This window comes from Pinus tabuliformis, chromosome 7, assembly GCF_031772625.1.
Source record: "Pinus tabuliformis cultivar Carrire ecotype Pingquan chromosome 7, CPIR1, whole genome shotgun sequence".
In the NCBI taxonomy this organism is placed as follows: domain Eukaryota; kingdom Viridiplantae; phylum Streptophyta; class Pinopsida; order Pinales; family Pinaceae; genus Pinus; species Pinus tabuliformis.
The window spans coordinates 1,649,234,095-1,649,378,273 of NC_142293.1; positions in this window are offsets into that span (position 1 = coordinate 1,649,234,095).

Genomic DNA, 144,179 nt, shown 5'->3' on the forward strand with positions numbered 1-144,179 from the left:
CCTCCTCCATCATATCCATGCCTGCATCACAGCCCCAGGTTCATTTTTCATACCATGCAACAAAACTGCAAAATGCCTTGAAGCAAAAATACCTAGAACATAATTTGTTTCTTCCATAACTTGAAAACCATGCATCCATTTAAAAAACCATTTTACGGGGGATTGTATAGGGGTGATGGCAACATGCCTGAGCAATTTTAGCCAATTCTGGTGCACGGTTTCCAAGAAATCAGCCTCCATCACCATCAGACATTTTTGCATTTTCTCCATATCCGTGCATCTGTTTTAAAACCTGTTTCATGGGGAGATGCACATGGGTGATAGTAGCCTACCCAAGCAGTTTTAGCCAATTCTGATGCACGGTTTCCGAGAAATTGATCTCTGAAATCTTCAGCCATTTTCCATTTTTCTCAAAATTTGTGCATCCATTGATCACGATTTTTCTATGGGAGGTGCATCATGATGATAGGAACATGCTCAGAAATTTTCAGATCAATCCGGTTTACCGTTTGGGAGCAATGGCGAAAACAAGTTCTGGTCCTGTGAAAATTCAGCAGCAGCAGCTTGAAGGTGCAGATCTGAACGTGGAAATGAACTCCTGCAGCTGGGATCCGGCCAGAGGACACCTGCACAAGGAAAAAACAACCATGAATCATCAACCAAGCCACCATGCAACCACATAAACAAATGCATGCAGCAAATGAAAGATCTCAGCACTTCACAGCAACCACGCACGACTTGCAGGTACGTGACTAAACTCGTTCCTCTGTTTGCATGAATGTAATTCGTAAACAGCATGAGCAATGAGATGGTTTGGATTAAAAAATCAGTGGCCAGCTAACTGGCCACCCTCGTCCAGTTCAAACAGCGCTCGGTGGGTGAAATCGACACGTGTGCTCAGCCATCTCAGGAAGAAAACTGAGAACAAGTAGTGGTGGTTGTTTAAAATCCAACGTAATTGATGGGAGTAATTACAGGCAGAGAACTACAGTTCATAATAACACTGCAGTGGGGACCAACGGTTTGCATGGGGCCAACGTGCACTTGGCCAGCTCACCCTCCATCAGTGGAAGTCTCCATGAACAACCAATTGAACTCATCTTTGAAATTCTCTCACCACCATTGTTTCCATTTTATCATCATCCCTGCAGCTGCAACAAGCTCCATAGCAGCAAACCAAGCTTTCTTGGCCATTTTCTTTTAAAAAAACCCTCCTGCTTATCAGCGTCCTATAGGAAGAAGTTCTCCAGGAAGTACGAAACAGCTTTCAAAAGCAGAGAAAATGGATTTTTCTTCGACAAATTTGCAGTCCTTGGTTTCCTTTCTCCTTCGAACCGTGGAGGTTTAATGACAGCTATGCTGCTATTATGGGTGTTTATGGGTTTGTTTGCAGGGTGTGCATCGTCACGTCTATATAAGATGTTCAAGGGCACAAAATAGAGGAGGAACACGCTGAAGACAACATTCTTGTTTCCAGGCATTGTCTTTATTCTCAATGCACTGCTATGGGGAAAAAAATCATCTGGTGCAGTTCCTTTCGGGACTATGTTTGCCTTGGTCCTTTTATGGTTTGGAATTTCTGTGCCATTGGTCTTTGTGGGCAGTTACTTTGGCTACAAGAAACCTGCAATTGAGGATCCAATGAAGACCAATAAAATCCCCAGGCAGATTCCAGAGCAAGCTTGGTATATGCAGCCCATTTTCTCAATACCAATTGGAGGCATTTTGCCTTTTGGAGTTGTATTCATTGAACTGTTCTTCATATTAACTTCAATATGGCTGCATCAGTTCTACTATATATTTGGGTTCCTGTTCATTGTCTTTGTGATCCTCATTGTTACATGTGCAGAGATCACCATTGTCCTGTGCTACTTCCAATTGTGCAGTGAAGATTACAACTGGTGGTGGAGATCTTATTTGACTGCAGGCTCCTCAGCATTTTACTTGTTTCTCTATGCCACATTCTATTTCTTCACCAAGCTGGAGATGACAAAGCTTGTTTCTGGAATTTTATATTTTGGCTACATGACCATCATGTCATACTCATTTTTTGTTCCGACCGGTACAATAGGTTTCTATGCATGCCTTTGGTTTGTGCGGACAATATACTCATCAGTGAAGATTGACTGAGGCTCTGCATGCAGCGGCCATTTTTCAGAGGGGTTGTTTAAGTTTTGGTTTAGGGGAATGGTGCTTGCTCCTTTTCTGTTGTTTTAGAGGTTTTTGGGTAACATTACAGGAGACACCAATGTCAATGTGCTGCTGTGGGAGTTAACGCTGAAGATGTTGCAGGAACACAATGCCGAAAGGGGGCCTCCCAACACAAGCAGAAGGGTCCCTACCAAGTTCCCAGGCATCCTCACATCCATCCCCTCCATGAACACTCATGTTTTCAGGGTTCAGACACAATTTAGTCATGGTTCAACCTTCTACAGGAAGCTACAGGACTTTCTACAGGAAGTTCTGTATTTTTACCAGAAACATCCTGTAGAAGCCTTTGGGCAGGCCAGAATCAATTATGGAGAGGGATTTGAAGCTTGAAGTCTGTTGAGGAGGCATGAAACCACTCTTTTCTTCCATCCTCCACTGGTTTCATCTCCTTTCACCACCATTGCCACCATCTGATTGAATATACTTGCACAATCATACCAAAGCTGAGAATTCTCTAGGAAAAGGAGCAGGCAGTGGGAAGAAGCAGAGAGAAAAGCATGATTTCATGACCGAGAAGAGGACATCACTTCAGAAGCTTAGCATGACAGGGAGGCCACCAGGGCCATCAAAGATGAGGAGATAGATTGGTTGCTCAGAGGATGAGCAACACTTTCAGTAGGGGGGTGATGATGAGCCCCAAAAATGGATGATTATTTGGGCTCATTCAACCTCCTAATTCGACTTAATCCACCATTCTCATTAGTTTATTGCATGTTTTGATTATATTTATGCTAATAGAGTGAATTGGGTTAGTCATTATGCCAACAAGTCTAATGTGTGCTTTGTGTAGCCTTTTTGGTCAATTTGGAGACAAAGTCAATGGTTGAAATGAGCACTTGGCAGCCAAATTCGTGGAGAGTATTTTTAGGAAGGTGTTCCCTTCATTTATGGGCCCTTACCTCGAATTCTCCACCATCAGCTCGGAGTTCAAGGGCCACCAAATCAATTAGCACAAGGGCAGCCAAGCAAGTCAAGTAGGACTGCTGTTAACTACAAGTTTTGGGCAGCCGAGTCCCTAAAGTTTAGGAGGACTGTTGGGGTCCTCAATTTGTATAAATAAGAAGGCTTAGGGCCTCATTTTGGTTAGCCAATGGTTAGTCATTTTGTAGGCAGAAGTTAGCTAGTCTGTAGTTCGATTTTTAGGCAGTAGATTAGCTTTGCTTTCAGCACATTTTCAAGTTCTCCTTGTAGATAGTTTTTGGAATGTAACATTTCTTTTGATCAATAAAGATGAATCCAGCTTTGCACCAGTTCTAAATCTCTCTTAGGAGGTTGTAGCTCTTGGGGTTGGGCCCATCTCAAGCGCCCAGTACCTCCTTTGTTTACTTTCATGTGTCTTTGCTGCATTCTCAGAATAAAATCTGCTATTTAGATTTAAATATTGTGTTGTTGTTTAGGTTGCTTTTGATGATTAAAAAGGTTTTTCATGTTCAGATTTGCTTGATAGGTTAATCATAGGGAAGATCTTCAGAAAAAGGCTACCAAACACCTTGGATCTCACCTCCCCCTCAGTGGAATCATGAGCTGGGACCAATGTGACTTTGCTGCCAACAAAAACGCTGTTTTGCTTTGCCATGCAATTCTTAGAGTTGGAATCCTCTTTTGTAGATGCTAATATTAGTAGTGTTTAAATGCTTCAGTTGATGATTTCTTAGTGGCATAAGTTAGTTCACGCATTCCATTTCGAATAAACTGCTGTTCATTTCCTTTTGTTGTTACTTAGGTCAGAATAGAGTAAAGTAACTAGGTCATAGGTTTTATAAGTGTTTGTTTGTTTAGTTTGAAAAACCACTTGCAGAGTACCTATTACCCTTCCTTACCTGCACATACTCCATCCAACCTACCTGTTTCATCCTTCACTCAGAACCCTTACCTTACATTTACCTCATTCGCTTACTTTGCCATGATTCTCATCTTCTTGTGCAACATCGTTTCATCCCTCCTTGAACAAATCTCACCATCTGCGCCACTCCTCGACTCCATCCTCCAAGTCTTGAACTCCCCTACACCCCTATTTCACCTCCATACTCGTTCCTCCACCTTTTTCCCTCCATCCATTCTCCAAAATCCTCTTTTCAGAACATCCTGTAGAAATCTCTGAACATCCTGTAGAACCCCTGCAGACTTCCTGTAGAAGCTCACAAATGAGGTTTCTTGATAGCCAAACTTTGTGAAACTCTCCGGAAGGGTGTTAGGGACTCCTTAGACCCTCTCTGAACCTTCTCAACCTTTTCCAAGCATTTCTCCTCCTTGATCCACCTCTGCACAGTAAAAAAATAGTTAGAAGCACATGCATGATAATTCCAACAACTTGAACAAAAATACAAAAAGATGTTTTCTTCAGATAGAGGTAGTCTAGACACATGTATTTTACCTTCATAGAAGTAATGGCATCTCTTTCAGTAGTTTGCATGCTCTCCTTTGCGTCAGTAGGACTAGCTGGTAGAATTAGGGTTTGTTAGGGTTTGTGTTTCTTTTTGGCTTTCAGTTTCTTTCCGCAAGTAGATTAGCTTCCTTTGAGTTAGCTTTCATCCATCAGTTAAAAAGCTTCTTCTAAGAGCTCATAGAGGTTGGCTTAAGCCCCTAGCGGACTTGTGCCAGCTGACCAAGTGACAGCTGCGGCAAGAGCTAGTACTTGTGCATACAACACCGTCGCTTCCAAGTTTGTTACGAACTACTGGGTTGATAAAATTAAAGAAGGGAGTTCCAGGAGTTGTCGCATTATTGCTACAATACTGGGGCCCACCACAGGTCTCTCATTATAATCATGCAGATCCAAGGTTTATTCTCCATGCTTGGTGTTCTGTAGTATGGTGACAGAACCTGGCCTGCGGAAGCTGCGGTTGATGGTGTCGTTTTGGCGCATTGCGGCAAGCTTGAGCCTTTAATTCCTCAGGGTAATCTCCTTCCTGCTCTGGTCTTGCATTCTCTGTTTATGTTTAATAATTCCGTTGCTGGGTTTAAGTTCTGTCATCCAGCGGTCTTGGTTGATATCTCCAGTGGGCAAACCTCTGGCTTCTCCCAATTTGGTCCTGTTGTTTTCTTAGCCCACTCCCCCTCTGAGTTTGTCTTTCTTTATCTCACCATGGTGCGTTCTGGAAAGCGCCATCACTCTGGGGAGCGTAGGGAAACCAGTCGGTACCCTCCAGTCGCTCTGGTTGTGGAAACTGCGCCCTCCCCTGTTCATGAAACTAGCCCCTCTGTTGGTTCTGCCTTGAAGCCTAAACCCAATAGTGTGTTTCAAACCGCGCACTTTAAGTTCCAGAGTAATTTGCATAGACCCCTGATTACTACCCACATCACCCTCATTATCTCAGAAGAGGAAAACGTGGTCTCCCCCTTAGCCTGTATAGTCCCTGACCCGTCTCCTAGAAATGAGAATTCCTCAGATGATGACAGCATGGGAAATTGGGAAAAAGGAAAAGAGGAACAGGAAGCAATGCTCATAATTCCTCCTCCTACTGTTGATCCAGCGCCTGTTGATGAGAACAGGAATCCCGAAGCAGAAGAACATGTTATTGTTATCCAGGACAATAATACTAGTGGCAGTGACAGTCGGAAGAGAGAAGATGTTGTTCAGCCTGAGAAGACGGAGAATGACCCAACCATGGAGAAGTAACGCCTCTGAGGATCATTCTTTTTCGCTTTTGTTCAGGTCTCAGGATTCTGGTCAGGCTTTTATGAAATTTTCCTACAGTTTTTGTTTAGCTCTCAGGCGGTTTCTGATGAATGTTCTCATCCTGAGATGGAAAATTTTGGATATGTTTGTCAAGGCTTGGGCCATCTTCTGGGCAACGAATGGCTATCTACATGTTCAGTGTCTGTTCTCTGTCTATTGTCTATTCTTATGCTCGGTCTGTAATGGAGCTGTTTAATGTCTGTTCTCATGCTCAGTCTGTAATGGAGCAGTGTGTTGATGACAAAGGCTGTTCAGCCTCGTCCTTATGTAAAAATATTTTGATTTACAGTTAATAGAATTAGTATTTGCACATAATTTTTTTTTTTTATTCATTGTAAGATAGCAAAGGAATTGAATTGCTTCCTATATCCAGCACCAGAGTGTCAAGTGATGGTTGCAAGTGGAGGAACCATAAATTGCTCTGGAAAGTGCCATAATATCAAGCTATCCATGGGAGAATATGTATTGAATAGCCCAATTCTTTCCATTCCAACGGGTGGTGCTGATGTTGTACTAAGAGTCCAATGGCTACAATCCTTGGGTACGATAGCTTTTAATTTTCAAGAACTTTTCATGAAATTTTATGCGGAAGGAAAGGAAGTTGAATTAAGGGGTATTGCAGGGAAACCGGGAAAGATAATCAGCTCTAACAGTATGACAAAGCTTCTAAAGAAGGAACAATGAGGTGTAATTGCACAATTATGTTCGCTAGAGGTTCCCACATCAAAATCATCTATTTCTCCAGATCTCCAAAAAGTCTTGGACAATCATTCCAAGGTATTTGAGACTCCCAAAGGTCTTCCACCTATTCGTGATCATGATCATGCTATTCATTTGATTCCAGGAAGTGTTCCTCCAAACATCAGGCTGTACAGATATCCCTATGCCCAAAAGAGTGAAATTGAACATATGGTTGCAGAAATGCTAGAGGCTAGTATAATTCAACCTAGTCAAAATTCTTTCTCTACTCCAGTAGTATTGTTGCACAAGAAGGATGGATCATGGTGCATGTGTCAAGATTATAGGGAGCTCAACAAGCTAACTATTAAAGATAAATTTCCCATTCCTGTCATTGATGAATTATTGGATGAATTGCATGGATCAATTTACTTCACCAAGTTGGATCTTCGTTCAAGATATCATCAAATCAGAATGAAAACTGAGACATTCCGAAAACAACATTTAGAACTCATGAGGGTCATTATGAATTTTTGGTCATGCCTTTTGGCCTTACCAATGCACCTTCTACATTTCAAGTTTTGATGAATTCCATTTTCAAACCCTTCCTTAGAAAATTTTTGTTAGTATTTTTTGATGATATACTAATCTACAACAAGTCTTGGAAGGATCATGTTGAACATGTTGACAGGGTGCTCAAACTATTGAAGGAGAAACAATTATATGCAAAAAGCTCCAAATGTTTCTTTGGAGTACAAGACGTGGAATATCTGGGTCATATTTATCTCATGAAGGTGTTAAGGTAGACCCTAGCAAAATTAAAGCCATTATGGAATGGAAAATCCCCACATCCATAAAGCATCTACGAGGATTTCTCGGGTTGATAGGGTATTATCGCAAGTTTGTTAAGAATTATGGGAGAATAGCAACACCTCTAACAACATTATTGAAGAAAGATGCATTTTCATGGACTCCAGAAGCAACAAAGGCCTTCGAACATCTGAAAGAGGAAATGTGCCAGGCACTGGTATTAGCTACAACGGACTTCACAAAAACCTTTAATGTGGAATGCGATGCTTCAGGAAATGGAATTGGTGTTGTTTTAATGTAAGATGAAAGACCCATTACTTTTGAAAGTCGTCCAATCAAGGGAAAGTATTTACACAAATCTATTTATGAGAAGGAAATGTTGGCAATACTACATGCACTTAAGAAATGGCAACCCTACCTAATGGGAAGACACTTCAATGTAAAAACGGATCATGATAGTCTTAAATACTTTCTGGAACAAAGATTATCCTCTAAAGAGCAACAAAAATGGGTCACAAAAATGTTGGGTTATGACTTTGAAATCATCTACAAAAAAGGGAAGCAAAATGTTGTGGCAAATGCACTCTCAAGAAATGATGAGGATGTGGAAGAATTGTTGTGCACCATTTCTATTATCCAACTAGATTGGATAAACGAAGCAAGGGAGGAATGGAAGAATGGCGAAAAAGTGTGGGCACTCATTCGAAAGTTATAATAAGATTCTAGTACATCTGGTACATTTAGCTGGAAAAATGCTTCATTATGGTACAAAGATCGCTTATACCTATGTAAGAATTCCCAACTCAAACAAAAGATTCTTATGGAATTGCACACTTCTCCCTTAGGAGGGCACTCAGGATTTTTAAGAACTTACCACAGGGTTAAGAAGGATTTTTTTTGGGATGGCCTTAAATCGGATATTCAAAAGTTTGTAGCGGAATGTTTGGTTTGCCAACAAAATAAAGTTGAAACAATTAAGACCGCAGGTCTATTACAACCTTTATCCATTCCAAGCCAATGTTGGGAGGAGGTTTCAATGGATTTTATCATAGGTTTACCCAAGTCTGAAGGAAAGAGTGTCATCATGGTGGTAGTTGATAGACTTACCAAGTATTCACATTTTTGTGCATTATCACATCCATTTAAAGCCAATACAGTTTCTACTGCATTTATGGAAACAATTCAAAAGCTACATGGAAACCCAAAGATTATTGTAAGCGATAGAGATCCCATTTTCACTGGAAATTTTTGGACATAATTATTTTCTTGTCTCAGTACTTAGTTAGCTCATATCTCATCTTATCATCCTCAATTTGATGGGAAAACTAAGATAGTAAAAAAATGTTTGGAAGGATATCTTTGTTGCTTTGTATTTGATAAATAGACACAATGGGTCAAATGGTTTCCTCTGGCTGAATGGTGGTATAACACTTCCTTCCATATTGTAGAAAAAATGACCCCATTTATGGCACTTTATGGATATCATCCACCATCCATCACATCATATTTAAGAGAAAATTCTAAGGTTCAAGAAGTGGAGCATCACATCTAGCATCAACAACAAGTTCGCCAATTCTTAATGGATAACCTCAGGTTGGCGCAAAATAGAAGGAAACAACAGGCAGATCAACATCGCAGCGAAAGAAGTTTTGATGTAGGTGACTGGCTATTCCTACAGCTACAACCATATATTTGATTTAGTCATCGGAGATTCCACAGTAAGAAAATTTTCCTGCCAACGTTTCAAATCCCAACCGGGATCCATCATCAGGGCAACTTGAAGCTTGATAGAAGAAGAGCAGATTATTAGGGTATAAATAGAGATGAGGAAAGAAGAGGGGAAGGTCGGCTCTCAATTTTTTGAGAAGTCGGCTGCCTCTTGATTTAATGGAATTATTTAATTAATTTTTATTTTAATTATTATTATTATTATTATTATTTTTTTAATTAATTGCAATGAACAAAATAGATTATTACTTTAATAATTATTATTATTAATATAAAACTAGGAGGTTATTAATGCTTATAATAGCAACATACTACTATATATTTTTATTAAAATTAATGAACTAATAATTTATTATAATGATTAATATAATAATTAGTTATATTAATTATTATAAAAATTAATATAATAATTAAGTATTAAAATAATAAATAATTAATATAGTATTTAATAAAATAATTAGTAATACATGTCAAATCAAATTAATAATAATTAAAAGATTATAGTTATTTTAATAATTATTATAAATGTAATAACTTATTATATTAATTAATATTACTATAATAGTTATAAATTGATATAATAAATATTATAATAATGAATAATATTAATATAAAGAATTAATTCTTATAATTATTATTAATTAGAAATTAATTATTATTATTAATACGAATTAATTATTAATAATAATTATTTATTAGTTAATTGGATATTAATCAATTACTTATTAATTTTAATTATTATTAATTAAAATCAATTATTATTAATTGTTATTAATGAAAATGTTATTATTAAAAATTGATAGAAATGAAACATAATTCTATTAATTATTATTATTAATCTAATAATTAGTAATATTTATAATATCAACTCAATAATATAATAATATATAATTTTAAAATAAATGAGAAGACTAAAATTATTATAATAACTATTATTAATCTAATACTAATAATAAATAATTATATTAATTAAATAAATTATTATTAATATGCTAATTAATATTTAATATGATAATTAATATAATCTTTAATTAATCATATTAATATAAAAACATAATTAATACTATTTATTATTTATTATAAAATCCTTATAAATATTTGAAAGAATAAATTTTAATGATTATTATTATTGTATTTACTATATTAAAAATATGTTTTTTATTATAATAGGAAATTAATAAGGGTGATTCAATTAAATAACTAATTAACTAATATTATAAACTTTTAATGGAGAATTATTATTATTATTATTATTATATTATATTATTATTATTATTATTATTATTATTATACTGTTGGGTTAATTTTTCTGATTAGGGGAAACCAGCTTCCACTAATCTCCATACCGTTGTCTCTGTTGAGATTGTGCGGGTGCTTGATAATCTCCAGGGCTTCTCTGATCTTTCGCTTATGGTGCTGCTCTTCCTTGGCGATAATGGAGGCGTTTTCCAAGAAGACATGGTGCTTAGTTTTTGACGAGTGTTCTGCAAGGGCGGAGGAACGAGACCTTTCATTTTTAATATCAGCCCCATGTTCTTTGAGTCTTGTCTGCAGAGAACGACCAGTTTCACCAATGTAGCTTTTCCCACACGAGCAATCGATTTTATAGACGCCTTTAAGTTGATGTTTATCAATATTATCCTTAACCGATCTCATACTTTGCCTGATTGTCCCAGGGGCTGAGAATTGCGTGCTTATGTTTTTCCTTCTTAGGACTTTCGCAATCTTATCTGTAACTCCATGAATGTAAGGAAGAAAAACCCTACCATCCTCAGGTTGATCTCTGGTCTTAGGTTCATGAGATAGCAATCTTTTCTCGGCTTTCTGAATTGCTCTTTTAATCTCATTTTCTTTGTAGCCTAAACCTTTAAAGGTTGAGACTAAATGCTTCTTCTCTTCATCCAGATGATCAGCGTCAGAAATTCGAAGGGCCCTGATAGCAAGAGTGTTTAGAACACCAAGCTTCTGGGCTGGATGATGGTGGGAGTCAGCATGGAGGTAGTTCTCAGTATGGGTAGACTTTCTGAAAACTCTGTGCCCAATGGAGCCATCATCTCTTCTCATGATGAGGATGTCTAAAAAAGGAATGCTAAGGAAGAAGGATAATGTCCCTAAAGCAAGCTAAGAAGGATAATAAATTATCACCAAAATATTATGGTCCATACAAGGTGTTACAAAAGATTGGTACTATGGCATAAAAATTGGAACTTCCTGCAGCTTCTCGAGTGAACCCAGTTTTCCATGTTTCATGTTTAAAGAAGGTTATAGGTGACAAGTTCCTAGTTCAAACAATATTGCTAGAACTTGACGAGGAAGGAAAAATTATATTGGAACCGGAAGCAGTCACAGAAAAAAGAACTCGACAGCTATGAAATCGATCAATTTTGGAATATCTCATCAAGTGGAAGAACTTATCGCTGAAGATTCCACATGGGAGGATGAGAATTTTATACAAAAGTATCCAGAACTACTCAAGAATTGAGGACAACACATTTTTGAAGGAGAGGGGCATGTTAGGTCCCTATAATAATAGTGATTCCCCTGTTACGATTGTTGTTGTATCCCTTATTATTAGTGTTGTGCCCCTATTGTCCCCATATTGTTATTATTGTGCCCCATAGAATCCCTCTATTGTTATTTTTGCGCCTTTATATTTTTATTGTTAGGTCGGCTTGGTTATATTGTGACCCCTTAGACTCCTATATATAGAAAGGAGGTTTTGTCATTTGAATCATCTAAGAATTGTTCATTTTGTGTAATGTAAAGGAGGTTTCCCCCTCGAAGAGGCTTATTTCTAAGGCGTTGATCTATCTTTTCTATCTTTTTGTGAGCTAGTTTCATAGCATTATTGAATCATATCATGTCTCATCTATGCTCATCTCTGCTCACCTTTGCTCATCTGCTGAACATGCTTGATCTAAGGAAGAAGAATCATCGTAGGGGAGATCAATTTACCATGAAGGTAAATATATGCCGATCCTATATTAAAGACAATAGGGGATATCAATTTTCCATAAATGACACATATCTGATGACCCCATGCCCAACAAGCTGATAAGGAAACTCCATCCAGATATTAGGTGAGATCAATTTACCACAAGGGTAAAAATCTGTCGGTTGTATGTCACATGACTTGATCTTAAATACCAAGTGGTTGAACACCATGCATCCTGGACTTAGGGAGATCAATTTACTAGATGTGTCCGCCATAAGTAAATCTCTGTCGAACTAAGTGTCTCCTCACTCATTGTACAGATGAGTAGAAATCCAAACAAGCCCAACTTTTGTGTAGGATGCATATTGGGATATACTCTGACAATTCCCAAATGTGATAAGGGAGATCAACTTATCAAAAGGACAAGGATCTAGCGACCCTATAGTGTATATTTCCCACAAACCCGGGAGCTCTTTGACTCTATTCATTCCCTGGGAGCTCACATAGGGCGGAAGAGCATAGCTCAGTCTTCATGATCAGTTGTGACTTGGGAGGGTCACATCCACCAGTCCAATTTTCTCTTTGAGGACCAAGAACTTCCCTTTTAGTAAAGCCTTGGTAAGAATGTTTGTTATTTTCACATCAGTCAAAATTTGATGGAGTCTTACGACTCCTCTCTACATCATATCCTGGATATATTGATATTTTATCTCAATATGATTGGACTTGTCGTGGAACATGGTATTCTATGCCAACTGGATGCCACTCTTGTTATGGAAATATATCAATGTTGTATACAGTACCTTCTCAAACGACTATTCAAAGATCTTCCTCAACCATATTGTCTCCTAGCTACCCATGCTAACAGCAATATACTTAGCGTCAGTCGCTCTAAGAGAAATGGACTTTTATTTCCTACTCATCCAAGATATCATGGCATACCCCAAACTAAAACAACACCATAATGCTATTTTCCTTTTGATAACATTTCTAGCCTAGTCAGAATCAGTGTATCCATGTAGTTTCACATCTTCGATAGTATATCTCAATACAAGATTAATAGTCCCATGTAAGTATCTCAACACATGCTCAGTAGAGACCCAATGTGCATGTAGAGGCTCGATCATAAATTGACTTAGAGTGTTAACTGTAAAACATATGCCTAGACGAGTGTTCACTAAGAACATCAGTGCCCCAACCAACTATCGGTACTCAGTGGGATTTTCCATATCGGGTCCTACAACTTCTCCACATAACTTCTTAAAATTCATCGCCATCAGTGTGGCCATGGAATTGCATTCTACGATTCAAAAATTTTCCAACATTATGACAACATATTTCCCTTAAGAAAAGAAAATATCACCAAGTATCTTCCACACCTCTAATCTCAATAAGTAGTGCATTAATCTAAGGTATTTCATCTCAAATTCAGAAGCCAACTCCCTCTTACACTCGAGAATAAGAGGCTCTCCAAATGTCAAAAATATATCATCAACATATAATACTAAAATCAGGGGAATACCTTGGACGATTTTGAAGTAGAGGTTTGGTTCAGCGTTGCTTCTTGTAAATCGAAGCTTCATCAGGTAGCTATTAATGTGGGCATAGCAAGCCCTAGGGTCTTGCTTCAATCCACATAGTTTTTTCTTCAGCCTGCACACATGAGTTTTCCTGTCCTTCTCCTCAAAGCCCTGATTTTTTTCAACATATAATTCTTCCTTGAGTACACCATCTAGAAACACGGTGTTCACATCCATTCGATGAAGTGTCCATCCCTGGCTTGTAGCTAGGGAAACAATAGATCAAGTAATAGTATAGCATGTAACTGGTGCAAATATTTCATCATAGTCCTATCCATCTTTCTGAGAGAAACCTCTAGCCATAAATCTTGCCTTGTATTTCTTGATACTTCCATTTGCACCATGCTCAATCTTGAACAACCATTTATAAGTCACAACAAACTTTCCTTCGAGTCTCGGAACCACTTCCCACACATCGTTATTCATGATGAATTCATATTCCTCTGCCATAATGTCCTTCCATACCTACTCTTTCACTGCTTATTCAAAGGTGCATGGTTTACTCTGTATCATGTTGCTCATAACTATCACATATCCCTAGTATTGGCATGGATTATTTCTTTCCATGAAGGTTCCTCTTACAACAACATGTCTCTCAACATCCTATAAAGTATCACGAAGCCATAGTGATCTCTTTCTGGCAGGAGGATCACGTAGAGGGGTATCCAGGTGGTCCATAGGTTCGAAAATATCATTGAAAAGTTTAGTCTGTGGTCTAGTCATAGAAGGACCTTCTTATGTATCCATAACATCATTCTTCCTTTCAACATTGGCAGGGGTAGGAGTGTCCCTTGCTTTCCCAAGAGAAACATCTTCATCAAATATCAAATCCTTGTTAAACTCTATATTTCTTTGACCTAGAAGATATATTCTATAAGATTTAGAATTTTCACAATAACCAACAAATGTACCTTTCTTCCCCATGGCTTCCATATAGTTACTCTTGTCCTTCAACACATGAAAGTATATGGGGCAACCGAAGACCCTCAAGTGTCCAACAATGGGTCTCACACCTATGAAAACTTCTTTGGGAGTATTCTCACTCATGGCTTGATGAGGAGTCCTATTTTGAACATAGACAACAGTATTTGCAGCTTCTCCCCATAGAAACTTTGACAACCTTTGATCATGTGACATAGCTTGGGAAACTTCCATGATGGGATTTTTATTTCTTTCAACCACTCCATTTTGTTGTGGGTTCTAAGGCATGATCATCTCCTTTGCGATTCATTCTTTCTTGAAAAAGTCAATGAATTCTCCTCCATTATCAGACCTAAAGACTTTGATTCTCTTCCCAGTTTGCTTCTCTATCAGGGCCTTGAATTTCTTGAATATGTCAAATTCTTGGTCCTTGTGCTTCAAGAAGAAAATCCATGAATTGCGAGGGAAGTCATCCAAAAATATTATGTAGTACAAGTAGCCACCAAGATGTCACTAGCATAGGTCCATATAGATCAAAATGTATTAGTTGAAGCATTCCATTGGTCCTGCTCCTTCTAGAAGGGAATGGTCCCTTTGTATTCTTTCCACTTGCACATCCTGGACAAGCTCCATCGTGATTTTCTTGAACTTCATATTCCAAAAACCATCTTCCTCACCTTAAGCAAGGCTTCATAATGTAGTTCAGTGAATCTTCGGTGCCACAACTCACATTGATGATTAATATCATGAACCAATGCGCAGATCAGTCTTCCATTGACTTTATAAATGCCTTGAATTCCTGATCCCAAAGTGGAATAATCCCTCAAGATAGATTCCATTGGCCAAGTGGGGACCTTTGAACCTTTCCATTTATAAAGCCAACCTTCATTACTTGTCCTCCAATGAAACTATAGACATACGATTAGTTTTCAATCCTGACACATATAGAACATCATGTAGATGTATAATTTGACCATAATCCCAATGAAATTAAATAGAAACAAACCCCTCTATCAAATAAGTACAATTTCCCACAATAATGATCTTCAAATTCGTCTCCCTCTCAACCAATTTTGAGAGGACTTCATGATAACTAGTGAAGTTTCTTGAAGCCCCACTATCTACAAATCAACTATCAAATGAATTCGGAGGAGAGGAACTAGAAAGAGCATAAATAAGAAAATATTTAGATTGAGTAGTTGTTGAATTATTATCATACCTTGAGTTCCTTGATCTCTTTTGAGGACAATGGTCATCTTTACGAACAGGAGGGTCTCCTCCTTTTCTTCTTTGCATGTTCCTTCTACCTTCCAGACAATCTTAGGCATAGTGACCATACTCATGGAAATTGTAGCATTTGATGTTGGATGTGTCCTTCCTGAATCATCTATATTATTCTTTAATCCTTTATCATTTTTCTTGAATCCTTGATTGTTTTTCTTTAATCCTTGACCTTGCTTTCTTGATTTTGATGGTCCTCCTTTTCATTTCTTCCTCTTGTCTTGAGCAACAAATGCAAAGGGTTTTCCTTCTTCATGATTTTGAATTCTCCCTTAAGAAATCATCATGGTCTCCTCTTGAGTGCACTTTCCAAAACTTCATCAAATGAAGGGAACTTGTCATTGTTTCTATTGGTGGTAATAAATGTCTCCAAAATCGGTGGAAGATCTCCCAGGGAAATTAGAACCACCTCTCTGTCAGATGTAATTTATCCAACAAATAAAAATTGATCCTTGAGTTGAGATATTCTCATGAAGTATTATTGCATAGTCTCCCTCTTGTTCATGTAATTCTCCTTAAGTTTTTTTTCAAGGAAAGAATATGGTTCAAATTTTTGACCTCATACATCCCAACCAACTTATCATACATTTCCTTAGACTTATTCAACTTTCCTACATAAGTAATCAAATGATCTCTTAATAAATCAACAATAATTTTTGTAGATTTTACCTCACCTTTCTTATACTTGCACTTGATTGCAACAAAATCGTTCTCCAAAGGCTCATGTACCTTTCCTTCAACATATTCCAAAACATCATTTTCTTCCAAAGTCAAATCAACCCTAGCTCTCCAAACAACATAATTAGATGAGTCATTCAACTTCTCTTCAACCTTGAAGTGTGAGGTAGACATATTGACCAAGTCAAATTTTCTTCAGAAGCTTATAAGAGATCTTCAGGGTGTGATTTCTCTTGTCTCCTTGTGATGAGCACCAATATTGTAGCAAGAATGTTGCAACTCCTGGGGCTACCAACTTTACTTTATCAACCCGAGGTTCATACAAACTTGGAGGTGACAGTGTTGTATACACAAGCAGATGCGATGGATCCACTCTTTGTCACTGCTAAGCTGGCGCTAGACCACTATGGTTTCTCAAACCAACCTTCTATTGATTCAGAAGGAGTTTTATTACCAATGAAGAAAAGGGAATTTTGCACTAATTGGGAGAATTGAAATATTGTCTACTACAGTAAGGAAAGACTGAAATCAATGCTTTAAACACACCACTCATCTCACTAATTTCTAAGAGATTTTGCTTTAAAAGAATTATAATCTAACATGTGTGTAATCATAATTGTTCTAGGCATGTAATCTGAAATAACCAAACATTCCACTGCTGTGCATATGAATGAACACAATAACTCTTTTTTCCTTTTTGTCCTTTTTTGTGAAAATGTGAATGCTAAATCTTCTTGGTGATGTGGTAGGTGGGTTAGAGATGGTGATGGAAGGTCAGATGGCTTGGGAGGCAAGTAGGGGTCTTATCCTATCTTCCTAGATGCTTTTTCCACAAATTGGCCTCAAAACAGGCCACTACAGGGCATCTTACAGGATGTCCTTATGCTTCCTATAGGATGTCCTAATGCTCCTACAGGACCCCTTATATTCCTACAGGATCCAGTTGAGAGAGATAGGGGTGACATGGAAGGTGTATAGGGCTGAGGGAAGGTGAATGATGGAAGAAATAAGGCAAGGGTGTGGCTAGGACTTCCTCAGAGCTCAATCCAAAGTTTGTAAGATGGTTGGATTTGCTCAACAAACACGGAAAGTTGTTCTTATGGAATGATGAATTGGTTGAAGGACTTGCTGGATTTTGGTGATCATGGATGGATGAGGTTAGGCTAGGGTTGCTGGCATGAGGTCCTCCTGCACTATTGAAACTTTTGTAATACATACATTACTGGCATTTATCCATGAATCATATCAAACAAGGAATATTTCTAATCAACTTAAGAAAATAGAATTTCATTATTTAGTTGCCTAATTCATGCATGGAAATACTTGCAGAATATTGTGAAACACCATGAGATCTAATAAAAAGCTGAAGATATCAAAAGTGATGATTGAAAACTATTCTTGAAAAATGAAAAGATGTTGGCCTAAGTAGCAGAAAACCCTAAATTCCATAAGAAATCAGAATTCTGTCTTTTTGGGGCTGAATAAGATTTTTTCCTCAAACCATGGCCCCTGAAGGGAGAATTGAGGCCAAATCCACCTACTATCAATCTTTTTGGTATTCCTTTATCTCTCTAAAGCTACCGCTAAGAAATGCACAAATGGAAGCAAACTAATCAAATTCACCACTACTGGCAATGAAACAATGCTAAAATCAATTCAACACTTAATCTATGAAATAACCTAAACATACTAGTACACAAAGAGGAGCTTTTTCTGTTAGGGTTGGGCCCTAACCCAAGAGCTTCAGCCCTTTGAGTCAACTTAGTTCTGGATCAAGGAAATTGTCATTCTCATTATCATATCAGAAAAATTACATAACATTGTTTTTCCACAAAGCTTGAACTCGAAAATGATTAGCGCTCTTACATAAAAAATCTGAATCCTAATGAGGCTCTAGGCCTCCTTATTTATACAACTGAAGTATCCAACAAATTCCTTAAATATAGGGAGGCTTGGCTCCCAAACTCAAGATGAACCGGCTCTTAACAGTCACTGACTCGACTGCCCATGATCTCCATGACTCGATTGCTTGCAACTCCAAGCTAGTGTGATTTGATTGAGGAATATTCGAATGAGTGAGGATTTAATGAGGAGTATCTATCTCCTATAATCTCTCCTCCTTATCTCATTCGATTTTCTACCCTTAATTAGCAAAAAATTTCAAGATTTTCTCTCAAAAACCTGCAATCAATGCACATTAGACCACTAGACATACATCTTACTTTTGCTCATCACATTAAGCAAAATATAATTAAAACGTGTAAGGAATTATGAGAAGAGTTGATTCTAATAATCTTGGAGGTGTATTAAGGTCCATATAGTTACCCAATGATGAGGCTCATCACCTTGGGCTTGTCTTTACCTCAACTTTGATACCATGTTAATTTTTCAATGTTATATGTTGCAACAATTAGTTATAACAATTATTCTTCCAATATCCAATATATTTTCAATATTCTAATATCAATAAGAAATTTTAGATATAACATTAAACCAAATGCACAATAGAAGACAACCAAGAAGAATAGAGACACAAATATTTGGTCAAAGACTAGGGAAAAACCCCACAAGGGGGAAAAACCTTTCCAAATTCTTCTTCTATTAGATTGTATTAAAATGTTTAGTAGAGAGATACATAGTCCAAATTCATCCAACATATAGTAAAAGGTAAACCTTTAACTGAACAAATCAACCAACTAATATCCAGTCAAATATGAGCATGAAAGTCAAATCTGGTCAAACTTCAAATCTGCAGTTCCTAGTCAAAATCAACAGTAGTCAATGCAACCCTAACCAGCCCTAGTCAATGTTGAGAAATCTAGGGCATCATGCATTTCACTTGATTTATCTTTTATTATGACATTATCTTATGAAGTTTTACTTATTGTATCTTATTTTCAAGTTATTATGTTCTTATCACTAAGACTAATGTCAATCCATGAAGATCACTATAAGAGGGAACACAAGATGTAGGCACACATCTAGGGAAAAACCCCTAGGTAGGGGAAAACCAAGTCAAGAACCATTCCTTTAGTAGATTCATATCACAGTGAGACAACCAATACTCTTGACACCTAGATCAAGAAACTTCCATCCATCAAGTCAGTGTTGCATACACCTATTGGTTCATTTCTTCATATGATAACCATAAGTAGTTCTTCTTGACTTCTATACTTTAGTCCTACAATAGTAGCTATCTTAACTTTGTAGTTATATAAATACTTAAAATCATGAAACCTCAGTCCTATATTCATTCAAAATTATTGTCACACATGATTCCTATAGCTATACATAAGTCCTCGGCCTAGTACTTATATCAAATGTCAAATCTGTAATTTGGAATCTCAGTCCTGTAGCTATACCCAATTTCATTCTTGTGGCTTCTCCAAGGAATCTCGGTCCTGTAACTTCTTTAAGGAATATTGGTTTTGTAATAAATGGAAGTTTGTAGTTACCTCTTGTAATTACTTCGATGCTTTATTGTTCTTTGGATAGCCCTTATAATATTTTTTGTAAATGTTATATGAACTCCTGTAATAGCATATTACTTCAATCCTATGATAGATACACATTTTAGTCCTGTAGTATTTAATGCCTCAAACATGCAATTATCTAGAACTGTGACCTTCTGTTTTGCTATCTCTGTGATCTGTCCAAACAACATCTTCATCTCTCTATTTGGTTGAGTTCATAGGGGTATTTATAGTTGTTTATCACTATAAAATAATACGACTTGAGAAATTTGTGAAGCCGACCTGTGGAGGATAGGTCGACTTTTGCAAGGTGACTTGATGAAGGACGCTTTTGACATGCAAAAGTAGATTTGACTTTGACTTAAATAAAAATCCTAAAAGCCTACAATGGATGCTTAACCTATGGCCATTGACCCAAGCATGAAATTCATGCTTTAATATGTCAATTTAATAATAATAAATATTTATTTTGACAAATATATTACATTATACAATTATGAAGACCATACCTAGTTACATTATTCAACACTCAATCTTAAATAGGGAGGTATTCATAATTACGTATATATATAAAAGTACATGGAATATATCAAAAACACATGAAATATGAAGAGTTCAGGCACACTCAGTGCCACGGACTAGATACCTTACCAGGGTTATCTATCCGGGTGGTACTAAGATGGATTAAAGCTTTCAGCCAGTCTAGGTACCATCAAGCTTACTAACTAACCATCAACCCATGTATCTAGGTGCATATCCACGATCAAAGATCCAAGACTAACACCACCCACCCTCTTCGGGATCTAGACATCAAACACACATAGGCTAGTCAGATCTCCTCCCAATCATCCACCACTAGAATCTTAAACTCTCCCTATCAATATGTCCATTCATCCAAGCATGCTTCCATAGTGTTCAATCTTCTTGTGGAGAGATTTTACCTATACAAACAAAAACCCCAATCAATAATAAACTTTCAAATATACAAGTAAGCACAAATCTTCGGGGTCCTCAATTATTCAGTTGTTTCTAATATCATAATGAAGTTATCCATATTCAATTTTCCGAAAGTTTTTCTTCTTCTTTCATTCCTTTAGAGACACTAATTCCTTCTCCAATTTCTTTTTCAGGGTATCCATCACGACTATGATAATATGCCCTCCCTCTCAACTGGGGAAATTTACTCCAGGCTCCCAATCAACTTAGGGAGATCAACAAATTCCTTTTCTTATAACATTGCAGAATATTTTATGGCTTCATTTCTTGATCATCATCATTCATAGGCTTCCTTCATCATGCTTATACAAATGTCTTTATTATCTTGAAGATTATGCATTTGCAAAACTTTAATAGGACGTACAACTAAAACAAATATACATAAGCATGAAGTTAGCTATATGGAAATATTAGACTTTGGACATTAAACAGCTAAACCTAGTTAGGTTCATGCTAGACATCAACTTCTTGCTAGGGTTTTGTCATAAACCCTAGACTTCATCATCAAGACTTCGAGCAATTCAACCAAGATATCAGTCTCATTATATCTAGGGCCTCAATATTACTTTTAAATATATATGACATATTCTACCATGACTTAATGTAAACCCTAGAGACACAACGCTTTAGATATTAGTGATTCAATATATTACTATCTAAAGTTTCAACAATATGCTTTTACATGACAAACTTTTACTAGAGTTTGTTGCAAACCCTAGGCTAAATCATATTGAAAACAATATTGTATCCTAGAATATCAATTAGAGATTTATAGACACTATGTTTCACAAACTAAAAATGAACATTAACAATTATGACAACATATATAGATATCTATGATGAATGCACTAGAATGTCATATTTATATGCACTAGGTAAACACAAACATCAATACATCAAAGTTAGATATATAACAATTTCATTTAGACTAGGGTTTTGATCATACAGACTAATATACACCTAGGGTTTTGATCTTAGAACTTCATGTTATATAATACAAGGGTATTTATTATAAACCCTAATTTACCAAACCCTAGATATCTAGGATTTCAATTCATAACTTAGACACTAACAACAAGCCTTAAAGGACTAAGGTTTCTATCTAAATACCAAACTCCTAAACATACAAATGAATAGATTTTCTAGATTTCATTAACAACCCTAAGTAGACTAGGGTTTCATAATCAATTTTGACACATCCTTTGGTTAGGGTTTTACAGAAAACCTTTTAGGGTTCCATAAGAATGATCAGATGATAATATAATGAGGGTAGATTCAATCTAATGATTAATCACCCTAACAAGAATATTTACGATTCAAAACCTAGACATGAGAGAGTTAGTAATACCAAGCAAATATTTTAAAATAATTATACCTTTAATGAAGAAAAACTTCTTACATACCTTGCTTTACGAACCTCGTAGGTTTCCTTGAAGCGATGCTCCTTAAACTACTTTACCTAAGTGTCTATTGTAGCTTTGGATGTCTTGAGTCAATTTGTACCTATAATGAAGAATAGTGCCAAGACAAATCCTAATCCAAAGATGAAAATAAATAAGTCCTAAACCAATGATACTTATCTTCACCTGCAATGCAAAGTTGTCAAGTATACAAGAATCTTGATGTATACTCCAGATTGTTAGTACAAGAATTTGACTCATAGGTAAATCATAAGCTTATGCATATAAGTCAACTGACCTAATTCCAAAATATTTCTAATCTGCAATACTAGAAAGAATTTAGACAAAGCTTAATTAAAGTTGTAATCAAACCTTGGGATATCAAGAATTTGTGGGATACTATAGGACATAATTACAAAGACTAATCTGGACTAATCCTAGACTTTGCTTAACAATCAAGTCTAACCCTAACCAGACCTATACTAATTTTAAAAAATTATCCCTTGACCAAACTAAAAACAAATTTGAACAAACCCTAACCTGAATTCAAGGAAACAAAAACAAAAACATGTTAAATAACTGACCTATGATTGTTCCTAATTACCTTGACTTTTCCACAGATTCATGATGTGTTATATATCTAAAGTGAAGGAGATACATGGTGGGTGATTAAATGATGGTTATTGTAGGACATGTGCCTTTCAATTCTTATTTATCATGATTATGTGAAAGGAGGAGTCTATTTTAGTTTTTATTATATGATTGGTCTTTAGGAGATTATATGTAGGAGAGTATGAGATTTGATCATCAAGGTCGAGAGGCCTGAAACTGCATACTATATATTTCACTTTCTTTTAAACACTATTTTTTTATGCCTTCTCTTTTCTTATCCAAGTTCATGGTCACATTTCTTGTGGTTAAGGATACTTCATAGTGCCCAACATTTCTGATTTACCTCTTTGAGAAGCTCAATATTAGTTGACCCCAATTCTTTGCCATTACTTGTAGCCCTTGTGATCTCCTTTCTACCCTTATGCAATTGAACCATGCTCTGATACCATGTTGAGAAATCTAGGGCATCATGTATTTCACTTGATTTCTCTTCTATTGTGACATTATCTTATGAAATTTTACTTATTATATCTTCTTTTCAAGTTATTATGTTCTTATCATTAAGATTAATGTCAATCCATGAAAATCACTATGAGAGGGAACACAAGATGTAGGCACACAACCAGGGAAAAACTCCTAGGTAGGGGAAGAAACAGTCAAGAACTCTTCCAAGACTATTGACACCTAGACCAAGAACCTTCCATCCATCAAGTCAACCTTGCATACACCTGTTGGTTCATTTCTTCATATGATAACCATAAGTAGTTCATCTCGGCTTCTATACTTCAGTCCTCCAGTAGTACAAATCTTATCTTTGTAGTTACATAAAGACTTAATCCCGAAACCTCGGTCTTGTATTCATACAAAATTCTTGTCGCACATGACTCTTGTAGCCATACTGTTATGCTATGCAACAACCCCCCATTTATTTATATATGAATGTATTAGGAAATTATTATATAAATAAATGGGGACCCTTTGAATTAAAAAAAAACATAGGAGAATAAAATAGTTCAAGGTTTTAAAAGGACACATTTGATTTTTATTTTTTTTTAATAAAAAAATCCAAATTCATTAGGTCCTAACAACTCGAATGAACCTTAAAGAAATCCCAACTATCGCATTTCGCAAGTCTTCAAATGAACAATTCCCCATTTTATCATTTCAAAACTTGCGATGCGATAAAGTATAGCCCTCGAGAACAAAAGGTGTCCAAAACTCAAAAGGCTTAGGTATTGTTAAAAAAGCTACTTTATATTGGGACTTGCCTGCATCGCAATTTTATAACGAACACGATATATGCAAAACCTAAGGACCATTCCGATCGTGATATGTGATAAAACATCCAGACGTGATAAAACAATTAACACAATCTATAAACATGCCACGTTCGGATGGATTGCAAATTACCAAAAGGCTTGTCACTCCTTTCACCTCTGATCTTCCGATTGCGATAAAACTACTTGTTAAATGACACAACTTTAACTAAAATCATATGAATGAATAACTGAAAGGAAAAGCCGCGCTTATTAATCATCAGTCAGACTCGTTTTAATGCCACGTCATTCCTGATGATTTCGCAATTACAAAAATCCTTTGGCTATATCCATTTCCCTCCTCTACTCCAAAACCTCTGATTGCGATATTGCGATCATAGCATTGCACTTCCCATACCTAAAGAACCGTTATAATGATATCACTATCGCATATCGGCAGAACACATGTGTTGGGTCCCTATAATACTAATGATTACCCCATTACTATTGTAGTTATACCCCTTATTTATAGTGTTGTGCCCCTATTACCCCCATATTGTTATTTTTGTACCCCATAGAATCCATCTATTGTTATTTTTGTGGCTTTATATTATTATTGTTAGGTCGGCTGGATTATATTGTGACTCCTTAGACTCCTATATATAGAAAGGAGGTTTTGTCATTTGTATCATCCAAGAATTGTTCATTTATGTAATGTAAAGGAGGTTGCCCCCTCGAAGAGGCTGAATTCTAAGGCGTGGATCTCTCTTTTCTATCTTTTTGTGAGCTGGTTTCATAACATTTGGTATCAAAGCTTTGGATTCTAGGGTTTCGCTGCTCCAAACAGGTCATCGTGGAATTTTTGCTATAACTTTGTTTCTGTAACGTTTCAGAAGTTGCAAAAAAAACCCATTTGAGAAGAAATCGCGCTGAACCTTGGGTCCAAATTTCAGAGCTTTTCGCATGATATTTGTGGAGATATGATCTGAGGAAGTTGGTCTTTTTGCAGACTCCTGAATTACATTCAAAACAGGTGACCTGGGGAAAATTGTCATAACTTTCTCTCTGGGTATCGGATTGAAATTTCGTAAGAAGGTACAAAAAGAGGACGGACTGTAGTTTCTTGTATGTGTGTTTCAGATTCAAAGGTTGAAACAGTGACTCGTGGCATGTCGTACAAGTTCGCTCTACTGAACTAGTCTAAATAAAGTCACTGTGGGAGATTTCACATAACTCTTCCTTGGAGAATCCAATTTGGGTCAGACTTGTGGCATTGGAAAGAGGACACAGAAGGCTACTACAGGTCGCAATTTCAGAACTGGATGATCCGAAATTACAGAGATACATCAGATTCAATATCAGGCTTCTATAAAGTGAAAAAAAGGTGTGTAGTTTTTTTTTAAATTTTTGTGTAAGCTTGGTTTAACAGAATTCAAAGGGCATAGTAAAGCATTATTATCGGTAACTGATGCCCCGAGGAAAGAAAATGCAAACACCTAGTAAGGAACCTGAAAGCTCTAGCATGACTCATGAAGAAGAGGAAGAAATGCTACATGATATATCAAAATTACAAGAACAAGTGCAACAAATGTCACGCTCACAAAAGCTAACAGAAGCTAAGATAAGTGGTGTGGAATCTAAGATAAATGGCGTGGAATCTAAGATAAATGGTGTGGAAGCTAAGATGGACGATTTGAAGATAGATTTGAAGACAGACATGGAAGAATTGAAGAAGTTGCTACAAGAAAGGGTCACTAATGGTGAAAAGGTAGTAAAGGAAACTCATGATGAGAACAAAAGAAATGTTAATCATGATTCCATAGACGCTAATGTTGGATCGAAGAATCACCATATTCCAAAAATCGATATGAGGAAGTTTGATGGCAAGGATCCCGCCACATGGATATTACAGATGGAGCAATTCTTCGATCTCAATAATGTGCAAAACACACAAAAGGTACGTATGGCAACTGTTTATTTGGAACCAAATCAGTTTGTATGGTATCAATGGCTTTGCTCTCGTAAACAATTTATCACTTGGGCAATTTTTACGGAAGAATTGATAGCACATTATGAAGATACAAAAAGCAACACTTTTTTTAGCCAATTGATAAGTCTCAAACAAAAGGGTTCAATAATGGAGCACATTGAGGAGTTCCAAAAATTGAACATAAGGGTAAAAGATATTCCAGAGGAGCATAGGATTGATGTGTTCATAGGGTCTTTAAAGGATAATATCCAACATGATGTTCGCCTTTGGGAACCTGATTCATTAGAGAAGGCATTCAGGTTAGCAAGAAAAATGGAAAGCAAAATTATGGCAACCAGGAAGCATACCACTCACAACTATAAAGACGGAAGTGTTGTTGCCCCTAGTCTTCCACAACCTATAAGGTTGACACCACAACAATTGGAAGAAAAAAGAGCAAAAGGGCTTTGTTACAGTTGTGATAGCAAATACACTAAAGGTCATAAGTGTGCTGAGAAGAAATTATTCTACATAGATTGTGAAGAGGAAGAAGAAAAGGAGCAAGAAAGGTCAAAAGAAGAAGATATACTCCAGGAACAAAGCCTAGATGAAGAACAAATAAATCCGACCATATCTTGTAATGCATTGGCGGGAATTACCACTCCTCAAACCATCAAGATAGAAGGACAAATCAAGAAGAAAAAGGTAATAGTGTTGATTGATTCAGGAAGCACCCACAATTTTATTCATTGTAGGGTAGCAAAAGAATTGAATTGCTTCCTATATCCAGCACCAGAGTGTCAAGTGATGATTGCAAATGGAGGAACAATAAATTGCTCTGGAAAGTGCCATAATATCAAGCTATCCATGGGAGAATATGTATTGACTAGCCCAATGCTTTCCATTCCAATGGGAGGTGCTGATGTTGTACTAGGAGTCCAATGGCTACAATCCTTGGGTACAATAGCTTTTAATTTTCAAGAACTTTTCATCAAATTTTCTATGGAAGGAAAGGAAGTTGAATTAAGGGGTATTGCAGGGAAACCAGGAAAGATAATCAGCTCTAATGGCATGACAAAGCTTCTAAAAAAGGAGCAAAGAGGTGTAATTGCACAATTATGTTCGCTAGATGTTTCCACATTGGAATCATCTATTTCTCCAGATCTCCAAAAAGTCCTGGACAATCATTCCAAGGTATTTGAGACTCCCAAAGGTCTCCCACCTATGCGTGATCATGATCATGCTATTCATCTGATTCCAGGAAGTGTTCCTCCAAACATCAGGCCGTACAGATATCCCTATGTCCAAAAAAGTGAAATTGAACGTATGGTTGCAGAAATGCTAGAGGCTGGTATAATTCAACCGAGTCAAAGTTCTTTCTCAGCTCCAGTAGTATTGGTGCACAAGAAGGATGGATCATGGCGCATGTGTCCGGATTATAGGGAGCTCAACAAGCTCACTATTAAAGATAAGTTCCCCATTCCTGTCATTGATGAATTACTGGATGAATTGCATGGATCAATTTACTTCACCAAGTTGGATCTTCGTTCGGGATATCATCAAATCAGAATGAAGATTGAAGACATTCCGAAAACGGCATTTAGAACTCATGAGGGTCATTATGAATTTTTGGTCATGCCTTTTGGCCTTACCAATGCACCTTCAACATTTCAAGGTTTGATGAATTCAATTTTCAAACCATTCCTTAGAAAATTTGTGTTAGTATTTTTTGATGATATACTAATCTACAGCAAGTCTTGGAAGGATCATGTTGAACATGTTGACAGGGTGCTACAACTATTGGAGGAGAAACAATTATATGCAAAAAGATCCAAATGTTTCTTTGGAGTCCAGGAGGTGGAATATTTGGGTCATATTGTATCTCATGAAGGAGTTAAGGTAGACCCTAGCAAAATTAAAGCCATTAAGGAATGGAAAATCCCCACATCCATAAAGCATCTGCGAGGATTTCTTGGGTTGACAGGGTATTATCGCAAGTTTGTTAAGAATTATGGGAGAATAGCAGCACCTCTAACAACATTATTGAAGAAAGATTCATTTTCATGGACTCCGGAAGCAACAAAGGCCTTTGAACATCTTAAAGAGGCAATGTGCCAAGCACCGGTCTTAGCTACACCGGACTTCACAAAAACCTTTATTGTGGAATGTGATGCTTCAGGAAATGGAATTGGTGCTGTTCTAATGCAAGATGAAAGACCCATTGCTTTTGAAAGTCGTCCAATCAAGGGAAAGTTTTTAAGCAAAGCTATTTATGAGAAGGAAATGTTGGCAATACTCCATGCACTTAAGAAATGGCGACCCTACCTAATGGGAAGACACTTCAAGGTAAAAACGGATCATGATAGCCTTAAATACTTTTTAGAACAAAGATTATCCTCTGAAGAGCAACAAAAGTGGGTCACAAAGATGTTGGGTTATGACTTTGAAATCATCTACAAAAAAGGGAAGCAAAATGTGGTGGCAGATGCACTCTCAAGAAAGGATGAGGATGTGGAAGCATTGTTGTGTGCCATTTCTATTATCCAACCAGATTGGATAAACGAAGCAAGGGAGGAATGGAAGAATGACGAAGAAGTGTGGGCACTTATTCGAAAGCTACAACAAGATTCCAGTACTTCTGATACATTTAGCTGGCAAAATGATTCGTTATGGTACAAAGATCGCTTATACCTCTGTAAGAATTCCCAGCTAAAACAAAAGATTCTTATGGAATTGCACACTTCTCCCTTAGGAGGGCACTCAGGATTTTTAAAAACTTACCACAGGGTTAAGAAGGAATTTTTTTGGGATGGCCTTAAATCAGATATTCAAAAGTTTGTGGCGGAATGTTTGGTTTGCCAGCAAAATAAAGTTGAAACAATTAAGACACCGGGTCTATTACAACCTTTATCCATTCCAAGCCAACGTTGGGAGGAGGTTTCAATGGATTTTATCACAGGTTTACCCAAGTCTGAGGGAAAGAGTGTCATCATGGTGGTAGTTGACAGACTTACCAAGTATGCACACTTTTGTGCATTATCACATCCATTTAAAGCCAGTACAGTTTCTACTGCATTTATGGAAACAGTTCAAAAGCTACATGGAAACCCAAAGATTATTGTAAGTGACAGAGATCCCATTTTCACTGGAAATTTTTGGACAGAATTATTTTCTTGTCTTGGTACTCAGTTAGCTCATAGCTCATCTTATCATCCTCAATCTGATGGGAAAACTGAGATAGTAAACAAATGTTTGGAAGGATATCTTCGTTGCTTTGTATCTGATAAACAGACACAATGGGTCAAATGGTTGCCTCTGGCTGAATGGTGGTATAACACTTCCTTCCATACAGCAACAAAAATGACCCCATTTATGGCACTTTATGGGTATCAACCACCATCCATCACATCATATTTAAGAGAAAATTCTAAGGTTCAGGCAGTGGAACATCACATCGAACATCAACAACAAGTCCTCCAACTCTTAAAGGATAACCTCGTGTTGGCACAAAATAGAATGAAACAACAGGCAGATCAACATCGCAGTGAAAGAAGTTTTGATGTAGGTGATTGGGTATTCCTACGGCTACAACCATATAAGCAAATGTCCCTAAAGCAAGCTAAGAAGGATAATAAATTATCACCAAAGTATTATGGTCCGTACAAGGTGTTGCAAAAGATTGGTACTATGGCATACAAATTGGAGCTTCCTGCAGCTTCTCGATTGCACCCAGTTTTCCATGTTTCATGTTTAAAGAAGGTTATAGGTGACAAGCTCCCAATTCAAACAATATTGCCAGAACTTGACGAGGAAGGAAAAATTATATTGGAACCGGAAGCAGTCACAGAAACAAGAACTCGACAGCTACGAAATCGATCAATTTCAGAGTATCTTATCAAGTGGAAGAACTTATCCGCTGAAGATTCCACATGGGAGGATGAGAATTTTATGCAGAAGTATCCAGAACTACTCAAGCGTTGAGGACAACACTTTTTTGAAGGAGAGGGGCATGTTGGGTCCCTATAATACTAGTGATTACCCCATTACTATTGTAGTTATACCCCTTATTTATATTGTTGTGCCCCTATTACCCCCATATTGTTATTTCTGTGCCCCGTAGAATCCATCTATTGTTATTTTTGTGGCTTTATATTATTATTGTTAGGTCGGCTGGATTATATTGTGACTCCTTAGACTCTTATATATAGAAAGGAGGTTTTGTCATTTGTATCATCCAAGAATTGTTCATTTATGTAATGTAAAGGAGGTTGCCCCCTCGAAGACGCTGAATTCTAAGGCGTGGATCTCTCTTTTCTATCTTTTTGTGAGCTGGTTTCATAACAACATGGAAGCAGGCTCTAAATATCGTTTCAAAGGTTTTTGTGATACGATCTATTAATGAGATAATAAATTACCACGTGAAGCCATGATTTCAGTTATTAAAGACTTCTAATGGTATTTATGATTTAAAGCCCCAAGGTGATTTGATGGCTTGTATATATATTTGTTCACATTTAAACTATGCTTCCCATCATTTCAAGCCTTGTATGTTCAAACGCTTCCGCATTTCAGACCTATTGCTCTTCATTCCTCTATGTTTCCAATTTGCAGGTTAAACTCGAGAAGAACTGTGTAACAAGATGACCAAGACAAAGAAAGGAAAGAAATTCATGGAGACTTTGCAATTCGCACCTTCTTCTTCCGATGTAACAGAGATGCCCTTACTTTTCTCAGACACTACATGCACAATAGACAGTGGAACATCCTCGTGGGAATCCATGTACCAATTGCTAGAAAGCGAAGGGCCTAAGGTAATTCAAAGAGTGGCAACAATAGACACTACTTCATCTTCTGAAGCCTCCAACTATGAAGTTACCAACTCTTTTCTTCACAGGATTGTTGCTCGACCCAAGATCCTTCCTTATACCAATATGGTAAAATGGATAATTGAGAATATTAACATTGTCGATAGGACATTCTTGACTTCAAGAAAACAATCATCGGGTCCTTTACAATTGAAGACTTGAAGAAAATGTACCATATACCTGACCCACAGAAGGTGTATGACAAATATTTCCTTGAACATTTTGCAAGTGAGAATGAGGTAGCATCAAATCTAATTAAACAATGGATATCCTACCTGAACAAACATAAACATGAGAAATCAGGTATGTACTCTATATCTTCTCTCGCTGATCCCTATTCTTATATCATAGCTATGATGTGTAGACTGTTTGGGAACCCTAATACAACTAAATTCATAGTTGAATAGGTTCCTCTTATTGAGGCAACAGTCAATTATTATATAATGGATTGGGGAACTATCCTTTCAAATAACAAGCCTTCCAAATTCGAGAGTATAGGAAACACTGGTACGTTACTATTAGAGTAGTTCCAAAATTTTTTATGAGTGCATATATCATGGATGAAGTCTGTTTCACTACTATTTCCCAACCATGGGATGGAAATCGACCATTCAAGGTCCCACTCCCATCCATATATATCATAAAACCTTGTGGGAATCTAATTTCCACAACCATTTCTATAAACGTTTCCAAGGAGTTATGCTACCCATTCACCAAGCCGTTTTTGACAAGGAGGCCAAATATTGTCTAATGAGGCCAAAATTGATTTCATACCAATAGGAAGGTGGTTTGGAGAAGAGATTTTTACCTATGTTAGAGTCTATGGAAGTCTAGAACCTCCTCATGTTCTCCCATTGTATGTCCTAGATAAACTATTGGCTAGGGAGATTGCCTATCAAATTGTAGGGGATGGACTGACAAAGACCCTAAAGGAATCCAAGAAATCTCTTTGGCCTTCATTCCCCATCCAATGCGGTGTTTATGCTCTACATGATTTCAAGCATGTTGCGCTTGAAATTGATAATATTACATGTTTGAATCTTGCTACCATTCCTGGCAGACAGTTTGACCCTAACAAAGTTGCACAAAATTTCATTGCCCAAGTGAAAATTAGACAATTCAGTCATGAAGATGATGAATATGATGACCTATTTGAATCTGCTAAACTATTTTCACAAGTGCAGCATCTGGCTACGCCGAAACTGAATCCAGAATTGGTAGCCCAATTCCAAGAATATAGAGAAAGAAGATTGCAAAATGTCCCTTTGGATATATTGACGATCCCTCAACCAATTATTCAAGAAGAGAAGGATTCAGAACACGACTCAAACAAAGTTCAAAGCATAATTTAGAGAAGAATTCAGAATAGGGTTCATAGCTGAATTTAGAGCAGAATTCAGAGAAGAGTTCATAAAAGAATTCTGAACAAAAATCATAACAGGTTTCCAAGGATATTGAAGTGGAAGATAAATCCACAGAAGTACATATTGATGAAACTCCCTTTAAGAATTAGCTGGATGAAGCCTGGAAACAATTTGATCAGTAGCTTAAGGGAAAACAAGGGGCAGAAAATGTTGAAATGGAGAAAACATTTAACACACCCCAGAACATTGGACAAATCTCATTTATTGATAGGGCTACTGATAAAGTTGTCACTACAGAGGAAGTTGATATCATCTTGATATTCCATTCCTTTGAATTAGTCCTTAAGGTGGAAGAAATCCCTCCTCTTGATGTTTTTTACAGTCCCAAACATTAGGCTATGGTGAAAAGACAAAGGAAAAGGAGAAGAACAGAACCATCATCAACAGTCATTCCTAGTGATATACCTATGGATATAGTATGGAAGGATACACCAATTGATCCTTCAGAGAATTTGACAAAGTTTTCACAGTTTGTAGGTGCTTATGCATCTGCTATGATTGACAAAGCAACAAAGGTTCAACAACTAGTCAGAGAAAAAGAAGAGAGAATTCAATAGTTAGAGCAACAGTTGGCAGAAGAAAGACAAAGTATTGACCATCAAATGAAGACACAAATGTCTCAACTCCAGCAGAGCTTTGATCAATTAAAGCTCCAATATCAGGTAGAGACCAGTACTAAGGATGTCCAAATACAATAGCTCCAGTTTTCACTTGATTAGTTGAAGGACAATCCTAAAGTGGAGGACTTTATAAAAGAAGCATTGGAGCTAACCACTATGTTATCAAGCCAATAAGAAATGTCCTATCACAAGTTATCTATCATCAATCCACTATGTGATACAAGTGATTCATTGATGAATCAATCATCCGATTTGAGGGTGACTCTCAATGACATTGATGATAAAATATCAGGATTTATAACATGGCAGGATACTTGAAAAGGCAGAGCAGTGAAACTTCCCATAATAAAGGAATCTCACAAGGAATTCCTCTTTATTGATTGGGACATTCAATTGAAACAGGAAGAAAGAGTAGTCTCTAGAACAACTAATGTTGCAAATAACATCATTGAAACTATCAATGATAACCTACACAATGCTAACCTGATTCAAGAATGCCCACCTAGTAGTCTTCCTGATATCAAAGTCTTGGAAAGGAAATGGAAAGAAACTTCAAAAGAAAAGGAATAAGCAATTAAAAATTTGACCAAAATCGACTGGGAAGTGTATTGGAAATATCTTGTGAAGCCACACAGTCAGTGGCTAATGCTACGCTGCCTTGCTAACTCATCCACCCATATGCTTCCTACGCTTTCAGATGTAGTGTACACAGGACAACTATGCATGAGGACAGGTCAACCTCCTAAAGTTAAGCCAATGATGGATATTTATGAGCTCAGGTAGTGAATGAAAGAATAGACACAATTGCATTCTTGAGCTTGTCATTTCAACAATTTCTATTTCTGTATTTTTGTCACTTATTTTAAGGAGAGTTGTTTTAACCTCCTCAGAACTTTCATGTAATGTCTATTTTTATACTTTATTTTTATTATATAAACCCTTTCATGTCTACAAAGAAAAGGTCCCCAAATTTTATAAAGAAAAACTTTGGAAGCTTGCACTACTATACTTTTGAAGTTTGTCTTAGTAGAATGATTGGATCAGGGTCTTGAAGTTTTGTAGAGAAGCCTTAGGAAGCTTGCACTTTTGTACTTTTGAAACCATCTTAATGAGAAAGATTGTACCAGAACTATTTCTTTCATGAGCAGAGTAATATACATCAGGTACTTTTATCATTGTATTTCTGTTTTGTTTATGAATTGATAGTCATTTCTATTGTTTATTATATGTATCTCTTCTAATGCAGTTCTGTATTAATTCACTTTTGAACATGCTAGAATTGTCATCCTTAATACATATATAAGCAATTTCTGAATGTTATTTGATGCGATATGTGTTTCATCAATTATTTTGATTAACTATTTAATCAAAATAATTATCTTAAAATCTTTTCATTTCTATAAGTGTTTGATCAATCTTCATTATCATACACTAAGGAAAATTATTCTAGATCGCATAAACATTAGTAAACCCTAGGTAATAGATAGATTAATAGTCATGTATTCTAGTTTATAAATCACCCCATATATCACTTAGTTTTTGTTCAAAAACACTATATCCATTCCATCACATTTTTATTGGTAAATTGGTCCCATTATATCCAATTGGAGCCACTATTCCAAATGGATAAGGTACAATATTCAAGTCGCCGACTGGGTGGTTTTCCCCCATGTTGTTGTAACTATTTTCGAGGCATCAACATTTTGGAACTAGAAGGAGGGCCACCGACTATGAATGGAAGAGAGAAGTCAATATAAATTAAAAATCCATTCCAAGAGTCACTCCCCCTCAAGATCACCTCCAACTTCTAGATCTTCATCCAAAACAACTATATCTATATCATAAGTTGAGCAATCACCTCTGAAATATCCTAGTACATTTCTTGAAACACCCTCTTCAGATTATAATCCTGAGTCACCTGAGGTCCAGACTTTAATAAATAAATTAGGAGAAATCTCTATTTCGGCAGAAAAGCTTGTGCCATTTGAAGCTTCTAAAGGAAGTGTAACTTCTATTTTACAACCTACTCAAATTCTAACTCGTTCTCAAAGCGAGAAGCTTGGGTTTCGTCCATTTGAGTTTCCTCTTCCTTCTTTCTGGAAAAATACTAAGAAATCTGAGTCACAAACATCTACTCATGAGGTTTTTGTCAAATTCTCCTCCACAAACACCTTCATTTCCTCCATTCATTCCTGTTAATACCCATTCTTCTCAAAGTACTGGTGCTAGTTCATCTAGCAATAATACACAACCTTCCTCTTCTTCCACACAATCACCCTGAATATAAACCTCTTCCCAAACTATAATAATGGCAGGAAGACAACAATAACAGAAACAACCTCCACCACCAGTCAGACCATGGGCCAATCCTGGAGCTGTGCAAACGGCAACACCTCTTCATGATCTACCTAAGCATCCTAAAAAATGGCTACCAAACTTTAATATTAATGATGGATTACCTGTTGAAGAGCATCTCCACAATTATATGTTGGCCATTAATCTTAATGGAGTAGCTGAAGAAGACTGTGTAGTAACATTATTTCCATATGCCCTCCAAGGATCAACAGGTTCATTGTATTTTTCATTACCACTAGGGTCTATTACTAATTGGGACATGTTTGAAGAACAATTATTAGCTAGATTCTGTGATGACCGCAAAATTGCATCCCTTATTAACGATATTTCTCATTTAAAAAGATTTCAATCCCAGATTTAATAAATTTCTAACAAAATCCCAGCTACATCAAGCCCTGGTGTTGATGTCTAGATCGAGTAGTATATTTCTTCTCTTCCTTCCAATATAGTGATTTTTGTGGATAGAGCCAATAAGGCTACTTTAGTAGCCAACATGAAAGAAGCCCTGCCTGTAGAAAAGAGAATAGTTGCGATGGAAAAGAAGACTGCCCAGGAAGAAAGAAAGACGAAAAAGGTCACATTTAAGGATGAATTAAAGAAGAAATCCCCTAAGGATCCCTTTGATCTTGAAGGCTTGAAAAAAGTCATTAAAACCATGTCAAATGAGATGGAAAAAATTAAGAAACAAATAGCTAAGTCCTCTGCTAGAAAACATTTTAGATCCTTTAAGAGGAATCAGACATATAATCCTCAACCTCCAAATACAATATCCAATATTGAGTTTGATTTAGATGAAGATGATGAAGAAACCACATTATTTGATGATGAAACTGAAGATGAAGAATTGGTTGAAGTACATGGGATGTGGGATTTTATCCTACCTACTTTAGACAATGAAGATGAGAAAGAAGATTTACCTGTTAGCACTAGGAGTAAAGGTCCAACTGATCCAACACAATCAACCCAAAAGAAGAAGCCTTCAACCTCTGCTACGAAGGATAAAGTGGTTAGTAAAAATTCTTCTCCTACATCTCCTCAACCAACCCCATCCTCATCTAATCCTCCATCTTCATCCAAAACCTTAGTAGTTGCTGATACCATGGAATATAACATAGTGAAGGAAATGAAGAAATCTGGAGCAAATATCTCTCTTCATGAGCTTAGTAAGCTTAAACATTAGTAGAAGCTATTACTAAAAGAATTGAATGCAGTTCCTACTTCTCCTATTATTGTGTTATCCAAAGCTTCTACAGCCATTTTTAGACTAGTATGGCCAGTAGCTATCCTTTAGCTTGCTTATTGGAGGGGCTAACTATCTAACTCACACACTCCTCCTTTCCTCTTGACTTATGAAATCTTCAACAAAAATCTGCACAACTGCTTAATAAACTCAGGGGCCTCTTCAAACATAATGCCAAGATCAGTCTGCATGAAAATTAAATGTTTCACCGCAAAAGTCTGTAGTCCACATTGTCCAACTTGATAGAACAAAAGTTGAAGTCTTAGGGGAAATGAATTCAGTCAACATTAAACTCTCTTCTAATCCAAAAAATTGTCAAGCAATTGACATACTCGTTGCTGATATTCCCGATTTTTATGGTTTAATTCTTAGTAGAGACTGGTGTCAGAAACTTCATGGATATTTTGCAACAGATTGGTCTCACATGTTGCTCCCTTACAACGGAAAACCAAATCAAATTAGAATTGATTGAGAAAAACATTTTAAACATACAATAACTAATTTTGAAGATGAAAATGAACTAGTAGCCTTTAACAATAATATCATTGGAAACTACTCTACTGAGTCATTTTTAGGAAATTTCAATGCACAGAAGTCAACTTTTTGGATAACTCTGTTACTTCCTAGTTTGAGAATTTTTCTCAAATAGATTCTTCCAAATGTGTAAATCTTGTAGATAAACCATTAGTTAAAACTTTATTTTGGACATTATATTTTGATGGAGCTAAATCCAATGATGGTGCAGGAGCCAATTGTATATTAATTATTCTAGAAGGAGAAAAATAAATGCTAGCATGTAGTTTGGAATTCGAATGCACAAATAATACTGCTGAATATGAGACATTGATCCAGGGTTTGTATAAAGCAATAGGTCTTGATATCAAATATCTTCAAGTATTTGGAGATTCTGAAATTGTTATCAAACAAGTAAGGAACACCATTCATTGTCTCTCTGGACATTTAAAACATTACCAATCATTGGTTTAGGACCTTACTTCACATTTTTTAGCATTCAACATCTCTCCTATCCCTAGACTTAAAAATGCAAGTGCTGAGGTTCTGGCTAATATAGCATCCAAACTTTTACCATAAAAGGACTACAGTCTAGATAGGTTTTCCATAGAATCAAGTTTTCAACCATTGATTCCTGATAATGTCACCAATTGGTGAGTGTTTAATTACAATGAAGATATCCTAATATTTCTAACATCTGAAGGATCATATGATGATCAGATAATTGATGAAAATGAACATGATAATCAGTTGAAATAGAAATCCAATGAGAATCCCATACCTAAATTTGTGGTAAAAATTGAAGATCTTTATGATCTAAAAGATAGATTTAAGAAGGTTACTAATTCTAAACTCCAAAGTTCAACCTTAAGGTTTGAACTAGTAAACCTTGGAACTGATATCAAACCACAAAACATCAATCTAGGACTTGGTCTCTCACCTGATGAGAGATTAACCTTTATTCATTTGTTAAAAAAGTATAAAGGTATCTTTGCTTGGAGCTACAATGATCTTAAAACATATGATACCTCCATCATACAACACACTATTCCCATGATATCCAATGACAAACTAGTACAACATAAATTAAGGAAAATTCACCCCAATCTAGAAAGCCAAATCAAGTCTGAGCTGAATAAACTCCTTAAAGCCAAGATTATCTTTCCTGTTAGGCATTCAAAATGGGTATTGAAATTAGTACCTGTCAGGAAGAAGAATGGTGACATTCATATTTGCATAGATTTTAGAAATCTCAATAAAGCTTGTCAGAAGGACAATTTCCCATTACCGACAATGAACAAATACTGCAACTAGTGGCTAGTTTAGAACTAATGTCTTTTCTTGATGGTTTTTCAGGGTATAACCAAATATTGATCCACCCAGATGATTGGTTAAAGACTACGTTTAGGACTAATTGAGGAACTTATGCCTACCAGAAAATGCCTTTTGGTTTAATAAATATAGGGGCAACCTTCCAAAGAGTTATGGATATAGCTTTCAAAGGTTTGATAAACAAAACTATTGTTGTTTACTTGGATGACATAACTGTTTATTCCAAGAAGAGAAACAACCATTTACATTACTTGAAGGAGATCTTCGAACGCTGCAAGTATGGAATTTCATTAAATCCAAAGAAATATTATTTTTCTCTAAATGAAGGTAAGATTTTAGGGTTTATTGTATCCTGTTAGAGTCGGTCTAGTAGCCCTCCATCAGCGATCAAAGCTCTTTGCATTTGCATAAGTAGGTGTCTCATCAGTGTCAATTTTTGCATCCCATTAGGCATGCCATAACCCTGATGGAGGAGGTGGTGTCTTTGTTCCCCTCTTGGCATTGCTGGATCAAGGTTGTTTCAGTCCTTAGACTCTTTCAAGCTTACTTGTCTTGTCTTGAAGTCAAATTCTAGGTCTAGGGTTTTGGTCAAGATTGTCTTCAAGGTCATGTCTCTGAAGGTCAATAAGTGCCCAGCAAGTCAGAGGGATGATTTTCAAAGTGTTTCTTCGCAAATTTCTATCTTGTACAGTTAATTTTCACCTTGGATTTAAAAACCCTGTTTTTAAAGCCAAGGTCATTCTTCAAATTTTTGTAAAAAGTGATGAAATTTCAAAAAGCTTCCAAGGACAGCATGTAACCCTGGCTCCCTTGCCAAGATCCCTCAGATGATATCCCTGCAAAAAATTATCAAAGAAAAGCATCAAATCAACCAATTTCAGGATAAACGGAAACCATGTGGGTTGTGACATGAAATTAATTCAAACAAGGCTATAAAAGCCCTAATCTCCCTCTATCAAGCCTCATTATGCATCCAAGTGATAGAGCAACTGATTGCAAGAGAGTTTGAGTGAAATTTGGGAGCTTGACAGGCGCGCGACCCGTCAGACCAGGCGCGCGACCCGTCAGGCAGAGGCGCGCGACCCGTCAGGCAAACTTCTCCAGATTTCAGTGTACAGCTCAGAAAAACGCAGTTTGACCCTGTTTGACTTTTTGGGGTAGATTATTATCCTATTTGATGTAATTAATGTACTTTTATGACACTTTTACACTTGTGTACCTCTTCTAGAAGATTCATTCATGAAATAGGTGAAAATTAAATGAATGAATTGGTTTCCTAGCTTATAGAGGCAAGTTGTTTTGACTGCCTAGATTTTAGTGCTCAGTTTAGAATTGGTTGAAACAGCTCCTAGAAGGATGAGCTCGACCCCTAGAGGCAAGGGAAGAGGTTGGATTGCCTATATTATGTATTTTCTCAATCATTTTCAGGGGTTGGAAGGTTGGACTCTTGAGGGAGAAGCTATCATTGTATTATTCACTGTATCTCTGCAATTTTTGGCTAAGGAAGACCAGGGTTTTGCAGTCCTCTTTGGGATTCTTGTGGACTCATGTGTTGATGGTGTGTTTCTCAATGTATTTGTAAGCTTGTTATGTGACTCATTTCCTTTCTTTTACTTCTGCACATTAAACAAATGAAGTGTTAAAGTAAGAATTCATGCTTGCCATGCTCTGCTTTTAAGTTTGTTTAATTTCAATGTTTTCTACTGTCTAAAGAGAATTCAAAGTTATTGTTTGCTCTCTTTAGCTCTTCACCTTTCATTCCTGACCATCCACCTCAATCAAAGGCATCAACACTGTCTCCTACCTCGCCCCAAGGAACCCCCTGCAGAAACTGTGTCCAATCCCCGCACCCAAAATTGCCCTCTCCTCAATTTGCCACCAAAAACCCTAAAAACCCCAAATCAACCTTTTTGATCAGTTTACTAGCCTAAAATCAGTGTTACCCTATTGGTCATCTCATCTATTGAAGATTTTACGAGATAGACCGGAGAGAGCCTTCTCCTGCCCCGTAGGGCTAGCTACGAGGCTAAATGGTTTGATGTTGCCTTGAGGTTTACCTTTCTCAGCCCGAGGTGAAATTTCAAGCGCTAACATATCCAAAAGGGCATTTGTATTGATCCTGATATAATAAAAGAAATTTATGAAATTCCTTTGCTGCACAATAAAAAATATATGCAGTTCTTTCTAGGTCATATAAGTTTTGTTTAGAGATTTGTCCCTGACTTTTCCCAAATTGTTTCACCATTACAAAACATGATCAATGAAAATTCAATATTTAAGTGGGAACATAACGAAAGGGAAGCTTTTTATTTAATCAAACAATCCATTATGAATGCTCCCTCTTTAACAACTCCAAATTTTTCTAATCATTTCATCTTTTATACTTTTTCTTCTCAAACATATTATGTAGTTGTTCTAACACAACTTAATGATCAACAAATTGAAGCACCCATATCTTTCTTTAATTCTAATTTTCAAGGCGTTGTACTAAATTATTCAGAGGTGGAGAAGCAAGTTTTTTTTTTTTTTCAAATATGTAAAGAACTTTAGGCCTTTTCTCCTGAAAACACACACTAAAGTAATAGTCCCATTCTCAATAGTGAGACAATTGCTTATGCAAAGGGAATTATAGGAAAAGAGGGAAAATTGGGTAACAACCCTGCAAGAATATGATATTGACATTAAACCAGCCAAAATTGTCAAAGGACAAGGTTTTTGCAGATTTCTTATAGGAGCTTCCAACCTACCAGTAGATGAGGACTCAAGTAGTGTTATACAGATATTTGAGGTAAGCCTAAACGATTCAGAGTCCCAATATGCTAATCCCACTTTCTATTTAAAATATGGATATGCTCCCCCTGAAATCAACCACAAAAGGAAAAGGGATTTAAGATTAAAATCAAATCAATATGAAATCATTGATGATGTGTTATTCAAAAGAAATTTTGATTATGTATTATTAAGATGCCTAGAAAAGTTTGAAGCACAGAAGGTTTTGTAGGAACTTTACAATGGACTAGCTGATGGACATTTTCAAGGAGGTACTACTGCACATAAGATCCTACACGCTGGGTACTATTGGCCAACTTTGTTCAAGGATACCCATGAATACATGAGGAAATGAACTGGAAGACAACGAAAACTAGCCTTACCTCTACAACCGGTGAACATTGAACAACCTTTTGAAAAATGGGGATTAGACATCATAGGTGAGATTGTTCCTCATTCTCTAAAGCAACATAGGTATATCCTTACAGCTACAGACTATTTTACTAAGTGGGTGGAAGAAATTCCACTAAAGGTAGCCAATTCTGATGCTATCATTGAATTCATTGATCAGTTCATTATTACTAGATTTGGCTTACCAACTGCACTTATGTTTGATAATGCATCTTACTTTTTAGGAAATAATATGACTGAATTTTCTCTTAAGAGGGGTTTTAAACTTAAGTACTCTGCTAACTACTACCCCCAAGGAAATGGTCTAGTAGAATCAACCAATAAGAACCTCATAAGAATTATTAAAAGAACTGTTGATCAGAGCCAAAAGAATTGGCACAAATCTTTGACATTTTCTCTATGGGCAGATCGAATAACTCAGAAGGCCTCAATAGGCACTTCTCCCTTCAATCTAGTATATGGGAAAGAGGTTATCATCCCTTCAAATCTAGCTCTTCCCTCATTAGCCTTAGTGCAATTTATCGAAGAAACACCTTCTTCTTCTTTACAGCTAAGACAATCTCAAATTCTTAAACTAGAAGAAGAAAGAGAAAAATCCAAGCTTACACATGCTTGCCATCAGCAGCTAGTCAAATCTTCTTTTGATGCAAGTTCTATTTCCACAAAATATTTTCAAATTAGAGTTCTCGTCCTTAAATGGGAAAAGGAACATGAGGAAAAAGGAAATCATACTAAATTATAGAAAATGTGGCTTGGACCATTTCAAATTGCTGAAAAAATAGGCCCATCAACATTCATATTGCAAGATTTATCTGGAAAGGGAGATTCTCTTCCTGTTAATGGGATTATTTTGAGAAAAACCTTTTCTTATAAGATAATATCTTCTACTGTAACATTATCGCATTTACAATTTTAGTTATGTTAGAAAAGAATGTTAAATAGCATTACTTTTGGCTTTACAATAAAATCTCTTCAAACATTTTTATGATCTTTCGCTTTGAAAGTAGGAATTATTAAGGAAATGATCACAACATTGAAAATTAGATAAGTATCATAAAAATTTGAAATTTTCTTTTTCCATTGAAGTTGTAAATTCTTTAAAGGCCCTCAAACTTTATAAAATCCTTTTATTCTATTATTAGTCAAGAAAGGTTATCTTTAACAAAGTAAAGACTATTTACAGCTAAGCATCTCCAACTCTAAAATTGTCATCCAAAACTCTTAAGGAGTCAATGATTCTCCCCATCCATTAACTTTACCTTTTTTAGAGTGTAATTCAAAAATATATTAACCTTAAAAGATAAGGGGTCTCATCACGAGCCTTCTTACCATGTTCATAGGGAAATAATAGACTGACATTACCAACACTAAATATCAAACCAGGGTAATGGCTTATGATTATTTTAATCTTAAGACAAGGGGTCTCATCACAAGCCAACTTGTTCAGTTCAATTACAACCAGTGAATGGCATTGTCACTTTCTGGTCACCAAACCAGGACAATGGCTTTTAGGTAATGCAAAAAATTATCAAAAGAAAAGTAAATAAAAAAAATGAAATACACATATACTTTTGAAATTATCTCTAAAGACTACACTCTTAAATGGATGGGATTCTGAATCATTGATGGTTAAAAAATAACCCTATCGAGGATATGAATGCTTGCTGGTAGCAATGGCTTCACCTATGAAAAATGAGTATATTAAAACACTAAGTTGTAAAAAACCCCCTACTTTATCTTTACAACCAATCAAGGACTGATATAGACAAAAAATATTTTCATCTATGAGAGGGTTTAAAAGGAATTATGAATAAAATGAGTTTTTGATATTTAGAGTAACGTTACTTATCCAAATATTTTGAAAATAGTCTTCCTTTCTTGAATTATTTTTACTTAGTAAATCTTTAGAAATTCCATTATTTTAAATTAGAGATAACTGGTTGTTCTAGTGAATTGCCAATTGTTGTGCTATACAACAACTCCCCATTTATTTATATATGAATGTATTAGGAAATTATTATATAAATAAATGGGGACCCTTTAAATTTAAAAAAAACATAGGAGAATAAAATAGTTTAGGGTTTTAAAATGACAAATTTGATTTTTTTTAATAAACAAATCCAAATTCATTAGGCCCAAACAACTCGAATGAACTTGCCTTAAATAAATCCCGACTATCACATTTTGCAAGTCTTAAAATGAACAATTCCCTATTTTTTTCTTTCAAAACTGGAGATGCGATAAAGTATAGCCCCCGAGAACAAAACACGTCCGAAACTCAAAAGGATTAGGTATTGTTAAAAAACTACTTTATATCGAGACTTGCCTGCATTGCAATTTTATAACGAACACGATATATGAAAAAATTGAGTACCATTCCGATTTCCATATACGATAAACCATCCTCACCAAATAAAACAATTAACACAATCTATAAACATGTCGTGTCTGGATGGATCATAAATTAGCAAAACGATCGCCGCTCATTTCACCTCTGATCTTCCAATTGTGATAAAACTACTTGTTAAATGGCACAAATTTAACTAAAATCATATGAATGAATAACTAAAAGGAAAATCTGCACTTATTAATAATTAATTGGGCCTGCTCTAATTCCATGTCATTCCTCGCAATTTTGCAATTGCAAAAAGCCTTTGGCTATATCCATTTCCCTCTACTCCAAAACCTTCTATTGCGATATTGCGGTCATCGAATTGCGCACTCCCTATACCCAAAGAACCAATATAATGATATTTATTTCATATTGGTAGAACACATGGAAGTAGGCTCTAAATATTGTTTGAAAGGTTTTTGTGATACAATCTATTAATGAGATAATAAATTACCACGTGAAGTCATGATTTTAGTTATTAAAGACTTCTAACGATATTTATGATTTAAATCCCCAAGGTGATTTGATGGCCTGTATATATATTTGTTCGCATTTAAACTATGCTTCCTGTCGTTTCAAGACTTGTATGTTCAAATGCTTTTTCATTTCAGACCTATTTCTCTTCATTCCATTGTGTTTCCAATTTGCAGGTTAAACCCGAGAAGAATCTGTGTAATAGGATGACCAAGACAAAGAAAGGAAAGAAAGCCATGGAGACTTCGCAATCCGCACCTTCTACTTCTGACGTAACAGAGATGCCCTCGCTTTTCTCAGAAAATACACACACAATAGACAATGGAACATCCTCGTGGGAATCCATGTACCAATTGTTAGAAAGCAAGGGGCCTACGGTAATTCAAAGAGTGGCAACAACAAACGCTACTTCATCTTTTGAAGCCTCCAACTATGAATCCGCCAACTCTTTTCTTCACAGGATTGCTGCTCAACCCAAGATCCTTCCTTATACTAATATGGTAAAATGGATAATTAAGAATGTTAACATTGTTGATAGGACATTCTTGACTTGAAGAAAAAGGTCATTGAGTCATTTACAACTTAAGACGTGATGAAAATGTACTATATACCTTACCCATGGAAGGTGTATGACAAAGCTTTCCTCGAACAATTTGCAAGCGAGAATGAGGTAGCATTAGATCCAATTAAACAATGGAGATCCTACCCCAATAAACATAAGCATGAGAAATCGGGTATGTACTCTATATCTTCTCTCGTTGCTCCCTATTCTTATATCGTAGCTATGATTTGTAGACTGTTTGAGCACCCTAATACAGCTAAGTTCTCAGTTGAATGGGTTCCTCTTATTGATGCAACAATCAATTCTTATATAATGGATTGGGACACTATCCTTTCAAATAACATTACCTTCCAAATCTAAGAGTTTAGGCAACACTAGTATGTTACTACTAGAGTAGTTCCACCATTTTTTATGAGTGCATATATCATGGATGTGGTTTGTTTCACTACCAGTTTCCCAACCATGGGATGGAAATGGACCATTCAATATCCCACTCACACTACCAGTTTCCCAACCATGGGATGGAAATGGACCATTCAATATCCCACTCCCATCCATATATATCATATAACCTTGTGGGAATCTAATTTCCATCCCCATTTCTATAAAATTTTCCAAGGAGTTATGCTACCCATTCACCAAACTGTTTTTGACAAAAGAGCCCCAAGATTGTCTGATGAGGCCAAAATTGATTTCATACCAATAGGCAGGTGGTTTGGAGAAGATATTTTTACCTATGTTAGATTCTATGGAAGTCTAGCACCTCCTCATGTTCTCCCATTGTATGTCCCAATAAACTATTGGCTAAGGAGATTGCCTATCAAACTGTATGGGATGGACTGATAAAGACCCTAAAGGAAGCCAAGAAATATCTTTGGCCTTCATTCCCCATCCAATGTGGTGTTTATGCTCTACATGATTTCAAGCATGCTATGATTGAAATCGATAATATTACATGTTTGAATATTGCTACCATTCTTGGCAGACAGTTTGACCTTAACAAAGTTGCACAAAATTTCACTACCCAAGTGAAAATTAGATAGTTCATTCATGAAGATGACGAATATTATGACCTATTTGAATTTGTTGAACTATTTTCACAAGTGCAGCATTTGGCTACATTGAAACTGAATCCAAAAAGGGTAGCCCGATTCCAAGAATATACAAAAAGAAGACTGAAAAATGTCCCTTTGGATTTGTTAAGGATCCCTCAACCAATTACCCAAGAAGAGTAGGGTTTAGAATAGGGCTCAGAGAAACACTTAGAAAAAAGCTCAAAACAAGGTTTAGAACAGAATTCAGAGTAGAATTTAGAACAAGGCTCAAAGCTGAATTCAAAGCAGAATTCAGAGAAGAGTTTAGAAAATAATTCTGAACAAAAATCAGAACAGGTTTCCAAGGATATTGAAGTGGAAGATAAATACACAGAAGTACATACTGATGAAAATCCCTTCAAGAATCAGTTGGATGAAGCCTGGAAATAATTTGATCAGCATCTTAAAGGACAACAAGGGGCAAAAAATGTTGAAATGGAGAATGTTGGCATTATGATTCAGGTTTGGTGCTATGGCACAGGTGTTGTACTTGATGGCAACTCACTCAAGAGGCAGTTCTCTATTCAGGCTCTCAAAATCATAGAAAATGAGATACCCATAGGTGAGCCTAAGAAAAGCTGCGGACCTGCAGGTAGCTCGACCAAGAAGTGCGGACATACCTGCAGGTACTCTGTTCAAAAGTTGCGGACCTCAATTTCACTCACTTCAATGCAGAGAAGCACATGCTCGTGGGAATTCTTATGAATGATCCATAGTATTTAGTCCGATGTATATGATCCTATGGTTTTGGTCCGTGGTATAGCATCTAAATTATTGAACCCCGGTTTTGGGTCCCATGTATCGGTTCTCTATGGTTTTGATCCTTCGTTTGAGTATGGGCTTGCCTATAAAAAGGAAAGGAGATCATTTGGCTAGACACTTTTGAACATTGGATATCTTAAGATCTGAAATTTTGGGTGATCGGTTTGATAACGCTAGATCTAAATCAAGGTGAATACTGTAAATTGTAAGGCGGATCTATCGTGATCTCATTGGCGCATGATCAGATCTGTGGATCTGACAGTCTGTGGCACATTGGAGGACTGATAAATTGGCTCTATTCGGAGGTCCATAGGCGATCCACAGCGCAGGTGTGGGGGTCCGCAGCATAGCAGAAGGTGCAGGTGCGGGGGTCCGCAGCTCATCAGAAGGCGCAGGTGCGGGGGTCCGCAGGCCAGCAGAAGGCACAGTGCGGAGGTATGCAGAGGAACAGAAGGACCAGGTGCGGAGGTATGCTGTCAGACAGACAGTGCAGGTGCGGATCTGCACAGAGGTACGTAGTACAGTAGAAGGAGTAGGTGCAGAGGTACGTAGAGCAGAAGAAGGATCAGGTGCGGATCTGCGCAGTTTAGACACAAAAGAGCTGTGGATATTCATAGGTTTCTATTGGTGAAGTTGCGGACTTTTCTTGAAATATTTGTTGGTTGCCTTTTATCTATTGCTATAGAGTTCTAGGTTTAGATTACTGGTATTGCTTTTCTGGTTACTGCATTCTGAGAAGTTATTGGTTGACTCATTGTGTGATTGTAAAAGGAGATTGGTTGATTCACATGTACTTGATGATTATTTGATGTTCATGGATCTAGTTTGAAAATTAATGAAACGAGGTCCTTGGAAGAAAGAAGTAGGTCAGCACCTACGTACTAGTAGATTAGCTAGTACAAGAGCTAAGGGGGTTGTAGCTCCCTTCCAGGAGAGACTGGAAAATGAGAGAGGGTTATAGCTCTCAGCAGGTTGCAGCCCGCGTACTGGTAAAGGACTGCACCAGTACAAAATCATTGTAAAAGAAGTTTCTGATTAAAAGAAGATAGAGACATATTGCAGAAGGTGGTTTTCACCCACATTGGGTTTCCACCTTATATCTGGTGTTCTTTGGTGTGACTATTTGTTTTTCTTGTTCTTGCTCATTATTATATGGTACTGACATACAAATTAATGATCAATATCTGAAGAATAGATTAAAGTATAAATCTGGAAGATATATTGAAAAGAATTTAATAATAATGATTCACCCCCCCCTCTCAGTATTATTTCCAACAGAGAAAACATTTAGCATACCCCAGAACATTAGACAAAGCTCGTTTACTGATAGGGCTACTGATAAAGTTGTCACTAAAGAGGAAGTTGAGATCATCACAACATTTCCTTCATCTGAAATAGTCTTAAGGTGAAATAAATCCATCCTCTTGATGTCTTTTACAGTCCCAAACATCAAGCTATGGTGAAAATACAGAAGAAAAGGAGAAGAACAGAACCATCATCAACAGTCATTCCTGGTGCTATACCTATGGATATAGTATGGAAGTATACACCAATTGATCCTTAAGATAATTTGATAAAGTTGTCACAGGTTGCAGGTGCTTATGCATCCACTATGATTGACAAAGTAGCAGGGGTTCAACAACTGGTCAGAGAAAAATAAGAGAGAATTCAACAGTTAGAGCAGTAGTTGGTAGAAGAAAGACAAAGTATTGACCATCAAATGAAGACACAAATGTCTCAACTCCAACAGAGATTTGATCAATTAAAGCTCCAATATCAGGCAGAGACCAATATTAAGGATGTCCAAATACAACAACTCCAGTTTTCACTTGATCAGTTGAAGGACAATCCTAAAGTGGAGGACTTTATAAAAGAAACATTGGAGCTAAACACTCTGTTATAAAGGAAACAAGAAATGTTCTGTCAAAAGTTGTCTATCATCAATCCACTGTGTGTTACAAGTGATTCACTGATGAATCAATCATTTGATCTGAGGGTGACTTTCAATGACATTGATGATAAAATCTCAGGATTTATAACATGGCAGGATACTCCAGAAGGAAGAGCAACAGATCTTCCTAGAATCAAGGAATCTCACAAGGAAATCCTCTTTACTAATTGGTACATTCAATTGAAATATTTAAAAAGAGCAGTCTCTAGAGCAACTGATGTTGCAAATAACATCATTGATACTATCAATGATAACCTGCATAATGCTAACCTGATTCAAGAATGCCCGCTTGGTAGTCTTCCTAATATCAAAGTCCTAGAAAGGAAATGGCAATAAAATTCAAAAGAAAGGGAAGAAGCAATTAAAAATTTGACCAAACTCAACTGGGAAGTGTATTGGAAATATCTTATGAATCCACACAGTTAGTGGCTAATGCTACGCTGCCTTGTTGCCTCATCCACCCATATTCTTTCTACACTTTCATATGCAGTGTACACAGGACAACTATGCATGAGGATAGGTCAGCCTCCTGAAGTTAAGCCAATGATGGATATTTATGAGCTCAGGCAATGAATGAAAGAATAGACACAATTGCATTCTTGAGCTCGTCATTTCAACAGTTTCTATTTATGTATTTTTGTCACTTATTTTAAGGAGAGTTGTTTTAGCCTCCTCGGAACTTTCATGTAATGTCTATTTTTATACTTTATTTTTATTATATAAACCCTTTCATGTCTACAAAGAAAAGGTCCCCAAATTTTATAAAGAAAAACTTTGGAAGCTTGCACTATTGTACTTTTGAAGTTTGTCTTAGTAGAACGACTGGATCAGGGTCCTGAAGTTTTGTAGAGAAGGCTTTGGAAGCTTGCACTTTTGTACTTTTGAAACCATCTTAATGAGAAAGACTGGACCAGAACTATTTCTTTCATGAGTAGAGTAATATACATAAGATAATTTTATCATTGTATTTCTGTTTTGTTTATGAATTGATAGTCATTTCTATTATTTATTATATGTATCTCTTTTAATGCAGTTTTGTATTAGTGCACTTATGAACATGCTATAATTGTCATCCTTAATACATATATAAGAAATTTCTAAATGTTATTTGATGCGATATGTGTTTCATCAATTATTTTGATTAACTATTTAATCAAAATAATTATCTTAAAATCTTTTCATTTATGTAAGTGTTTGATCAATCTTCATTATCATACACTAAGGACAATTATTCTAGATCACATAAACATAAGTAAACCCTAGGTAATAGATAGATTAATATACATGTATTCTAGATTATAAATCACCCCATCTATCACTTAATTTTTGGTCATAAACACTATATCCATTCTATCACATTTTTATTGGGGAACTAGTACCATTATATCTAGTCAGAGCCACTATTCCAAATGGGTAAGGGATGATATTCAAGTCCCTGACCGGGTGGTTTTCCCCCATGTTGTTGCAATGATCTTCAAGGCATCAACACATACACAAGTCCTTAGTCTAGTTGTTAAATCAATTGTCAACTTTGTAATTTGGAATCTTAGTCGTGTAGCTATACAAAGTTTCGTTTTTGTGGCTTCTCCAAGGAATATTGTCCCTATATCTTCTTTAAGGAATTTTGGTTCTATAATAAATGGAAGTTTGTAGTCACCTCTTGTAATTACTTCGCTGCAATATCCCTTATAATATTCTTTGTAAATGTTAATGAACTCCTTTAATAACATCTTATTTCGGTCCTATAATAGATACGCATTTATGTCCTGTAGTAGTTAATGCCTCGACCATGCAATTATCTAGAACTTTGACCTTCTGTTTTTCTATCTTTGTGATTTGTCTAAACTGCATATTATTCTCTCTGTTTGCTCGAGTGCACAAGGGTATTTATAGTTGTTTCTGACTGTAAAATAAGCCTACTTGAGAAATTTGTGAAGTTGACTTATGGATGATTGGTTTGGAGTCCGACTTTGCAAGGTGTCTTGATGGAGGAGGCTTTTGACATGACAAAGTAGATTTGAATTTGACTTAAATTAAAAGCCTACAATGGAGGCTTGACCTATGACCATTGACCCAAACATGAAATTCATGCTTTAATAAGTCAATTTAATAATAATAAAAATTTCTTTTGACAAATATATTACATTATACAATTATGAATATTGAACCTAGTTACATTCTTCAACAATAAATGTTTAATCAACCTCCAAAGAGCTTGGTTAACTAGTCAAAATATGCAGCCTTCTTCCTTCTATCAAACCCTGTCAAAGTAACCCTAAAGTCTTATTCAAAGGAGGGATAAAGTCTGTGGTCAAAGACTAGCATATTTATGGTCAAGCCCTACAAATTTCTAGGGTCAAAGATAGTGAACATGCCTAGAAAAATTTGGTCAAAATTCTAGTGAACGCAACCTCCCAAAATAGGTCAAAATCCAAGTCAAATGAAGTCAAACTTCCCCAAGTCAACATTGGTCAAAACAATGCCAAATAGAGAGTCAACACAATCAAATCATATGTCCTCTCTCTCCTTCACATGTGTGAACTTAGACCTACAATTTCAGAGAAGATAAAACAAAATGAAGATTAATGGATGAGTGATGTGATTCCTCCAAATGATGTCAAGCAACTTGTATTTATATGTGGTCTTGGGGGTTGACTTTCCTCCTTTAGGCCAACTTGTGCTTTTTGTGTAAGCATTGTGCCACAACAAAAATAATGTTTTTCCTTGTGAAAATTAAATTCTTCCAAGGACTAGTAGGGTCTTCTTAGGGTAAGGAGGGCTTTCCCATGGAGAGAATTTCTCCCTGAGCTATTGAATTTTAACACTTGGTCATAGCAGATGACTTGGAAGATGACATAGTAATGGTGGGTCCTATACTGGGGCACGAGAGTTCATTTTTATATATAAACATAAAATCTGGCCTCCGATATGACATTCCAGATGATGTGGTAGATGACATGGTAGTAGGAACACATGGCAAACAATGATTGGTCCACTATGGTTTGACGCAGCAAACCCAAATATTTGGTGAGTTTTTTCTTGTGTATTTAGTTATGGTTAAAAGGGTCACAAACCAAGGTTATGGGCCAAAATTGCATGTATCCAAAGGGTAAGCCTTTATGAGCCCCATACCGAGATACCAAAGTATTGAGGTACTGAAATGGACATACGTTAGAGCTCTCAAGTATGAGAAGTCTCAGTGTGATAGGGAAATTGTCAGCAATAGTGAATTACAAAAAATCATGTGAATATATCATCAATTGATATGTATCAGGATACTGGAGTACCAAAGTACTAGAATGGACAAAAAATTAGAGTATCTAGTAAGTATTGGTTCGGTATGATCTTCAAAAAGTCATCAATTGCATGGAAGGATGAAGTAGTCTGTCAGATGAAGTTGTGTCCACTAAGTCTAGTGACAATACCAACACTAGGATGTTGAAGAAAGGATTATAAAGTGTCTCTAGTATTCAATATAGGAATTCAGGATTCCAACTATAATGGTTCTACTAGAGGACATGGACACAGAGTGTGGTCGTGTGGATTTAAAGGGCCTATTTTCTATGTTTCATGTGGTTGGACGTAAGGGAGCTAACACATAAAAAGCACTATCGGTGAAATAAATTCCTCAACACAAAAGAGCATTAAGACAGAGAAAATAAATGGTGGGCGCCATATACTTATTAAAATGTAGGTGTGTGAATAGAGTGTGGCGTGTTGAAGTGGTCCAGGGAGTATCATGACCTAGTCAATCAATAATACCATAGGTTAATGTCATGGATTGAAACCCATGAGGCCATAATCTATAAATTCAGAGAAAAAAAATTGAAATCATTGCTAAAATTGTGTACATGAAGAGGGTGAGTACTCAAGAGAGAATAGCTAAAACTAGTGAGACTAAGAGATTTGTAGTAAACCAAGTGAAGGAAGAGATGGGGACTATAATAGAGTGTTGAATATTTGAGAGGAACAATGATTAATTATCGTAATAGATCAGTCCTATAGTGAATAAAGTGAATTGAAAAAAGTTAGATTTGGAGCTATGTTACTATAGAGTAGAGAGAAGAGTTCACAGTTGAGAAGAATAAGTAAGAACAAAACATAGAATTATTATTAATCAAGGGATAGGTATCTCCTTTAGGTTGGTTCCTTTAAAATTAGGAGATAGGTGTCTCCTTCAAGTTGGTGCCTATAAAATCAAGGGATGGGTGCCTCCTTCTCATTGGTGCTAGTAAATTGATGTAATAGTAGGTGGGTGCCTACGAGAATATTGTTACAAATAAGATCTGTGGTTTTATCCCTTTGAGGGTTTCCAAGTATATCTAGTTTTCTAATGTGTTGCTTATATGATTGATTCTTATAAATCTTGAATAATGTATATTGTTAAAATTGTTGGGTTGTGTTATATTCTTTCCACGTAGTTAACAGGGGGTTTGAAGGGCACCCGTAACCCCACTTTATGGGGTCCGGGGCAGCGACCCGGAAAATTTTGGTTTGGGACCCTATGTTAGGTTGGGCGGACCCACCTATGATTTTGTGCATGATTTTCGCACATGTTTCTTTGGACGTGATGGTTTTTTGGTCCATGGTATTGGATGCTTCGGCACGTATAAATATGTATTATGAAAGGAACATAATGAAAAATCAAGCTGGTAGTCCCGGTTTTGGGATCCAGGGGAAAATCTCTGTGTATATGTGTTTTATGTGTTCTGCTCTCGCATTATTTATTTTTTGTGTTTTAGAATTCGTATGCAGGTAATTTCTGTACGGGGTTAAAACCTACATTTGGTATTAGAGTAGTTTTGGCTTCAAGGGGATGCCTTTGTTGTTGAGGGGTTTCGCTCGGGCCTGTGGTAGAACCTGTTCAGTGGGAGATCTGCGAGATCGATTCTGGTGGTGAAAGAAGATGGCGAGCAGTGGAAAGATAGAGATTGAGAAATTTAATGGTCAGAGCTTTGAGTTGTGGAAACTCAAGATGGAGGATCTATTGGTGGATAAATATCAGTGGATCGCGGTAGATCCAGGTACTAAACCAACGGGAGTGTCCGATGAAGAATGGAAAAAGTTGGATCAAAAGGCAAAGAACACAATACGATTGTGTGTCTCAGATTCAGTATTGCTGAATGTATCCGGGGAAGCTACGACGAAGGCTTTGTTGGACAAGTTAGGGACTTTGTACCAATCTAAGTCTCTGGTGAATAAACTATTCCTGTGAAAAAAGCTGTATAACCTGAGGATGAAAGATGGAGACTCAGTGACAGAGCATCTGAATGCATTTAATACTATGGTAAGTCAGTTAGCGTTTGTTTATATTAAAATTTCAGATGAAGAGAAGTGCATCAGTTTGTTGTGTTCTCTACCAGATTCGTGGGATATTCTGGTTATTGCAATAGGTAGCAATGCAACTGCCTTGCAGTTTGATGAAATAGTCTCAACCTTGTTGACGCAGGAGATAAGACGGAAAAATATGGAGAGACAGAATGGTGATGCCTTTTCTGTACGAGGACGGTCCCAAAACAGAAACAAAAATAAGTCATCGAGTGGGAGATCTAAATCTAGAGGGAGATCTAAATCTTCAGGAAAACCTGTAAAGGTGGTGTGCTAGAAATGCGGAAAGGAGGGGCACTACAAAAGGGACTATAAATCTAAAGCTCTTGACAAAGGAAAGGGATCTGATGAGGCTCCTTCTGCAGAGGTGAAAACCACCTCAGATGAAGGTGGGGATGTGTACTTGGCTTCTTCAAGTACACATGTAGATCATGAGGCATGGTTGATTGAATTGGGTGCATCCTTTCACTTCACTCCCCATAGAGAGTGGTTCTGCGAGTATGAGAAATATGATGGTGGTGATGTCTTCTTGGGGGATGACAGGAAGGCTAGAATTGTTGGTCGCGGAAAAGTAAAGTTGAAGTTGCAAGGTGGAAGGGTTAGAACGCTTTGTGGTGTTCTACATATTCCTGCATTAGCCAGAAATCTGATTTCTGTTAGCAAGTTGGATGATGCAGGTGTAAAAACAGTGTTCGAGAAGGATACCTGCAATATGGTTCGGGGAGAACTAGTATTGATGCGGGGAGTTCGGATTGGAACTCTGTACAAGCTGCAAGGTAGCACTTTTATTGATGGGTGCAATAGTTTTATGGTTCCTGAAAGTGGAGCAGAAAATCTAGTGGTCTCTGGAGAGAAGACCATGCTGTGGCATCAAAGGCTTGGACATATTGGAGAAAAGGGCCTTCGGATACTTCACGATAAAGGTATGGTATAAGGTATGAGTAATAGGTATCTAGATTTTGATTTTTGTGAAAATTGTGTATATGGGAAGCATAATCAGTTGAGTTTCCCCTCTGGTAGTAAGAGGACGAAACAAATATTAGAACTTGTGCATAGTGATGTGTTTGGACCTGTGAAGGTTCCATCACTGGGTAAGTCTATGTACTATGTATCATTTATAGATGACTTCTCAAGGAATACATGGATATATTTCCTTAAGAAGAAATCTGAAGTCTTTGACAGGTTTAAAGAATTTAAGGCTCTGGTGGAAAACCAGACAGAGAAGAAGATAAAGGTGCTGAGGACAGATAATGGTGGAGAGTTTCGCAGTAAGGAATTTGAAGAATTCTATAAGAAGTGTGGTATAACACAGCAGAAGACTACTCCATATACACCTCAGCAAAATGGAGTTGCAGAAAGAATGAATAAGACATTGATGGAAAGGGCAAGAAGCATGCTCAGTGGTGCCAGGTTAGGATAGGAATTCTAGACAGAGGTGGTGGATACTACATGTTACCTGGTTAATAGGTCACCTTCATCAGCGTTGGAGGATAAGACTCCACAAGAGGTATGGACTGGTAAGAAACCCTCTCTTTCACATCTGAGGGTATTTGGATGTGATGCATATGTACATGTTCCAAAGGAGAAACGAACCAAGTTGGATAGTAAATCTGAAAAGTGCATCTTTATTGGGTATAAGGATGGTTTAAAAGGTTATAAACTTTGGAACCCAGTCACACGGAAGGTTGTGTACAGCCGAGATGTGGTGTTCAGAGAGGTACAATATGTTATTAAACATGAAGTCCAACCAAAGGAACCTGAGAAGATAGATTTTGAGCTAAAGGAGGAAGAATCAGACTCTGCAGCAGAGGAGGAATCAGAAGATGAAGAGCCACAAACTCTGGCTGTGAGAAGATTAGTTCAAGAAAGAAGGCATCCAGAAAGGTATAGTCCATTTGCTTTCTATTCAAATTTTGCTTTGTCTGTTACTGATGATGATCCCAGAACTGTGAAAGAAGCAATGGATTCAGAGGATGGAAAACTCTGGAAAGAGGCCATGGTTGATGAAATGGCATCTTTGCACAAAAATGAGGCTTGGGATCTGGTGGAGTTGCCGGCAGGAAGGAAACCCATAGGCAGCAAATGGGTGTTCAAGAAGAAGACAAATGCAGAAGGAAAGGTGGAGAAATACAAAGCTTGGTTGGTAGCAAAAGGTTATTCCCAGGTGTCGGGAATTGATTTTGGTGATATTTTTTCTCCTGTTGCCAAGGTAACTTCTATTAGATTACTTTTATCTGTTGTTGCTGCTTTTGACTTTGAGGTAGAATAGATGGATGTGAAGACAACATTTCTTCACGGGGATCTGGAAGAGGAAATATACATGAAGCAACCTGAAGGCTTTGTGGTGAAGGGTAAGAAAGAATTGGTATGCAAGTTAAAGAAGTCTCTGTATGGATTAAAACAGTAACCAAGGATGTGGTATTAGAAATTTGATACATTTATACGGGGACTTGGCTTCACCAGAAGCAAAGAAGATCATTGTGTGTATTTTAAATTAATTGGTGACCTTGTTATTTATCTGGTCTTGTATGTGGATGATATGTTGCTGGTTGGAAATTACAAAGAAATTATCCAGGATTTGAAGACCCAATTGTCCTCCAAATTCGACATGAAAGATCTTGGTGCTGAAAACTATATTTTGGGCATGGAAATTAAAAGAGATCAGGCAAAGAGGAAGCTCTGGTTAAACCAGAGGAAGTATGTCGAGACAATACTGCAGAGGTTTAATATGTAGGATAGTAAACCGGTGAAGGTTCCTATTCCTGTAGGTGTGAGGTTATCTGCTGAATAGTGTCCCAAGACACAAGAAGAGGAAGAGGACATGTCCCGTGTTCCATATGCAAGTGCAGTCGGTAGCCTGATGTATGCAATGGTCTATACTAGACCAGACACTGCACATGCAGTGGGAGTATTGAGCAGGTTTATGTCAAAACCAGGAAAGGAGCATTGGACAACAGTGAAGCGGGTTTTCAGGTATTTGCGTGGCACTAGTGATTATGGTTTGTGCTACCAGGGAAGACCAGGATTGGATAGAGTGTTGGATATTCATGGCTTTGTTGATGCAGGTTGGGTTGGAGATCTGGATCAGAGAAGATCTACAAGTGGGTATGTGTTTAACCTATTTGGAGGTGTAGTCAGTTGGATGAGTAAGAAACAATCTATAGTGGCACTATCAACTACAGAGGTAGAATACATGGCAGCCACTCATGCAAGCAAGGAAGAAATTTGGTTGCAGAGATTGTGTTCAAGTATGGGGTTAGTACAGGAAGCTATAAGGATAGAATGTGACAGCCAAAGTGCAATTTTCTTGGCAAAGAAACCTGCATATCATTCAAAGACAAAGAACATTGATGTTTAGTATCACTTTGTGAGGGATATGATAGAAGACAAAAAGGTGTCGCTGGTAAAGGTGGACACTTTGAATAATACTGCAGATGCATTGACAAAATCTGTGAGCTCTGAGAAGTTCTCTTGGTGTAGAGAGACAATGGGCATTTCAGGGCTGGAAAAATGACTAAGCTCTCTTATGGCCCCCTGTGGAAAGAAAACAACAAGTGGGAGAATGTTGGGTTGTATTATATTCTTTCCATGTAGTTAACAGGGGGTTTGAAGGGCACCCATAACCCCACTTTATGGGGTCCAGGGCAGCGACTCGGAAAATTTTGGTTTTGGACCCTATGTTAGGTTAGGCGGACCCACCTATGATTTTGTGCATGATTTTCGCACATGTTTTTTTGGATGCGATGGTTTTTCAATCCATGGTATTGGATGCTTCAACATGTATAAATATGTATTATAACATTGAAAGGAACATAATGAAAAATCAAGCTGGTAGTCCCGGTTTTGGGATCCAGGGGAAAATCTCTGTGTATATGTGTTTTATGCATTCTACTCTCGCATTATTTATTTTCTGTGTTTTAGAATTCGTATGCAGGTAATTTATGTACGGGGTTAAAAACTACAAAAATTGGCCATTATTCTAATTCATATCCCCTCACCCTCTCAATATAATCATGATTCAACAATTGGAATCAAAGCCATGTTCCTTTTAATACAATTTAACCACTAGAAGGTAGATCAAAAGGGATCCTGGTTAGGCACAAGGGTTCTTCCACAAGCAAAGATCCCATATTTGATGGCACAAACTATGTCATCTGCAAGGTAAGGATAAGTACCTATATTATGTCTCTAAGCACTGACATTTTGCTATCTATTGAGAATGGTTATTAGGTTCTATAAATTCATCCAACCGATCACGCTGGTAAAGATAAATACTCAAACAATGCAAAAGAAAATAATTTCATCTTGAGTGATGTAAACAATATAGAGTTTGTCAATCTAATGCACAACAAATTTGCAAAAGATATTTGGGACAAGCTTCAGAGTAGCTATGAAGGAGATGAAATTAGGTGAAAAGAGAAAAAACTTCAAACTTATAAAGGACAATTTGAAAGTTTGAATATAAATGAAGATGAAACCATTGTATCCTTTTTTGTTTGTGTAGATGAGGTTGTTGATACTATAAAGGGACTTGATGAACCAATTGAGGATTTGATAATTCTTCACAAAATAATGAGATCTCTTCCCTCAAGATCTAATCCAAAAGTATTAGGTATTAAAGAGGTGATTAATCTTTAAGAACTAAGTATGGATTCTCTACATGGAATCCACATTGCATATGAAATCATAAGAGAGAAGGATAAGTTAGGTTCAAAGGAAGCAACATTAATCAAAGTAGTAATGGAGACAATTAGTCAAAAGGCCCATGAAGTTTCTAGCTATGAATTAGATGAGGAACAAGCTCAATTTGTGAGAAGGCTTAAAAGAGGGACTTGCAAATTCAAAGGTAAGCTCCTATTCAAATTATTCGAATGTTGTAGAATAGGAAATTAGGCATTTAAGTTTCACTATGCCAAATTAAATGGAAATGATGATAAAAGGAGTTATATATCATAATCATAAAAGGAAAGGGTATATCAAAATGATATTTTTCTATTCTAAGGAGAATGTTGATTCATCTGATGAAAGTGAAGAATGTGTGTTTGATGATTAAAGAGGAGAAGTCATGTTCATATCTACGAATGATCAAGATATTGACCAAAATGATCAAAGAGAAAACATGTACTCTTAAGAAAAAGTTGAATGGGAGGTAGATCTTTACTTGTAAGTGTCTTGGAAGAAATAGAAATTCTAAGGAAAAGGGTGAAGAAATTAAAATAATAGATACATAGGTATGAGAATTAATATTGTGATATAGTATTGATCACTCTCTTAAAATATTGAACTAGAAGAGACTAAAATAATAAAAGAAATACTGACAAGTCAACTAGAAGAAAAGGAAAAACATTGTGGAAATGGTAGAAATTGAATTTGTTTCCTTAAGAAGGGAACTAAAGAAAGAAATTCTCAACCGAAACAAAGTTCAAACTTTCTAAAAGGAAATAAAATGTTATATCATATTCTCAACTACTGGAGGTCAACTTTAATCAAGACAAGTCTTGGTTATAAAGAGTGTTATGAAAAACCCAAGGGGGAGTTACGCACAAAGACATCAGAAAAATAATGCAAAGAGGAACATAAGATCTTTACTTATGTACTCAAGAATATAGTTAAATTCAACAAAACCATGATCCTATTAGCAACTTTAGAAATAGAGTGAAGGAGTAGTAGAGGCCTTAATCTTCCTTCAATCAAAATTGTTCTAAAAGACCTCTTTTCTCAAGGGTATTCCTCTCTTCTAGGTACCAAAGTATTTTCTTGGGTTATTTTTATGCTTGTAATAATTTTGGTCATAAGGAAATAAATTGTAGAGTTGATCATATGAGAAATAAGAATAAAGCATCCCATGAGAATTCAAGGAATAACTATATGAAGAGAAATATTAGAATTCTGAATGAAAATACACTTAGAAAGCATAACTCATTTGTCCATGATTATATCAATTTGAATACTATAAGTTTTGTAACTATGCGCTCAAAGCATAGGATTGTAAAACCAAGTTAAGTAGGCCTCTAAATCAAGACATCCAAAAACGCATACTCAAGTATAAGGAACAATATCCAAAAGTATAATGGAAAAAAAGCAAGAGAAGTAGGAAAAATGTGGTATTGAACCAAGAAAGCAAATGGTATGTTGATAATGGATGCTCAAGGTAGATGAAAGGAGGTAAATATCTTAATCTAAAATAGGAAAATGGAGGAAAAGTAATACTTGGAAACAATGCATCAACAAGGATAATTAAAAAATGAACAATCAATATTGACAATGGAAAAACTAAATCTATGAATGTCCTATATGTTGAAGGTCTAAAACAAAATCTCCTAAGATTAAGTAAAATGTATGATCAAGGATATAATCTCACATTTCACTCTAAAGGATGTGACTCTAAGAAAAGAACAAATAGGAAAACTAGTAGCAAGGAAAACATGATGATGCAAATCTAACTATGATTTTCTTAGAATTGGTTCCTCTCTAAGTTGGTTCCCCTTAGTAGGTGCTTCCTCCAATTCCTCGATCAAAATCCATGTTAAAAACATGACATAAAACTTAAGCGTAGTGGAAAAAATTAATAAAACAGGGCAAAAACATTGTTGGCGCTTCTCGAATCCTTGCTCCTCTCGAGTCTCGAGTCCTTGACTCTTAATGAACTCAGAACCTTCTCTTCTTGTAATCTCGTGACTTGGCACCTTCGGGATATTGGGTCTTAGCATTTTTGTTAAATTCAATTTAAACTATCCTCTCAGGTTTCGACCTCTGATATGGCCCCACTCAATGGAATTTTGCCAACACACCACAACACTTGACAGGTTCGAGCAATGGAAATATTCCCTGTCACCTTCACTTGATGGTCTCGGATCTCAGATCTTTTAAAGAATTACAATGTCAAAAAGCTTCGAGATTCTAAATTCTAAGCTTTGGTTCTCTGTTACAAGATCCATCGATAGACGATATCTACTCTGACAGTTGACAAAATTCTTTGAAAGGAAAATTCCTAAGCGTTGGATTCTCTCGGTTTAATCTCAAATTCGATTCTCTGACTATTTTTGATCCTCTAACTCCTATGACATTCGGTTTTCTTCCAGCCTCCCCTCTCGGCTCCCTCCTTTGGCTCTACTCCTCACTTAAACAACTCTTGCCATTTTCGGCTCCTCCTACAATATTATGATAATGATACATATATATACGTGGACTCTTGGGTCTGTTTAATTAAATATAGGGTTTAAACAATTATAAGAATACAAATAGATTATAGAAGGATTGGTTAAGTGAGCTCAAAGCTCTTGAAGCCATGGTTTTCAAGCATACAATCTCTCTCGCCTCTCCACCCCCTCTTTCATTAATCAAAGTAAATATACATGAATTACATTATTCAGTTCAGATTCTTGAAGATAGGATCTAAAGCCCCATTTGGAGCAAATTGAACTAAACTACAACTACTAAAAAAAATTGTCTATTTTAATTAATTACATGCCCAATTAAATAAAATCCTAGCTTAACAAACCACACATTGAGGAACCAACTCCTCTAGTAAAAAAGTTTGACCTCTCGGTCGAAGAAAATTATGGTTGCCCTTGCATCATACTCCCAAGGAACAAATATTTCATGGTATCCCATCCATGAGTTCCTCAATAGATTTAGCACTTTTATGTATGGTTCTGGCATTCATCTAGGTTGCATCTATCACTGGTAGGTTCTTCCACTTAACCAAGTACTAAAAGTACTCTTTTTCCCTAGTTTTCTTGATTAATCTTTTGTCCAAGATATTCTCTAGTTGCAAAGGTTCAGTTATTGGCAACTATTTTCCCCATTGTACTGGTTGTTGCTTCTGATCACTGATTGGATGTTCTGGTTCAATTTCATACTTATATAGATCTGCTACATTAAAAATAACGAAATTCCAACTCCAGGTGGTAGTTCAAGTTCAAAAGAATTAATAAAAAAATTCTTCAATTTTTTCAGGGTCCTATCTTTCTATACTTTAATTTTTTGTACTAGCCCTTGGGGAATCTCTCTTTCCTCAAATGTGCAAGTACTAGATCTCAAACTTTAAAATTTTTATCACTTCTATGAAGATCTACTCTATCTTTATATTTTAGACTACTATCATATCATTTTTGTTTGACCTGGTTATGGATTTCTTATATTGTTGTAGCAAAACCTTCTCCTGTTGTGTTCCTTTTCTCTGTTCTTCCCAAATTTCTGAGTTCATGTACTCCTCTCAGGTTCATTCCGTACACAATCTAGAAATGGATTTCTCCAATACTTCTATTTGGAGCGTCATTGTAAGCATACTCGGTCTGTGCTAAAATTTGGTGCCACTACTTAGGGTGATCTCTAGTTAAGCTACAGAAAATGTTTCCAAGGCTTTTGTTCACAACTTCAATCTAACCATCAGTCTGCGGGTGATATGCTGAGATTTACTACAATTATGTGCCAAATTTCTTCCATAATGTCCTCCAAAATTTTTCTAATAATTTAGTATCTCGGTTTGAAACAATGATCTTCAGAATTCCATGTAGTCTTACTACCTCTTTGAAGAACATATTATCAATATGGTTAACATCACTAGTCTTAGCACAAGGAATAAAATGAGCCATTTTTGAAAATCTATCTACCACCACAAAAAAAAATCATTACCTTTTCGAGTTTTAGGGAATCTTAGAACAAAATCCATACTTACTGAATCCCAAGGCCTCTATGGAATTGGCAATGGGGTATACAATCCAGTGTTTTGACTTCTTCCTTTGGCATATTGACAGATTATCCATCTCTTTACAAACTTCCACACATACGATCCAATTTTTAGCCAATAATAATGTCTCTTCAACGAGTCGTAAGCCTTCTCTTGTCCAAAATGCCCTCCAAGGCCTCCACTATGTTTTTCCTTAATCAGGTTCTCCCTCATGGAACAATTTGGAATGCACAACTAGTTGTTTTTAAAAAATAGTCCATCTTGAATCATGTAATCAAGCCATGGACTCCTATATTGAGTAGTTTTACTTTTACAAGCTTCAAAGTCTTTCTTGAAGTTTGTATCGTCATCATACAATTCCTTTATAAAATCAAATCCCAACACTTGAATTTGACTTTCCTGCAACAAAAGTTTTTTTTTGCTCAAAACATCTACAATCTTTTTAGCTTGCCCATTGATATGCTTCAAAAAAAATGTAAAGCTTTGTAGGTACTCAACCCATTTAATATTTTTCTGGTTCAATTTAGGTTGTTGCATTATATATTGAAGAGCATGATTATCTGTATACAAAATAAATTCCCTAGACAACAAATAATGCCTCCACTTTTTAAGAGCTTGAACCATTGCATAAAACTCCTTGTCATAGGTTGTGTACTTTCTTCTGGCCTCGTTCAAATTCTCACTGTAATAAGCTATTGGTTTGTCCTCCTAGCTAAGTAATGCTCCAATTGCATCATTACTGGCATCAGTCTTCACTTGAAAAGGTTTATTAAAATTTGGAAGAACAAGTACTGATTGTTCTGTAATATTCTTCTTTAACATCTGAAACCCTCTTTCAGCTTCATCAGTCCACCGAAATGGTTGTTGATTCTTCTTCATTGTCTCTACAATTGGTGCGCTCATCTTGCTAAAATTTCTGATAAATTTTTTGTAAAAGCACACCAAACCATGAAATGTTATAACTTCAAAAACATTTTTGGGAGAGGGCCATTCAAGGATAGATTTCACCTTACCTAGATCCATCTTCAATCCTTTTTTGGAAATCACAAATCCTAGATATATAGGCTTTGACTTCAAAAATGAACATTTCTTCAAATTCATAGGCAACTTCTCTTGGTGTAACTTCTTCAACGCATACCTCAAATGTCTTAGATGCTCCTCCTTAGACTGACTGTACACTAGAATGTCATCCAAGTAAAAAATCACAAATTTTCCTATAAACTTCTTTATCACTTCATTCATCAACCTCATGAAAGTACTAGGTGGACAAACCAAATGGAATTAAATTCCATTAATTCAAACCCTCACTAGTTTTAAAATAAATCTTCCACTCATATCCCTCTCTGATTCTGATTTGATGGTATCCACTCTTCAAATCAATTTTAGAAAGCCAATTGGCACCACTTAAACAATCCAATAAATCATCAATACGTGGCAGGGGAAAGTGATACCTGATGGAAATTTTGTTTAAATCTCTGGAGTTTGTACACATGCACCATCCACCTTCTTTATTTGGAGTCAACATTGCAGGTACAACACATTGACTAAGACTTTATCTGATCAACCCCTTATCTATCAGCCTCTGCACTTGCTTCATGATTTCTTCATTCTCTTTAGGTGTCATGTGGTGGGCAGACTTTCTCCTAGCATCAATTCAATATGATGACTGATACTCCTCATTGGTGGTAACTCACTTGGCATATCATCCGCCACAATATCATGATATTCTTCTAACATTTCTTGAATTTCTATAGGAAAACAAGAAATAGTACTAGAAGTAAGAACTACTCTAGGCTTGCAAACAACAACAAAATTTACCTCCTCTGGTTCCAATTGCTGCAAAAATTCCTTGCCACTCATCAACAATGCCTTTGAATCATTGCTCCTAGAAGTTCCTTCTTCTTGTAATCGCAAGAAAGTATGGTTGATGACATCTGTTGTGGCTAAATCTTGCACTTGCAACACAAGTGTAGTAGGAGGCAAGGAAAGCTCCCTAGAGACAACCTCTGGGTTGATTGTAGACTAGTGCCTAGGACATATTAAATAGAGGAGTTCTTGTAAGGTTATATGTGAGGGGTTTGCGGCACTCCAATTGTCACGTAAAAGGTAATAGGAGGGGCTTGGTTCAATTAGCTTTCAAAGAGGTAGATTCAAGCCAACTCATGGATCCAAATGTTGGGGGTATATGGGGAAATCTCAAAGAGAAATGGTTTCTTCTTCTGGTGGCCAACACACGGAAATGAGATAACTTAAAACTGAAGTTGTAGGAATGATGGAGAGGAGGAAAGGAAGGAGGGAAATAGATGCATAGGGTTGTAACAAACAGAATCCTAGGCAACAATGTTTCAGAAAAAAGTTTAATTCGATGGGCTGCAAGCAACATAGAATCCTAAACCACGGTTTTCTGGTGAAATGATAGAAATAGAGGGGTGCAAAAGAAGGCTTCAGATCAAACATGACATGGGTATCATTCTCTGCCAAAGATAACATATATCTGAACTAATATAGGTCCTACAGGTTAGTCAAATAAAAAAGTAAATTTGTAATTTTATAGGTACTGCAATGCTTGTGAATAACACATATAGGTATGTGATAAGCACATGTACTGTCTTCTATGAGTAGCTAAGATAAATCCATAGATTGAAGAATAACCAACTACATTCATTTTACTATTTCAAGGGAGGAAAAACATAAGTTAAAGTAGGTTACATAAGGGAAGACTTATTGCACATTAATCATGTTAGGAATACCAGGAAAATACTATTTAACTCAAAGGGTCCAGTAACTAGTCCATACACTCAACAATGATATCAGTGAAACCCCATGAACAAGAAAATTATAACCAAAATGGCATCACAGAGTTCAGCATTTGAAGAGGCTCTGCATTTGAGTGTGCAGAGGCCTAGTAGAGTCCACAGCCGAGTGTGCAGACCCCTGCAGCTAAGTGCGTAGGGCAGAGTTGAGTCTGTAACCCAAGAAGAAGAATAATAAAGAGAAGTTTGATTCAAAATAATGTGTATCTGCTTTTGTATTACTTTCTATGCATTTATATTGTTTTGTTTATTGCGCGCACTTATATGAATACCGAACACTGTTAAGTATAATTGGGCTCATACAGATAAGTTAAGTAATCAGATAATATTGGGTTAATAATAAGGAACTAGGGTAATAACATGGATCACACCACGAGAAGGGCTGAACAAAGGCAGCATCGCAGGCCACGAGGGACTGATAGATGCGCGTAGAGACGTGCACGTAGGGTCAAACTGCGGACCACCGAAAAACCATCAGACTTCTCTAGGGTGCGAAAACCTAGTTCTATCACCCTCCCATACTACTTCGGGTGATACCTCAGTCCGCGCTCCATGGAATGTTGCCAGAAGGGCCAGTAGTACCGGGATTTATTTGGCTAAATCATCTCTGAGCCTGGGTCAGGCCCATACAAGCCAACAAATGGTTCTGTTGCAAAGACTGGGATCTGCATAAGGGATGTCTGATGTCGTGCCATTGGAATCCAACAAAGGAAGAAATTGAAGGGTGGTTGGACAAGAAGATTCATGAGTTCGTAGTGCTGGAAAATAGGAATCTATGAGATCTAAGGAATAGTGGTTGGCAGGGAAAATTTTAAGAACCACACTAAATTTATATGTATAATAAATGGGCGAATCTCCATGATACATAGGAAAAATGGGAGGTGATTTTATCAATAATATAATATGTATATATAATTTTTTGGCGAATCTCTCAACGGATTATATTATCTTGTAAAGTCATGGCAAATCTATCACTGAATAATAAAAAGTGAAGTCTTGGCGAATGTTTTGTTAAAGTATGAAACCATATATGATAATAGGAAAACATATTCATTAAATTGTAATATACTAACATACATGTTTGGAAAAAAGAAACATAATTTTCTCTTCCTACAAACAATGTTGCAAGTTTCAGTGGCCATGTTTGTCAAGGTTCTCACTATACACTCTTTCATATCCTTCTATTATTTTTGATAATATTCCACAACAAAGTTCTTGTAGGTGTTGATCTTGACCACTAGTTCTGTCAAGGTAGGAGAGATTAATCTTTTCTCTACCACTTTTGTCAAGCTATCAAATTTCTTTCTTATTCCATAGAGTCCAACTACGAGATTAAAAAAAACATATTTTGTACCACTTTTGTCAAGCTATCAAATTTCTTTCTTATTCCATAGACTCCAACTGCGAGATAAGAAAAAAACACATTTTGTTTACCCCAACACACCAACAAGTAGCAAGCCCCAACTATATAATATAAGAAAGTAGTAGGTATCCCAAAGGCCTGAAGGGGATCTAATGGAAAGAAGTGACCGTTGTCAGAAGCCTTCCAATCAATATATTAATATATACATATAGATTTATTATTATTTTAATTGGAAATCTTCAATTAAATAATAAAATTTAATTACGTCTCTCCCAATCTAAATTGATTATTAGCATAATTCACTACCTTCATACGTCTTGCATTTTTTAACAACGTTGTAACATGTGGATTAATTTCCTTTTTGGTGCACAATCTCTACCTTTTAGCACAATATGGTGCACTGGCCCAACCCCTATAGATCATTACGACAAATTAATAAAAACAGAGAAGATGAAAGGTTGTACAAACCAGCAAATTTTTCAAGCACTGGCCCAACCCCTACAGATCATTACGACAAATTAAGAATAACAGAGAAGATGAAAGGTTGTACAAACCAACATATTTTTCAAACAACTAATCCAACATCAGTACCTTAACTTTTTCATGAAGATATCATATTGAGAACGTTTGAAAAATGGTGGGACGTCTGGGCACTGACTATCTCTCTTCTACAAGGGAGATGCAGAAAGAGTGATAAGATTTCACTGTTTTGATTTTTTTTTTTGTTAAATAAAAAAAACCAATATTAATGGAGATATTGGTATTTTTAACTAAATTTTGTGAAGTGACTAAGTGTAGCTTTAACCATTCACCTTAAGATGTTTTTTATAATATAATTTCCTAAGCCTATTTAATATCTTCATTATCATAAAAACCAACCTATATCCATCTTAACTCCACTTCTACCACTCTTGGAGGGATGAAATTTGTTTATCCCTTTCAACACTTGGTAGACCCAGAATTAAGATGGATCTAAGCTGATAGAATTTCCCCTTTAGATAGTCTATGCTCACATGAATACCATGATATTACCATGGGTCAATACCATGGGTTATCATAAACCTAGAGCTTAAAAACTACTATTAGTAATTTATAAAAATTAATAATTGATTTTTATTTTATTTTTTTGTTCTAACCAAATTAAAATGTTTAAGTGACATTAAATTACAAGATCCATTTTTACCCTTGATCTACCAAGCCCGAGGATCAAATATTTTTTCACTCTATGCTAGTTTGCATATCACGATATTTGATCCCTCCCAGGGCTCAGTAGATCTAGAGTAAAGATGGATCTATGCTAGTTTAATTCCTCCCTTTAAATAACCTACATTTGACGTGAACACCATGGGTTTATTTATATTTTTATTTAAATTACCATACCTCTTTTATAAATATGGTATTTGGCCCATAGGATTCACTTAAATAAAACCTCTTTTTTGAGCCTTCTTAAATAGAAAGAGGGTTATGGACTAAATATAAAAAGAGGTTTTATTTATTTACCATACCTCTAGTTTATTTATATTTATATTTATTTACCATACCTCTAATTTATTTATATTTATATTTATTTACCATACCTTTGGAGTAAGTATAAAAATAGGTTTTATTTATTTACCATACTCCACTTTATTTATATTTTTATTTATTTACATGTAAATATAAGGTGACTTATTGAGTAAATATAAAAAAATGTTTTCCATTATTTGTTATATGATTATGACTAGACATATGCAAACTTGGGATATGGCAAGAACATTATTCAATCTTTAAATAAACATGAAAATAAGAGACTTGAATTTTTAAATAAAATGAATTATTCTTTTGTGACCATTTGTTCCAAAAAATAAGGTCATTTTCTCCAAATTAACCCCAATACCATGAAATATGGGAAAATGAAAGCAAAAAACCTTTTTTACACCGAATGTGGAGGGTGAAATAATTATCATAAAAACCTATTCTTGAAAATTAGGGTGAATGGAAGGTTGTAACTCCTAATTTCAAGGGCTAAATTTAATTTTTTTACTCTCTCCCTTAAAATAAGGTGGGCTAACCTCCATACCTAATTTTATTATAAAATAAATTTGAGGCGATTTGTAACAATGTATTGTGATACAAAATATTCGCCCAATAAAAATATAAAACCCCTTAATTGCGCCCAAGGGTGAAAATTCGCCCCTAAAATTTTCCATGGTGGTTGGAGCGCTACTTATACACAAAAATCCATGAAATTTTCTCTGCATCCTTTCCTTCTGAGCTGTATGAGTGGATCGGGAAGCTAGTAGACAGTCAGGGAAGGTGTAGGCTCGACAAACCAATTGTGTGGACTCTGGAATTAGTGTGCAAACTAGAAGCGTCAGGAGATAAGATCGCCTGAGTTGTGGACCATTGGCTCGATCGAATTATAGGAGGATTTATCATTGAGTTCAAGGCAGAATGATGCTTCTTCAAAGGACCACAAGGTAAGTATATTAAATCTTTGAACACTTGGATTAAGATGTTATTGTGTGAAAAGCGGGTCATGTGAATAAATTAATGTTTGGGACTACGTGGAGTGGAAAGATCTACAGAGGCAGAAGTAGTCAAGAATTAGAGACTAGTCCCTTAATTTCACCCTCGCGGGAAAGCGAGGAAGAGCTCACGAGAGCTTCTCCAAGAAGCGCGATCAGTCTAATAAGGAAACGAATTCCGCGCTTACCACCTCCACCTACACCGCCACCCATCTCACCCTCCTCACCTTGATCTCCACTCACCCCACCTCTGCCACCACCACAGTTCAGTATAGTGAGTGTGATCAAACTACCGGTATTCAAAGGAGTAGGGAATGAAGATTCGGACCAATTCTGGTTCGTGGTAAGGGTGGTATGGGAAGAAAAAAGAGTCATGGATGACAATATCAAGAAGGCTACGTTGGTAAGCGCATTGCAGGATCATGCATTAACATGGTACATCAAGCATTCTAATGACCATCCAAACGCAAGAATCACAAAAATATAGACCACATTGAACAGGGAATTTAGCAGGCCAAAGTCGAAGACACAATCAATTATCGGGTTTAAGGAGATTGTGATGCTCCCGGGCGAGACCCCCTGGGATTTGGACCAAAGACTGAAGAGTATGATTTGTGAAGCCAACATGACTTTGACAGATGGAAAACACCACGCATGGTTTGTAGCGTCACTAACACCGCATTTAAGGACAACGCTATCACAAAAAAAACTTTCCACCCAGGCTGAAGCTTTGGAGATGGCAATGAGATTGCATGAGACCCCTATATAAGACCCTGGTCTGGGAGTCCAACAAATCCATGCGCAACTGCAAAATTTGTGTTTGGAGATGCAGAGTTTGAAATAGGACAAGACACCTCGGCCAGAGGCACGCGAGGAGGTATGGTGCATAAAATGCAAAGGCTAGGGGCATGACAAGGACCACTATCTAGTGTTCACGAATTACTTGGTGGGAGGAGGGCCGATGTCGTTAAGACCTGAGGCACAAGCAGGACCAAGTATAGTGCCTGCACTATGGTGCGCGATCTGTCAGATAGGAGGAAAACACACTACGGATAATTGTCATCTATTGCAGAAGTATACGCAGACATCCCAACAATTGTTTTGTAATTTTTGCAGGTCGGTAGGCCATGATGAATGCACCTGTAGAAGCTACGAACTAATGATGGATTGGACTCCTGCCTATAGGGTGTAGACCGAAACGCAAGCCCTCAACCCAAATACTGGAATGGTGCACGCTAGATTTCAGGGGCATGAACAAGGTCGAGGTGGAATGGGACTAGGAAGGGATCGCGGAAAACTAATTTGTTACAATTGTGGAGGGCCAGGGCACTATGCTCGCGATTGTACAAACTCGACAAGGACATCATGTTTGTACTATACTCAGTTTGATCATGAGGCAGAAGACTGCCCTACATTGATAGCGAGGCTACGTGAAAAAGGGGTACTCCAGCCTCCTCCGACTCAGAATTTGCAGATGATGAGGTCTGAGTCGCGTGAAGAAGAATCGAATGTAAACATAGTACTCAGGAATGATATGAACACTAGCGGTGATAAAGGTAAGAAGTTAGAAGAAAGTGCATGGGTTTGTAAGGCAACAACAAAGGAAACCGAATTTGATTTAGAATGCGCGAAGGAGACATTCATGGAAGCTAAGAAGTGCTTCACGGAGCCCTCCACTTTAGGTAGTAAGGATCAACTAGAACCAGGGATGGATCCTTCAATGCTCATTACCTTTCTGGGGACATGCATGAAACTGCTACGTGACAGGAAGGCAATAAAAGGACTACATGAACTTATCACTAGGTGCGCAGGGTTAGGAGAACCGCGCGTGGTTCGGAAGCTTGGAAAGCATGCATTGCACACAGGAAGGGAAATGAGGTTTATTGCACAAATTGGCAAGTATGAAATGGATCAGGTAATCCTGGATCTCAAATTAGATGCAAACGTATTGCCGAAACAAACATGGGAACGCATGGGCAGACCCTCACTACAATGGTCTCCTATTCAGTTGCGAATGGAGAACCAACAGAATATCTTGCTCATGGGAAGATTACAATGGGTAACGGTGTATATTGAAAGTTAGAGCATGCATGTGGATTTTGAAGTGATAGAGATTGTTGATAACAAAAATCCCTATCCCGTGCTACTAGGAATAAACTGGGTCACCAATATCAACAGAGTCATAAATATGAAAAAGCACAAAATTATTTTTGAGAAAAAGTCACTACGCGTAGTAGTATTACTAAATCTAGCTGAAGGAGCATGATACACTGAACCAATGTGCAACAATGATAGTGATGATGATCTCCATTGAATCTACAAGATAAACGCGTGAGAATAGTATTGGGTGAATCCGACTGCAGATGGAAGGATTTCATGGGAGCACGAAATCTCCTGTACTTCTGATTCAGAAGAAGAAATAGAGCGATGGTAGAATTGTTTGCACAAAGTAAACAACACTTAATTGCACCATGATGGTTAGATCACTGCGCTGCATGAAAATAGAGGTAAGGGATTTGCCTACATATGATGGGTTAACAGCGGTGGGTGAATTCCTGAACAAATTTGAAAGCATGGTACCAGAACAACAGCGGTTCGATGCTCTGAAATGGGCACTGCGCGCGACGCCCACAAGGTGGTGGGTACACATCAGAGAAGTTTTGAGGACTGGCACGGATGCAAGAGAAACATGCACCTACGATTTGGGAAACTGCAGATACGACTAGTAGACAAATATGATGGACGGGATGATCCACGTACACACCTCGCGAAATGGGCCAAGGTCTATGGGGAAGAGACACAGCCTAAATGGGTACATTTATTCTATCATACCCTGGATGTCATACCCATGAATTGCTATACTGAGACGAAGCTTCGCCATGGTACGAGTGAATGGGATGTCTTGGTAAGGGATTTCTGTTAACTTTCACGTTTGAAGATTGTTGGTGGGATACTGTTGACAATGTGCTACAGGTAGTAAAAGTAGTTATCTTCAAAATACCCTAGGAGCCAATGGAAGTACTTCAGCCAGAATGGGCGACACAGTTGAGCTGTGTGCTAGAGTGTTACAATGCAAATGTTGAGGAGGATGATGAAGACCCATGAAATATTAACATTCCAGAAACGGAAGGCTGTCGCGATATTCGAGGACCATCACTTGAGGATCCCGACATCACCGTGCCACTAAAAACAAAGTAGGTAAACATTGGAACGGAGGTGGAGCTGAAGTATGCAATGCTTGGGGACTATTGGGACGATGCCACGGTGTATATGGTCACTGATTTACTCTGCAAATATCAAGAATTGTGCCCGACCAAAATTACGGACTTAAAAGGGATCGTTGGCGACTTAGGGATGATGAAGATCACCCTGAAACCTGATGTGAAGCCAGTTAAGAAGCGACCTTACTGTTTGAATCCGAAATATAAATAAAAGGTCCACGATGAATTAGACAAAATGCTTGTAGCCAGAATTATTGAGCCAGTGGAAGAATCTGACTAGGTGAGTCCTATGGTAGTACAAGAGAAAAAGTAGAAGGGCGAAATAAGAATATGCATGGACCTTAGAAATCTGAACGACGCCTATGTACACGATCCATTCATGACACCATTCACAGATGAAGTACTGGAGAATGTTGGCAGTTAGGAAGCATACTCATTCACGGATGGGTTCTCAAGGTACCATCAGATCAAGATTGTGCCAGAAGACAGGAGCATAATGATCTTCGCAACAGAATGGGGTTGTTTTCAATACATCGTTATGCTGTTTGAATTGAAGAATGCACCAACCATATTTTTGCGCATCGTTGTGGCTGCGTTCAAAGAATACATCCACAAGTTCTTAGAGGTCTATCTGGATGATTGGACTATCTTTGGATTAGTTAAGCACCATGTAGCAAGCTTATGCTTGATGTTGGATACTTGCCGCCGACACCAGATTGCACTGAACCTTAAGAAGTGCACATTCCTTGTTCTCTTTGGGAACTTTTTGGGACATGTGGTCTGCAAACAAGGACTAATGCTGGACCATGTGAAGATTTCTGTTATTCTAAATTTGGAAGCATCGCGAAGTGTTAAACAACTGCATGCTACTCTAGGACACATTGGATACTATAGGAAGTTCATCAAAAGTTATGCCCAAATAATAGCATTGATGGAAAAGCTATTGAAAAAGGATGTTACATATTGCTGGAATGATGATTGCATGAAGAGTTTGGATGTCCTGAAGGGGAAACTGGCCTCCACTCCAATCCTGGTCTTCCCAAAATGGGATGTGGAATTTCATGTACATGTTGATGCGTCGTGTATTGCGTTGGGAGAAGTACTCACACAGGAGGGCGTAGAGGGCATGGATCACCCGATCACGTTTGCAAGTCGGAGATTGTTCAAAGTAGAAAAGAACTATTCCACCATCGAGCATGAGGGGTTAGCAATGGTGTACGCGCTCCAAAAATACTGATACTATTTACTCGGAGGACATTTCAAGATGTATACCGACCATTCCGCGTTGAAATCCTTGGTGAATAAGCCTGTGTTGGGGGCCACATGTGAAAATGGCTCTTACTGTTCCAAGAATATGATTTTGAGGTCATAGTCAAGCTGGGACGCCTGAACGTAGGACTATATCACTTGTCACAAATTGAGACGGGCAAGGAACCAATGAATTTGGAGGAGGGAATGCTTGATGCACAACTCTTTGCAGTGTGCGTCACAGACAGACACTTCGAAGATATAATCCATTTTCTAACAATAGGGATTGTGCTAAAGGAATACTCAGTCTAACATAAAAGGGAATTGGTGGTGCGTGCAGCAGACTTTTTTGTCATCGCGGGGCACCTACACAAAATGGGCAACGATGAGATATTGTGAAGATATGTACCTAAATTTAAATGAGGTCAAATCCTTGCGGAAGCAAATGGGGCGCTGCAGGAGGACACTATGCAGGATGTGCGACCACACAAAATATTCTTCGCGCAGGGTTATGGTGGCCAACCCTGCACCAGGATTTGAAAGCACACTGTAAGGCCTGCGATATATGTCAAAGGACTGGAAAACCATCACGGAGGGACGAGATGCCATTAAATCCACAAATGACACTGTAACCATTTGAAAAATGGGCAATCAACTTTGTGGGACTGATCAAACCTCAGGGAAAGATGGGTATGCACTACATCATCACCGCAACGGAGTACCTGACACGATGGGTGGAAGCGTAGCCATTCAAAAACTGTACGACCGCTATGACTGCGAAGTTTTTGTTCGAAAACATGTTGACCCGATTTCGTTGTCCAAAAATCTTAATGAGTGATCACGGAACACATTTCCTGAATGAAACCATCACCGTGCTCACATAAGGGTTCCAGGTTTATCATTAGAAAAGTACACCATACCACCCACAAGCTAATGGGATAGTAGAGTTATTCAAAAAAATACTGGAGATTGCGCTAACCAAAGTATTGATCCAGGTGGATATTAGTGGCCACCTACCAAATCCACTTGGAACCCCAACATTGTTTCTCTTAGTTTTTTCAGTTTCCTTAATTGTAGCACAACTTACTATTTTTAGCAGTTTTTCGGGTCTTGAACTTCCGGAGCCGTTTTGAGGCCCTAAACGAATTTTTTTTGTGAAAAATAGGAGCAACATGGGTCCATGAACATATGTTGCTCTTCCCAAAGTTGTAGTTCTTAGATATATATTTCTAACGAGATATTGTGTGCATCAAACAGAGATCATATGCCAAAGTTACAACCCCGGGAAGTTGATGTACCAATTTACCCAAACAGGGCCCACAGTTTGGTGTTTCATCTTCTAGGGTTAGGTTTTTGGATGTTTAGGGTTTTCCATTGTTTCTCAACAATAAATAGGCCTTCGAGCCTCATTCTAACATAGTTCAGAGGCATGTAACCGCCACGTCTCTTCTCAGAGATAAGCTACCATCGCCCTAGCTAGTTTATTTCCATTTTTGTTTGTAAGCATATTTTAGTATTTTACATTAATGAAATGAAGTATTATTTCCACTACATCTCTGTGTTTATGGTTATTTCTGTAATTTGTTGCGTTCCTGTTTAAATCCAGATCAGTGGTATTAATTGGTCTGCTTTTCTTCTCTGTTTTTCTTTGCATGTCCCCAACGAGGTCGGGATATAAGGGGTTAGGATTGAACTGGTCGACCCTTTGCAAGATCAGCCCCGCAAACCCTGATGGCCTCCATGGCGGATGAAAGGAAAGATGAGGGGGCAGGAGATCCTATCAAAATATTGCTCGAAGAAGTCCTCGAGTGACAAAGGAACGCGATGATAGACAATTTTGCCCAGATCCTTCAACGGCTACCTAGAGGTGACGCACCGACTTCCAACAGCTCCTCTAGAAACACCACGCCCTTTAAGGTACAAGTTAATTTGGAAATCCCCATCTTCAAGGGTCAAATAGATGTAGATGTCGTAGATAAATGGTTAAATCTGCTAGAGGGTTATTTTTCTGTTCATGATTTTTCTAGTTGGGAAAATATTATTTTCGCTCTTCTCAAAGCAGCCCCCCACATCAAGGACTAGTGGGAAACCTACTGCGAGTTGAAGGATGAAAGTACAGGCTCACTATTTTCAGCCACACCCACTTGGGATTCATTCTGAGATGCCATCAAGGAGCAGTACTACCCTGTTGGAAGCTATGAGGATCAATACATAAAGTGGACCACGCTGCGGCAAGGAAGGGACCAAGACGTACTAGAGTTTACCAATATTTTCCATACCCTTCGCACAAAGTTGGGTATCAAAGATTCGGAGCAGCATTTGGTACTCAAATACCGTGGCTGCCTGCACAAGTACATCCAGGAAGAAATAGAATTCCCGAACATCCCCTCACTTGGCACGACATAGTGATATGCTGTCAAGGTCTAGCAAAAGTTTAAACAGAAGAAGTGAGACTTTGGATCTGCGAATTTGAAGCAAGGGAATGGCACCCCCAAACCGCAGAACAAAGGACAAAGCCAAGGCAAGATGACCCAAGACAACCCACCAAAGCTGCAAGTAAAGAACAACACTGTGAAGCCAAAAAGGGACACGGGAAAGTGGTGTGAGTTCCATAAGAGCTCCACTCACAACACAAGTGAGTGTCGGGCCAAGCAGTCGCTGGTGCCGAGCTAAAGGTTTCAGAATCAGATGCATGTTCCGACTCTGACTCAGAACCTAACAAGGGGAATGAAAAACGGAAGTAGATTATCGATGCGGAGCCCAATGCCACCGTTGCCACCATGAAGATACAAAAGGAGGAAACTGAAGATCCAAAGGAGGAGGAGTGTCTCTTCCACTCCTAGATGTGGGTAAAGGGATCCCGGCTATAGTTCATTGTCGACAGCGGGAGCCAAAAGAACCTCATTTCGGCAGAGGTCATGAAGCAGTTGGGCTTACCGACCACAGCACATCCACAACCATACACCATCGGTGGCTTCACCAAGGACGGGATCTTCGAGTGAGCGAGAAGTGTCGCCTTCCAGACAACATCAAGCCCTTCACGAATGAGATATTGTGTGACATTGCTCCTCTTGAAGTTTGTGACGTATTATTAGGACAACCATACTTATGGAAGTGACATGTTGTGTATGAATCAAGGCCTCGTGCTGTTATTGTTACATTGGTAAATAAGTTGTACAGGATACTGGAGGTAGCATAGCCTACCGCCATCTCTTTGGTTATTGAAAAACAATGCGGTAAGCTCATTTCCAAAACCAGGAAATTTGTTTTCCTGATGATACGCCCTCAAGGAAAGTAGAAGATGGTGGCCATGACCTCTAGACAAGGCCCCTCTGCATGATAACTATAGATGGACAAGGTCGTGGAGGAGTACAAGGACATCTTCACCTCCCCCACAGGGGTTCCTCTACATTGTCAGGTCAAGCACTCCATCGATCTAACCCCAGGTGCGCCGCTGCCCAATGGACCAATCTATCGGCGCTCCGTTCTAGAGAACGATGAAATCAAGAGGCAGATTTAGGAGCTGCTGCAGAAAGGTCACATCCGTCCGAGTTCATCACCCTGTGGGAGCCCAATCGTGTTGGTACAGAAGAAGGATGGGACTTGGAGACTCTGTATTGATTATTGGGCGCTGAACAAGATCATTATTCATAATAGGTACTCAATCCCATGGATTGATGACCTCATACACCAACTAAAGGGGGAAAAATATTTCAGCAAGATCAATCTGAAGTCAGGATATCACCACGTACCAATCGAACCCTCTGATGTGCGGAAGAATGACTTCAAAGCCAAGGAGGGCCTTTTCGAATGGTTGGTTATGCCTTTTGGATTGACGAATGCTCCAGCAACCTTCATGAGGCTAATGGATGACATCTTATAGCCATTCACCAACTCATTCGTAGTGGTATACTTGGATGACATCCTGATCTTCAGCCAGAGTTGGGAAGAGCACCTCCACCACATCCAACAAGTTCTTCAAACACTGCGGCAACACAAGCTATGTGCCAATTTGGAGAAATGCATTTTTGGCATGACCCAGGTTGAGTGTCTAAGATACATTATTGATGAACAGGGGGTGCATGTGGATCCAGCCAAGATCCAAGTCATTCGGGATTGGCCATCTCCAATCACTCTGACAGAGCTCCGCAGCTTTCTAGGTCTTGCCAACTTCTACTGCAGGTTCGTGTTGGGGTTTTCTCATATCACTTGGCCCTTGAGTCAAGTTACCAAGGGAGGAGCGAAAGCAGAATTCTTTTTGTCTGAATCTCAACAGAAGGCATTCACATAGTTGAATGATCACCTATGCACAACACCAGTGCTCGCGTTACCATATTTGCAACAACCATTTGAGGTCGAGACAGATGCCTCTGACTATGCTATTAGGGTAGTCCTTACTCAACACGAGAATCCAGTGGCATATCACAGTGAGACACTTTCAGACACAGTCCATAAGTATCCCACTTATGACAAAGAAATGTATTCCATTGTGCAGGTTTGCTGACAATGGAAGGATTACATTTTGGGGAAGGAAACGGTCATCCACATAGATCAGCGACCCCTGTAGTTCATATAGACCCAAGGGAAATTGTAGAATGAATGCCATCAGAAGTGGTCTACATACCTGCAACAGTTCCATTTGAATCTCAAGTATAAGAAGGGAAGCACCAATAATGTTGCAGATTGCCTCAATCGACCACCGATCATGGCGTTAACCACCGTGCTCAACTCTTGTGGGCACGAGACTTCTGATTGACCACTTCTCTACAAAAGCAACCCAGAATTCGGCCACACATACCAGACACTCTTGGAGGGTTGGCATGTTCCAAATTTTCACCTCTAGGATGCCCTGTTATGCCACCTGGGTCACCTTTGTGTTCCTTCAAGTGAGTGTGCCAAGATAATTTGGGAAGCGCACTACAGTCAGGCTACTGGGCATTTCTAGGTCAAGAATGTTGGTCACTTTAATTGCTTATTAATTCAAACAACCAAGTGCTACATAAATTGTCAACCCAGGGAAGTCTGTTTATTTCAAAGGCAACTACGCACTATATGTACTCAATCTTAAAAGCAATAAAATTTGTAGTAAAACTAGTCACACCTTGCTTTAAGAAAACTGAAACTCCACTCTGAGTTACAACAAAAAAAATCTATTGTAGACAGCTACCAAAGAATGCTTGATTTCATTAAAGGAGTAATCTAATGAAAAAGAATCAATTTGTAAAGGAAAGCACTAGCTATGCTGTAATAGAGAACAAGACCCTATTCCCAGAGCGGGAATCTTCAGCACCTGTTTCTGATTACCAAGCTGCCAACTCACTCAGTAAACTTAATTGCCAATGAAACAATCATGAATTAAATATGGATAAACTAAATAATGCAGCAATCAATTGGAAAGAAAACAGAGTTTCAGCAATAATGCAAAACAACATTCAATAAACAGTACTGTTAACAAGGCATGGATAAAAGACACACTTAACACACTGCAAAAATATAATGGGTGAATCTTGTGATGAAGGTGGGCCCTGTCCTTCCCACAAGATTCCCCAGGAGACAAGAACTAGAAAGAAATGTTCAGAACAAGATTTTATTCATCCATCAATATGTCATGTTACAAAAGGATTCCAGTTCCGTTCCTTCAACTCGACCTTTCTCGCAGTCTGTTCATCCCCCTCTAATGTAGATGTCTCCTCTTTTTAAAGAGGAGACATCTATTACAACAGATTACATTGTAAGTCCTATTTTAACCCAATATACAAAAATAGGGAAATCAGTTTTCCCATCAACAAAATGTTGTTACAGTAATGCTGTCTTTGGATCATGGTCATTACATCTAGTGTAGCAGCTCCTTCGGTGATCTTCTTCTGTTGCTGTCAAATCTAGAATGCAAATCACAATTGTTTCAGCCATGAGATTTGCGCGTCGTTCCTACTGTTTCAGCAACTGTAGAAGTATTCTCTAGGCAGTTTCAGCAACGTGGATTGCACATCATTCTTTAACTGTTCAGCAACTATCAATTCAATGATTAACTATGAAGATAGCGTAATTATATGTAAAATAATTATACATATAGTGATGAGAATAAATATTGTGTACCTTTGGAACAATTGGGTTAAAAAACTAACAAGGACTTTTAAATATAGGTTGAAAAGGATAACATCATAGCAAAATGTATGGTCAAAAAGAGACAATATGAGGTCCTAACATCCCTCCAAACTGAAAGGGTTGCATGTCCTCCTGCGACTTTTACTCTGAGTCTGAGTCCGAGTACTGGGATGTACAGTGAAAATTACTTAGACAGTAAGTATAGAAGGTGCTATCAACCAAATCTCTGAAACCCTGGACATTCTGTAATCTCTGCCATGCTGCGAGCTCCTCCTTATTGGTCAACCTGAAGTAAGCCTTATATTGCTGTGCTGGCAGCCATAGAAGAGGGAAGTGAAAATGATATCCTAACCATTTTTCGGCACACTGTTGAATACATTTGACATAGTTAGGTAGCCGTGAAATTGCTGTTTGAAGATTAAGAGGGTTAAAGGGATGATATTCCTTTCTCTCCTTAGGGCACTGTTCCCAAAATAGGTTGTTTGCCTGTAAGGCAAGAGCTCCCTTGGATTTAACATAATGTTGGCAATCTTTTAAGACTACTGCCTGTAACTCTCTGATATGCTCGGTAATTCCTGGTTCCCTTAAAAGCTGATGATATTCAACGATGAAAACAACATCATTTTGTGGCTCGGATCAAATCCACAGAAGGTGATTATCTTCATTGTGTTTTGCTAAAAGGAAGGCATTTTGCCACGTGAGATGATTGGCCAAGAAAGAGATAAAGGCTCTAATTTAAATGTCCCCAACCAGAGGGATCAGATTAAGCTTTCTATCCTCAGGCATGGCTTCATTATGGAGGTATAGTTCACAGAGTAAATTTTGTTCACTGATTGATGCCTCTGTGAATGTTTTGATAAACTATTGAGGTGTAGATACCTCATGAGGTCGTCCATCTCTGATTGCCTTTACTTGGAAGAATGCTAAGCATTCTGCGAGAAACACAGAATAATTAAAGGATGGTTTCTTGGTGGCCAGTAGTCTTTGAACCAGATCAAACATGAGAGACAATCTAGTTTTTAACTGTTTATTTTCCTTGTTCTGCGCACGAGACTGTTCCAAAACTTCCCAATTTTCATATGATTTTTCCATGATAATTTGTGTTTCTGCAAAATCCTTTCTTGTGACATAACATATTCCTTCTTCCATATATTCATTTGTGCTTGAGTGCTTGTGGTATGAGTGAAGACAGTCTTTGAATGTTGAGGTTTAGTCTGAGTAAACGCAGTCTTTGTGGGCCTTGGTACAGGACTTTTAGTTTTAACAACCAGAGTAGGCCGAGATATTTGTGGTTTAACCTCTTTTTCAAAAATCTTTGAAGGCCCTACTGGTTCTTGTGTAACAGCAGGGCGTTCCTTTTTAATTGTAACAGAAGTAGGTGCAGGAGTAGCTCCAGGCAATGGAACTTCAACTATCTTATAACCAACTTGATGATAAATATTACCACATTGGCTGCACATGTATTCATTATATTGATCTTTCTCTACAATTTTCTCAGCTGCAAATGCTGCATGAGCTAAAGTATACAAATTAAGCTCTCTCTCATAGGCTTCCCTTGCCATTATTAATTCCTGCTTATAAACCTCGAGCTATGATTTAAGAAACTCATTTTCCTGTAGAAGGGAAGCCAAGGTGACTGGGCTTTGTGTAGCAGTGACAGTCTCAATAGTTGATTCTAGTGGATGGAAGGGCTGTTGTTCCGTGGCAGCTTCATTATTTGCAGCCTCAGCAGGTGGTTTTTATGTGACATTTGCTGAATCATCAGCTGGTTCTGTAACAACTATATCATCCTGAGCATCCAAATTTTGCATATCAGCAGATGGTTCTTGTGTGGCAGCTACTGACTGAGTAGCTGATTCTTGTGTAACAGCTATAGTTTGTGCAATATCCTGGTTATCTATATTTTGTTCATCAATAGGTGGTTCTTGTGTAGCAACTGTTGAGTCAGTAGCTAGTTCTTGTGGAGCAGCTACGTCTTGGTAATCTGTTTTATGGTCATCAGCAAGTGGTTCTTGTGTAGGAACTGCTAAGTCAGTAGCTGGTTCTTGTGGGTAGCTACATGCTGTACATCATCTTGGGTATCTAAATTTGATGGATCAGCAGTTAGCTCTTGTGTGGCAGCTGCTGAATCGGTAGTTGGTTCTTGTGTGGCAGCTAAATTTTCTGAAAGGAATGATGTCACAAAATCCTAGGAATTTCGCATTTCAGTACCCGAGGGTGAGGTAGGTAAAGATTTAGGGCCTTGGGACTATGGTGGGGTATGGGGTTTTAGGATAATAGGTGGGGAATTTAGGGTGGTGGTCTCAGTTGCTACTTCAGAAGACGTCCTCGTTCGTCTTCAAGGTAAAAAGGCAGGAAGAACAGTGGTTTTTCTTTTATGAGTAGCTTTCTCTGGGGTAGGAGGGTCATCAGGAGTGATAGCTTCTTTGGTTGAGGCCCTTGTTCGTCTTTTTGGTAGGGGCGCAGCCTTTTCTTGCCTTTTTCTTTTTAGCTTAGCAATGGGAATGTTGTCATCAGAATCATCACTAGGGATATGGACAGTGGGAATGGATGATTCAGCTAAATTATGGGGTGGGGTCAATGTAGTGGAGGGGTCAATTGGATTGACTGCTGCGGGTGGTGGAATTTCTGGGGAATCAAAGATGCTCCCTGGTTGTTGTGCAGAAGGATTTTCAATTTGCTGAGGGATTCCAGGGGTTTGTTGAGGATTTTCAGCATCTAATTGGGGAGTTTGGGCTGCTGTTTGAGGAATTTTAGTAGTTTCTTGGGGATTTTCAGCTGCTGCTTGAGGAATTTCAATAGTTTCTTGGGGATTTCAGCTGCTGCTTGAGGAATTTCAGCAGCTTCATGGGGTTTTTGGGGTGGGTTTTTAAGGGGAGGGGGATTCTGTTGGGCAAAACCCCTCTGAATTAAAAGCTAGACAAGACGATGATGGGTGAGGGAAAGGAGTGGGTACTTCGCATTCATGCAATAATGTGACATATTCTTCAGACACCCAAGTAGATAGTATGGCATATTTAGCAAGCGACCATGTCTCAAATGATTTAACAACACAAAATCATGCTGATAAACTACCTGGTAACGTCCTTCGCAGGTGAGGTAGTGCTTGACAAACTGTGCAACCGTCGGCCATGGAGGTGGTAATGAATGAAGCGCAACACCCCTACCCTTAGGCTCGACCTGCTCTCCAGGTAGAAGAAAGTCCTGTTGTGCGTTCAAAATGATATGTTTATGACTAAACCATCGAATGCCATCGGCAGGTAACCCTGAAACCTGTGCTATATCATCCTCTGATACTGGAATTCAGACTCCTTGAACAGTAGAGTATCCTTCTTGTAGATTACGTGCGAATTCAAGGACTTGCTGAGGATCAAATCCTTGGAGCCTCCGAAAATAATCTACCCAGCCTGCCTGCTAAAAAATCTGATATACTTATGGGTGTAATTCTAATAGAGTTGTTGAGCTAGGTTCATTTCGGATAACAGAACCTCCCATAGTTACTAGCTTCAGTAAAATGCACAGTGCAAAGCCGAGTTACCGCACCCGAAACAGAGTAAATTTTGCAAATAAAGTTGTGACATAATAGGACAAAGATGGGGTGACAAGATATGATCGTGGTAAAAAAATGACGGTGATTGGCGTATCGTGAAATGATTGCATAATTTTGGTATTCCCCCCCAACTGTGGCTAAAATGATGAGTTTGAACGTACAGAGATTGTGGTAATCATGTCACAATCTTCTCATTAACTATAGTTTAATAATATTTACACATAAAAAATGCATACCTCATGTTTACCTTTGATTGATATTCTGAAAATATAATGTCGTTGCTAATAGATCACCAATGGTTATGGAAAAGGGTTTTGAAATATGAGGGTATTTATATGAAAGGATTTTATAAACATAGGAGGAGGTAGTGAAAGAAGCAATTTATAAGGATCAATATATGGTTCTCACAATGGAAAGTGATATGCATTCATCCTTTTGAGAAGAATTGATGTTTCAATTATGGAAAAAATGGAAAAAGTTGGTGTTTCAGCAACGGAAATATAAAGAGAGATGTTGCTGTAAAGAAAAATAGGAAAATGTTGTTGAGAGGTAATGTGGGGGAATGAGTTGTGAATTGAGGTGAGATGAGAATATTTCCCAAAATGAAACTTGATCCTGCTTGCAATACAATTGTTCTTTTCAACCAACCTCCCAATCTGAGACCTGCAAAATAATAAGTTGTAACATGGCAACCCTTGACAGGGATTATTAGTTAAGAAATCTAATCTAATAATAAAAAAATATATAATGCAGAGATTAAATGCAATGAGGGGCAGCAGGCTCCCCCAAAAAGATATAATGTGAATCTGCCATGCAAGTGGCCTTAAAATCCTCCTTAGAAATAGGTTGTTGGTACAGACGGAGCTAATACCCATTCACTAACAATGGTGTTCTAGAATCATCAATTGTTAGGAGCCTTACTATTCCATTGGGAAAAACAGTATCTATCTCGTAAGGTCCCAACCACCTTGTTCATAATTTTCCTTGAAAATTTTCAAACTGGGAATCATACAATAAAGCCCAATTACCTTTTTGGAACTGCTTATGCTTAATAGTTCTATCATTCCACCCAGTTCTTTGCTGTTGAATCATAGTTGTTTGATGGATGGCATCCAACCTCTTTTCATCCAATTCCTGAAGCTGCTGCAACCTAGCCATCTGTGCATCAGTCAAATCAAGGTTAACAGCTAAAGCAGTTATTAAGGTTTTAATTTCAAATTGCATAGGAAAAACAACACTTTTACCATAAACTAATTCATAGGGTGAAAAACCTATAGTGTTCCTCCAGGTAGTTCTATAAGCCCATAATGCTTTAGGCAGCCTTTGAGACCAATCCTTCCTATTCTCCTTCACTGTTTTTGTTAAAATGGCCTCTATGACTTTATTTGTACTTTCCACCTGACCATTAGCTTGGGGGTGGTAAGGTGTAGTCATTTTATGATTAATATGATATTTTTGAAGTGTAGCTTTAAAACCATGAGAATTGAAAGGAGGTCCTCCATCTGTGACTAGTTCTCTAGGCACTCCAAACCTAACAAAGATTTCTTCAAATAAAAAGGTTAAAACAGATTCTTCATTAGCTCTAGTAAGTGCCTTAGCTTCCACCCATTTAGTCATATAATCTGTACAAACCAATATGTAAACTCTTTGACTGGATGGAGGATTGATGGGTCCTATAAATTCTAGAGCCCATCTTTCAAAGGGTTCAAGTATTACCTGGGGGTTCAGTGACATTTCATCTCTATGATTAGGTTGACCCATTCTCTGATAGCTATCACAGGCCCTGACATATTTCTTTGCATCCTTGAAAAGTGAGGGCCAATAATAACCCATTCTGAGAATTTTATGTGCTGTTCTCTTATCAGCAAAATGCCCTCCACAAGGGCCATCATGACAAGCCTTCAATATATCATAAACCTCATCTTCTCTAATGCATCTTCAGATTTCATGATCAAGTCCTGTATGAAAAAGACACCCACTTATCCAGCTATACCGAGCACTTTGTTGAATGATCTTTCTTTTCTCCCGATGTGATAGGTGTGATGGTAACTTCCCTGCAACCAGATAATTGGCAATGTCTGCATACCAAGGTGAGTGAGCAGATACTGCAAATAAATACTCATCAGGAAAGGAATCATCTACTGGAGTATTATCATCAGTTTTTATCTAAGAAAGGAAATCAGCAACTACATTTTCTTTACCTGGTCGATCTACAATTGTAATATCAAATTCTTGTAATAATAATAACCACCTGGTAACTCGAGCATTTGTAACAGATTTGTTCATTAAATACTTAATGGCCGAGTGATCAGTATGAACAAAGGTAGGGTAACCAGTAATGTAATGTCGAAATTTATTAATAGCATAAATGACTGCTAAAAATTCTTTCTTAGTAACTGTTTAATTAAGCTCAGCAAGGGTCATATTCTTACTAATGAAATAAATAGCATAAGGAAGATGATTTTCTTCTTGTCCCAAGACAACTCCAATTGCAGTATTCGAAGCATCAGAGGATATATGAAAGTGAAGTGCCCAATCAGGTCCCCTTAGAATAGGAGCTGTAGACAACTGATACTTAAGTTCATCAAATGCTTTCTGGCAAAGATTAGTCCACTTAAATTCAACATTTTTCGTAAGTAACACAAACAAAGAAGAAGCTATTTTAGAAAAATCTTTGATAAATCTCCTGTAATATCCAGCATGTCCTAAAAAACTTCTTACATCAGTTTGCATTTTAGGGATAGGAAGGGTCTGAATTACCTGTACTTTGGATGGATCTACTTGTATCCCTAGGAATGAAATGAAGTGTCCCAGTACAATTCCTTCGTTCATCGTCATATGACATTTTTCAGTGCTCAAGGAAAGGTGAGCTTGTATACATCGTTTAAGTACTTTCTCAAGGTTTTGTAATGCATCTTCAAAAGTCACACCATAAGGAGTAAAGTCATCCATAAATATCTCCATAGGGTCATTAAGCATATCAGAAAATATTCCTATCACTGCTCTTTGAAACGTTGCTAGTGCATTACATATTCCAAATGGGAGAACTTTATAGGCAAAAGTTCCCCAAGGACTAGTAAAATTTGTCTTGTCTTGGTCTTGAGGTGCAATTTGGATTTGGTTATATCTGCTAAGACCATCTAAAAAGGAAAAGAATCTCTTTCCTGACAAGCTGTCTTGCACCTGATTAATGAATGGCAAGGGGAAATGATCTTTTTGAGTGGCTTTGTTTAAGGCTCTATAATCTACACATACTCTCCATTTCCCATTTTTCTTAGGTACTATCACTAATCGAGAAACCCATTCACTGTCAGATATGGGGTATATAAACCCTGCATTAAGCAATTTTTGAAGTTCTTCCTTAACAATTTCCCTCCAATTGGGATTCATTCGCGTTGGGGTTGACAGACTGGTCGGCACCCCTCCTTAATATAGATACGATGAGTACATAATTGAGGAGAGATCCCCTTCATGTCTGTGTAGTCCCATGCGAATGCTTCCTTGTTTTCATGAAGTAACTTCATTAGCTGTTGTGTTTCAGCATCTGATAAATTGGGGTTTATGTTCAATGTTTTTCCAGGTTCGATTTCTACTGTTATGCTTTTAGAGGAGATAACAGTTGATGTTTGAGGTAAATTTTCAGATTTAAGCTTTTCCTAGGTTTCAGGTTCCAAAATTGCAGTTAGCTTATTATATGTTTCAGAAGTGACCGAGGAAGGTTCAGAAATAAAATTACTAATTACTTCATCTTCCATGGTGTCTTTAAGAGTTAAGGCTTGTCCAATGGTCAAAATGGGTTGAGTGTCATTATCCTCATAGTCTAACCATACAGAATCATCATTGTTAATCATAGGTGTAGCATGAGGGTAAAGAGTAAGCTGCTTAGTTTCACATCCATTAGAAATTGTCATTGAACCTGATCTACAGCTGATAAAGGCATCTGCTGTAGCCAGCCAGGGTCTCCCCAAAATCAGAGGATGTCCCCCCAACTTTGTTTTAGTCTGTAATACAACAAAGTCAGTTGGGTAGTTCCAGGATTCAACTGAAATGATCAGGTCTTCAATAACCCCTTCTGGTTTGATTGTGGAACGGTCAGCTAACTCTAGGATAGTTGGTGTCTCTCTGATTACATTTTTCAACTGTAACAGTTGTGCAGTTTCAAGGGTCATAATATTTATAACAACACCTAATTCTACCAGAACTCGCGAAATAATAGTTTGTCCAACCTGTACTATGACTGTAGGATGGCCTGGATCACCATATTTTACAGGAGGAGTTTTTCCCTACATTAAAGCAGCTAGATCACCCATCACATGAACTCTAAGGGGATCTTTAGCTTTCCTGCCAGGTTTCTTGATGTAAATGTCTCTGACAATTCTAGCATAAATTGGTACATCCGTGAGTGCTTGTAAAAGTGGAATTTTAACATAAAGATTCTGCAATTCCCCTAGAAGATTAAAAGCAGGCAGCTCAGGTGTCTCAGTGAGAGCTAGATGCTCAGGGAATGGTGGCTCTACTATTTCAGCAATTTTATTAGAGGGTGGCTCAACTGTTTTAGCACGCTTATTAGGTAAACTATTCTTTTATGTCTCTTATTTGTAAAAGTTAGAAGAGGTAATATCATCAATAATCGGCTCAAATACTCTCCCGGATCATAAATGAATATCATTACACTACACAGGAGATGTAGGCAGGTTCTGAATATCGATGACTTGCACAGCTTTATTATTATTAGGGTTAGGGTTCAGTTGTATAGGCAGCTGGGGTCTCATTATTTGATTGTTTGGTGGAGCACCTGACGGCAGAGAGAGTGGTTGCTGAAACTGAGGAAATTGGATTGGGAATGGAATTTTTTGAGCTCTCCAGTTTGGTTTCCATTGATTAAAATAAGATTGCTATGGAGGCTAAGGAGTCCACATTGCAAGGTCTACAAAGGGAGGGTTTGTTTGTTACATGGGTGGGAAATTCATTTGATTAAAGGGTGGGTATTGCATTTGGTTGAAGGGCGGGTAGTTTTCTTGATTAAAAGAAGGATAATTATTCCAACGATTAAATGGCATACTAGAGTTCGTACCTTGTCCTCGTGGTTTCCATTACCTCCTTTGTGTCAGTAGATAAACTGCTTCAGCTTCCTCCTCAGTTGGTTGCAACGCTGCTTTTATCCTTGGTAAACAAGGGCATTGTTGAGTTTCATGGTCCTTCTCACAAATGGTGCAAATTGGTACCTTGTCCAATGGGCATTCCCTTAGTGGATGTTTTTCTCTGCATTTAGGACAGAAGATGGCCAAAGTGGCTTTTGCCTCTGCTTGTTTCTTCTTAACCTGCAAGGTATCAATTTGTGAAGCAAAAGAACATAACATTTCAGTTTTGAATTCCTCAAGTAGATTACCTATTTCAGCTCTTGTTGCTCCTCCACTGGCTGATTTTTGGACTCTTGAATAAGTATTATCCCTACTTTTTAATCTATTTGCAGCTCCTCTTGAACATCTCTTGCAGAGGTTGACGATTTCATCATACGATTCTTTAGATATGTCCCCTTTACCAAGCATATTTAGCATGTCTAAACAGTCATCCCTTACCCCTTTCAATAATATTGTCTTAAGAATATCTTTACTTACATTGGGGTGATCGGATCTCTGCAGATTATACTGGAGTCTTTCCACAAATTCCTCTATATTTTCGTCCTCCTTTTGAACCATCTTGAATAGTTCCTCCCTTTTTTCTCTCGTTCAGCAATAGTCTTGATATTTGGCTAGAAGCTTCTCCTTCATCTGCTCCCATGTTGTGATCACATGACCCCCCAGGCTCATAAACCATCTTAGTGCATTTCCTTTTAATGTTGCTGGAAATAACTTCAACTTTTGAGCATTAGCAACATAATCATAACTTCTACACAATATGTCAAACTCGAAAAGAAACTCATGAGGGTCTTCAGAGGATAAACCATGGAAGTTAGGTAAGGTTGAGAGTGGGATGTTCTTCATAGGAGTTGCTCCTCTGGGAAGATCCCCAATATGGAATTCCAAGGTGGAGAGAGAATTCTCGCCTCTTCCTTCTCCTCCTCCATGTCCCCCACCAAAGAGTCCTTCATTGTTTCCATCCATTGGTTGTTCCCCTATTGCACTTGCCCAGTCTTTAGGGCTTTCTGTTGGACTCTCAATGTCCTGAACTAGTTCCTCAACTTCTATTGGTCCCTCAATATCCTCTATTGGTTCTTCAATGTCCTCTATTGGTTCATCAGTATGTTCTACTATCTCTTCAACCCTTTCAGGTTCCACTACTTCCTCCATTCCATAGTTCATTTGGAGAGAGTGCTGAGTCTGTGGACTCTGAGAGCTTAACCTCTGAGAAGTTTCAGATTTTGAGATAATCTCATCAATAAAAGTTTTTCTTCCTCCTCTTCCTTTTCCCTTGCCACCTGTAGGATTAGTTTTCTTGCATCCTCTCATGCATCCTGCATACCTAAAAGAAAATCATTAATGCTTTTAAAATCCATGATTGCCTTCCCTCGAAAGGACGCCAAAATGTTGGTCACTTTAATTGCTTATTAATTCAAACAACCAAGTGCTACATAAATTTTCAACCCAGGGAAGTCTATTTATTTCAAAGGCAACTACGCACTATATGTACTCAATCTTAAAAGCAATAAAAGTTGTAGTAAAACTAGTCACACCTTGCTTTAAGCAAACTGAAGCTCCACTTTGAGTTACAACAAAAAAAATCTATTGCAGACAGCTACCAAAGAATGCTTGATTTCATTTAAGGAGTAATCTAATGAAAAAGAATCAATCTGCAAAGGAAAGAACTAGCTATGCTGTAACAGAGAACATGACCCTATTCCCAGAGCGGGAATCTTCAGCACCTGTTTCTGATTACCAAGCTGCCAACTCACTCTGTAAACTCAATTGCCAATGAAACACTCATGAATTAACTATGGATAAACTAAATAATGCAGCAATCAATTGGAAAGAAAACAGAGTTTCAACAATAATGCAAAAACAATATTCAGTAAATAGTACTGTTAACAAGGCATGGATAAAAGACACACTTAACACACTGCAGAAATATAATGGGTGAATCTTGTGATGAAGGTGGGCCCTGTCCTTCCCACAAGATTCCCCAGGAGACAAGAACTAGAAAGAAATGTTCAAAACAAGATTTTATTCATCCATCAATATGTCATGTTACAAAAGGATTCTAGTTCCATTCCTTCAACTTGACCTTTCCTGCAGTCTGTTCATCCCCCTCTAATGTAGATGTCTCCTCTTTTTAAAGACGAGACATCTATTACAACAGATTACATTGTAAGTCCTATTTTAACCCAATATACAAAAATAGGAAAATCATTTTTCCCATCAACAAAATGTTGTTACAGTAATGCTATCTTTGGATCATGGTCGTTACATCCAGTGTAGCAGCTCCTTCGGTGATCTTCTTCTGTTGTTATCAAATCTAGAATGCAAATCACAATTGTTTCAGCCACGAGATTTTCACGTCGTTCCTATTGTTTCAGCAACTGTAGAAGTATTATCTAGGAAGTTTCAGCAACGTGGACTGCACATCATTCTTTAACTGTTCAGCAACTATCAATTCAATGATTAACTATGAAGATAGCGTAATTATATGTAAAATATTTAAAAGTATAGTGATGAAAAGAAATATTGTGTACCTTTGGAACAGTTGGGTTAAAACAATAACAAGGACTTTTAAATATAGGTTGAAGAGGATGACAACATAGAAAAATGTATGGTCAAAAAGATACAATATGAGGTCCTAACAAAGAAAACGGTGGCAGTACTGCAAAAGTATTTCTATTGGCCAAATCTTTGACAGGATGTCGGGAAGTACATCAGATCATGCACTGCCTGTGCCATTACCAAACCAACCATCAAGAAGCAAGGCCTCTATACCCCGCTGCCTACCCCTAGTCAACCTTGGGAATCCATCTCCATGGATTACATGTCAGGCCTTCCTTCCACTAAGCATGGAAATGACTGTGCTTTTGTGGTCGTCGATAGGTTCTCGAAGATGGCCATTATGGCTACCTGTAAGAAGAATATCACAACAGAAGCCACTGCTAAATGCTTCTTTGAACAAGTGTGGGTGCACTTTGGGATCCCATAGTCTATCATCTCAGATCGGGACAGTTGGTTCCTTTGTACATTTTGGTCTAGTCTCTGGTCGATGCTGAACACCAAACTCACTAACTCCACAACCTTCCATCCTCAAATTGATGGCCAGACAGAGGTTGTCAACAGGATGATTGTACACATTCTGTGCATGTACAACTCAAAGCATCCTCGCACATGGGACGAGAGCCTCCCCTATGTTTAGCATAGCTACAACTGAGCTCTTCACAGCTCGACTGGCCATAGCCATTTTCAGGAGGGCTTGGGATTCCAGCCACTATGTCCCATTGATGTGGCCATGCCATTTGCAGCTACTCACACAGATTCGGCTCATGTCCAGTCCGAAACAGATAAGGAAAACAACTTCGTTGAGCACATCCAACATATTCACAAGCAGGTCCATGACATTCTGGAGAAATCAAATGCCAAGTACAAGCAGCGACATGATCAACATTGGGTGCCACACAAGTTTTAGGTGGGCGACAAAGTCTGGTTGCATTTGCAAAAGGAACGCCTCACAGGAGCCTATCGGAAACTGAGACCACTCCAATATGGTCCTTACACCATTACCAAGGCTACGGGAGACAATGCATTTGCGCTGAGCATTCCCCCATTCCTTGGCTTGCACCCAGTGTTCAATGTGGACTGCCTTCGGTCATACTTTCCACCATAACTAGACACATCCGACATTGTAGAACAACTCACACCCACAGAATTAAATCCAGATTGCATGGAACAAGTTGCAATTGATCGGATCATGGACACACAGATGAAGCACACTCGCCAACACAATATCCAACTGTATCGAGTTTTCAAAGTAGGCCAACTCCTTCACCAGGGCAAGTGGCTCACCAGGGACCAAGTTCAGCAGAAGTTTCCTCATCTCATGGAGGAACTCAACACAATGGGGACCATTGCTTTCTAAGGGGGGAGGAATGATCTAGGTGGATATTGGTGGCCACCTGCCAAATCCACTTGGACCCCCAACATTGTTTTTCTCAATTTTTTTAGTTTCCTTAATTGTAGCACAAATTACTATTTTTAGCAGTTTTTCGGGTTCTGAACTTCCGGAGCCGTTTTGAGGCCCTAAACAACATTTTTTGGGAAAATTGGGAGCAACATGGGTCCATAAGCCAATGTTTCTCTTCCCAAAGTTGTAGTTCTTGGATAGATATTTCTAATGAGATATTGTGCGCATCAAATGGAGATCATATGCCAAAGTTACGACCCGAGGAAGTTGATGTCCCAATTTACCCAAATGGGGCCCACAATTTGGCGTTTCATCTTCTAGGGTTAGGTTTTGGATGTTCAGGGTTTTCCATTGTTTCTCAACAATAAATAGGCATTCGAGCCTCATTGTAACACAGTTCAGAGGCATGTAGCTGCCACATCTCTTCTCAAAGATAAGCTACCATCGCCCTAGCTGGTTTATTTCCATTTCTATTTGTAAGCATATTTCAGTATTTTACATTAATGAAATGAAGTATTATTTCCACTACATCTCTATGTTTATGGTTATCTCTGTAATTTGTTGCGTTCCTGTTTAAATCTGGATCAAGTATGCAACGCATAGCCAAACGACTGGGACTTGCGCGTACCTGTCGTACTATGGGCTTACAGGACAACGTGTAAGAAATTGATGGGACAGACACCTTTCTGGTTAGTCTATGGCACGTAAGTTGTCATGCCAATGGAATACATCATACCTAGTCTGCGAATAGTAGTGCTCATAGGCATAACGGACCACGAAGCTCTGGAAGAAAGGCTCTCACAGTTAGAAGAACTCAAGGAAGAATGGTTTCTGGTTGGATTTCATCACTAGGTACAAAAGTAGTGTGAAAAGGCCTGGTACAATTGCCATATCAAGTTGCGCACCTTCAAGGTAAATGACTTAGTATTGCTGTATGACAGTAAGTTTGAAAATTTTTTGGGAAAATTCAGAATACAATGGCTGGGACCATACGTGGTTAAGGAAGTCACAAACAGAGGCACGGTCTAGCTAGTCAAACTAAATGGAGAACCCTTCCCAGGAAATGTAAAAGATAGTCGCTTGAAGCCTTACATGGGTGGGTTGGCTATCTGGCTAACTGGCCAAAGCACAATCTTCACAACTCGAGGAGTCGGATAAGGGCACGGGACTATAAACATACGCGGCAGATGCCGATAAAGAGGTAAGGACACAATTCAGACACAGAGGGTTCAGAAGCAAGAATGTCGTAGGTTCAGTAGGCAACAACGTAGTGTGCTACAGACATTCAGGCCTGTTATCACTTAAGAATTCTAATGCCAAAATTTCTCACATTAGTTTGATGGTAAAGGTCGGTGCTATTCTAAGTTTGATTTTTGTTTTCCTTAGAGTCTGAGTCTTAGGAGTCTTGAGTCAACTATGCATTCTCATTCATCACCGGTCATTCTCATTCATCACCAGTCTCATAGCCATGTGTCAGTTTTGTTCAAAAGTTACTATGTGCCACAAAGCCCTTTAGGTGATTTCGTAGCGCATGTAGTCATTTTGAAGTGTTTTCGCAGCGCATAAATCCTTTTAGCAGTTTCGCAACACAACATGTCTTAGGTGATTTCATAGTGCATAATTCAAAATTTACACTGACTGCGCTACGCAATCGGAGATTCGTGCAATCCGCAACGAATCTTTCCTAACTGTCAAATCTGTCAAGTTCAGTTATGGTTGCATCATTCACTGTCAGCTTATACACTCCACATATCATGTCCAACCGCTTATCTCCATCATTACAGCTGCTAGGTACATTGGTACACACGGATTGCAAGTTCCAAGAGAGGCCAGGTATTCACAGTCTTAATGATGATTGTATTCGTTGCATGAGGAACAAGACTACAAGTTTTCAATTTGAATCCATAGTTATCAAGCGAGGCAGTTATCAAGCGAAGTAGCCATTCAAGCGAGGCAAAAATTGAAGTTTAAGCAGCGCTAGCATTTCAAACCTCCATTACACTGAACCTTCATGGAGGGATCGACAGAAAGGAAAGATCACAGATCGGGAAGATGCTTGAGAAACGAACCTGAAGGTGTAGACATTATCTTGAAACACAAAGAAGTTGAGCATGCATTCAAGCAGGTTGGATGTTGGAATTTTTGTGAGAAACTACAGGAAGGTCATGCACAAACCACCAAGGAATTTGCTTGGAATTTCACAAGGCTGAATTCAAAGGTTGGGATGCTCGAATTGCAAGTTCCACCAAAGGTAATATCCACAGTTACTGAGATTCCAAGGGGACAAGAAACTTGGTTTAAGAATTTCAAATTTGATATGACTCCCTGCAAGGAGTTTTTGAAGCCGGAGTACATTGATTCAAATTTAAACAAGTCTGTGCCTAGAAATTATGTCAAGGACTCATATGCCAATCTGCTTACCTGTATACAAAGGTACCTTACCTGTGAAGGGAGATATAATAAGGTGTATTCATACCATTTCAAGCTTCTTCTACATTTTACAGGAAAGATATCCATTGATTTACCTTTTTACTTATTTCGTAGCTTAAGCAAAATGTGTGATAAGGTGCAGCTAAGAAAAGAAGCCTGTGAGACCTCATTGTTTCACCACGGTTTAATTAAGTTGATTATTCTGCATGAACTCCAGAAAGTAGGTAGGGACTGGCCCACATTCATATTCATGTCTGGTTTCAAAAAAGAGACCGGTCTTAGTCCTCAAGCTGCAAAATATCTTCCAACAACAACTGGCCATCAGGCAGAAACAAGATCCAGGAGGTTTTCAAAGTTGAAGGCTAGGAAACAAGTAAGAGAATTCACCAAGCCACTGACTATCCAGGATACACCCCAGTAGTCCCTTAAAGAGAAAGCTCAGGTCAAAGAAGCTGCACATGAATCAAGCACAGGTGAAGGAGTTCAAAGAAGAAGGACTAGGAGCCAGGTAGCTAAAGAAAAAGGCAAATCAAGGATTATTGAAGAAAGCCCTGTTTCAAAGGGAGACTTAAATGACTTATTGCAAGCCATTGACATTGAAGAATCTCCACTAGTTCAAGCAGATTTGATAGAGTCAGGAAAATACAAGGCTAAGAGAGTCAAAGCCTCGAAAAAACTCAAGTTTGATGATCAGGTTGATCAATTTGTCTTTAAGCCCAGGAGACCCATAACGAGGAATTTTAAACAGGTACAGGAGGTACTGCCAAGAGCAGATGAAACAGGGGAGGTAACACAACCTCATGAAGGAAAGGATAAAGGCAGAGCAGTTACTATTCAAGAAGAAGATAGTGTGGAAGAGTTGAAAAGGAGGTTGGAATTGGCAAACTTTGAAATTGCTAGATTGAAGAGGGCCTCCAGGAAATTTGCAGTTAAGGAGGCTTATTTTAACCAAATGCAAGCTCGGTGGGAGGACCAAACATTTCAAATACCCGAGGTGGTTGATTTTAATGTTCAATTCCGTAGCTGGACTGTTCCTGCAATAAAGGAAGCTCAATTTATCAGAAAGGTCAATACAAACCTCAGATCTGGGATCAAAGTCATGAAGAAACAAATTGAAGACTTAAAGATACAGTTAAGCCAGCAGAAAGAATTTCCTTAAGGCAGTCACACATCAAGTAAGGTTTTGTTTCAGATTTTGATGGTCTTCCTTGTTATAATCCTACTTGAAGAATCATACCTTTCCATTCAGTTTTGAAAAGCTTTGGAGCAATTGAAAAGGATGTTTAAATATCAAGAGGCTCAAAATAGCAAAATTTTGGTTGAAACTGTGTTTTTTGGAATTACACAACAGTTTCGTAGCGCGCTACGAAACTGCTGAAGATGATGACTAATGCACAGTAGTTTCGTAGCACGCTACGAAACTGCTGAAGCTACAAAATCTAATCTCAGTCAACCAATTTTGAAATACAAGCGGAAATTTTTTGAAAAGGGAATATCTTCAAGGGATCATCTAAAGGTATCAACTTTCAACAAGGTCAAGACAGGTGGAGGAAACATGTATTCAAATCCAACTCTAAACTTTTTGTCATAAAGTGATCACATTTACTATAGTCCAAGATATGTCAGATAGCTTGGAGGAGCTTTTGCCTTCACACATGAAAGAGGTTGACAGCACATCAAGGACGTGGCATTCTGATATATTTTGGATAATCAAAGATGAAGGACATGGCTCATTAGATTCGAACATTTTTGAGGAAAACCAAAGGCCGATAAACAGGGGTAGTTTCCTATGTTTCAAGGGCAATGGAGAAGATGTGACATTGAGGACCATTATGGAGCTTTGAGCATCCACCACAGCCAAACTAAAAAACAACACTTGTCAAAGAACGAGAATGATTGTAATTAAGGCTATTATTAGCATAATATGGAGTTAAACTCCTATTTGATTTAGATCTCTAAAAAGTCTAGTAGCAGTTTGTTACATTAAATAGGAAGTTAAGATATGAATAGGTGTCATTAGAAGTAGATTTCGAGTTCCCCTCATGCTTGAGGAGGAATCTCAGTTAGGTAGAAGAGCTCTATATATAGGAGAAAGAGCAATGTAAAGAGGGTTGGAAATTTATGAAAAAAAGCTCTGATATTTGGCTTATGTAAAGACTCTGTTTTTTTTGGTAATACAGTACTGGCTTATGCTTCTCAAGAATCATAGAGAGTTCAATGTATGAGTTTCTTATGTTGTCTTTTCATGTTATCTACAGTATTATGAGTATTTGATTACTTAGAAATCGCTTACAGTGTTCTAATTTCCTTCATATACTCATAAAATGCATTCTATGTGTTTGGTGTGCATGAACTCCAGAAAGTAGGTAGGGACTGGCCCACATTCATATTCATGTCTGGTTTCAAAAAAGATACCGGTCTTAGTCCTCAAGCCGCAAAATATCTTCCAACAACAACTGGCCATCAGGCAGAAACAAGATCCAGGAGGTTTTCAAAGTTGAAGGCTAGGAAACAAGTAAGAGAATTCACCAAGCCACTGACTATCCATGATACACCCCAGTAGTCCCTTAAAGAGAAAGATCAGGTCAAAGAAGCTGCACATGAATCAAGCACAGGTGAAGGAGTTCAAAGAAGAAGGACTAGGAGCCAGGTAGTTAAAGAAAAAGGCAAATCAAGGATTATTGAAGAAAGCCCCGTTTCAAAGGGAGACTTAAATGACTTATTGCAAGCCATTGACATTGAAGAATCTCCACTATTTCAAGTAGATTTGATAGAGTCAGGAAAATACAAGGCTAAGAGAGTCAAAGCCTCGAAGAAACTCAAGTTTGATGATCAGGTTGATCAATTTGTCTTTAAGCCCAGGAGACCCATAACGAGGAATTTTAAACAGGTACAGGAGGTACTGCCAAGAGCAGATGAAACAGGGGAGGTAACACAACCTCATGAAGGAAAGGATAAAGGCAGAGCAGTTACTATTCAGGAATAAGATAGTGTGGAAGAGTTGAAAAGGAGGTTGGAATTGGCAAACTTTGAAATTGCTAGATTGAAGAGGGCCTCCAGGAAATTTGCAGCTAAGGAGGCTTATTTTAACCAAATGCAAGCTCGGTGGGAGGACCAAACATTTCAAATACCCGTGGTGGTTGATTTTAATGTTCAATTCCGTAGCTGGATTGTTCCTGCAATAAAGGAAGCTCAATTTATCAGAAAGGTCAATACAAACCTCAGATCTGGGATCAAAGTCATGAAGAAACAAATTGAAGACTTAAAGATACAGTTAAGCCAGCAGAAAGAATTTCCTTAAGGCAGTCACACATCAAGTAAGGTTTTGTTTCAGATTTTGATGGTCTTCCTTGTTATAATCCTACTTGAAGAATCATACCTTTCCATTCAGTTTTGAAAAGCTTTGGAGCAATTGAAAAGGATGTTTAAATATCAAGAGGCTCAAAATAGCAAAATTTTGGTTGAAACTGTGTTTTTTGGAATTACACAGCAGTTTCGTAGCGCGCTACGAAACTGCTGAAGATGATGACTAATGCACAGCAGTTTCGTAGCGCGCTACGAAACTGCTGAAGCTACACAATCTAATCTCAGTCAACCAATTTTGAAATACAAGCGGAAATTTTTTGAAAAGGGAATATCTTCAAGGGATCATCTAAAGGTATCAACTTTCAACAAGGTCAAGACAGGTGGAGGAAACATGTATTCGAATCCAACTCTAAACTTTTTGTCATAAAGTGATCACATTTACTATAGTCCAAGATATGTCAGATAGCTTGGAGGAGCTTTTGCCTTCACACATGAAAGAGGTTGACAGCACATCAAGGACGTGGCATTCTGATATATTTTGGATAATCAAAGATGAAGGACATGGTTCATTGGATTCGAACATTTTTGAGGAAAACCAAAGGCCGATAAACAGGGGTAGTTTCCTATGTTTCAAGGGCAATGGAGAAGATGTGACATTGAGGACCATTATGGAGCTTTGAACATCCACCACAGCCAAACTAAAAAACACCACTTGTCAAAGAACGAGAATGATTGTAATTAAGGCTATTATTAGCATAATATGGAGTTAGACTCCTATTTGATTTAGATCTCTAAAAATTCTAGTAGCAGTTTGTTACATTAAATAGGCAGTTAAGATATGAATAGGTGTCATTAGAAGTAGATTTCGAGTTCCCCTCATGCTTGAGGAGGAATCTCAGTTAGATAGAAGAGCTCTATATATAGGAGAAAGAGCAATGTCAAGAGGGTTGGAAATTTATGAAAAAAAGCTCTGATATTTGGCTTATGTAAAGACTCTGTTTTTTTTGGTAATATAGTACTGGCTTATGCTTCTCAAGAATCATAGAGAGTTCAATGTATGAGTTTCTTATGTTGTCTTTTCATGTTATCTACAGTATTATGAGTATTTGATTACTTAGAAATCGCTTACAGTGTTCTAATTTCCTTCATATACTCATAAAATGCCTTCTATAGATGCACGTAGTGATGTGCGCGTAGGGTCACATTGTGGGCCACCGAAAAACCATCAGACTTCTCTAGGGTGCGGAAACATGGTTCTAGAACCCTCCCATAGTACTTCGGGTGAGACCTCAGTCTGCGCTCCATGGAATGTTTCCAAAAGGGCCAGTAGTACCAGGATTGTTTGGCCAAATCATCTCTGAACCTGGGTTAGGCCCATACAAGCCAACACCTCGGCACAGTCATTTTCTTGGTTTTCTAGGATTCTCTAAGGTAGACTTCAAAATGCCTTAACTTTTGTTCCAGGAGTCCATTTTTGGACTTCCATATACCGTTGGAAATCTCTTTCCAAGAACTACGCAATGGTGAGGGATCGATTAAGTTTTGATGGCTTATATGGCTAAAAAATTGGAATCAAACTTCACTACTTTTGTGTATTTGAGGCAATTGAATACTGATAAAGCAGTGAGTGACAACATTGGCTCCTACTGGTGATAGTGCCTTGCAGGCAAGGTGTTGATAACCTATAGACCAGTACCCTTCACCATTGGGCATGGAGTCAGTAATATATGAACTTTGTAATCAACAAAATCTCCAAGGGACTTTCCTCCTCAATCTAAAATGAAGAAATAAAAACTCTAACAACTGGAAAGTAAATGCTCAACTGGTGAGCTTATTTATATACACTCCTACTTATGCACAGGGTTCAATTCACTTAAGTGAGTTCAACCCTCCAATGGAGCCAGGCCAACATTAGAGTACCGGGCCTTATGCATTCACATTGCTGAAAAATAAAATTAAAACAGGCATGCACCATAAAAAATATTCAAACAAGGAACCTGATACATGCTCTTGAAATAACCTCTATTTTTGACTTAAGAATATGCTCATGTACATAGCCATAGGGTCATGGAATAGAAAAGGAATGTTTGCAGCAACCTCTTCTTCACATATAGTTTGTTGACCGATGTCTTTTTGGTTATGGCAGCCACAAACACCACTTGGCTCATTGGCTTCTTCACATATGAGCCAAGAGGGGGAGGGTGACTTCTCTTCTTTGAGGACTTTGGGTTTAAATCCAGTTGTATCTAGAAGTCCCTTTCCCTTGTCAGCTGGCCTGGGAGGCTCCTTGGAGGAAGTGCCTTCGTTTTGGTCATTTCCCATGGTTGTATTTGTAGATAACCGAAGAGCACTTCTCTTGTGCAACTGAGCCATCATGAAATTAACGAATTGCTTGCAGCAATCATCCATCTCATCATCATCAAAATCATCCTCCTCTTCTTCATGCGTCTTGGCTTCTTGTTATTTATTAGAGAAAGAGGAGCATTGTCGCTGAAGGCTTATATTTTCTAACTCCAGTTTCATCAGTCTATATAAGGAGTTCTTTATTGAGCTAACCTTCTCTTCCATCGTCTCTTCCATTTCTTGACAAAGGTAGTTGCAAGAGTGTTTACAATTGATATTCAGACAATGGAGTGCCAAGGATGTTAACCATAAAATTAATCAGTGGAGTCGTCAAGTTGAGAGATCTTCATCCCACACTTCCCTAGCTCACCTAACAAGGGAAATGCAAAAATTTGTCTTACCTATGGAAAAATATTTTAATCCATTACCTAGCAACAACGCCAGAAAGATGTTGTGGCTAAATCTTGCACCTGCAGCATGAGGCAAGGAAATCTCCCTAGAGACAACCTCTAGGTTGATTATAGACAAGTGCCTAGGACATCTTAAATAGAGGAGTGCTTGTAAGATTATATGTGAGGGGGTTTGTGGAACTCCAATTGTCACATAAAAGGTAATAGGAGGGGCTTGGTTCAATTAGCTTTCAAAGAGGTATATTCAAGCCAAATCATGGATCCAAATGTTGGGGGTATATGGGGAAATCTCAAAGAGAAATGGTTTCTTCTTTTGGTGGCCAACACACGGAAATGAGACAACTTAAAACTGAAGTTGTAGGAATGATGGAGAGGAGGAAAGGGAGGGAAATAGATGCACAGGGTTGTAACAAACAGAATCCTAGGCAACAATGTTCCAACAAAAAGTGGAATTTGATGGATAGGGCTATAAGAAACACAGAATCCTAAACCACAATTTTCCGGTGAAATGATAGAAATAGAGGGGTGCAAAAGAAGGCTTCAGATTAAACATGACATGGGTATCATTCTCTACCAAATTTAACATAGATCTGAACTAATACAGGTCCTATAGATTAGTCAAATGCTTAAGAAAATCTGTAACTTTACAAGTACTGCAATGCTTGTTAATAGAACATATAGGTTTGTGACAAGCGCAGGTATTGTCTTCTATGTGCAACTAAGATAAATAAATAGATTGAAGAATAACCAAATGCATTCATTTTAATATTTCAAGAGAGGAAAAACATAAGTGAAAGGAGGTTACAGAAGGGAAGACTATTGCACAGTAATCATGTTAGGAATGACCAGGAAAATGCCATTAACTAAAATGGTCCAATAACTAGTCCATACACTCAGCAATGATATCAATGAAACCCCATGAATAAGGAAATTATACCCAAAATGGCATCACAAAGTTCAGCCCTCCTGAGTTAGAAATTATGGAACCTTTGTATAATATTGCTTCCCCCTATTTATAAGAGGAGGTGGGAGCTGGAATTACAGTTTACAAAATATCTAAGCACAAACCCCAACTGTTATGCTAAACTAGTTGCCTTGGCTCTGTAAGGCTCTGCTACCACCTACCTAAAGATTACAATAGGGATCAAATCCCTTTCTTGGAAAAAATGCAAAAATAAATGCATAGAGAAAGAAAATTGAGAGAGGAAAGAGGAGGTGTCCCCTTGCTGCTTCAGTGGAGGCCTTAGATAGAGCCATGTCCCTATTGTCATCAGGCTCTTTTTAGTTGCTTGAGGGAGTTCACTGCTGCTCGACCGACTTCTGTTAATTATTCTTTAAATGCCTGAGTCACCTGTTCGGTGGAGTAGGGAGTGGAGTGGGAAGGGTGTGTGCCTGAGTGGTCCTTTGCTGCATGACGAAGTAGACCACCATGCTGTTCCATTAAAACTTCCTGAATCCTCCCCATATCGATTTGCAGCCATGCCATTTCTTATTTCATATCACCATTGTCGACCCATCTGCCCATTTAAATATTTATACAGTGCTATTGGTGTACCATCCCACAGGCATTTAAATTATTTAAAATAGACGAACATGCAGGAATTTTCAATTAACTCTTAGGCCCCCTTTATTTATAGCCCCCTTTATGAATTTCCTTATATGACTGGGGGTTGGAACCAAAGGCTCATGTGTTTGGCACTAAATCTCTCAATAGTTTCATGGGGGGGGGGGGGGGTCTTTTTCTTTATATCGTAGAAGTCCCACATTGGCCGATTTCCTAGACGTGAAAACTTCATGAAATATGGCCTATGGAACATTGCATCTGGGGGGGCCTTTTCTTATCGCAATCATAGCCGGGGAGGAATTTTGGCAGAAGAGAAAGCTTTACATTGTGAGATCACCGATCGCTGATTTCGATGGGTGATGTCATCACTGCCGTGTGTCACCTTGTGAGTTGTGACACGTGTCACTCAAAAGTGACCCCATAAGACCTCTGAAAATGTTGAAACTAAGTGAGACATGTCCACTTGCCACGTCAACATCTATATTGCCACATCATTGTTGACGTCATATGCCATGTCAGATCTAGAAACAATGACATGCCACCACGTTACCCCCCGGAGGAGAGATAAAAAGGCCTGCCCGGCCTTGTTTTCACAGGTATTTCCTTTGTTTGAAATTCGGCCTTCCTCAACCATTTTACATTATACCACAACATGGGCCCCCACAAGGTCTTGGAATGAAAACCCTGCCAATATGCGGGGCTGCAGGGTTGCTGAGATGTGGGATGTGGGGCCCTATGGGATTGCGGGAACTGCGGGGACCTGCGGGACTGCAAAAAATCTACGAGATGTGGGATACTGCCACGTGAAGGAGAGAGAAAGAGGGCGGCTTGCTCCTACTTTGTCAACCTTTTTCTTTGTAAACATTTTTGGCCTGACCCTGAACTTTAAGATTGCATCGCGATATTAGCCCCCATAAGGTTTTTGAGTGTTGGCCCATTGTTCCACCGATATGCCTATCGTCAATACGTTTTTGTGCCTGGGGGGTTCCGACCACCGCTAAATGTTGGGCCCTGACCAGCCGATTGTTGATTTGCAATATCGGTGATCGGAAAATAGTTGTTCCTTTTTACATCATTTCTCCTTACTCGCCATCAAGCCCGATTTGCGATTGTGATAAGCCTCTCGATTCCCGATTGCGATTTATGTTGACACTTAGTCATTTTCTTGGTTTGCTGGGCTTTTCCAAGGTAGACTTCAAAATGCCTTAACTTCTGCTCTAGGAGCCCATTTTTGGACTTCCATATACCGTTGGAAGGATCTTTCCAAGAACTACATAATAGAGAGGTACCAATTAAGCTTTGATAGCTTCTGTGGCTCAAAAATTGGCATAAAACTTCAATGCTTTTGTGTATTTGAGGCAATTGAACATTGATAAAGCAGTGAGTGACAACACCATCCTTCGAGAGCCTATAATTATTCATCTTACAATGAAACACCACACTTTTATCAAAATTCCATGGTCTTCCCATCAAAATGTGACATACATCCATCAACATCACATCACATAAAATATTTTCTTTGTAACTGCCAATCAATAGCTCTATCTCTCACTGCTAATTCACTAAAATTTGATGTCCCTTCTGCAACCAAGACACTTAATAGCATCTTGGATGCTTAATTTCTTTTCAACTTGAGACTTTTTACAACCTTTGTGGACATTAGGTTATCTGTACTAGCACTATCAATCACTACTTTACAACACTTACCCTGGATTTTGAAAAAAAATTGAAATAACGCTTCCTTGGGTCTAGTTCTACTTCTTCCTTCTCCTGTTTGATCAACACCTTCTTCATCATCAATGCTTCTCTTGTCTCTGACACATTTTTTGCTTCCTACACATCTTCCTCCACCTATTCTACTAGAGCTGCAACAATGTTCCTTGTTGGGTGTGGAGCCTGATTGTCTTCTGTATTCAAAGGTATCCCCGCATTGGACCCCAATTTGTAATGGGGTAGAAACACCGCCCGTAAAATATTCGCTGCAGGGGGGGGGGGGGGTTGCGACCTTTGGGAGCCCCCCTGGTGGGGGCGATCGAGGGCAATGCCCCTGAAGCAAAAAATAGATGTAAAATTTCCTTGTGAAATTTTGTAATTTCATAGTCAATCTGGGCCATTCATTAGGCAGAGATTTGATGGTAGAAGTTATGTTTAATTTAGGGTTTTTTGCCCTAGAAGGCAACCCCTTGCTATATATGAGAGAATTGTATTACGTCCATGTAGATCTGTATTCTGAGTGAGGAAGAGAGAGGAGATTGAAAGTGAAGAGGGAATTACAGTGGATATGTTGTAGGTTGTATCTCTTCAGTTTGCTGGATAATATAAAAGGAAGGATTGGCTGTTTCTCCGTGGACGTAGCCCAAATTGGGTGAAGCACGTATCTCTGTGTCTGTCTTGTTTTATGTGTTTTCTATGTTTATATTTTTGCAATATTTTATGTGTTCCATTGCTTTGTAATATAATTTTAGAGCCAAAGGTCTACTTGGCTGAAAAACTCGCAGAAGAGAAGGGTTCCTGGTTTGAGTGGGAGAAATGGCAGAAGATCATAGGTTTAGGGTCGAAAAATTTAATGGCCAAAACTACTAGCTGTCGAAGATGTAGATGGAAGATTATCTGTATCAGAGAGATCTGTACCAACCATTGAGTGGAAAGGCAAAGAAGCCGACGAGTATGATAGACACAAAATGGGATATTCTCGACAGAAAGGCACTTGGAACTATATGGGTGTGCCTAGCAGCGTCGGTAGCGTTTAATATTTCAAAGGAAACGACAACAGAGGGTTTAATGTCAACATTGGCCAAACTATATGAAAAAACCTCAGCCTCAAATAAGGTATTTCTTATGAAGCATTTATTTAATATGAAAATTTCAGGTGGATCTGTTGCTAATCATTTAAATGAATTTAATATAGTTACCAATCAATTAAGTTCTGTAGGGGTAGCTTTTGAGGATGAAGTTAGGGCTCTGTTATTTTTGTGCTCATTGCCAGAAAGTTGGAATGGTTTAGTTATGGCCATTAGTAACTATGTCTCTAGATCTAGTACTTTAAAGTTTGATGATGTTGTCAGTGTAATCCTTAGCGAGGAAATGCGATGAAAAAACTCCGGTGAAACATTAGGTAATGCTTTGACTATAGAGACTAGGGGAAGAAAAATGGAAAGAGTAAAGAGCCTAGGATATCGCAGTAAGTCAAGGAAAGGCAGATCCAAGTCTAGATCGGGGATAGTGTGCTGGAAATGTGGGAAGAAAGGACACCTGAAGAAATACTGCAAGTCTTAGAAGGGAAAATAAGGAGATGCGCAACAAGAAAACAATCATGAAGCGAATGTGAAAGGTGATGTGTTAAGAGATGCTTTGATTCTTTCTTTAGATTATATTATTGATGCTTGGGTGGTAGATTTAGCGGCATTATTCCATGCCACACCTGATAGGAAACATTTTCATGATTATGTTCAAGGAGATTTTGGACATGTTTGATTGGGTGATGATAAACCCTGTAAAATCATTGGAATGGGTACAGTTTTCATAAAACGGCAGAATGGAAATCAATGGCTATTGAAGGAGGTAAGGTATGTTCCAGATCTAAATAAAAATATGATTTCAACAAGGTAGTTGGGAGGTGAAGGCTTTGTGACTACTTTTACAGATAAAACCTGGAAGGTCACTAAAGGATCCCTGGTAATAACAAAGGGAGAAAAGGTTGGTACATTGTATTTATGCAATGGTATTTCTAATTCTGTTAATACTTTAAACTCTACAGGAGAAGATATGGCATTGTGGCATCATAGGCTCGGGAACATGAGTGAGAAGGGGATGCAGATTCTTGACTCAAGAAATTTGTTGCTAGGTTTGAAGCACGTTGATCAGGCAATGGAGGTGAATATTGCAGCAAAGAGTTTGATAGGTACTATTCAGATAATGGAATTCATAGAGAGAAGACAGTTCGAGGAACATGTTGATGCCTCTAAAATCACTGGATCAACATCGGGGAAAACCACTTGGTCTGGACTTTAAAGCAGCTCCTTTTCCATTTGGTGTGATGGCTTCGACTAGATGTAATGGGACTAGCTTCCCAGTGATATATGAATTGATGGGTGATTGGTTTGTAATGGATAATGGGAATGATAAGTGCTTTATTCTAAAGTGCAAAAAATATACAAAGATAACTAATCTATCCCGGAAATTATTCTAGTAATGTGATTCTTCATTGTTTCTATTGACAAGTAAACATGAAGATGACTTATTCATAAATAAAAATATGCATTCATATGATAATTACTTTGTTAAATTAGTTGAACAAAGTAATAATTAAAACATTATCGCACAGATCGTAATATATCACTGACATATATATATGAAAGATGACAATTCAAAAACATTCAATAGTGACAGGTTAAAGAATTGTTGTAGAAACATATACATATCAATAATAGCAAAGTTGATAAATTCTAATTCAAATAGACAGATAAAGCGAAAACATAGATAGTAGTACCATATGCATTTGGATCTCCTCCAATGTGAATCACATTCAAATTCTGCCTTCTAACTTGGGAATACATTCATAGGAAGCAAAAGTGCATATCTCATAAAAGCCTTCTTTGTCAAAGTTCAGAATTCAGGTCCAGTCTTTTATAAAAGTAAATATATCGGAAGCACAGTAGTGCAACTCCCGACTTAAGTCTTAATATAAAATTGAGGACCCTTTCTAAAAACATGAAAGGGTCTATAAAGACTACAAAAATAACAAACTATGAGAGAAATATGCTATGCGTTGGTATAACCAAAACATAAAAATATGGAATTTATCTTGAACTAGTAGTGTTGTAGTCGATTGAAAGGATTCATTGTATCGGCTTATCTTCTTGTGATCGCAGTTGACAAATGTCAAGCATTGGCTAGACCTCTGGTTGTTGAATCATACGAGAGTGTAACTGAGCTGTAAATGTGGCATCGACAAGTTCAGGGATCATGTGGTTGATCGCATCTGTGAGACAATTCATCACCATTTGCTGACTATGTGGTTTTACAAGGAAAAACCAAAACGTTTTCCATGTTAAGCTGTGAACACCTCCAATCAGTTTTTCTCTATGCATCAGCTCTTGTTTCCACTGTTGTTCTAATGATTTCACCTGTGGGAGTTTTCCTGGAGAACATTCTATTATTAGATTACATAAATACAAAATATTGTTGATTAATTCAATCAAATTATTTGTCGTTGATCTGCATCTGGATGTAGCTCTCTCAGCTTTCATTAATTGAGACTCCCATTCGGAAAATATAATTTCTTTATGTGACTCCTATATCTTTGGCAGGTTGGCAGCTTTTCCTTCATTTGAATCTTGCCAAGATAAAAACTTAGTTAAGCTTTCATCTGCCTTCTCTAACTCAAGCCTTGCATCTACTGACTTATCGATCATAGCTGCTGAGATATCACATAAAGGAACAACCAACGAGATATTATAACACAGAAGGTCCAACTGCCGAGATAGAGCCTTGGTCATCTCCAGGGCTTCAGTTCTTAATTCTTCTACCTTGGGATATCCTTTGAATTGCTCTATTTGATCCTTCATTTGAGCAATTTGCTCTTCTTTTGATTTATTCACCTGCTCGTTCAATAGCTGTAGTTTGCTCAATGCTTGGGATAACTCTTGCTGCTTATGGATGGCCTGTTCATCAATTCTCTACTTTTCATTAATTAATTGCTCATTCAACTAGTCATTAAGTTATCTCTGTTCCGCCAACTGTTGTTTAAGCTGCTCTATTTTTTGTTGCCGTTCTACCAATTGTGCCTCTAGCTGAATGATTTCCTGGTCTTTTTCCTTCAATAAATGATTAGCCTCTGAAACCTTATATATTGTTTCCACTGTGTATGCTTTGGCATATTGAGAAAGTTTGATTAAATCTTCGGAGGGATTTACTTCCTCCCTCCATACCACATTCATCATTTCCATCTGAGGAGTCAAAAGAGGAGAGTGATCAATTTTCCTCTTCTTCCTCTGTCTTTTGACTACAACCCTATGCTTAGGGCTGTAGAAGACATCCAGTGGTGGTATTTCTTCTACATGCAAAACAATCTCATCAGTGGGATTTTCAGGGATGATCTCTACGTCTTTATGAAGCTCAGGTGGGCCGTTTGTTTCTGCAATTGGAACTATGTCGACTACTGATTTTTGTGCTGTAGACACCTCTGGTGTAGTGAACCCTTGGGTGTTCTCTGGATTACTGATAATAGAATCAAATTGTTCCCACTCCTTGATTAACTTAGGGACAACATTAATGTGCGTATCAAGGGGTTCACTAACTGTTACTTGTTTCTACTCCTATTTTGGTGTCTTCTTATTTTTAGGAACTTTCTCCATTTCAGGAGCATTCTTAGTGATTCTCTCCTCAACGTAGCCTTGAGGTCATACCATAGATGTCGTTTTTAATAAATCTATGGGTAGGGTTTCCAATCTCTGGGCCCTGAACCTATTGAATTTCTCTAATCCTTATGTTCCCAATTTAGTCTTAGACATTATTTGACCTAGGAAAATATCTCTGTTGAAGCAAACAAGTCATCAAAGCTATCGTCTTTGTGATCAAATCTGGGGATTTTAGCCTGAGAGGTAACATTGTAGGAAACCTTTTTAGGGTCATACTGCCTTTTTGGAATAGTCGAAATATTTAACAACTTTATTTTCTCGGCCGCTTTCTCTATGTGTTTAAAATCATGCAAGGTAAAGGCACCACACCGAAGGGGGAATGTAGGCCACATGTGTTTCTTGGAATCCCTAAGGGTCTTTGACATCCTTGCAACTATTATCTAATATGCTAATTCCCGGGCCAGTAGTTTATCGGGGATATACAAAGGAAGAACATGAGGATCAGTAAGACTGCTGAAAAGCATTATATAGGTAAATTTCTCTTCTCCAAACCAACTACCCACTATTGTTTGGTCAATTTCTACTTCCTCGAATATCCTAGGGGCAGGTTTATTGAATAAGGAGTAATATACAGGAAGAATAAAACCATGACAAATCTTATACAAATGGTTCTTATAATGGGCCTTCCATAGCTCTTTGTGATAGATGTGAATGGGATTGGGGTCCTGGGGAGTCCATCTCCATCCGAGAATGGGGTATTCAGAATTAAAACAGATGGTGTCCATAATATAGGCACTGAAGTAAAAAGGAGGTATCACTCGAGAAGTCACAGACCTCTTTCTTCTATATTCAAGTATTTTGGTGGCCATTTTATCAAAGAGAATATTTGCCCAATCCATAATATAGACATGAACTGCAGCTTCAATTAAAGGAACCATATCTATAGAGAACTTAGCGGAATTATGGACTCCGAAGAGTGTACACATCAATGCACCAGCATAAAAATAAGGAAAGGCTAATGAATCTACAAAGTACATACCCGATGTCTCATGTTTGTGTTTGGTCAGGAAGTGTCTCCATTGCCTGATAGGATCTGATTCAATGTCGTTTTCATTTGAAAAAGTTTCTAAGAATTCTTTATTATAATACTTCTCTCGCTTGGGTAAATGATACATTTGTCTGAGATCCTCTACTCTAAATGACCCGAACACTTTTCCTTCAACTATACTAAAAGTCCTGTCTGTAGTTGCAATGCTTTCAACAATCCATTTGACCACGTCATTATATGTCAAAACTTTGGGACGCGCTGCTATTCTATGTAGGTATGAGTAGGCCAATTTTTTCAATGTATTCTTTGATTTACTTGTAGAATCTGTTGTAGCTTCTTCTTCGAGTTCTTTAGGCTCTTCCGCTTCTAGTAAATTATGGATACTCTCCCAACTTGCTTTTCCTAAACTGAGGCAAGTCGTATCGAATATCAATCTTTTCTTATTCGGCTCTGGTTCTTTAACTATGACAGGGGCCTTGGCTTTCTTCACCTTCTTTCCCATATTTTTCGGAGTCATAAGCTCAGAGAAGCTCTGCACAGACAATGGAAAGCATAACAAAGAAATATTTGTGCTGAAAGCTTAATACGAAATGAAAACAGTTAAGGTAATTCACATATGATAAACTAAATGTAATTAAGAATCACCACAGGTGAAATCCTCGAAGGATTCACCCTTAACTGTGAAATTAATAACCATCATAGCCACCAATCGTAGTAAATAAATGTCATAATTACCCATCACATCGGCCATATGCTTAATGATCCTTTCGAGCATGTCTTTAGATTTCCCCGATCAACGATCAACGATAAATCACGAATCGCAATCGGAAGATTCAATGGGTCGGGCTTAGCATTTCAGACTAATAGCTCCGATCACGATAAAGGAAAATATAATAAGGCGGGGTATGTTCAACGAATAGTTTGGTTTATTGCTTTTAAAATTTATATTCGCAAATAATACCTTTTAATGAGGTTTCCTTGAAATGAGCGCCTTTCTTTATAATATCGCAATCGGGAGATTCAAAGTCATCCTTGCTATGTGTTGTGTGATACCTCCGATTGCCGATTGCGATTACATTATCGGATCAGAGGTTTTAATGAGGACCTTTTTTGAGTGCATCCTTTTATCATTGCGATATGCGATCTTTGATCGCTTTATCGCATCAGAGAGTTACTTATGATGACTTTTCAAAAGGATATTTCACATTTTATCAAAAGGTTTTGGGTAATAACTCTATTGCATCGGGCCTTTTGTGTGATATGATTAATGCCAGGCAAGCAGTTTTATTGAATCACTAATTTTCTAAGTTTATTAAAAAGGGACCCATTTCTAATTAAAGTTTTTGTAAATTTTTTTAAAGAAATGGGGGGTTGTTGTACAGCACAACAATTGGTGATTCACTGGAAGAAATAGTTATCTCTGAGAAAGTAATGCAATATTCTAACTTTTTTTATTTGAAAACCTTTGAGTATAGAGAAAATCTAAGAACAACTAGATAATCATGAACTCTAAATATAATGAAAAAAATGTTTCTGCAATTTCTTTCCCTTTTTAAAAATAAAAACATTCTAAGTTCAATTACGCTTTGATTGGTTGATAAAGATAAAACAAGAATATTTCTCCAAATTAGCTTATATAATGACTCTGTTGTCATAGGTAGAGCCTCTGCTGCCAGCAAACATTTATAGTCTCGACAGGGTTACCTTTTAACCATTCAATCATTCATCGTCCCATCCATTTCAGAGTATAATTTCTGAGATTAAATCCAAAAAGACATGTTTTCACATATTTTTTTTATTGCATTTTCCATCTTCTTTATTTTTATTTTAAAAGATAAAAAGCCATTGTCCTGGTTTGGTGGCCAACTATTGACAATGCCATTCACTGGTTGTAATTGAACTGAACAAGCTGGCTCGTGATGAGACCCCTTACTTATAATTATAAGCCATTACCCTGTTCTGGTATGTAGTATTGGTAATGTTAGTTTAATTAGTTCCCTATGATCATGGTAAGAAGGCTCCTAAAGAGATCTCTTATCTTTTATATCAAACATATTTTAGAATTACACTCTGAAAAATCACAATCTTTGTGGATGGGGTGAATGATTTACTCCCTAAAAGAATATGGATGACAATGTAAGAGTTTTAGATGCTAAGTTTCGATAGGCCTTTGCTTTTTATAGATAACCTCATTTAAGCTTTAACAACTTGGAATGATTTACAGTATTTTAAAATTTGAAAAGGTCTTACAAAAATAAAAGAGGTTTTCAGAGTTTAATTCTATCCAATTCCCTAGCACTTTTTTCTTTTCCTTTAAGGCTATCATCTATCAAAAGTAAATATTAATACTATTTTCTTTAAGCAACCTTCAAAATAGTAAAGGCCAATAGAAGGCTATTTACAACCTTATTTTCTAGCAAACAAACAAAACTGCAAATTCACACAAATACGACTGCAAATTGAATATTTACAAATAAGAAGGGGTTACCTCCTTAAGTAAAGAATTTCTTCAAGATAAGCCCATTGACAGGAAGAGAATCTCTCTTTCCTGATAGATCTTGCAATATGAATGTTGATGGGCCTATCTTCTCGATGATTTGAAATGGGTCTAACCACATTTTTTGAAATTTAGTGTGTTTTCCTTTATCTTCGTGGGCTTTGTCCCATTTCAAAACAAGATCACCAATTTGTAAAAATTTTGGGCCAGTGGAAGTTGTATCAAAAGATGACTTAATAACCTATTGATGCTTTGCATGTGTAATTCTGGATTTTTCCCTTTCTTCTTCTAATTTAAGGATTTGATTATATCTCAATTGAATAGAAGATGAGGGATTTTCTTCAATAAACTGCACTAAGGCTAGAGATGGGAGTGCTAAGTTTGCTGGTATGACAACTTCTTTTCCATACACTAAATTGAATGGAGAAGTACCTATTGAGTCCTTCTACATTATGAGATTTGCCCATGGTGCAAATACTAAAGACTTGTGCCAATTCTTTTGATTCTGATCAACAATTCTCTTAATGATTTTGATGAGATTTTTATTGGTCAATTTTGCTAAACCATTACCTCGAGGGTAATAGTTTGCAGAGTATTTCAATTTAAACCATATTTTAATAGAAAATTCAAGTATGGTATTTCCAGAGAAATAAGATGCATTATCGAAAATGAGAGCATTAGGTACTCCAAACCTGGTAATGATGAATTGATTTATGAAGTCGATAATTGTCTCAGAGTTGGTTACCTTCAAAGGAATTGCTTCTACCCACTTTGTAAAGTAATCCGTGGCTGTAAGGATATATCTGTGTTGCTTTGAGGAATGTGGAATAGTCTCTCCAATGATATCCATTCCCTATTGCTCAAATGGTTGTTCAATGTTGACTAGTTGCAAAGGAAAGGCTAGCTTTCTTTGTCTTCCACTGGCAATCTGACACATTCTGCATTTTCTTACATATTCATCGGGTGGCTTCACCAAGGACGGGATCTTCGCGTGAGCAAGAAGTGTCGCCTTCCAGACAACATCAAGCCCTTCACGAATGAGATATTGTGTGACATTGCTCCTCTTGAAGTTTGTGATGTATTATTAGGACAACCATACTTATGGAAGTGACATGCTGTGTATGAATCAGGGCCCCATGCTGTTATTGTTACATTGGTACATAAGGTGTACAGGATACCGGAGGTAGCACAACCTACCGCCATCTCTTTGGTTATTGCAAAACAATGCGGTAAGCTCATTTCCAAAACCGGGAAATTTGTTTTCCTGATGATACACCCTCAAGGAAAGCAGAAGATGGTGGCCACGACCTCTAGATAAGGCCCCTTTGCATGATAACTATAGATGGACAAGGTCGTGGAGGAGTACAAGGACATATTCACCTCCCCTGAAGGGGTTCCTGTGCATTGTCAGGTCAAGCACTCCATCGATCTGACCCCAGGTGCGCCGCTGCACAATGGACCAATCTATCAGCGCTCCGTTCTAGAGAATGATGACATCAAGAGGCAGATTCAAGAGCTGCTGCAGAAAGGTCACATCCGTCCAAGTTCATCACCCCGTGGGGGCCTAATCGTGTTGGTACAGAAGAAGGATGGGACTTGGAGACTCTGTATTGATTATCGGGCACTGAACAAGATCATTGTTCATAATAGGTACTCGATCCCATGGATTGATGACCTCCTGGACCAACTAAAGGGGGAAAAATATTTCAGCAAGATCAATTTGAAGTTAGGATATCACCACGTACCAATCGAACCCTCTGATGTGTGGAAGAATGACTTCAAAGCCAAGGAGGGCCCTTTCGAATGGTTGTTTATGCCTTTCGGATTGACGAATGCTCCAGCAACCTTCATGAGGCTAATGGATGACATCTTGTAGCCATTCACCAACTCATTCGTAGTGGTATACTTGGATGACATTCTGATCTTCAGCCAGAGTTGGGAAGAGCACCTCCACCACATCCGACAGGTTCTCCAAACACTGCGGCAACACAAGATATGTGCCAATTTGGAGAAATGCATTTTTGGCATGACCCAGGTTCAGTGTCTAGGATACATTATTGATGAACAGGGGGTGCATGTGGATCCAGTCAAGATCCAAGTCATTCGGGATTGGCCATCTCCAATCACTCTGACAGAGCTCCGCAACTTTCTAGGTCTTGCCAACTTCTACTGCAGGTATGTGTTGGGGTTTTCTCATATCACTTGGCCCTTGAGTCAAGTCACCAAGGGAGGAGCGAAAGCAAAATTCTTTTGGTCTAAATCTCAACAGAAGGCATTCACATAGTTGAATGATCACCTATGCACAACAGTAGTGCTCGCGTTACCAGATTTGCAACAACCATTTGAGATCGAGACAGATGCCTCTGACTATGCTATTGGGGCAGTCCTTACTCAACACGGGCATCCAGTGGCATATCACAATGAGACACTTTTATACATAGTCTGGAAGTATCCCACTTATGACAAAGAAATGTATTCCATTGTGCAGGTTTGCCGACAATGGAAGCATTACATTTTTGGGAAGGAAATGGTCATCCACACAGATCACTAACCCCTGCAGTTCATACAGACCCAAGGGAAATTGCAGAATGATCGCCATCAGAAGTGGTCTACATAACTGCAACAGTTCCATTTGAATCTCAAGTATAAGGAGGGTAACACCAATAATTTTGCAGATTGCCTCAGTCGGCCACTGATCATGGCGTTAACCACCGTGCTCAACTCTTGTGGGCACGAGACTTCTGATTGGCCACTTCTCTACAAAGGTGACCCAGAATTTGGCCACACATACTAGACACTCTTGGAGGGTTGGCATGTTCTAGATTTTCACATCTAGGATGCCCTGTTATGCCACTTGGGTCACCTTTGTGTTCCTTCAAGTGAGTGTGCCAAGATGATTTGGGAAGCGCACTACAGTCAGGCTACTGGGCATTTCGGGGTCAAGAATGTTGGTCACTTTAATTTCTTATTAATTCAAACAACCAAGTGCTACATAAATTGTCAACCCAGGGAAGTCTGTTTATTTCAAAGGCAACTACGCACTATATGTACTCAATCTTAAAAGCAATAAAATTTGTAGTAAAACTAGTCACACCTTGCTTTAAGAAAACTAAAGCTCCACTCTGAGTTACATCAAAAAAAATCTATTGCAGAGAGCTACCGAAGAATGCTTGATTTCATTAAAGGAGTAATCTAATGAAAAAGAATCAATTTGCAAAGGAAAGCACTAGCTATGCTGTAACAGAGAACATGACCCTATTCCCAGAGCGGGAATCTTCAACACCTATTTCTGATTACCAAGCTGCCAACTCACTCTGTAAACTTAATTGCTAATGAAACAATCATGAATTAACTATGGATAAACTAAATAATGCAGCAATCAATTGGAAAGAAAACAGAGTTTCAGCAATAATGCAAAAACAATATTCAATAAACAGTATTGTTAACAAGGCATGGATAAAAGACACACTTAACACACTGCAGAAATATAATGGGTGAATCTTGTGATGAAGGTGGGCCCTGTCCTTCCCACAAGATTCCCCAGGAGACAAGAACTAGAAAGAAATGTTCAGAACAAGATTTTATTCATCCATCAATATGTCATGTTACAAACGGATTCCAGTTCCGTTCCTTCAACTCGACCTTTCCCGTAGTCTGTTCATCCCCCTCTAATGTAGATGTATCCTCTTTTTAAAGAGGAGACATCTATTACAATAGATTACATTGTAAGTCCTATTTTAACCCAATATACAAAAATAGGAAAATCGGTTTTCCCATCAACAAAATGCTGTTACAGTAATGCCGTCTTTGGATCATGGTCGTTACATCTAGTGTAGCAGCTCCTTTAGTGATCTTCTTCTATTGCTGTCAAATCTAGAATGCAAATCACAACTATTTCATCCATGAGATTTGCGCATCGTTCCTACTGTTTCAGCAACTGTAGAAGTATTCTCTAGGCAGTTTCAGCAACGTGGACTACACATCATCCTTTAACTGTTCAGCAACTATCAATTCAATGATTAACTATGAAGATAGCGTAATTATATGTAAAATAATTAAACGTATAGTGATGAGAATAAATATTGTGTACCTTTGGAACAATTGGGTTAAAACAATAACAAGGACTTTTAAATATAGGTTGAAAAGGATGACATCATAGAAAAATGTATGGTCAAAAAGAGACAATATGAGGTCCTAACATCCCCCCCAACTAAAAGGGTTGCATGTCCTCATGCAATTTTTACTCTGAGTCTGAGTCCGAGTACTGGGATGTACAGTGCAAATTACTTAGACAGTAAGTATAGAAGGTGCTATCAACCAAATCTCTGAAACCCTGGACACTCTGTAATCTTTGCCATGCTGCGAGCTCCTCCTTATTGGTCAACCTAAAGTAAGCCCTATATTTCTGTGCTGGTAGCCATAGAAGAGGGAAGTGAAAATGATATCCTAACCATTTTTCGGCACACTGTTGAATACATTTGACATAGTTAGGTAGCCGTGAAATTGTTGTTTGAAGATTAATAGGGTTAAAGGGATGATGTTCCTTTCTCTCCCTAGGGCACTGTTCCCAAAATAGGTTGTTTGCCTGTAAGGCAAGAGCTCCGTTGGATTTGACATAATGTTGGCAATATTTTAAGACTTCTACCTGTAACTCTCTGATATGATCGGTAATTCCTGGTTCCCTTAAAAACCGATGATATTCAGCGATGAAAACAGCAGCATTCTATGGCTCGGATCGAATCCACAGAAGGTGATTATCTTCATTGTGTTTTGCTGAAAGGAAGGCATTTTGCCACGTGAGATGATTGGCCAGGAAGGAGATAAAGGCTCTAATCTGAATGTCCCCAACCAGAGGGATCAGATTAAGCTTTCTATCCTCAGGCATGGCTTCATTATGGAGGTATAGTTCACAGAGTAAATTTTGTTCACTGATTGATGCCTCTGTGAATGTTTTGATAAACTACTGAGGTGTAGATACCTCATGAGGTCGTCCATCTGTGATTGCTTTTACTTGGAAGAACGCTAAGCGTTCTACGAGAAACACAGAATAATTAAAGGATGGTTTCCTAGTGGGCAGTAGTCTTTGAACCGGATAAAAAATGAGAGACAATCTAGTTTTTAACTGTTTATTTTCCTTGTTCTGCGCACGAGACTATTCCAAAACTTCCCAATTTGCATATGAATTTTCCATGATAATTTGTGTTTCTGCAAAATACTTTCTTGTGACATAACATATTCCTTCTTCCATATATCCATTTGTGCTTGAGTGCTTGTGGTCTGAGTGAAGACAGTCTTTGAATGTTGAGGTTTAGTCTGAGTAAACGCAGTCTTTGTGGGCCTTGGTACAGGACTTTCAGTTTTAAAAACCAGAGTGGGCCGAGATATTTGTGGTTTAACCTCTTTTTCAAAAATCTTTGAAGGCCCTGCTGGTTCTTGTGTAATAGCAGGGCGTCCCTTTTTAATTGTTACAGAAGTAGGTGCAGGAGTGGCTCCAAACAATGGAACTTCAACTATCCTATAACCAACTTGATAATAAATATTACCACATTGGCTGCACATGTATTCATTATATCGATCTTTCTCTGCACTTTTCTCAGCTGCAAATGATGCATGAGCTAAAGTATACAAATTAAGCTCTCTCTCATAGGCTTCCCTCGCCATTATTAATTCCTGCTTATAAACCTCGAGCTCTGATTTAAGAAACTCATTTTCCTGTAGAAGGGAAGCCAAGGTGACTGGGCTTTGTGTAGCAGTCACAGTCTCAATAGCTGATTCTAGTGGATGGAAGGGCTGTTGTTCCATAGCAGCTTCATTATTTGCAGCCTCAGCAGGTGGTTTTTGTGTGACATTTGCTGAATCATCAGCTGGTTCTGTAACAACTATATCATCCTGAGCATCCAAATTTTGCATATCAGCAGATGGTTCTTGTGTGGCAGCTACTGACTGAGTAGCTGGTTCTTGTGTAACAACTACAGTTTGTGCAATATCCTGGTTATCTATATTTTTTTCATCAACAGGTGGTTCTTGTGTAGCAACTGCTGAGTCAGTAGCTGGTTCTTGTGGAGCAGCTACGTCTTGGTCATCTATTTTATGGTCATCAGCAGGTGGTTCTTGTGTAGCAACTGCTGAGTCAGTAGCTGGTTCTTGTGGGGCAGCTACATGCTGTACATCATCTTGGGTATCTAAATTTGATGGATCAGTAGTTAGTTCTTGTGTGGCAGCTACTGAATCGGTAGTTGGTTCTTGTGTGGTAGCTACATTTTCTAAAAGGAATGATGTCACAAAATCCTGGGAATTTCGCATTTCAGTACCCGAGGGTGAGGTAGGTAAAGATTTAGGGCCTTGGGATTGTGGTGGGGTATGGGGTTTTAGGATAATAGGTGGGAAATTTAGGGTGGTGGTCTCAGTTGCTACTTCAGAAGACGTCCTTGTTCGTCTTCGAGGTAAAAAGGCAGGAAGAATAGTGGTTTTTCTTTTATGAGTAGCTTTCTCTGGGTTAGGAGCGTGATTAGGAGTGATAGCTTCTTTGGTTGAGGCCCTTGTTCGTCTTTTTGGTAGGGGCATAGCCTTTTCTTGCCTTTTTAGTTTTAGCTTAGCAATGGGAATGTTGTCATCAGAATCATCACTAGGGATATGGACAGTGGGAATGGATGACTCAGCTAAATTATGGGGTGGGGTCAATGTAGTGGAGGGGTCAATTGGATTGACTGCTGCAGGTGGTGGAATTTCTGGGGAATCAAAGATGCTCCCTAGTTGTTGTGCAGAAGGATTTTCAATTTGCTAAGGGATTCCAGGGGTTTGCTGAGGATTTTGAGCATCTAATTGGGGAGTTTGGGCTACTGTTTGAGGAATTTCAGCAGTTTCTTGGGGATTTTCAGCTACTGCTTGAGGAATTTCAATAGTTTCTTGGGGATTTTCAGCTGCTGCTTGAGGAATTTCAGCAGCTTCATGGGGTTCTGGGGGTGGGTTGTTAAGGGGAGGGGGATTCTGTTGGGCAAAACCCCTCTGAATTAAAAGCTGGAAAAGACAATGATGGGTGAGGGAAAGGAGTGGGTACTTCACATTCATGCAATAATGTGACATATTATTCAGACACCCAAGTAGATAGTATGGCATATTTAGCAAGCAACCATGTCTCAAATGATTTAACAACACAAAATCATGCTGATAAAATACCTGGTAATGTCCTTCGCAGGTGAGGTAATGCTTGAAAAACTGTGCAACCATCCGCCATGGAGGTGGTAATGAATGAAGTGCAACACCCCTGCCCTTTGGCTCGACCTGCTCTCCAGGTAGAAGAAAGTCCTACTGTGCGTTCAAAATGATATGTTTATGACTAAACCATCGAATGCCATCGGCCGATAAACCTGAAACCTGTGCTATATCATCCTCTGATACTGGAATTCGGACTCCTTGAACAGTAGAGTATCCTTCCTGTAGATTACATGCGAATTCAAGGACTTGCTGAGGATCAAATCCCTGGAGCCTCCGAAAATAATCTACCCAGCTTGCCTGCTGAAAAATCTGATATACTTATGGGTGTAATTCCAATAGAGCTGTTGAGCCAGGTTCATTTCGGATAACAGAACCTCCCATAGTTACTAGCTTCAGTAAAATGCACAGTACAAAGCCGAGTTACCGCACCCGCAACAGAGTAAATTTTGCAAAAAAAGTTGTGACATAATAGGACAGAGATGGGGTGACAAGATATGATCGTGGTAAAAAAACGACAGTGATTGGCGTATCGTGAAAGGATTACATAATTTTGGTATTACACCCCCAACTGCGGCTAAAATGATGAGTTTGAACGTACGGAGATTGTGGTAATCATGTCACGATCTTCTCATTAACTATAGTTTAATAATATTTACACATAACAAATGCATGCCTCATGTTTACCTTTGATTGATATTCTGAAAATATAATGTCGTTGCTAATAGATCACCAATGGTTATGGAAAAGGGTTTTGAAATATGAGGGTATCTATATGAAAGGCTTTTATAAACATAGGAGGAGGTAGTGAAAGAAGAAAGTTATAAGGATCAATGGATGGTTCTCACAATGGAAAGTGATATGCATTCATCCTTTTGAGAAGAATTGATGTTTCAATTATGGAAAAAATGGAAAAATTTGGTGTTTCAGCAACGGGGAGAATGGGAAAAATTGGTGTTTCAGCAACGAAAATATAAAGAGAGATGTTGTTGTAAAGAAAAATAGGAAAATTTTGTTGAGAGGTAATGTGGGGGAATGAGTTGTGAATTGAGTTGAGATGAGAATAATTCCCAAAATGAAACTTGATTCTGCTTGCAATACAATTGTTCTTTTCAACCAGCCTCCCAATCTAAGACCTGCAAAATAATAAGTTGTAACATGGCAACCCTTGATAGGGATTATTAGTTAAGAAATCTAATCTAATAATAAAAAAATATATAATGAAGAGATTAAATGCAATGAGGGGCGGCGGGCTCCCCCAAAAAGATAAAATGTGAGTCTGCCATGCAAGTGGCCTTAAAATCCTCCTTAGAAATAGGTTGTTGGTACAGACGGAGCTGATACCCATTCACTAACAATGGTGTTCTAGAATCATCAATTGTTAGGAGCCTTACTATTCCATTGGGAAAAACAGTATCTATCTCGTAAGGTCCCAGCCACCTTGTTCGTAATTTTCCTTGAAAATTTTCAAACCGGGAATCATACAATAGAGCCCAATTACCTTTTTGGAACTGCTTATGCTTAATAGTTTTATCATGCCACCTAGTTCTTTGCTGTTGAATCATAGTTGTTTGATGGATGGAATCCAACCTCTTTTCATCCAATTCCTGAAGCTGCTGCAACCTAGCTGTCTGTGCATCAGTCAAATCAAGGTTAACAACTAAAGCAGTTCTTAAGGTTTTAATTTCAAATTCCATAGGAAAAACAACACTTTTACCATAAACCAATTCATAGGGTGAAAAACCTGTAGTGTTCCTCTAGGTAGTTCTATAAGCCCATAATGCTTCAGGCAGCCTTTGAGACCAATCCTTCCTATTCTCCTTCACTGTTTTTGTTAAAATGGCCTCTATGACTTTATTTGTACTTTCCACCTGACCATTAGCTTGGGGGTGGTAAGGTGTAGTCATTTTATGATTAATATGATATTTTTGAAGTGTAGCTTCAAAAACATGAGAATTGAAAGGAGGTCCTCCATCTATGACTAGTTCTCTAGGCACTCCAAACCTAACAAAGATTTCTTCAAATAAAAAGGTTAATACAGATTCTTCATTAGCTCTAGTAAGTGCCTTAGCTTCCACCCATTTAGTCATATAATCTGTACAAACCAATATGTAAACTCTTTGACTAGATGGAGGATTGATGGGTCTTATAAAGTCTAGAGCCCATCTTTCAAAGGGTTCAAGTATTACCTGGGGGTTCAGTGGCATTTCATCTCTATGATTAGGTTGACCCATTCTCTGACAGCTATCACAGGCCCTGACATATTTATTTGCATCCTTGAAACGTGAGGGCCAATAATAACCCATTCTAAGAATTTTATGTGTTGTTCTCTTATTAGCAAAATTCCCTCCAGAAGGTCCATCATGACAAGCCTTCAATATATCATAAACCTCATCTTCTCTAATGCATCTTTGGATTTCATGATCAAGTCCTGTATGAAAAAGACACCCACTTATCCAGCTATACCGAGCACTTTGTTGAATGATCTTTCTTTTCTCCCGATGTGATAGGTGTGATGGTAACTTCCCTGCAACCAGATAATTGGCAATGTCTGCATACCAAGGTGAGTGAGCAGATACTGCAAATAAATACTCATCAGGAAAGGAATCATCTACTGGAGTATTATCATCAGTTTTTATCTAAGAAAGGAAATCAGCAACTACATTTTCTTTACCTGGTCGATCTACAATTGTAATATCAAATTCTTGTAATAATAATAACCACCTGGTAACTCGGGCATTTGTAACAGATTTGTTCATTAAATACTTAATGGCCAAGTGATCAGTATGAACAAAAGTAGGGTAACCAGTAATGTAATGTTGAAATTTATTAATAGCATAAATGACTGCTAAAAATTCTTTCTTAATAACTGTTTAATTAAGCTCAGCAAGGGTCATATTCTTACTAATGAAATAAATAGCATAAGGAAGATGATTTTCTTCTTGTCCCAAGACAGCTCCAATTGCAGTATTCGAAGCATCAGAGGATATATGAAAGGGAAGTGCCCAATCAGGTCCCCTTAGAATAGGAGCTGTAGACAACTGATACTTAAGTTCATCAAATGCTTTCTGGCAAAGATTAGTCCACTTAAATTCAACATTTTTCGTAAGTAACACAAACAAAGCAGAACCTATTTTAGAAAAATCTTTGATAAATCTCCTGTAATATCCAGCATGTCCTAAAAAACTTCTTACATCAGTTTGCGTTTTAGGGATAGGAAGGGTCTAAATTACCTGTACTTTGGATGGATCTACTTGTATCCCTAGGAATGAAATAAGTGTCCCAGTACAATTCCTTCGTTCATCGTCATATGAAATTTTTCAGTGCTCAAGGAAAGGTGAGCTTGTATACATCATTTAAGTACTTTCTCAAGGTTTTGTAATGCAGCTTCAAAAGTCACACCATAAGGAGTAAAGTCATCCATAAATATCTCCATAGGGTCATTAAGCATATGAAAAAATATTCCTATCACTGCTCTTTGAAACATTGCTGGAGCATTACATAGTCCAAATGGGAGAACTTTATAGGCAAAATTTCCCCAAGGACTAGTAAAAGTGGTCTTGTCTTGGTCTTGGGGTGCAATTTTGATTTGGTTATATCCGCTAAGACCATCTAAAAGGGAAAAGAATCTCTTTCCTGACAAGCTGTCTAGCACCTGATTAATGAATGGCAAGGGGAAATGATCTTTTTGAGTGGCTTTGTTTAAGGCTCTATAATCTACACATACTCTCCATTTCCCATTTTTCTTAGGTACTATCACTAATGGAGAAACCCATTCACTGTCAGATATGGGGTATATAAACCGTGCATTAAGCAATTTTTGAAGTTCTTCCTTAACAATTTCCCTCCAATTGGGATTCATTCGCGTTGGGGTTGACAGACTGGTCAGCACCCCTCCTTAATATAGATACGATGAGTACATAATTCAGGAGAGATCCCCTTCATGTCTGTGTAGTCCCATGCAAATGCTTTCTTGTTTTCATGAAGTAACTTCATTAGTTGTTGTGTTTCAGCATCTGATAAATTGGGGTTTATGTTCAATGTTTTGCTAGGTTTGATTTCTACTGTTATGCTTTTAGAGGAGATAACAGTTGATGTTTGAGGTAAATTTTCAGATTTAAGCTTTTCCTGGGTTTCAGGTTCCAAAATTGCAGTTAACTGATTATATGTTTAAGAAGTGACCGAGGAAGGTTCAAAAATAAAATTACTAATTACTTCATCTTCCATGGTTTCTTTAAGAGTTAAGGCTTGTCCAATGGTCAAAATGGGTTGAGTGTCATTATCCTCATAGTCTAACCATATAGAATCATCATTGTTAATCATAGGTGTAGCATGAGGGTAAAGAGTAAGCTGCTTAGTTTCACATCCATTAGAAATTGTCATTGAACCTGATCTACAGCTGATAAAGGCATCTGCTGTAGCCAGCCAGGGTCTCCCCAAAATTAGAGGATGTCCCCCCAACTTTGTTTTAGTCTGTAATACAAGAAATTCAACTGGATAGTTCCAAGATTCAACTGAAATGATCAGGTCTTCAATAACCCCTTCTGGTTTGATTGTGGAATGGTCAGCCAACTCTAGGATAGTTGGCGTCTCTCTGATTACATTTTTCAACTGTAACAGTTGTGCAATTTCAAGGGTCATAATATTTATAACAGCACCTAAGTCTACTAGAACTCGTGAAACAATAGTTTTTCCAACCTGTACTGTGACTGTAGGATGGCCTAGATCACCATATTTTACAGGAGGAGTTTTTCCCGACATTAAAGCAGCTAGATCACCCATCACATGAACTATAAGGGGATCTTTAGCTTTCCTGCCAGGTTTCTTGATGCAAATGTCTCTGACAGTTATGGCATAAATTGGTACATCCCAGAGTGCTTGTAAAAGTGGAATTTTCACATAAAGATTCTGCAATTCCCCTAGAAGATTAAAAGCAGGTGGCTCAGGTGTCTTAGTGAGAGCTAGACTCTCAGGGAATGGTGGCTCTACTATTTCAGCAATTTTATTAGAGGGTGGTTCAACTGTTTTAGCACCCTTATTAGGTAAATTATTTTTTTCTGTCTCTTCTTTGTCAGAGTTAGAAGAGGTAATATCATCAATAATCGTCTCAACTACTTTCCCGGATCATAAATGAATATCATTACACTACACAGGAGATGTAGGCAAATTCTGAATATCGATGACTTGCACAGCTTTATTATTATTAGGGTTAGGGTTCAGTTGTATAGGCAGCTGGGGTCTCATTGTCTGATTGTTTGGTGGAGCACTTGACGACAGAGAGAGTGGTTGTTGAAACTGAGGAAATTGGATTGGGAATGGAATTTGTTGAAATCTCCAGTTTGGGTTCCATTGATTAAAATAAGATTGCTGTGGAGGCCAAGGAGTCCACATTGCAGGGTCTACAAAGGGAGGGTTTGTTTGTTGCATGGGTGGGAAATTAATTTGATTAAAGGGTGGGTATTGCATTTGGTTGAAGGGCGGGTAGTTTTCTTGATTAAAAGAAGGATAATTATTCCAATGATTAAATGGCATACTAGAGTTCGTACCTTGTCCTCGTGGTTGCCATTGCCTCCTTTGTGTCAGTAGATAAACTGCTTCAGCTTCCTCCTCAGTTGGTTGCAATGCTGCTTTTATCCCTGGTAAAGAAGGGCATTGTTGAGTTTCATGGTCCTTCTCACAAATGGTGCAAATTGGTACCTTGTCCAATGGACATTCCCTTAGTGGATGTTTTTCTCTGCATTTAGGACAGAAGATGGCCAAAGCGGCTTCTGCCTCTACTTGTTTCTTCTTAACCTGCAAGGTATCAATCTGTGAAGCAAAAGAACTTAACATTTCAGTTTTGAATTCCTCAAGTAGATTACCTATTTCAACTCTTGTTGCTCCTCCACTGGCTGATTTTTGGACTCTTGAATAAGTATTATCCCTACTTTTTGATCTATTTGCATCTCCTCTTGAACATCTCTTGCAAAGGTTGCCGATTTCATCATACGATTCCTTAGATATGTCCCCTTTACCAAGCATATTTAGCATGTCTAAACAATCATCCCTTACCCCTTTCAATAATATTGTCTTAAGAATATCTTTACTTACATTGGGGTGATTGGATCTCTGCAGATTATACTGGAGTCTTTCCACAAGTTCCTCTAGATTTTCGTCCTCCTTTTGAACCATCTTGAATAGTTCCTCCCTTTTTTCTCTCGTCCTGCAATAGTCTTGATATTTGGCCAGAAACTTCTCCTTCATCTACTCCCATGTTGTGATCACATGACCCCCCAAGCTCATAAACCATCTTAGTGCATTTCCTTTTAATGTTGCTGGAAATAACTTCAACTTTTGAGCATTAGCAACATAATCATAACTTCTACACAATATGTCAAACTCGAAAAGAAACTCATGAGGGTCTTCAGAGGATAAACCATGGAAGTTAGGTAAGGCTGAGAGTGGGATGTTCTTCATAGGAGTTTCTCCTCTGGGAAGATCCCCAATAGGGAATTCCAAGGTGGAGAGAGAATTCTCGCCTCTTCCTTCTCCTCCTCCATGTTCCCCACCAAATAGTCCTTCATTGTTTCCATCCATTGGTTGTTCCCCTGTTGTACTTGCCCAGTCTTCAGGGCTTTCCGTTGGACTCTCAATGTCTTGAACTGGTTCCTCAACTTCTATTGGTCCCTCAATATCCTCTATTGGTTCTTCAATGTCCTCTATTGGTTCATCAGTATGTTCTACTATCTCTTCAACCCTTTTAGGTCCCACTACTTCCTCCGTTCCGTAGTTCATTTGGAGAGAGTGTTGGGTCTGTGGCCTCTGAGAGCTTAACCTCTAAGAAGTTTCAGATTTTGAGATAATCACATCAATAAAAGTTTTTTTTCCTCCTCTTCCTTTGCCCTTGCCACATGTAGGATTAGTTTTCTTGCATCCTGCATATCTAAAAGAAAATCATTAATGCTTTTAAAATCTATGATTGCCTTCCCCTGAAACGGCGCCAAAATGTTGGTCACTTTAATTGCTTATTAATTCAAACAACCAAGTGCTACATAAATTGTCAACCCAGGGAAGTCTGTTTATTTCAAAGGCAACTATGCACTATATGTACTCAATCTTAAAAGCAATAAAAGTTGTAGTAAAACTAGTCACACCTTGCTTTAAGCAAACTGAAGCTCCACTTTGAGTTACAACAAAAAAAATCTATTGTAGACAGCTACCAAAGAATGCTTGATTTCATTAAAGGAGTAATCTAATGAAAAAGAATCAATCTGCAAAGGAAAGCACTAGCTATGCTGTAACAGAGAACATGACCCTATTCCCAGAGTGGGAATCTTCAACACCTGTTTCTGATTACCAAGCTGCCAACTCACTCTGTAAACTCAATTTCCAATGAAACACTCATGAATTAACTGTGGATAAACTAAATAATGCAGCAATCAATTGGAAAGAAAACAGAGTTTCAACAATAATGCAAAACAATATTCAGTAAACAGTACTGTTAACAAGGCATGGATAAAAGACACACTTAACACACTGCAGAAATATAATGGGTGAATCTTGTGATGAAGGTGGGCCCTGTCCTTCCCACAAGATTCCCCAGGAGACAAGAACTAGAAAGAAATGTTCAGAACAAGATTTTATTCATCCATCAATATGTCATGTTACAAAAGGATTCTAGTTCCGTTCCTTCAACTCGACCTTTCCTGCAGTCTGTTCATCCCCCTCTAATGTAGATGTCTCCTCTTTTTAAAGAGGAGACATCTCTTACAATAGATTACACTGTAAGTCCCATTTTAACCCAATATACAAAAATAGGAAAATCAGTTTTCCCATCAACAAAATGTTGTTACAGTAATGCTATCTTTGGATCATGGTCGTTACATCCAGTGTAGCAGCTCCTTCGGTGATCTTCTTCTGTTGCTATCAAATCTAGAATGCAAATCACAACTGTTTCAGCCACGAGATTTGCACGTCGTTCCTATTGTTTCAACAACTGTAGAAGTATTCTCTAGGCAGTTTCAGCAATGTGGACTGCACATCATTCTTTAACTGTTCAGCAACTATCAATTCAATGATTAACTATGAAGATAGCGTAATTATATGTAAAATAATTAAACGTATAGTGATGAGAAGAAATATTGTGTACCTTTGGAACAATTGGGTTAAAACAATAACAAGGACTTTTAAATATAGGTTGAAAAGGATGACATCATAGCAAAATGTATGGCCAAAAAGAGACAATATGAGGTCCTAACAAAGAAAAAAGTGGCAGTACTGCAAAAGTATTTCTATTGGCCAAATCTTCAATAGGATGTCGGGAAGTACATCAGATCATGCACTGCCTGTGCCATTGCCAAACCAACCATCAAGAAGCAAGGCCTCTATACCCCACTGCCTACCCCTAGTCGACCTTGGGAATCCATCTCCATGGATTACCTGTCAGGCCTTCCTTCCACTAAGCATGGAAATGACTGTGCTTTTGTGGTCGTCGATAGGTTCTCGAAGATGGCCATTATGGCGACCTGTAAGAAGAATATCAGAACAGAAGCCACTGCTAAACGCTTATTTGAACAAGTGTGGGTTCACTTTGGGATCCCATAGTCTATCATCTCAGATCGGGACAGTTGTTTCCTCAGTAAATTTTGGCCCAGTCTCTGGTCGATGCTAGACACCAAACTCACTAAGTCCACAACCTTCCATCCTCAAACTGATGGCCAGACAGAGGTTGTCAACAGGATGATTGTACACATTCTGTGCATGTACAACTCAAAGCATCCATGCACATGGGACGAGAGCCTCCCCTATGTTTAGCATAGCTACAACTGAGCTCTTCATAGCTCGACTGGCCATAGCCATTTTCAGGAGGGCTTGGGATTCTAGCCACTATGTCCCATTGATGTGGCCATGCCATTTGCAGCTACTCACACAGATTCGGCTCATGTCCAGTCCGAAACAGATAAGGAAAACAAATTCATTGAGCACATCCAACATATTTGCAAGCAAGTCCATGACATTCTGGAGAAATCAAATGCTAAGTACAAGCAGCGACATGATCAACATTGGGTGCCACACAAGTTTTAGGTGGGCGACAAAGTCTAGTTGCATTTGCAAAAGGAACGCCTCACTGGAGCCTATCGGAAACTGAGACCACTCCGATATGGTCCTTACACCATTACCAAGGCTATGGGAGACAATGCATTTGAGCTGAGCATTCCCCCATTCCTTGGCCTTCACCCAGTGTTCAATGTGGACTGCCTTCCGCCATACTTTCCACCATAACTAGACATCCGACATTGTAGAACAGCTCACACCCACATAATTAAATCCAGATTGCATGGAACAAGTTGCAATTGATCGAATCATGGACACACAGATGAAGCACACTCTCCAACACAATATCCAACTGTATTGAGTTTTCAAAGCAGGCCAACTCCTTCACCAGGGCAAGTGGCTCACCAGGGACCAAGTTCAGCAGAAGTTTCCTCATCTCTTGGAGGAACTCAACACAATGGGGACCATTGCTTCCTAAGGGGGGAGCAATGATCCAGGTGGATATTGGTGGCCACCTACCAAATCCACTTGGACCCACAACATTGTTTCTCTCAGTTTTTTTAGTTTCCTTAATTGTAGCACAAATTACTATTTTTAGCAGTTTTTCGGGTTCTGAACTTCCGGAGCCGTTTTGAGGCCCTAACCAACATTTTTTGGGAAAATTGGGAGCAACATGGGTCCATAGGCCAATGTTGCTCTTCCCAAAGTTGTAGTTCTTGGATAGATCTTTCTAACGAGATATTGTGCACATCAAATGGAGAACATATGCCAAAGTTACGATCCCAGGAAGTTGATGTACCAATTTACCCAAACGGGGCCCACAATTTGGCGTTTCATCTTCTAGGGTTAGGTTTTGGATGTTCAGGGTTTTCTATTGTTTCTCAAAAATAAATAGGCCTTTGAGCCTCATTGTAACACCGTTCAGAGGCATGTAGCCGCCACATCTCTTCTCAAAGATAAGCTACCATCGCCCTAGCTAGTTTATTTCCATTTCTATTTGTAAGCATATTTTAGTATTTTACATTAATGAAATGAAGTATTATTTCCACTACATCTCTGTGTTTATGGCTATCTCTGTAATTTTTTGCGTTCCTATTTAAATTTGGATCAAGTATGCAACGCACAGCCAAACGACTGGGACTTGCGCGTACCTGCCGTACTATGGGCTTACAAGGCAACGTGTAATAAATTGACGGGATAGACACCTTTCCGGTTAGTCTATAGCACGTAAGCTGTCATGCCGATGGAATACATCATACCTAGTCTGCGAATAGTAGCACTCATAGGCATAACGGACCACGAAGCTCTGGAAGAAAGGCTCGCACAATTAGAAGAACTCAAGGAAGAATGGTTTCTGGCTGGATTTCATCAGTAGGTACAAAAGCAGTGTGAAAAGGCCTGGCACAACCGCCATATCAAGTTGCGCACCTTCAAGGTAAATGACTTAGTATTGTTGTATGACAGTAAGTTTGAAAATTTTTTGGGAAAATTCAGAATGCACTGGTTGGGACCATACGTGGTTAAGGAGGTCACAAACAGAGGCGCGGTCCAGCTAGTCAAACTAAATGGAGAACCCTTCCCAGGAAATGTAAAAGATAGTCGCTTGAAGCCTTACACGGGTGGGTTGGCTATCTGACTAACTGGCCAAAGCATATTTTTCACAACCCGAGGAGTTGGATAAGGGCACGGGACTATAAACATACACAGCAGATGCCGGTACAGAGGTAAGGACACAATTCAGACACAGAGGGTTCAGAAGCAAGAATGTCGTAGGTTCAGTAGGCAACAGCGTAGTGCGCTACAGACATTCAGGTGATTCAGGACCAGTTGGAGGGACTTCGCGCCAAGATCGCTGCGCCAACAGAGTGACTCGAGGGCAAGTCACGATGTTTATGTTGGGGCCTATTGGGCATGGAATTCCCCCACAGCATGTTTTGGGTCTCAAAGCCCAAGTTTTGGTCAAATATGTTGTAAGACTCCATGAATTGTGGGCACGGAGTGTGAAATGTACATTGAGTCATAGGGTTGTTCACCCTAAGTTTTGTAATGTAATGTAATGTCATGTCGGCCTACCCATGGTCTGCAGACCATGGGATTGTATAAATAGAGTGAGGCTCTAAATTGTAAATACAATTAGAGATAGATGAATATGAATGGAGTCTAGAAGATAGAGAGCATAGAGGAAAGGTCCAAGTGTCTTAGGTCGTAGTAGTAGGAAGAGGCTCTGCAACTGAGTGCGCAGAGGCCTAGTAGAGTCTGCAGCTGAGTGTGCGGACCCCTGCAGCTGAGTGCGTAGGGCGGAGTTGAGTCTGTAACCCAAGAAGAAGAATAATAAAGAGAAGTTTGATTCCAAACACTGTGTATCTACTTTTGTATTACTTTCTATGCATTTATACTGTTTTGTTTATCACGTGCACTTATATGAATATTGAACATTGTTAAGTATAATTGGGCTCATACAGATAAGTTAAGTAATCAGATAATATCGGGTTAATAGTAAGGAACTAGGGTAATAACACAGATCACGCCTCAAGCAGGGCTACGCGAAGGCAGCATCGCAAGCTACGAGGTATTGATAGATGCGTGTAGTGATGTGCGCGTAGGGTCAAACTGTGGGCCACCGAAAAACCATCAGACTTCTCTAGGGTGCGGAAACATGGTTCTAGCACCCTCCCATACTTCTTCGGGTGAGACCTCAGTCTGCGCTCCATGGACTATTTCCGAAATGGCCAGTAGTACCAAGATTTGTTTGGCTAAATCATCTCTAAACCTGGGTCACGCCCATACAAGCCAACACCTCGGCACTTAGTCATTTTCTTGGTTTTCTAGGATTCTCTAAGGTAGACTTCAAAATGCCTTAACTTTTGTTCTAGGAGTCCATTTTTGGACTTCCATATACCATTGGAAATCTCTTTCCAAGAACTATGCAATGGCGAGGGATCAATTAAGTTTTGATGGCTTCTATGGCTAAAAAATTGGAATCAAACTTCACTACTTTTTAGTATTTGAGGCAATTGAATACTGATAAAGCAGTGAGTGACAACATTGGCTCCTACTGGTGATAGTGCCTTGCAGGCAAGGTGTTGATAACCTATAGACTAGTACCCTTCACCATTGGGCATGGAGTCAGTAATATATGAACTTTGTAATCAACAAAATCTCTAAGGGACTTTCCTCCTCAATCTAAAATGAAGAAATAAAAACTGTAACAACTGGAAAGTAAATGTTCAGCTGGTGAGCTTATTTATATACACTCCTACTTATGCACAGGGTTCAATTCACCTAAGTGAGTTCAACCCTCCAATGGAGCCAGGCCAACATTAGAGTACCAGGCCTTATGCATTCACATTGCTAAAAAATAAAATTAAAACAGGCATGCACCATAAAAAATATTCAAACAAGGAACCTGATACATGCTCTTGAAATAACCTCTATTTTTGACTTAAGAATATGCTCATGTACACAGCCACAGGGTCATGGAATAGAAAAGGAATGTTTGCAGCAACCTCTTCTTCACATACAGTTTGTTGACCGATGTCTTTTTGGTCATGGCAGCCACAAACACCACTTGGCTCTTTGGCTTCTTCACATATGAGCCAAGAAGGGGAGGGTGACTTCTCTTCTTTGAGGACTTTGGGTTTAAATCCATTTGTATCTAGAAGTCCCTTTCCCTTGTTAGTTGGCCTGGGAGGCTCCTTGGAGGAAGTGCCTTCGTTTTGGTCATTTCCCATGGTTGTATTTCTAGATAACCGAAGAGCACTTCTCTTGTGCAACTGAGCCATCATGAAATTGACAAATTTCTTGCAGCAATCATCCATCTCATCATCATCAAGATCATCCTCCTCTTCTTCATGCGTCTTGGCTTCTTGTTATTTATTAGAGAAAGAGGAGCATTGGGCGCTGAAGGCTTATATTTTCTAACTCCAGTTTCATCAGTCTATATGAGTTCTTTCTTGAGCTAACCTTCTCTTCCATCGTCTCTTCCATTTCTTGACAAAGGTAGTTGCAAGAGTGTTTACAATTGATATTCAGACAGTGGAGTGCCAAGGATGTTTACCATAAAATTAATCAATGGAGTCGTCAAGGTGAGAGATCTTCATCCCACACTTCCCTAGCTCACCTAACAAGGGAAATGCAAAACGTTTTCTTACCTAGGGAAAAATATTTTAATCCATTACCTGGCAACAACCCCAGAAAGATGTTGTGGCTAAATCTTGCACCTGCAGCATGAGGCAAGGAAATCTCCCTAGAGACAACCTCTAGGTTGATTATAGACCAGTGCCTAGGACATCTTAAATAGAGGAGTGCTTGTAATATTATATGTGAGGGGGTTTGTGGCACTTCAATTGTCACGTAAAAGGTAATAGGAGGGGCTTGGTTCAATTGGCTTTCAAAAAGGTATATTCAAGCCAAATCATGGATCCAAATTTTGGGGGTATATGGGGAAATCTCAAAGAGAAATGGTTTCTTCTTTTGGTGGCCAACACATGGAAATGAGACAACTTAAAACTGAAGTTGTAGGAATGATGGAGAGGAGGAAAGGGAGGGAAACAGATGCACAGGGTTGTAACAAACAGAATCCTAGGCAACAATGTTCCAGCAAAAAGTGGAATTTTATGGATAGGGCCATAAGAAACACAGAATCCTAAACCACAATTTTCCGGTGAAATGATAGAAATAGAGGGGTGCAAAAGAAGGCTTCAGATTAAACATGACATGGGTATCATTCTCTGCCAAAGTTAACATAGATCTGAACTAATGCAGGTCCTACAGATTAGTCAAATGCATAATAAAATCTGTAACTTTACAAGTACTGCAATGCTTGTGAATAAAACATATAGGTTTGTGATAAGCACAGGTATTGTCTTCTATGTGCAACTAAGATAAATAAATAGATTGAAGAATAACCAAATGCATTCATTTTACTATTTCAATGGAGGAAAAACATAAGTGAAAGGAGGTTACAGAAGGGAAGACTATTGCACAGTAATCATGTTAGGAATGACCAGGAAAATGCCATTAACTAAAAGGGTCCAATAACTAGTCCATACACTCAGCAATGATATCAGTGAAACCCCATGAATAAGGAAATTATACCCAAAATGGCATCACAGAGTTCAACCCTCCTGGGTTAGAAATTCTGGAACCTTTGTATAATATTGCTTCCCCCTATTTATAAGAGGAGGTGGGAGCTGGAATTACAGTTTACAAAATATCTAAGCCCAAGCCCCAACTGTGATGCTAAACTAGTTACCTTGGATTTGTAAGGCTCTGCTACCACCTACCTAAAGATTACAACAGGGATCAAATCCCTTTCTTGGAAAAAATGCAGAAATAAATGCACATAGAAAGAAAATTGAGGGAGGAAAGAGGAGGTGTCCCCTTGCTTCTTCAGTGGAGGCCTTAGATAGAGCGACGTCCCTACTGTCATCAGGCTATTTTCAGTTGCTTGAGGCGGTTCACTGCTGCTCGATTGACTTCTGTTAATTATTCTTTAAATGCCTGAGTCACTTGTTTAGTGGGGTAGGGAGTGGAGTGGGAAGGGTGTGTGCCTGAGTGGTCCTTTGCTGCATGACGAAGTAGACCACCATGTCGTTCCATTAAAACTTCTTGAATCCTCCCCATATCAATTTGCAGCCATGCCATTTCTTATTTAATATCACCATTGTCGACCCATTTGCCCATTTAAATATTTATACAGTGCTATTGGTGTACCATGCCACAGGCCTTTAAATTGTTTAAAATAGACGAACATGCAGGAATTTTAAATTAACTCTTAGGCCCCCTTTATGAATTTCCTTATATGACTGGGGGCTGGAACCAAAGGCTTATGTGTTTGGCACTAAATCTCTCAATAGTTGCATGGGTGGGGGGGGGGGGGGGGGGGGGGGTCTTTTTCTTTATATTGCAGAAGTCCCACATCGGCTGATTTCCAAGACGTAAAAACTTCATGAAATATGGCCTATGGAACATTGCAACTAGGGGGCCCTTTTCTTATCGCAATCATAGCTGGGTAGGAATTTTGGCAGAAGAGAAAGCTTTACATTGTGAGATCACCGATCGCCGATTTCGATGGGTGATGTCATCACTGCCATGTGTCACCTTGTGAGTTGTGACACGTGTCACTCAAAAATGACCCCATAAGACCCCTAAAAATGCTGAAACTATGTGAGACATGTCCACTTGCCACGTCAACATCTATATTGCCACATCATTATTGACGTCATATGCCATGTCAGATCTAGAAACAATGACATGCCACCACGTTACCCCCCGGAGGAGAGATAAAAAGGCTTGCCCGGCCTTGTTTTCACAGGTATTTCCTTTGTTTGAAATTGGGCCTTCCTCGACGATTTTACATTATACCACAACATGGACCCCCACAAGGTCTTGGAATGAAAACCCCGCTAATATGCGGGGCTGCAGGGTCGCTGAGATGTGGGATGTGGGGCCCTATGGGACTGCGGGAACTACGGGGACCTGTGGGACTACACAAAATCTATGAGATGTGGGACACTGCCACGTGAAGGAGAGAGAAAGAGGGCAGCCCGCTCCTACTTTGTCAACCTTTTTCTTTGTAAACATTTTTGGCTTGACCCTGAACTTTAAGATTGCATCGCAATATTAACCCCCATAAGGTTTTGGAGTGTCGGCCCATTGTTCCACCGATATGCTGATTGTCAATACGTTTCTGTGCCTGGGGGTTTCGACCACCGCTAAATGTTGGGCCCTGACCAGCCGATTGTTGATTTGCGATATCGGTGATCGGAAAATAGTTGTTCCTTTTTGCATCATTTCTCCTTACTCGCTATCAAGCCTGATTTGCGATTGCGATAAGCCTCGCGGTTCCCGATTGCGATTTATGTTGACACTTAGTCATTTTCTTGGTTTGCTGGGCTTTTCCAAGGTAGACTTCAAAATGCCTTAACTTCTGCTCTAGGAGCCCATTTTTGGACTTCCATATACCGTTGGAAGGATCTTTCCAAGAACTACATAATAGAGAGGTACCAATTAAGCTTTGATAGCTTCTGTGGCTCAAAAATTGGCATAAAACTTCAATGCTTTTGTGTATTTGAGGCAATTGAACACTGATAAAGCAGTGAGTGACAACACCATCCTTCGAGAGCCTATAATTATTCATCTTACTATCATGCACCACACTTTTATCAAAATTCCATGGTCTTCCCATCAAAATGTGACGTACATCCATCAACATCACATCACATAAAATATTTTCTTTGTAACTGCCAATCAATAGCTCTATCTCTCACTGCTCATTCACTAAAATCTGATGTCCCTTCTGCAACCAAGACACTTAATAGAATTTTGGATGCTTATTTTTTTTCAACTTGAGACTTTTTACAACCTTTGTGGACATTAGGTTATCTGTACTAGCATTATCAATCACTACTTTACAACACTTACCCTGGATTTTGCAAAACATTTGAAATAACGCTTTCCTTGGGTCTAGTTCTACTACTTCCTTCTCCTGTTTGATCAACACCTTCTTCATCATCAATGCTTCTCCTGTCTCTGACACATTTTTTGCTTCCTACACATCTTACTCCACCTATTCTACTAGAGTTGTAACAATGTTCCTTGTTGGGTGTGGAGCCTGATTATCTTCTGTATTCAAAGGTATCGCCGCATTGGACCCCAATTTGTAATGGGGTAGAAACACCGCCCATAAAATATTTGTTGCAGGGGGGTCTTGGGGGGGGGGGGGTTGCGACCTTTGGGAGCCCCCCCTGGTGGGGGCAATCGGGGGAAATGCCCCTGAAGCTAAAAATAGATGTAAAATTGCCTTGTGAAATGTTGTAATTTCATAGTCAATCTGGGCCGTTCATTAGGCGAAAATTTGATGGTGGAAGTTATGTTTAATTTAGGGTTTTTTTCCCTAAAAGGCAACCCCTCGCTATATATGAGAGAATTGTATTACGTCCATGTAGATCTGTATTATGAATGAGGAAGAGAGAGGAGATTGAGAGTGAAGAGGGAATTACAATGGATATGTTGTAGGTTGTATCTCTTCAGTTTGTTGGATAATATAAAAGGAAGGATTGGTTGTTTCTCTGTGGATGTAGCCCAAATTGGGTGAACCGTGTATATCTGTGTCTGTCTTGTTTTATGTGTTTTCTATGTTTATCTTTCTGCAATATTTTATGTGTTCCATTGCTTTGTAATATATAATTTTATAACAACTAGTATTAGAGCCAAAGGTCTACTTGGTTGATAAACTCAAAGAAGAGAAGGGTTCCTGGTTTGAGTGGGAGAAATGGCAGAAGATCGTAGGTTTAGGGTCGAAAAATTTAATGGCTAAAACTACTAGTTGTGGAAGATGCAGATGGAAGATTATCTGTATCAGAGAGATCTGTACCAACCATTGAGTGGAAAGGCAAAGAAGCCAACAAGTATGATAGACACAAAATGGGATATTCTCGACAGAAAGGCACTTGGAACTATATGGGTGTGCCTAGCAGCATCGGTAGCGTTTAATATTTCAAAGGAAATGACAACAGAGGGTTTAATGTCAACATTGGCCAAACTATATGAAAAACCCTCAGCCTCAAATAAAGTATTTCTTATGAAGCGTTTATTTAATATGAAAATGTCAGGTGGATATGTTGCTAATCATTTAAATGAATTTATTATAGTTACCAACCAGTTAAGTTCTGTAGGGGTAACTTTTGAAGATGAAGTTAGGGCTCTGTTATTTTTGTGCTCATTGCCAGAAAGTTGGAATGGTTTAGCTATGGCCATTAGTAACTATGTCTCTAGATCTAGTACTTTAAAGTTTGATGATGTTGTCAGTGTAATCCTTAGCGAGGAAATGCGACGAAAAAACTCCGGTGAAACATTAGGTAATGCTTTGACTACAGAGACTAGGGGAAGAAAAATGGAAAGAGTAAAGAGCCTAGGATATCACAGTAAGTCAAGGAAAGGCAGATCCAAGTCTAGATCAGGGATAGTGTGCTGGAAATATGGGAAGAAAGGACACCTGAAGAAAGACTGCAAGTCTTAGAAGGGAAAAGAAGGAGATGCGCAACAAGAAAGCAATCATGAAGCGAATGTGACAGGTGATGTGTTGCGAGATGCTTTGATTCTTTCTTTAGAAAATATTATTGATGCTTGGGTGGTAGATTCAAGGGCCTCATTGCATGCCACACTTGATAGGAAACATTTTCATGATTATGTTCAAGGATATTTTGGACATGTTTGATTGGGTGATGATAAACCCTGTAAAATCATTGGAATGGGTACAGTTTTCATAAAACGGCAGAATGGAAATCAATGGATATTGAAGGAGGTAAGGCATGTTCTAGATCTAAATAAAAATATGATTTCAACAAGGCAGTTGGGAGGTGAAGGCTGTGTGACTACTTTTACAGATCAAACCTGGAAGGTTACTAAAGGATCCTCGGTAATAACAAAGGGAGAAAAGGTTGGTACATTGTATTTATGCAATAATATTTCTAATTTTGTTAATACTTTAACCTCGACAGGAGAAGATACGGCATTGTGGCATCATAGGCTCGGGAACATGAGTGAGAAGGGGATGTAGATTCTTGACTCAAGAAATTTGTTGCCAGGTTTGAAGCACGTTGATCAGACAATGGAGGTGAATATTGCAGCAAAGAGTTTGATAGGTACTATTCAGATAATGGAATTCACAGAGAGAAGACAGTTCCAGGAACATGTTGATGCCTCTAAAATCACTGCATCAACATCAGGGAAAACCACCTGGTCCGGATTTTAAAGCAGCTCCTTTTCCGTTTGGTGTGATAGCTTCGACTAGATGTAATGGGACTAGTTTCCCAGTGATATATGAATTGATGGGTGATTGGTTTGTAATGGATAATGGGAATGATAAGTGATTTATTCTAAAGTGAAAAAATATACAAAGATAACTAATCTATGCCGGAAATTATTCTAGTAATGTGATTCTTGATTGTTTCTATTGACAAGTAAACATGAAGATGACTTATTCATAAATAAAAATATGCATCATATGATAATTACTTTGTTCAATTAGTTGAACAAAGTAATAATTAAAACATTATCGCACTGATCGTAATATATCACTGACATATATATATGAAAGATGACAATTCAAAAACATTCAATAGTGACAGGTTAAAGAATTGTTGTAGAAACATATACAAATCAATAATAGCAAAGTTGATAAATTCTAATTCAAATAGACAGATAAAGCGAAAACATAGATAGTAGTACCATATGCATTTGGATCTCCTTCGATGTGAATCACATTCAAATTCTACCTTCTAATTTGGGAATACTTTCATAGGAAGCAAAAGTGCATATCTCATAAAAGCCTTCTTTGTCAAAATTCAGAATTTAGGTCCAGTCTTTTATAAAAATAAATATATCGGAAGCACAGTAGTGCAACTCCCGACTTAAGTCTTAATACAAAATTGAGGACCCTTTCTAAAAACATGAAAGGGTCTATAAATACTACAAAAATAACAAACTATGAAAGAAATATGCTATGCGTTGGTATAACCAAAACATAAAAATATGGAATTTATCTCGAAATAGTAGTGTTGTAGTCGGTTGAAAGGATTCATTGTATCAGCTTATCTTCTTGTGATCGCAGTTGACAAATGGCAAGCATTGGCTGGACCTCTGGTGGCTGACTCATACGAGAGTGTAACTGAGCTGTAAATGTGGCATCGACAAGTTTGGGGATCATGTGGTTGATCGCATCTGTGAGACACTTCATCACCATTTGCTAACTATGTGGTTTTACAAGGAAAAACCAAAATGTTTCCCATGTTAAGCTGTGAATGCCTCTGATCAGTTTTTCTCTATGCATCAGCTCCTATTTCCACTGTTGTTCTAATGATTTCACCTATGGGAGTTTGCCTGGAGAACATTCTGTTATTAGATTACATAAATACATAATATTGTTGATTAATTCAATCAAATTATTTGCTGGTGATCTGCATCTGGATGTAGCTCTCTCAGCTTTTATTAATTGAGACTCCCATTCGGAAAATAGAATTTCTTCATGTGATTCCTGTATCTTTGGCAGGTTGGCAGCTTTTCCTTCATCTGAATCTTGCCAAGATAAAAACTTAGCTAAGCTTTCATCTGCCTTCTCTAACTCAAGCCTTGCATCTACTGACTTATCGATCATAGCTGTTGAGATATCACATAAAGGAACAATGAACGAGATATTATATCACAGAAGGTCTAACTACAGAGATAGAGCTTTAGTCATCTCCATGGCTTCAGTTCTTAATTCTTCTACCTTGGGATATCCTTTGAATCGCTCTATTTGATCCTTCATTTGAGAAATTTGCTCTTCTTTTGATTTATTCACCTGCTTGTTCAATAGTTGTAGTTTGCTCAATGCTTGGGATAACTCTTGTTGCTTATGGATGGCCTGTTCATCAATTCTCTACTTTTCATTAATTAATTGCTCATTCAACTGGTCATTAAGTTGTCTCTGTTCCGCCAACTGTTGTTCAAGCTGCTCTATTTTTTGTTGTCGTTCTACCAATTGTGCCTCTAGCTGAATGATTGCCTGGTCTTTTTCCTTCAATAAATGATTAACCTCTGAAACCTTATCTATTGTTGCCGTTGTGTATGCTCTGGCATATTGAGAAAGTTTGGTTAAATCTTCGGAGGGATTTACTTCCTCCCTCCATACCACATTCATCATTTCCATCTGAGGAGTCAAAAGAGGAGAGTGATCAATTTTCCTCTTCTTCCTCTGTCTTTTGACTACAACCCTATGCTTAGGGTTGTAGAAGACATCTAGTGGTGGTATTTTTTCTACATGGAAAACAATCTCATCAGTGGGATTTTCAGGGATGTTCTCTATGTCTTTATGAAGCTCAGGTGGGCCGCTTGTTCCTACAATTGGAACTATGTCGACTACTGATTTTTGTGCTGTAGACACCTCTAGTGTAGTGAACCCTTGGGTGTTCTCTGGATTACTAATAATAGAATCAAATTGTTCCCACTCCTTGATTAACTTAGGGACAACATTAATGTGTGTATCAAGGGGTTCACTAACTGTTACTTGTTTCTACTCCTACTCTGGTGTCTTCTTATTTTTAGGAACCTTCTCCATTTCAGGAGCATTCTTGGTGATTTTATCCTCAACGTAGCCTTGAGGTCATACCATAGATGTCGTTTTTAATAAATCTATGGGTAGGGTTTCCAATCTCTGGGCCCTGAGCCTATTGAATTTCTCTAATCCTTCTGTTCCCAATTTAGTCTTAGAAATTATTTGACCTAGGAAAATATCTCTGCTGAAGCAAACAAGTCATCAAAGCTATCGTCTTTGTGATCAAATCTGGGGATTTTAGCCTGAGAGGTAACATTGTAGGAAACCTTTTTAGGGTCATACTGCCTTTTTGGAATAGTCGCAAGATTTAACAACTTGATTTTCTCGGCCTCTTTCTCTATGTGTTTAAAATCATGCAAGGTAAAGGCACCACACCGAAGGGGGAATGTAGGCCCATGTGTTTCTTGGAATCCCTAAGAGTCTTTGACATCCTTGCAACTATTATCTAATATGCTCATTCCCGGGCCAGTAGTTTATCGGGGATATACAGAGGAAGAACATGAGGATCAGTAAGACTGCTGAAAAGCCTTATATAGGTAAATTTTTCTTCTCCAAACCAACTACCCACTGTTGTTAGGTCAATTTCTGCTTCCTCAGATATCCTAGGGGTAGGCTTATTGAATAAGGAGTAATATACAGGAAGAATAAAACCATGACAAATCTTATACAAATGGTTCTTATAATGGGCCTTCCATAGCTCTTTGTGATAGATGTGAATGGGATTTGGGTCCTAGGGAGTCCATCTCCATCCGAGAATGGGGTATTCAGAGTTAAAACAGATGGTGTCCATAATATAGGCATTGAATTAAAAAGAAGGTATCACTCGAGAAGTCACAGACCTCTTTCTTCTATATTCAAGTATTTCGGTGGCCATTTTATCAAAGAGAATATTTGCCCAATCCATAATATAGCCATGAACTGCAGCTTCCATTAAAGGAACCATATCTATAGAGAACTTAGCGGAATTATGGACTCCGAAGAGTCTACACATCAATGCACCAGCATAACAATAAGGAGAGGCTAATGAATCTACAAAGTACATACCCGATGTCTCGTGTTTGTGTTTGGTTAGGAAGTGTCTCCATTTCCTGATAGGATCTGATTCAATGTCGTTTTCCTTCGCAAAAGTTTCTAAGAATTCTTTATTATAATACTTCTCTCGCTTGGGTAAATTATACATTTGTCTGAGATCCTCTACTCTAAATGACCTGAACACTTTTCCTTCGGCTGTACTAAATGTCTGGTCTGTAGTTACAATGCTTTCAACAATCCATTTGACCACGTCATTATATGTCAAAACTTTGGGATGCACTGCTATTCTATGTAGGTATGAGTAGGCCAATTCTTTCAACGTATTCTTTGATTTACTTGTAGAATCTGTTGTAGCTTCTTCTTCGAGTTCTTCAGGCTCTTCCGCTTCTAGTAAATTATAGATACTCTCCCAACTTGCTTTTCCTAAATTGAGGCAAGTCGTATCTAATATCAATCCTTTCTTATTCGGCTCTGGTTCTTTAACTATGACAGGGGCCTTGGCTTTCTTCACCTTCTTTCCCATCTTTTCTAGATTCATAAGCTCAGAGAAGCTCTGCACAGACAATGGAAAGTGTAACAAAGAAATATTTGTGGTGAAAGCTTAATACGAAATGAAAATAGTTAAGGTAATTCACATATGATAAACTAAATGTAATTAAGAATCACCACAGGTGAAATCCTCGAAGGATTCACCCTTAACTGTGAAATTAATAACCATCATAGCCACCAATCGTAGTAAATAAATGTCATAATTACCCATCGCATCGGCCATATGCTTAATGATCCTTTTGAGCATGTCTTTAGATTTCCCCGATCAGCGATCAACGATAAATCACGAATCGCAATCAGAAGATTCAATGGGTCGGGCTTAGCGTTTCAGACTAATAGCTCCGATCACGATAAAGGAAAATATAATAAGGCGGGGTATGTTCAACGAATAGTTTGGTTTATTGCTTTTAAAATTTATATTCACAAATAATACCTTTTAACGAGGTTTCCTTGAAATGAGCGCCTTTCTTTATAATATCGCAATCGGGAGATTCAAAGTCATCCTTGCTATGTGTTGTGTGATACCTCCGATTGCCGATTGCGATTATGTTATCGGATAATAGGTTTGAATGAGGACCTTTTTTGAGTGCATCCTTTTATCATTGCAATATGCGATCTTTGATCGCTTTATCGCATCAAAGAGTTACTTATGATGACTTTTCAAAAGGATATTTCACATTTTATCAAAAGGTTTTGGGTAATAACTCTATTGCATTGGGCCTTTTGTGTGATATGATTAATACCAGGCAAGCGGTTTTATTGAATCACTAATTTTCTAAGTTTATTAAAAAGGGACCCATTTCTAATTAAAGTTTTTGTAATTTTTTTAAGGAAATGGGGGGTTGTTGTATAGCACAACAATTGGTGATTCACTGGAAGAAACAGTTATCTTTGAGAAAGTAATGCAATATTCTAACTTTTTTTATTTGAAAACCTTTGAGTATAGAGAAAATCTAAGAACAACTAGATAATCGTGAACTCTAAATATAATGAAAAAAATGTTTCTGCAATTTCTTTTCCTTCTTAAAAATAAAAACATTCTAAGTTCAATTACGCTTTGATTGGTTGATAAAGATAAAACAAGAATATTTCTCCAACTTAGCTTATATAATGACTCTGTTGTCATAGGTAGAGCCTCTGCTGCCAACAAACATTTATAGTCTCGACAGGGTTACCTTTTAACCATTCAATCATTCATTGTCCCATCCATTTCAGAGTATAATTTCTGAGAGTAAATCCAAAAAGACATGTTTTCACATATTTTTTTTATTGCATTTTCCATCTTCTTTATTTTTATTTTAAAAGATAAAAAGCCATTGTCGTGGTTTGGTGGCTAGCTATTGACAATGCCATTCACTGGTTGTAATTGAACTGAACAAGTTGGCTCGTGATGATACCCCTT